Source organism: Myxocyprinus asiaticus, chromosome 37 (assembly GCF_019703515.2).
Source record: "Myxocyprinus asiaticus isolate MX2 ecotype Aquarium Trade chromosome 37, UBuf_Myxa_2, whole genome shotgun sequence".
NCBI lineage: Eukaryota > Metazoa > Chordata > Actinopteri > Cypriniformes > Catostomidae > Myxocyprinus > Myxocyprinus asiaticus.
Genome location: NC_059380.1, coordinates 21938429 through 22082607, shown reverse-complemented (window position 1 = coordinate 22082607; position 144179 = coordinate 21938429). Strand labels below are relative to the sequence as shown.

The following is a 144179-nucleotide window of genomic DNA, read 5'->3' as shown; positions in this document are numbered from 1 at the left end:
ACTGTGGAATGTTGTGCACCTGCTGCTGAGTTTGGTAATGTAAATTGAGTGTGGATGTGCCATGAAGAATCCCAGCAGATCTGACTCCAGCCCCTCCAACACTCCCTTAAAAAGAGGAAATGGATGAACAGATATCAGACAGAAGAGAGGTATGAAACAACAGTGCAAAGAGATGTATGGGAAACACTTGTTAAAGGCAACAGATAGAGATCAAGATCAAGCTAATGACAAGGAGAGTTTTGGGATGGAGAATCACCATGGGAATCTGTTTGCGTCTTAGCGTTGCACGCAATCTTCGATCAATCTTCTGGAAAGATTCCTGAGTGCTGAAGGCAGGATTTCCTGTTCAAAAAATAGAAAAATGACATGTATGATCACAAATGAACTACCAACATCACTGAATGATTAAATGTAAAGTGTGTATATTTTGTATGTTAAAATACTTGCCTCTATCACAGTTTAATGTGCATAGTCATAGACAACTATAAGTGAGCCATACATAGGTTGGCGTATGAAAAATATAATTTTCGTATCAACGTTAGGTGCAGGGCTATACGCTACGACCATGTTCTACATCCTCCAATTTTTGCGAGAGCGCCAAATCGAAGTGCAATTTACATGCTAGGGCAACAGGCGAATGGGTGTGAGTGGCTATCCATTTGTGTAAGTAATTTTCCACCTGCATGTTTAGACAGATACTTGCCTGATGGTAAATGGAAAGGTGGTTTTATATATATATATTTTATCACTTCATTATTTTAATTGTTTTTTGTTTTGTTTGGAGTACAATTTGAATTTAGAAATGTATTTGATTTAAGTTTTTCATTTTTTAAATAAATTATTTTCAATGCAAAATCACTAAAGCAAGAACATTCACTGATCCCTCAGGCCGGGGGTTGCAGATGTAATTGGATATTGCGATATATATACATATCTCGTGAAGGAGGGAACAAAACTAATGCATTGTGATGTTGCCCTTCACAACTGTTGTAAAGCCATCTTTCAAAAAAGTTGAACACCACACATTTTAATTGCACTTAATTTTTTTCCAGTTTCATTTGAATTTTTAGTTCAAATAAATACAAAATAAAGTTCAAAGTTTAAAATCAAGGTGTCTTGCTTTATTGTGTAGGCTTAACCCTAACCCTGCTTAATGAAAATTACCCCATAGTACCACCTAGCGTCCAACCAGCGGTAACACCGGCATTCGTCGGTTTCCTGTGAAGTTTTTTTTTTCCTGCGACCAACCGACCAATAAAAACTTGGATGGCCAAGACTCTTCTCATCGACTAATGTTTGGTCGACTATTAGGGGGCAGTCCTATTACACTATCATTCTCTATAATTTAACAGAGCTTACATCCAATTAGTTCTGATGAGCACCACTTTTTCCATGCACACATAAAGAGCTTTTCATAAAGGATTACATGACATGACATACAAGAAGGATGCAGTTACTGTGCACAATAACGTAAGACATAAATGGTCTATATTTCTATTGTCTTCTAATATATCGCCCAATTACACTACCAACTAACTTCTTATGAATGGGCTGGCTTCATTTATATCACTTGTGCTTTGTTCACACCAGCTAGTAGAAGTGTTTGGGATACCTATTTGTGAAAAAAAATTTCGTTTGGTGTTGCTAGTGGCACTGAAATTGTACTCTTCACCTTTAAGGATGTTTTCTCTCTGAGAATGGTAAGATGTAACTGATGTGCGAGACTCCCTCTCATAAGATTTAAAGCAATTGTGGGTTTGTGTGATTAAATAGTGTCAGACCCTCTCTTTGGTCTTTATGGCTCTTGGTGGAGTGGATCCTCTGGGCCTCCTCCTCCAGCAGAGCCAACAGTCGCTCTTGCTCTTCCCCAGAACGATTCATAAAATCACTCCAGTACTGAGAGGCATGAGAGAGAGAATTTTAAAAAGGTCAAAACATCCCTAAAGTGAGATCAGTTAAAGGAACCTGCTTTACCTCCACATAGTTTCCATTGGTGCAGGCTTCAGTGAAGATGGTTGGTGATGCTGTTTCGTACCCTTCACCATCCTCTTTTGAGCACTCGTCCCGTTCCAAAAGATTGTCCAGGAAGCGAGCTAAGCATCAGTTTGGTTATTAAAAACTTGGGAAACTACCAATGTAATAATTAAGGCATAATTAACAGTCAGTCTGTGATTATTACAAAAAATTTAATAAAATCGATATCTGTATAATCGATATCTGAGCCGCGATACAATAACTTTGCAATTCATTACGTTTAATGAATGCGCTCTTCTAAAAATTAATGTAAAAATATTGTATCAAAATACTGCAACATATTGTGAGGTGAAGTTAATGATACTTTTTTTTCCCTCCAACCTCTTTTGGTTTATTTTAAAATAATGACCACAATGACCAAATATCAAAGTGTGCACTCACTGTTTTCCTGTCGTCTCAGACTCTTCCTTCCCTTGGCTCTAGGAGTGAGGTCAGAGTTACGGATGGCCTGGTTTATAAAGAACTGCTTCTTTTTGGCAGGAGAAACACGTTTTGCAGGAGAGCTGGGAAGAGATGAGCAGCGTGGCTCAATGAGGCTGGAATAGAAACAGAAGGTCATCAGAGCTTGACATTAACATCCACCCACTCGCCAAATGTGTGTAAATATCGGCAGTGGTGGTTAACTCCATCCCTCTTACTATCCTGTTTGGAAGAGTGGCCACAGCCGAAGCAATAAAAAAAAAAAAAAAAATGTAAATCCCTTTTCTCCCAATTTGGAATGACCAATTCCCACTACTTAGTAGGTCCTGGTGCTGGCGCGGTTACTCACCTCAATCCGGGTGGTGGAGGACAAGTCTCAGTTGCCTCCGCTTCCGAGACCACCAATCCGCACATCTTATCACGTGGCTCGTTGTGCATGACACCGCGGAGACTCCCAGCATGTGGAGGCTCATGCTACTCTCTGTGATCCACGCACAAATTACTACGCGCCACATTGAGAGCGAGAACCACTAATCGTGTCCACGAGTAGGTTACCCCATGTGACTCTACCCTCCCTAGCAACCGGGCTAATTTGGTTGCTTTGGAGACCTGGATGGAGTAACTCAGCACACCCTGGATTCGAACTCACGACTCCAGGGGTGGTAGTCAGCATCAATACTCACTGAGCTACCCAGGCCCAGCCGAAGCAAATTTAATTGTATTCATCGCGGTGACCACAAAACTTATGTGACCTATTTGAATTCTACAAATAATCTTCTTCTTTAAAGCGCTTTATGGAGGAAGTCAAACCTCTCAAACTGCTAAACAGACTTGATATTATAAACAGCACTGATGAATTAGAGACAACAGTGTGACATGCATCAACATCGTTAGGTTTTTTTTAAATACACATCATCATCTAAAAATGTTTTTGCTGCAGTAACACTAACTGGTACAGATGCACATTAAATCGATTAGGGCAAATCTTTAAGACATATTATTAATAATTATATTTTAAATAATCATTCCCTCACCTGTATCTTGATCCAAACCCTTAGGACTTTCTTCTATGAATGGAAAAAAGATTCATGTATTTTTCCATTTATGGAAAAAGGTGCAATGAAACTGAATGGTGACTGGTGGAGTTTAATCTACCTAGCATCTCTTTTCGTGTACTTCATGGAATTATTCACTGTGAAAGTTGTATAGTTAATGGCTTCTAAATGTGTTTAGGCTATTAGGTTTTTTTTCATGACAAATACTATATGGTAGATTTTCCAACCTGGTCTGATAGAATGAACATTAATCTAAACAAATCTTTGCAAACTGACTTGTATGTGCCGCTTTCTACGTTTCACTGCAGTTTCCTGGTGAAATGAACACTAGAGGCGCTACAACAACTGTGTGGTTTAATCACTGACATACAAAGAGTACAGGCGCTTATTTTGATCTTATAAAAATTTTATTTTTCACTCTATTACTCACCCTATGTTATGATATCAAAACACTTAATTTAATGCATGATTTGAAAAACAAAACATTTTAATACTTTCATTACAGACCCACCAACAAATACACACTTCTTAAGTCATCAGCTTGCTGGGTTGATCACCTGATAGAGCATTGGACTTTGAGCTTGATGGCCAGTTCGGTGCAGCCAAAGATGCACGAAAGTGAAAGTGGCATAGAAGCAACACAAAATGATGTGATTGCTTCATTTAATGAGTTTTATTTTTATTTATTTTTTAATTTGCACTTTAAAACACTATCAGTAAGGGTTCGGTGTTGGTTTAGGGTAAGGATGTCTGTTTTGTTAAACTCTCATTTATCTTTTCGGACACTATTGGTTAGGATTAGGGTAAAGTTTTAGGTTAGGAAGGTACAAATGTAAAATTCACCTTAAAACCTCATCTAATTACAACCTCATTTCACTCGGTTTTGGCACCCTCCGCTGGACATGTCACTCGAAAACTGCAGCCAAACGTGTAATGAAGCATGTAATTTCAGTTTTGCAAAAACGTAGCAATGCTCACGTAACATCATGAGACCAGGCTGCCAGATTAAAATAAATGCAAGGACATGTAACATTCAGCTTTTACAATTTGATTGTCTTGAATTGTAAACATTTGAAATGTCTGACGAAACACCTTCAACAAAAAAAGAAATTAGTCCAGCTGCAACTACTAAATTTAACATCACATTCAGACACATCTTGACCAATGAATTTCCATTACCTTTACAGATATTTGTGATTACCGGAGTAAGATTTTATTTTTTTTAAAGATAAATAATCCAGGTTAAAAAAAAAAATAAATAAAAAAAAGTTACGCTCAATCAGCAGCATTTATGGCATAACATTGATTGCCACAAAGAATATTTTCAACTTGTACCTTATTTAAAAAAAATAAAAATTGCAGTTAGGCACTTATAATGGAAGTGAATGGGGCCAGTCCATTAATCCTAAAATAAACAGTTTCAAAAGTATAGCCACAAGATGTAAACAATATATGCGAGAATGATTTTAGTGATAAAACCGCTTACTAATGTTTTCTGTGTGAAGTTATATCCAATTTCGTTGCCATGACGACGTAAAACCTAAAACTCTAAAATGACCAAAAAAAAAAAAATTATGACTGAAACAACTTTACATCTCAAATAATACACAATGTTCAACATATCAATGTAAGTGGGTCCTGGGTAGCTCAGCGAGTAAAGACGCTGACTACCACCCCTGGTGGAGAGTCGTGTGTGGATGCCACGGAGAATAGCATTAAGCCTCCACATGCACCATGTCTCCGCGGAAACACGCTCAACAAGCCACATAAAACGCACGGATTGACGGTCTCAGACGCCACCCGGATTGAGGCAAGTCACTACGCCACCACGAGGACCTAGAATGCATTGGGAATTCGGCATTCCAGTTGGGGAGAAAAAAAAAAACAACAATGTAAGTGCTTGTATAAAATTAAAATTTTCACATTTATGCTTTAAAACCCTCCAAACATTGGCCTCATTTACTTTTATTGTAAGTGCCTCACTGTAACCTTGATTTTTGCTCTTTTTATTTTTTATAGAAATGGAGGGACAAGTCGAAATAAATGTTTGTGGTAATCAACATTATGCCACAAATGCTTTTGATTGAGCTTAACTTGTACTGACCTCAGAACATTCCTTTAAATGATTATACTTAGTGTACAGATGACAGATGTCTCCATTAAAACCCAGACAGAGGAGAGGAGGAAAAAAAAAAAAAAAACATGTTTAACATGGCTTGGCTGACTTTTTTTCAGGTTTTCAATGACCGTGAATGGGAACCCTGCATTCTAAATTGTCCATATGAAAGTACAACTCTGAATGAGGGTGAGGGTAAGAGAAGCAGATGTGATATTCATCTTAAATAAAAACTTACAAAGCATACATGTGCAGAACACACATCAGAGTTGCTGCATTACAATTATTTCTAAGCATCTTATAGTACAAATCAGTAAATATCTGTGGTGTATTGCCAAGTTAGAAAGGTTCACATGGAGCAGCTGTAGTGCAGCTACAGAACCATTATCTCTGCTTGTGGTCTCACCAGAAACACACTTGTGTGCATTTATATTTAGCCATGGCTTCAGGCTGGATGGATGCTTTGCAATGGAAATAGGTCACAGCTTTACTTTGTACAAACATGCATATATTTAAATTATATCTTAACGGTTACATGTTCTATGATCCATGTTATTTTCATTTATTGTAGCCTATATGATGAAGCAGGTACCCACGGTCACCTGCATAGAAACCAACCACTAAATTAAAGATTTAGACTAAATAACCTACATATGATCTAAACCTTGAAATAGCATAAAAAGAAAAACTCATTTCAATTATATCCTTACGGCTGGTTTATATCTCCTGACCACCTCCTGTCAGCCATTTAGCTGAGGTGCAAAACATTTAAACAGGACATCAGCAGTCATTACACAGGTGACACAGTTTCACACAAATACAGTACTTCTTGTTAGTTTATGTTAAAAACAGTGAATGCAAACACAGTCTAATTAAAAGATAAATCCGACGTGTTTTTAAATGTGGCTATTAAGGTTTACCGGCAAACAAAATCAACTGACGTGTACTGTATATGCTGAAACACACCGCATAATTAGCTATCGGCTACAAGCTAAAACACTTACATTACATCCTGTTCCTCATCGTTATTGCTATTCAACACAACCATTTCACAGTCTTCGTCACACAAACAAGCACGACAAAGACAAACAAATGAAATCTAGAAGGAGAAAAGGTCCAGGAAATGTCGCCGTTAGCCGCGATGATTAAAAGCTACAGTTAGGCGGAGCCTGTGAGAAAACCACATCCACACGTGAGAGCTAACAAACTCATTGACTATTTATACACAGACACTAAATGCAATTTAAAAAGCCACAGGTGTGGGAAATTAAACTTTAATTGCCATTTAAACCTTTGTGTGTCACCTTGTGTGTCTGTAACAAGGCCAAACATTCAAGGGTATGTAAACTTTTGATCAGGGCCATTTGGGTGATTTCTGTTATCATTATGATTTAAAAAGGAGCCAAACAACTATGTGATAATAAATGGCTTCATATGATCACTATCCTTAAATAAAAGACAGGGTTTTTTTGCATGATCAGTCATATTTTCAAAATCAATGCCAAAATTTCACAATTTCTGCCAGGGTATGCAAACTTTTGAGCACAACTGTATATTTACAGTATATATGTATGTGCTGTATATAGTATAATACAGTATATAGTAGGCTATATAAGCAGCCTCTAAAATAGCCTAGTCCTGCAAGAGCACGGATGGGTCGAGGCTCGGCAATTTGCCAAAAGATGCGTCAGAAAATAATCCAATGCTTTGAGAACAATTTTGCCCTAAGAAAAATTGGAAGGATTTGGGGCATTTCACCCTCTACAGTGCACAATATAGTTAAAAGATTCAAGATAACCAGTCAAATCCCGGTGCGTAAAGGGCATGGCCAAAAACTACTTCTGATTGCATGTTATCACTATCACCTCAGATGTCATCATCTTAAAAATCATCATGCATCTGTAATGGATATCATGATAAGGGCTTGGAACACTTCAGCTTTTGTCAGTCAACACCATTCACCGCTGCATCTACAGATGCAAGTTATGGCTTTATTATACAAAGCAGAAGCCATAAATCAACACTATCCAGAAGCGTTGCCAAATTCTGTGGGCTTGGTCTCATCTGAGATAGAAAATAGAACAGTGTAATCGTGTCTTGATGTCATATGAGTCCACATTTAAAATAGTCTTTATGATGTCGTGTTCTCCGGGCCAAAGAGAAAAAGGACCATCCAAGCTGTTATCAACGTCAGGTCCAAAAGCCAGTGTGAAGGCACTGCAGAAAGATATGTACATATTTTGAAACAATTTATACTGCAATCCAGACACCGTCTTTGAGGGATTTCCCTGCATTTTCTGGCATGATAACGTCTAACCACATACTGCCCAGATTACATGTGCATGGCTGCATGTGTTGATTACATATAAACAGTGTTGATTGCATATAAAACTGACACTAATCAATTTTTGTTCAACAAAGTGTTTTCATAAAATAAATAAAATACACAGTTGTAACAAGTTTACAAGGAGCGGAAAGGAGGAAGTGGGAGATGGCGAAATCCAACTAAAAAGGTTCTTTTATTTTTCCAACTCAAAACTCACTTTTCAGTGGACTTTCATAAACACGCTCTCGAGGTGTGTGCGTGTGCAGCTCTCTCTCCCTCTCTGGCATCTGGCTCGCTCTTAAATCCCTCTCCAACTCTCTCTGCAATGACAAGCAGCTGTTAGAGATGATCAATGATAGGTGATGATCCTTACCATTCTCATCTCACCTATCTCGCTCTCCATTCACAAGCCGGCACTCAACCACACCCCCACCTGCACATACTCCCATCGCCCGACTCAGGCCAGGGAGCCATTCGGCCTGCCCAGTGCTCCCCCCCATTTCTGGAGAGGAAGTCTGCAACAGCCATCTGCACCCTGGTCTGTGGACCACCTCTAACTTCGTGGGTGATCCATGCATTGGTATCCTTCATGCAATGGAGCCACTGGAGCAAGGCATGGTCCGAACAGAAGGTGAAAGCCCTTTCCAGGAGGTAGTAGCGAAGGGTGAGGACCGCCCACTTGATGGCCAGACAGTTCTTCTCAATGGTGCTGTACCTTGCCTCTCTTTTTGAGAGCTTCCGACTGATGTACAGCAAGGGTCACAAATTGGTGTAAGCCAAACTGTGTGGAAAAAGCCGTTTTCTCGCAGGACATTGGCGTTAAAGGGATCTGCCGATAACCCTTTGTCAAATCCAGTGTCGAGTAAAAGCGAGCTGCACCCAACCGATCGAGCAGTTCATCAATACGAGGCATTGTATACTCGTCAAATTTAGACACCGCGTTGACTTTCCTATAATCCACATAGAACCGGACCGAACCATCACTCTTTGGAACCAGCACCACCAGGCTGGCCCAGTCACTGTGGGATTCTTCTATTACCTCCATATCAAGCATGGCCTTTAATTCTTCCCGAATCACTTTCTTTTTGTGCTCGGGTAATCGGTAGGGACGACTGCATACCACTACCCTAGGGGTTGTTTTGATATGATATTCTATGAGGTTCGTACAACCGGGAAGAGGTGAGAACACATCCGAGAATTCTCTTTGCAACTGAGCCACATCCGTGATTTGCGACGGTGACAGTCGGTCTCAGTATGCGACCAGGGTGCCTCGATCGGCTTTTAAGTTCACCTCCGGCCCGAGCTCCTCCCTCTCCGGAACCACTGTCGCCAAAGACATGGGGACCGCCTCCCTCCATGGTTTTAAGAGGTTGAGGTGGTAAATTTGCCGTGCTCCGCCCCACCCGTTCGTATAACCTCATAATCGACTTCCCTGAATCGCCGTATGACCTCAGAGGGCCCTTGCCACTTTGCGAGTAATTTAGAGTTTGATGTAGGTAGTAATACAAGGACTTTATCTACCTGTGTAAATTCCCGTAGCCGAGCTTCCCTTTTATACAGCTGGTACTGCCGTTATTGAGCCTGTAGCAAATTCTCCTGTGAAAGCTGGCCCAATGTGTGGAGCTTTGCTCTCAGGTCAAGAATATATTGAATTTAGTTTTTTGCTGTTTTAAGGTCCCTCCTCCCAATTTTCCCTCATGACGTCTAAGACACCACAAGGCTTACGCCCATAAAATAATTCAAGCGGGGAGAACCTTGTGGAGGCTTGCAGGACCTCTCAAACTGTGAATAACAGGGGATCAAGCTGCTTATCCCAATTCCGAGCATCTTCGTGCACAAACTTACAAATCATGTTTTTCAGGGTTTGATTAAACCGTTCGACCAAGCAGTCCATTTGTGGGTGGTACACGCTTGTCCGAATCTATTTAATACCCAATAATTTGTATGTGACATAAACGTAGTGCCCTGATCAGTGAGGATTTCTTTCGGAATCCCCACTCGGGGGATGATTTTGAAGAGTGCCTCTGCAACACTGCATGCTGAAATGTTGCGCAGAGGCACTGCTTCCAGATATCGCATTGCATAATACACCAGGACCAACACAAAGTGATGCCCGCATGTCGTCCGTTCTAATGGCCCGACGAGGTCCATGCCAATTCTTTCGAAGGTAACCTCAATCAATGAAAGGGGGCACAATGATGCTTTTAGGGTGGCCGCTGGATTCACCAGCTGACATTCACGGCATGCAGCACACCACCTGCGAACATCCCTGCGAATGTCCGGCCAATAGAAATGGGCCATCAGACATTTTAGTGTTTTTTCTTGCCCCAAGTGACCCGCCATCAGATTATAATAAGCCATCTGGAATAACATTTCCCGACGGCTCTTCGGTACTAACAATTGGGTTGTATCCAACTTTGTCTGAGCGTTCTGCGTCACTCTATACAACCGATCCTTAATAATTGAAAAATACAGATATGCGAGTGCAATGTCTGGCCGAAAGCGTTGACCATCAATCACTTTCACTTGATCAAAGGCGTGACTAAGGGTCTTGTCTCGCGTCTGCTCCAGAGAGAAATCCCCGCATCCTTTAAGGGCTGGGGAAGCCAAGACTTCCCCCTCCCTTACGTCATTTTGACGTGGAGCTGACGTAGATGGCCCTGGCTCCACCTCTCCAACCAGCGAGTCTCACACCACACACCTATATGTTTTGTTGCAGGACCCATCCACACACATTCTTCTTAATAAGGTAGTAAATGCCGGCCAATTCGTTACCAAGATTAGTGAATGGGTGAGGTGGGAATTAACCACAGCCTTAACAATATTTTTTTGTCCCTGAAATTGAATAGTGACCGGGGTTACTGGGGTTATTAAAGGGTCATTTTGAATATCCCCATGCACACACCTTACCTTTACCCACTTGCTTGTATCCAAAGCCTCGGATTGAACCAAGCTTTGGTGAATGGAGGTTTGGTTACAACCTGAATTCACTAAGGCTTGATATGTACCCCCCTTAATAATCACAGGAATCTGGTACACTCCTGCTCGATCGGGGGTGGCCTGTGGCACGTCAGGGACCCAGACCAATGTCTCCACCCCCATCGTGGGGCATTGGTCCTGAAAATGCCCAGGAACCCCGCAGCTGACCGGCCCAGACTTCACTCTCACACCCAGGGCAGCAGATTCACCAGCCTGTGGGGGATAGTGGAGAGGGTTAGGGAAAGCCAGCGGGATTAATGGTCCACGGGACAGGGGAACTGGTTTGGGAGAAGGAATCCCCCATTTCAGGGGAGCAGGAATAGGAAAGGAGGAAGGGGAGGGAAGAGAAGGAGGGTTGACAGCAGAGAGAGAGTGAGAGAAGGATCTCGGGGCTCGCTGACTCCCGAATACTCCGCCATATGATCCTCTGCCAGCTGGATGGCCGTTTTGAGCGACGCCGGGCAATGGGACTGGACCCATTCCGCCGTCCCTCTCGGAAGCCGAGCGATAAACTGCTCCAGTACCACCAGATCGATCACAGCTCTGGAGCACCTGCCGGTCCTCCGTTTTGGCCTGGATAAGCGCGATAAACCGCTGCTCCTGCTCTGTGCGCAGCTCATGGAGGGCCTGATGCTGTGACGGGCGACATTGTGCATCCATGGCGAAATTCTTCCTCCTTAAGTCCTAGGTTTTGGCACCAGTGTAACAAGTTCACAAGGAGGGGAAAGGAGGAAGTGGGAGACGGCAAAATCCAACACAAAAGGCAATTTTATTTTTCAACTCAAAACTCGCTTTTCAGCAGACTTCAATAGACACGCTCTCGGGGTGTGTGCGTGTAACTCTCTCTCTCCCTCTCTGGCGTCTGGCTTGCTCTTAAATCCCTCTCCAACTTTCTCTGCAATGACAAGCAGCTGTTATCATTTTCGGCTTGCTCACTGAGTTTCTAAATACAATTATTATTTATTAACACCCTTTGTAATCGTATTTAATCAAACTACACAATGATGACTCTAAGACTTTATAGATATTACAGTTTCATTTTCTGTTAATGCATGATTTTCTGTAAAGCTGCTATGAAACGATGTGTGTTGTGAAAGGCGCTATACAAATAAAAATGACTTATCAGAGATAATCAATGACAGGTGATGATCCTTACCGTTCTCATCTCCCGATATCGCTCTCCATTCACAAGCCGGCGCTCAACCATGCCCTCGCCTCCACATTATTTATTGCACACCAGACGCCAGCACAGTGTCAACATATTTATTAATACATACTTTTGTGAGCATATACGTTTTCCATCATATTAACATCCAGCTTCATGCACACAAGATTGAAAACTTTTAATTCAAACTGCACTCTACTCACGTCATCCATAATATCTCTGGTACTTTGAAAAAACAATAAATACTCAATTTAAAATAGGCTACAGTACATGTCAAGTATTGTAACAATCACTGAAGTGCATTGAGATACAATGATGAACCTGACTGAAACAGTAAAATTGCTTTAAGCTGAAGTGCATCAGAGCAAAAATGCCAAAGGTCAAACTCACAGTACATAAATAGGAGCAATAAATAAAAATGTTGACCACATGAAGGCAGTTTTTGACATAATGACAATGTGCATAATTTGTGTGTTAGAGGTCTGGGAAAGAATTCCTGCCAAAACATATATATAATGCAATTTGTTATGGTAAGTTGTAAGTTTCAGAATACAACAAAACATACAATCAATGAAGAATTGCAGATTTAACAGGGTCACCAAACAGGCCAATTAATATTTGGCCATTTTGATATTACTGATATCAGCCACTAACAAGTGACTGCTTGGTTGATTCACCAAGATGAGTGACCCAATAACACATGGTCAGCTGAGACAGAGCACTGTTTACACCTGCTATTAACATATTTCTCCATGACCACCAGGGTCTCTAAATTCACGCATCATTTATTACGTCAGTGTACAACAGAAATCTTGTACCCATAATGTTGCACCCAAATATATCAGAATGTTAATCTCACCACAAATACATGACATTTTTGTGCAGAATGCTTATTATTATTCTAGTCGAGCAGCTGTATAAACTGAAGGATGCAGGGAGGCTGATGATGGGTCTGGTAGGAGGAAGACTATTCCAGCCCAGATCTGACGATCTTCCAGCAGTTTCAGGGCTCATTTGACCATCTCGCCTTCTGAGACAACACCCTTTATTCAAGGAGAAACACTGGAACAATTGAGAGCACAGATCACACAGTCATCAACAACTAATGTCAATGTAAATGCAGCGTACAGTTTGAAATGCAGGTTACTGAGGGCAGGTGTGCCAGAAAATTTAAAAGCAGAAATATTTATTTAATTATTTCTTTAAAATGTTTGATATATCAGCTGTAAAGTTGTCTAAAGGCCCTGGTACACTTCATACGAAATCGAACAACAAGTGTGATGTCATTTAGAACAAAATCTGGCCAAAACAAAGGTTTTTGCATTCGTTTCGCTGGTTCGTTACAGCTCACCAGGGTGAATTTTTAGGAAAACTTTGTACCGGCTGCTAAACACCAACTTACTTTCATTGGTTCGCATCATCGGTAGGTGTGACCTGGAGTTCCACCTGCTTTGAGGCTGACAGATTTTTCATTTACACTGTTTAGTCAGTCAAGATTAGTCAACATGAACACACCGGCGTGCAGAGTTATTAGCGAACTGGTGCAAACTTCATACATCTGTACGATCTTTCACGTACAGACCTTTTCCAAGAACATGTCATGCGATTTTTTTTGTTTAATTAGTCTACAAAAGGAATCAAATCTACTCAAATACTCTTAAGTTCCCATTCACTCTATTGTTTGAAATATTGCTTCATTCATGTGCCATCTGCTGCAGCTGAAAGCCATTCACACATCTGTCCAAAGATATGCCTATCATCATACTTTTGTCTGTATTCTATTAACACTCTTTTATACACTTCATCTTTGTAGTAGTATCAGTGCCATCTAAATTACAATAACAGAGTATAATTGGCACATATTGTTAGTGCATTAGCGCCATGAATGTAGAATGTAAACATAACAAATTACACATTATCAACTGCATATATATTACCTTAAATCATCATCGAGTAGTTAATACAGCTTCTTTTACTGATCTTGTGTGAATTCCACTCATAGAATGAGGAATGAAGTCATTGATAACACATTTTAATTTCCGGTTTTACATGTAGTAATATTTAAATGCTCCTCTGAACACCTCCCCCAGCGGTGTGTCCGGTGTCTGAATGTTCGCAAACAGTATAACGCTGCTGTTTCAAACTACTTTTTGGCTCTGATTGTAGAACGAAGAAGCCATGAGTATGCCGGGGCCTTAAGTCGTTCTTTTGAAGACTGAAGGGGAACTACTTTTCAATGTGAATGAATTTCTTGTTATGTGTTATGTAATTCCTGTGGGTGCAGTTTGCTCCAAACACAAAGACAATGTTAAGCTACATTTAACAAACCAAATAGCTTTCAACTGTGTTTGATATTATGGCAAGTGATTTTCTAGTACCAAATGAACAATTTAGCATGATTACTCAAGGATAAGATGTTGGAGAGATGGCTGCTGGAAATGGGGCCTGTCTAGATTTGATCAAAAATGACTTTTTTCAAACAGTGATGGTGCTGTTTTTTACATCAATAATGTCCTGACTATACTTTGTGATCAGTTGAATGCCATTTTGGTGAATTAAAGTACCAATTTCCTTCTGAAACAGCACAATCTGTACATTATTCCAAACTTTTGGCCACCAGTGTGTATACACAGATGAAACACTGTTTTGTATGGTTAGAAACTAAATTAAAAATGCCCCTGAAAATCAGATCCAGTGGGCAAATCACCCTATAATGTATAAGTTAATTTCTGACACAGACAGAGACTATAAGTAAACCATTTGTAGTTTGATTTCCCGTGGTTTGATTTGAAACATTGTGGTGTTTTCAAACATTGATCCATTTCTTTCTGTGTCCTGCAACATTGACTCGTGAGTTTGAGGTGTTACAATTTGTTTCTTTGACCAATGGAAAATGGACCAATAGAGGGAGGATTCTGAAAAACTTTTATTTTTACAATTCCAATTGATGATGCTAGTGTCGCAGAAACTCCACACTTCAGCTTTTAATCAAATCAAATCACTTTATTGTCACACAACCATATACACAAGTGCAACAGTGGGTGAAAGTCTTGGGTGCAGTTCCGAGCAACATAGCAGTCATGACATTGATGAGACATACAGTGCATCCGGAAAGTATTCACAGCACTTCACTTTTTCCACATTTTGTTATGTTACAGCCTTATTCCAAGATGGATTAAATTCATTATTTTCCTCAAAATTCTACAAACAATACCCCATAATGACAACGTGAAACAAGTTTGTTTGAAATCTTTGCAAATTTATTAAAAATAAAAAACGAAAAAAAACACATGTACATAAGCATTCACAGCCTTTGCCATGACACTCAAAACTGAGCTCAGGTGCATCCTGTTTCCACTGATCATCCTTGAGATGTTTCTACAACTTAATTGGAGTCCACCTGTGGTAAATTCAGTTGATTGGACATGATTTGGAAAGGCACACACCTGTCTATATAAGGTCCCATAGTTAACAGTGCATGTCAGAGCACAAACCAAGCCATGAAGTCCAAGGAATTGTCTGTAGACCTCCGAGACAGGATTGTATCGAGGCACAGATCTGGGGAAGGGTACAGAATCATTTCTGCAGCATTAAAGGTCCCAATGAGCACAGTGGCCTCCATCATCTGTAAATGGAAGAAGTTTGGAACCACCAGGACTCTTCCTAGAGCTGGCCACCTGGCCAAACTAAGCGATCGGGGGAGAAGGGCCTTAGTCAGGGAGGTGACCAAGAACCCGATGGTCACTCTGACAGAGCTCCAACATTTCTCTGTGGAGAGAAGAGAACCTTCCAGAAGAACAACCATCTCTGCAGCACTCCACCAATCAGGCCTGTATGGTAGAGTGGCCAGACGGAAGCCACTCCTCAGTAAAAGGCACATGACAGCCCGCCTGGAGTTTGCCAAAAGGCACCTGAAGGACTCTCAGACCATGAGAAACAAAGATTGAACTCTTTGGCCTGAATGGCAAGCGTCATGTCTGGAGGAAACCAGGCACCGCTCATCACCTGGCCAATACCATCCCTAAAGTGAAGCATGGTGGTGGCAGCATCATGCTGTGGGGATGTTTTTCAGCAGCAGGAACTAGGAGACTAGTCAGGATCGAGGGAAAGATGAATGCAGCAATGTACAGAGACATCCTTGATGAAAACCTGCTCCAGAGCGCTCTGGACCTCAGACTGGGGCGAAGGTTCATCTTCCAACAGGACAACGACCCTAAGCACACAGCCAAGATAACAAAGGAGTGTCTCCGGGACAACTCTGTGAATGTCCTTGAGTGGCCCAGCCAGGGCCCACACTTGAACCCGATTGAACATCTCTGGAGAGATCTGAAAATGGCTGTGCACCAACACTCCCCATCCAACCTGATGGAGCTTGAGATGTCCTGCAAAGAAGAATGGGAGAAACTGCCCAAAAATAGGTGTGCCAAGTTTGTAACATCATATTCAAAAAGACTAGAGGCTGTAATTTGTGCCAAAGGTGCTTCAACAAAGTATTGAGCAAAGGCTGTGAATTCTTGTGTACACGTGAACACAATTTATACATCTAATATACACATAATTACACACAACACAATATACAAATAATAATATACAATGTACAGTATACAATACATACAATACAGAATACACAGTATACAATAAAAATAATATATATAAATATGCAGTAAGGTTGTATAGTGGTTGTTTTGACATTCAGGCTGTCGGTTGATAGTCAGTTGCCAGTGTGTTGTTAAGAGAATATAATTTATGACAGTCCAGTGTGAGATTAATAAAGTGCAGTGCTGATGTATACCGATCATGAGAGATGAAGAGTTCAAAAGTCTGACTGCTTGGGGGAAGAAGCTGTCATGGAGTCGGCTGGTGCGGGTCCTGAAGCTGCGATACTGCCTGCCTGATGGTAGCAGTGAGAGCAGCCCATGGCTCGGGTGGCTGGAGTATCTGATGATCCTCCGAGCTTTTTTCACACACCGCCTGGTATATATGTCCTGGAGGGAGGGAAGCTCACCTCCGATGATGTGTCAGGCTGTTCGCAGCACCCTTTGCAGGGCTTTGCGGTTGAGGGCGGTGCTGTTGCCATACCAGGCAGTGATGCAGCCAGTCAGGATGTTCTCTACAGTGCTGGTGAAGAACAGTGTGAGGATGTGGTGGTTCATTCCAAACTTCCTCAGCCGTCTCAGGAAGAAGAGGTGCTGGTGAGCCTTCTTCACAACAGCCTCTGTGTGGACAGACCATGTGAGTTCCTCAGTAATGTGGACACCGGGGAACTTGAAGCTGTTAACTCTCTCCACCGGTACTCCATTGATGGTGATGGGGCTGTGTTCTCTGTCTTTTCTCCTGAAGTCCACCACAAGCTCCTTGGTCTTACTGATGTTGAGGGAGAGGTTGTGCTCCTGACACCAGAGTGTCAGAGTGTGCACCTCCTCTCTATAAGCTGTTTCATCATTGTCAGTGATCAGACCTTCCACCGTCGTATCATCAGTGAACTTGATGATGGCACTGGAGCTGTATGTTGCTACACAGTCATGTGTGTACAGGGAATACAGGAGTGGGCTGAGAACACAGCTCTGCGGGGCTCCAGTGTTAAGGGTCAGTGATGAGGAGATGTTACTGCTCATTCTAACCTCCTGGCATCTGCCTGACAGGAAGTCCAGCATCCAGCTTCACAGCGAGCTGTTTAAGCCCAGAGCCCAGAGTTTCACATCAAGCTTGGAAGGCACTATATTGTTGAATGCTGAGCTGTAGTCCACAAACAGCATTCTCACATATGTGTTCCTTTTTTTTCCAAGTGGGAAAGAGCAGTGTGTATTGTAACTGCAATGGCATCATCAGTGGAGCTGTTGCTTCTGTAAGCAAACTGTTGTGGGTCCAGTGATGCAGGCAGCACAGAGCAGATGTGGAGTGGGTCCAGTGATGCAGGCAGCACAGAGCAGATGTGGTCTCTGATAAGCTTTTCAAAGCACTTGCTGACGATGGGAGTTAGTGCAACAGGATGCCAGTCATTTAGGCAAGTTATCTTTGAATGTTTTGGTATGGGCACAATGGTGGATGTCTTAAAGCATGTAGGAACCACAGACAGGGAGAGGGAGAGATTGAAAATGTCTGTTAAAACACCCGCTAGTTGATCCGCGCATGCTCTGAGAGCGCGGCCCAGAATGCCGTCTGGTCTGGACCTCTAAGTAGAGGTCAGGACCACATCGGCCAACAATATATGAACAAAAGATTACTTAGTACACCGCGGCAATTATCAGGGGACAAGCACATATGGAGAGATGACCAAAATAATCAGATTTGAAAGGAAATATCCTGTGAGTGCCGTTGAAAAAGTTGTTTTGGTGTTGGTTAGAGTTCGGAAACCGCTAACTCAAACCCTAACTCAAACCCTAACACTAACTGCCTTAATCACAGTAGCACAAATAGGACTTTCTTAAATTATTGTGCCCTCTAGCATCAAAAATTTATGAAATTATGCATGTGACTAACTCAAACCCTAACGCTAACATTAATTGCCTTAAAGAAGCACGGAAAGTTTTTCTTGTGTTATATCGCCCCCTAGCATCACAAATTAATGAAATTTTGCATGTGACCTCAGAATGGTCTGCTGTCCACTTGTTTTAAGGTTTGTTAAGTTTGGATACTGCGCTCACAAGATACAGGCCAATTAGTAGTAATAGACCACACCCCAAAAACGTATTGGTTTATATCTTCAGAACGATTTTACATATCAAAATTATTTTGAATGTTTGAGTGTGTTCTGGCTGGGATAAAGTGACAACACCTTGTTTCTCCTGCGGTACGTGAAGTTTTTCCACAGCAGCAGCTAGAGTTGAGTTCCAATGGTAATGATGGATGGCAAAGATCTACGCAGCCATAGTAACTCAAGAAACCTGCAACAACAAAAACCAGTGGTATTTTTCCATTATGGAAATACAGTGGTGCAACCATTCAGCACATGAAAAAGCCAAATTTAGAAACTGAATGGTTGAGTTGTGTTAAGTTGAAGACCGTGATTTCTTCAGTTCTGACCGTCAATCCCTGATCTAAAAATCCTCATTATACTAATTGGCTTACACAGAACGAAGGGAAAAAAATCTCCTCCAAAGCAAAGTGGACACAGAAAACATTTATTTAACATGAATATTTGTGAGTGTAAGACAACAAAAGTGTATGTAATACTGAAATTATTGCTGCTTTATGTAATAAAAAAAAATTTGTTGATACTAAATCACCTACAGCACCTCTTGTTTAACTCTAACTGCCTGATTTACCTTGGCAACTGATAAACAGACACTTTAGATGAATTCAGACAAATAATATATTAAAACGCTATCATATGGCATATATGCTTTAAGCAATATTCCAACAAGGTCACATTTTGTTCAGAATATCATTACAATTTCAACTGCAATTTTTAAACTGGACCCCCTTTCAGTGTGCTTTTGAGAATACATAATACATAATAATTCTGAAGTAGAACTAGTCCTTAAAATGTAATGACTGAAAGTATTGATTTTTTTTTTTTTATTAGTCAAAATTTCAAAATAATTTATCATTGCTGATACAAAATAATTCAGCACCAAAGATGCCTCACCTTGACAATTTACAAACATTTTAGATAAACCAAGAGAAACCATATATTTTAGTACATGTTATACAATATTCCAAAAAGGCCATATTTTGCTCAGAATAACCTTAAAATTTGCCCTTACACTGTGCTATTCCAGGTTTGAGAACAGACATTGTGGGATGTAATAACTAGGCATTAATATGTAATGAACCATTCATAGCAGGTCCAAGCATGTCAAATGTTTCACAGTTCCGGTTCTGTAGTTTACGCTGTCGTAATTAATCTCAATAAGCAACACTGTAAAAAAATAAAAAAGAAAGAGCAAATGGCGGTTACATTTTGTTATGCCCAACTCTTCCGTTTCCATATGCATTTACCGGGTCTGCATTCCTGCAGTCCGTGCACTACCGGTGTTACAAGATCACTTACATGAGGATTATTAAATTAGATTGTGCATAAAGAAAATAGAAGCCCATTTTAAATAATGGTTAGTAGTGAACAGATTCTTCAGATATCATTTTCATGACAATTATGCATGAATATAAATGTATAAGGTTCGGAGAGCAGTAATGGCTTAATAGTGGCCTATCTTCTGACAAAATTCAGGAAAACTCAAAATTTGGATTTTGACCAGTGTGATTACTGCTATATCTGTACAATTAAATACAATAGTCATACCAAAAAATGTATGCATGTCTCTTTAATAAACATCCAATACAGCAGTTATTAAAATATTTTCTCTCTCTAATGCTAAAAATGAACCCTGGGATAATCCAGGGTCCATTCATTTTTACAGGCACTAAATCTTGAGCTCTGTAAAGAGCATGTAAACCCTTTAAAAACACTGAACATCAAGTCATAACAGTGATATTGCACAAGAGCAAGAAGCTTGTGATGAAAGCCTTAATATGATTTGCATGTAAGGTGTTCAGACTGGGTGTAGATTCTAACGCATAGTCATTCAAACACAAGGTTTCCCTTTGGGCACCTTGGTTTGGCAGCATAAACAGGCAAAAGTACATGTTACACTCCAAAACAGTTAAAGGGAGAGTTCATCCAAAAATGGAAATTCTCTCATCATTTACTCACACTAACGCCATCCCCGATGTGTGTGACTTTCTTTCTTCTGCAGAATGAAACAACGATTTTTAGAAGAATATCTCAGCTATCTATCAATCAATCTATCAATACGATCAATTATCCTCCCTGCCTAGTAGGTGGCGATTTGCACGAAGAATGTGAATCACCAAAAACAAAAGAATTTGAAAGTTAAAGTGGAGATTTATAGTAAAAAAGGACTTAAATATTGATGTGTTCTCACCCACAACCATCATATCTCTTTTGAAGACATGGATTAAACCACTGGATTACTTTTATGTTGCCTTTACGTACTTTTAGGAGCTTCAAAGTTCTGGCCACCATTCACTTGCATTGAATGGATCTACAATGCTGAGATATTCTTCTACAATCTTCGCTTGTGTTCTGCTGAAATAAGAAAGTCATCCACATCTGGGATGGCATGAGGGTGAGTTAATGATGAGAGAGTTTTCATTTCTCTCATATGTGAACTATGTGGGATTTGTGAACTATTCTTAAAGGAACTCTTAAAGGAACACAGGTTGATCTAGTCCAGTCAGGAGGCGGTATGTTGATGTTGGCATAGTCTTCAGATGAATCTGTTTACAAATTACAATAAAATATTTATTATTCATTGAACTAAAACCAACAAAACACACGTTCATATTTTATTTAGTTTATTCCAAGCGCACACCACCAGACTGAAGCACACATTTAAAAACTGACATTTTCTAGTATTTCTAGTACAAGTATTTATTAGATATTATGTCATAACATCTTTTTAATATACAAAAAACAAATTGGTGATAAAATTATATTTTTAATTAGATCTGTGTTCTCACCTCTCCTACAGCATTGGACAGAATGTGGATGATCTTCTCATGGGCTGTGGCCACCACACTCTGCCCGTTGATCTCAATAATGCGATGACCAACTCGAATGCCCCCCCGCTCAGCGATTCCTCCCCGCATTAAACTGCAGATCTATTGGAGAAGCCATGTTAAACAATAAAAATCAACTTTACACAGTTTCTGCAACTCATAAACTGTGGCTTACAATCCCGTCTTCCACGCTGAACCCTAGCTGATACTTGGGGTCTGGACGCTTGATGATCGCCATGGTGACGGGTGGACAGTGAACGATGCTGAGCTTCACCATCGACAGGCTTTTCAGGTCCTGGAGATAACAGTTACTCATAACTGAATGTACACTACCTGGAGTCATGATCACTCATACAGTGTATTCTTAATTACGACACCAGTAAGTGTAAGAGTCTGTCATGTTTCACAGCAGCTAATTCAGTGATGTCTGTCAGGTAACAGTTATTTTCTGCATGCCATTCCATCAAAAAAAAAAAAAAAATCACTTACAGCACCTCTAAATCAAAGAAGAAGAAAAAAGTTCCATATTACATTAACAGTTGTTCCTTGCTACAGGTTTATGAATCTGTTTAAGATAATTTTTAAGCAGTCTGTGTGCTCCCTTTGAAATAAACGTTATTAAAGCAAATTATTCATGTTTAATGGAAGTTTGTCTTACTCGTATGATACTTTGGCAGGTGGCGATAGGGAGCCCCACCAAGCTGGTGCCATTAACGGACATGATGCGATCACCAATGCTCAACTTGCTGGAACGTTCCGCAGGGCCTCCGTGTAGCAAGTTGGCCACAACAACAGTCGGCAGTATGGAGCCCCAGCCAGACTCCACAATTGCAACACCTAATATATCCCCTGCCTTCTTCGATATGCATACCTGAAAATAAACACAGGGCATTTCAATCTAGCTAGCTACAATAAAGTAACTAAAGTTGTTGAAAGTGACAACCGTAAAGGGGAAGAGGATGCCGTCTTACCTCTCTGATGTTTTCTGAACATGAAAAGTGAACCAGGTCTCCATTATAAAGCTCCTGAGTGCCGAGGTAATCGCTGTACTCGCCTGGCCGCAAGTCACTGGCTTTAATTCCATTAGTATACAGAAACTGCTGGTATGCGACACCAAATGCCTGACCGATGGCCTGTGCAATGATCTGAGCCTAAGGAGGACACAATCGGGTATAAACTAAGCACCTCTTTGGAGGTATGGCCTCCAAATATCCATTGTATGGCCTTTTAAATATCAACTAGGGTTATCAAAAGCACTTTAGAACCACATCAATACTGAAATACACTACAGTGCTGTCACCACACATTGGCCCACTAAGCAGCATAATAAACAAAACTGTTATTCAAATTTATAATAAATTATACTCAAAGGGAGCAACTGACTTGTCTGTGATTGATTACAATGCTCAACTGCTCCAAATATATTTTGTGGCCCTACATGAACATTGTTTAATGCAAGAATTCGAACTTCTGCAATATCCAAGAGTAAATGTAGTTACACTCACATCCTCTGAAGAAAACACATGGAAAATCATCCAGCACTTCTTCTGTGGTGCTGTGGAGCTGGCCGTGGAATCTGCTGTTTTGCGACCAGCCGGCTTTCTGCGGGCCATCAAAACCACAATATTCCCAATGTCTGCAATGTATGAAATCATTTGCAGAGCGTGGTCCATCATGGCCACCTGGAAACATGAGAGAATTAGAGAAATCAGCCACACATCTGAGAAGACCGTGCTGACAGAACAGAAGAGGGGTTGTACGGTATTGTCTGGGTCAGACCTGTGTTTCAGCACTCAGTACTTTGATTCTCTGTGTGGAAATGAACAGATCCACTTCGGTCATAGGCTGAGACTCCCCTTCCGGTGCCTGAATATTACATAATCACACACATGCACAAATATCAAACAAAAATATTCAGATCAGCTGATGCATTACATACTGTGAAGAGTCATGCCTGCCTGTGCAAAACCCACAGCTGCGATGCTAGGGTGCCAAAAGTGGTTGCTAGGGTGTTCTGGTTGGTTGTTAGGCAGTTTCTTAAGTCAAAAGAGCCCACTCTCAAGTCTCAATAATACTCCTAGATATGGCTTAACTTTCACTTTCAGATGTGAAAGTGAAACTAAACAGGCACCACATGTGACTTTCAGATGTAAAAGTGAAAGTGGAGATTTAGAGTAAAAAAAGGACTTAAATTTTGATCTGTTTCTCACCCACACCTATTATATAGCTTCTGAAGATATGGATTTAACACTGGAGTCTTATGGATTACTTCTATGATTCCTTGATGTAATTTTTGGAGCTACAAAGGTTTGATCACCATTCACTTGCATTGTATGGACCAACAGAAAAGAGATATTTTCTAAAAATCTTCGTTTGTGTTCTGCTGAAGAAAGAAAGCATACACATCTGGGATGGCATGAGGATGAGTAAATGATGAGAGAATTTTCATTTTTGGGTGAACTATCCCTTTAATTTTCTTGAAAACTGTAAAAAGTGTCTCTTTGGCACTTTGAAAATTCCTTGTTTTAAATAACCCGTCTCAAGAGACACTAACATTAACTCAACCAATGGCGTGAGTTGGGGTGGGGTTTGTTTGGTCAATGATAGACAAGGGACGATTTCAGAAAGCTGTTCTGAAAACAATGTTTAATGTTGCAATTGCATTTGGTGGTGCTAGTGGTGCAAATCAGCTTTAATATAAGTTTATGGAATCCCCACCCCCCCCACAAAACAAGGGGGTTTGCTCAAATCCCTAACCAACATTTATTGGTTGGATTAAGTTACTTTATAAACACCCTGTAGCAGCGGTACAAACAAATGGATTAATTTCATATTATTTTACTCTGAATAGGGGCACTCGGCAGGGTTGCCCTGGAACCATTAGCAGCCACAATAAGAAAGGAATATGATTTTCCAGGGGTGATTGCGGGAGGTGTGGCACATAAGCTTCTGCTTTACGCAGATGATATCTTATTATTCGTCTCCGACCCCACTCGATCTATGCCTTGCCTCCACAGAATTATTAATTCCTTTTCCAAGTTCTCAGGATATAAAGTCAATTGGTCTAAATCCGAAGCTTTGGCTTTGACAGCGTACTGTCCAGTAACGGCCATCCAGCCGGGCACCTTCCAGTGGCCCAAACAGGGCATTAAGTATTTGGGAATTTTATTCCCAGCAAATTTGTCTGATTTAGTCAGAGTTAATTTTGATCCCTTAATAAAAAGTTTTTCGAATGATGTGGGCAGGTGGGCTTCATTACATTTATCGATGATTGGGTAGGTTAGTGTTGTTAAAATTAACTGTATTCCAAAATTCAACTACCTGTTACAATCTCTCCCTGTAAATATCCCCCTCTCTTATTTCAAGCAATTTGATAGCATAGCGAAGTCCTTCATTTGGAATGGTAAGCATCCCAGATTGCATTTTAATAAGTTACATAGGCCGACTGACAAAGGTAGGTTAGGCCTACCCAAAATTTTGTTTTATTACTATGCGTTCAGTCTCAGACATTTGGCTCATTGGTCACTTCCACCTGAGAGAGCCCCTCCCTGGTTACTTATTGAACAAGAAGTTCTTGCCCCTATTTCGCCATTGCAAAGCCTTTCGGTCAAACCGGAGAAGTTAAGTCACACCCCGTTAATTCGCATTTGCACGTGGTTTGGACTAAAGTGTCCAGAGTGTTTAATTCGGACATTTATTTAAATGTTGCCTCAAGCATATGGCTGAACCCTAAATTACATATTAATAAGTCCACTTTCTGTTGGTCAGAGTGGATTGGGAGGGGGGTTACTACACTCGGTGACCTATATGAGAGTGGAGTACTGAGATCTTTTGATAATTTGGTTCAACATTTTAAGATTCCTAGATCCCAGTTCTTTAGGTTTTTACAGCTGAGCCACCTGCTCTGTTCTGTTTTTGGGAGTGGTGTACACCCCCCTAAAGCAGCAGATACTTTGGAAATGGTGATTACTGCTTATGGGAAAGGTCATGAAGCTTGTGTGTATTACTCCCTGTTAATTCAGAGTCTGGGGGATGGAGCTTCATCTCCTCTCAAAAGATTATGGGAGAAAGATTTAAACTTGGTATTGGAGGAGGGAGAGTGGGCTAGGATCCTTAAAAGCATCAGGTCTGCATCTAGAGATGCAAGGATCCATCTGATGCAATTTAAGATTTTGCATCGGTTCTACTGGACCCCCACTAGATTGTATAGGCTTGGTCTTAAAGACTCACCCACCTGCTGGCAATGCCAGTCAGAAGATGGGGACACAACCCATGTTTTTTGGGGTTGTATTAAGATTCAGGAATTTTGGTTGAGGATCCAGCATTTTGTGTGTGACGTACTGGACACTCAGTTTTCATTTTGCCCCAGACTTTGTATTTTGGGTGATGGAGGGGTCCTGAATATAGCAGATAAATATATGAAAAGCTGGGTCCTAACCAGCATGATGATTGGCAGACAGCTAATCCTTAGAGGTTGGAAGTCAACTGATGCACCCTCATAAAGGGTTATAAGTTGATTCCTAATGTATAATTTTGTGGTTAAATTTATTTTTGTCTGTCTTGGAATCAATAGAAAATGTTAATAAAAAAAAAAAAAATCCCTAACCAAAAGAATGAGCAATAATAAAAGTGATACCTTAGCAAACAGCACTAGATACATTTGCTTTTTAAGAATAAGTGATATTGTTCTACCTTAATTCGATCCATGGCCTCCTGTGCTTGGGCCATACGAGCGTTGGTGGAGGGATTCTTCTCAGACTGCATCTGTGTAGATCCAAGATATTTTGCCCCAAAGATCACCCCATCCAGGAGGTCTTCAGGGTCACATGGACCAGGCACTTAGAACAACAAAATTACAATATTTATCATCTGCTCCACGAGATCTCTGGTAACACTTTACAATAAGGTTGTATTCATTAACATTAGTTAACAACATTAGTTAACATGAACTAGCAATGAACAATATTCTTACAGCACTCATTAATCTTGGTTCCTGTTAATTTCAGCATAAACTAAAAGATTTTACAAATTCTAACTTTCGAAGTTGTACATGTCAAAATTAATTAATGCAGTATGAACTAACATGAACTAACAATGAAGAGGTGATTTTTTTTTTTTTTTAACCAACCATTTTAATAAATGCTGTACAAATATTTTGTTAATTGTTAGTTCATGATACTTTGCTTTTACTAGTGTTAAAAAATATAACTTTATTGTAAAGTATTACCAGATCTCTGAATATTCAACTTGGAAAATAATTATGGATGTGTCAATATGGTCAACTAGTTGTCCAATAACTATTGTGAGGCCAGTTTGATGTCATTTTCTCATTTATGTTTTAAATGTTTTTACATTTTTAAGTTCTTATATTTCCTTTAAGTGTTAGACAGTTATCTTTAAGTTCACATCTTTAAAGGAACAGTTCCCCCAAAAATATAAATTCTCTCATCATTTACTCACCCTCATGCCATCCCAGATTTGTATGACTTTCTTTCTTCTGCTGAACACAGATGAAGATATTTAGAAGAATATTTCAGCTCTGTAGGTCCATTCAATGCAAGTGAAAGGTGACAAACTTTAAAGCACAAATCATGAAAGTAATCCATATGATTCCAGTGGTTAAATCCATATTTTCAGAAGTGATATGATCAATATTTAAGTATTTTTTTATCATTAATCTCCACTTTCAATTTCACATTCTTCTTCTTTTGTTTCTGGCAATTGATATATTGCCACCTACTGGGCAGGGAGGAGAATTTATAGTAAAAAGGACTTTAAAATTGACCCGTTTCTCACACACACCTATAATATCCCTTCTGGAGGAGTCGTATGGGTTACTTTTATGAAGCCTTGGCGTTTTGGAGCTTCAAAATTTTGGTACTCATTTACTTGCATTGTATGGACCTACAGAGATGAAATATTCTTCTTCTAAAAATCTTTTTTTGTGTTCAGCAGAAGAATTAAAGTCATACACATCTGGGATGACATGAGGGTGATGAGAGAATTTAAATTTTTGGGTGAACTATTCCTTTAATACCGCCACTACAGCTGTACACATGCAGATGGACGTCTTTGGACATTGCAGTGTGACTCAAGCTGTTTTTTGGAGTGCCCTGCACCATGATCATTGCGTTTTTAAGACAGAATGTCAAGTTCAAATTTGAAACTGTGACGAGGAGTAGGGATGCACCGATCCAATACCTGGATCAGTATCGGCTCCGATACTGAAGCTTTTAGATGGATCGGGTATTGGTCCAATGAGCCCGATCCAAATCCGATACTGTGTGTTAGTCATGTTCCTTACTGTCAAGCTCCAAAAATGAAATAAAAAAAAACATAAAAACACCATTAAAGCAGTTCATATGACTCGTGCATTTTATTCAAAGCCACTTGAAGATGTGCGATAGCTCTGTGAATCACAAAAGGCTGTGTTTACTAAATATATTGTATGCACAGCGCCAGCGCGTTAGTGAATGGTGCTGCTCTGTTGACACAAACTCACGCACAGGCTGGTGATGCACTCGCGACTATTTTTAGCCTTCACAGCGGTGTGCAATATTTGAGCGCTACTCAAGAACAGCATCTCAGATGTAGATGCTCAATAGTTCGGTTCACTTATAATATGCATTTAGAATGGCACCGGAGGTGCATTTTACCAGAATTTGAATAAGAAGCTAATTAAACTACTGTGAATTTGCCTACAAACAGACACATACAGGATTCCTGGAGAGTTCAGAATGTCAAAATAAAAGCGTGAGGGTTTAAAAAGTGCACGATTTAAATATATTACTGTTGTATTTATTTATTATTGTATTTAATAATAATATTAATAACAATTTATTATTATTACTGTCATCATTATTATTTGTTTCCAATTTATAACAATATTTAAGTTGAATGGGTTCCAAAAAATAACTGTGTGAATGAAAAGTGGACTGATGTCTTACAACTAAATAAAAAAAAAAAAAGAAGTCCAGATGCAAGTTGAAAAAAAAAACAACAAAAAAAACAAAAGGCAAAAATAAAACACTGGTTTCTTCTTACTGAAGACTTGAAGACTGGAATTACTGTTAATTTTGCCACTACATTATCCAGTATACTAGTTAATAATAAAGTGTTTCTTAATAAGCTATACATTTATATTGAAATATTGTGTAGTTAGAGGTTTGTGTTTCTTTACATATTAAAGAGTACTCCCAATTAGTTCCACACAATAATGTAAAGATATTCTAAACTGATTATGCAAAAAAACAACACTGGTATCGGATCGGGATCGGTATCGGCCGATACTGAGGTTTCCAATATCGGAATTGGAAAAGAAAAAGTGGTATCAGTGCATCCCTAACGAGGAGGAGGGCGTGGCCAGGTCATGATGATGCACGGCCGGCGTTGAATCAGCTGATCAGCGGAGATAAAGGGGTGCCGGAGTCTCAATTTTTGAAAAGGGTAAGAACAGTTTCAATATAAGCAATAAAAAACATCAACAAACTTCGCGTTTCTTTAAAAAAAAAACTACATATTAATTCAGTTCTCATAACATTTCATTACAATTCTCAATGCATTAATGACACAATTGAGATTCAGAGGGCCAGTACAGTATTATTCAGCACTGCATACGGCAGGCAAATGCACAAAGGAAAAACAATTTACGATTTTCAAGTATTATTTTTAACAGTCGATTAGTTAGTGCTGAACGACTACTCGATTATTCTTTAACTTGTGCACATCCTGATTTAAGACCAATTAGTCAACGACATTCATAAAAATTATTCTACATGATCCATACCATTCTTATAAGCAGGCTGCATCTCAGCTTCCTGTTAAAAGACAAAAGACAAAACTGTCAGTCATGACAGTCAACTGATGTCACAAAAGCCTACCATACCAACAAGCACACAGTCTCTTACCAGATCATTGCTCTCCCCTACAGACTGATCTGTAACCAGACCTTCAGACGCTACCCACTGTTCCTCCTCTGTTATCCCTGAGACCAACAGCTCATCCTGCAGGTGTCTGTGCCAGGCGTCCTCGCTGTGAGACACTGAGATCATCTCATAAGCATCACTGCTCTGCCTTCTGAGTCCTGACTGGGATTCGGAGTGCCCCTGTGGGTCAGCTCTGGATTCCTCAGGGCCTGGATCCTCCAACAGCTGCAGAAGATCTTTCTGATAATCCTGTGAAAAGAGCAGAGCTGCGGGGATACTCCCGTCTGCGCATGCTGTTTGGGCATTCGGCTTCAAGTCTTGGCAGGAGGGGGCGATATCTTCCAATGAAGTAGAAGAGTGATGCAGAGTGCTGTGATTGGCCAAGTCATCAGGAGTGCAGTGGGTGGAAGTTTCGAGAGGAGTCGATGGATGTAAGAGATGGAGCTGAGTCAGGAGACTTTGAATGTGGGAGTGGTCAAGATCATCATTTTTCATTTTTTTTTCGGTCTCCACCATCTGCTTCTCTTTTCTTTCCCGTTGCTCTTCCTGTTTTTGAAAACCAAAAATTTTTGGCTTGTCCTTGCACATTTCATGAAACAATAGCACTTGCTTTTTTTCAGAAGCTTCATTGGAGTCATGAGCTCCGTAGTCACTTACCGCAGACACTGTGTCTTCATTCAAGTCTGTGTTGAAAGATCCAGGAACCCCAAAATCTCCCACCGAACAGCCTTCAAGTTCTCCAACTGAACCAGCCTCGCTGGAAGAATCAGACCTCCAGTCAAGTGGAGGGGGCTCAATCAGGTTGTAAGCGTCTAGATCCTCCAAATCAGGGCTGTTTAGATTTTCACTGTGGACATTTTTGCATTCTGGAAGGTTTGTTGAGTAGTCAGATTCCACCATGAGAGAAGTGCACAAAAGATCAGAGCTATCTGCAGCGCTACGTGCCTCTTGGGCTGAAGCTTCAGTTCGAGAGTTTAAGGGCTCATAAGGAGCAGGCTGGAAACTCTGTTCGAGCTCCAAACCTTCATCAGGGAGAAAATCCTGCTCTGCCATTCCTATTTGTACAGTCAAAGTCTTTGGTTTCTCTCCAGCAACTTTCAGACTTCCTCAAGTAAAAGCATTAGAAATTCCTTAAAATCACCCATTTTTTCCCAGAAGCGTCTGGGCCATGAAGAAAAACAGAAAGCAACAGATTAGGAAAGTGTAAAATTAAAACAGCTATTGACTATAGATTGAACACAAACATACACTACCAGTCAAATGTTTGGACAAACACACTCTTTCCTTATTATTACTATTTTTTTTAGTTAAAACTATGAAATAACACAAGTGGAAGTATGGGAATTAAGTAGTGACCCAAAAATGTTAAACGATTCAAAACTATCTTATATTTTAGCATATTCTAAGTAGCCACCTTTTGCCTAGATTACAGCTCTGCACACTGATTTTTAAATAGTATTGAATAAGTTCCAATGTATTCTGGGGACATGCTGGCTGCTTGTCTTTCACTATGCGGCCCAACTTATCCACATATTTTATATATTTAAATCCATATATCTATATATCCATATATATATATATATATATATATATATATATATATATATATATATATATATATATATATATACACACACACACACACACACACACACACACACACTGGCAGCCAAAAGTTTGGAATAATGTACAGATTTTGCTGTTTCGGAAGGAAATTAGTACTTTAATTCACCAAAGTGGCATTCAGCCGATCACAAAGTATAGTCAGGACATTACTGATGTAAAAAACAGCACCATCACTATTTGAAAATAGTCATTTTTCATCAAATCTAGACAGGCTCCATTTCCAGCAGCCATCACTCCAACATCTTATCCTTGAGTAATCATGCTTAATCGCTAATTTGGTACTAGAAAATCACTTGTCATTATATCAAACACAGTTGAAAGCTATTTGGTTCGTTTAATGAAGCTTAACATTGTCTTTGTGTTTGTTTTTGAGTTGCCACAGTGTGCAATAGACTGGTATGTCTTAAGGTTAATATTACATCAAAAATGGCAACAACAAAAAGACAACAAGCTTTCTCCAGAAACTCATCAGTCAATCATTGTTTTGAAGAATGAAGGCTATACAATGCTTGAAATTGGCCGCCAGTGAACACACACACACACACACACACACATATATATATATATATAATTTATATATATGTATTTAAATAGACATAGATATTTAAATATATATACAGTGTATATATAAACACTGGCAGCCACAATTTTAGAGTAATGTGCAGATTTTGCTTTTATGGAAAGTAACTGGTACTTTTATTCACCAAAGTGGCATTCAACTGATCACAATATATAGTCAGAACATTAATAACATGATAAATTACTATTACAATTTGGAAAAAATAAATAATAATAATAAAAGAAATGTTCAGAACTTCTTAAACTACTTCAAAGAGTTCTCATCAAAAAATCCTCTACGTGCAGCAATGACAGCTTTGCAGATCCTTGGCATTCTAGCTGTCAGTTTGTCCAGATAATCAGGTGACATTTCACCCCACACTTCCTGTAGCACTTGCCATAGATGTGGCTGTCTTGTCGGGCACTTCTCACACACCTTACAGTCTAGCTGATCCCACAAAAGCTCAATGGGGTTAAGATCCATAACACTCTTTTCCAATTATCTGTTGACCAATGTCTGTGTTTCTTTGTCCACTCTAACCTTTTATTTTTCTGTTTCAAAAGTGGCTTTTTCTTTGCAATTCTTCCCATAAGGCCTGCACCCCTGAGTCTTCTCTTTACTGTTGTACATGAAACTGGTGTTGAGCGGGTAGAATTCAATGAAGCTGTCAGCTGAGGCGTCTATTTCTCAAACTAGAGACTCTGATGTACTTATCCTCTAGTTTAGTTGTACATCTGGCCTTCCACATCTCTTTCTGTCCTTGTTAGAGGCAGTTGTCCTTTGTCTTTGAAGATTGTAGTGTACACCTTTGTATGAAATCTTCAGTTTTTTTTTGGGGGGGCCAATTTCAAGCATTGTATATCCTTCATTCTACTAAACAATGATTGACTGATGAGTTTCTAGAGAAAGCTGTTTCTTTTTTGCCATTTTTGACCTAATATTGATCTTAAGACATGCCAGTCTATTGCATACTGTGGCAACTCAAAAACAAACACAAAACAATGTCAAGATTAATTTAACAAACCAAATAGCTTTCAGCAGTGTTTGATATAACGGCAAGTGATTTTCTAGTACCAAATTAGCAATTTAGTATGATTACTCAAGGATTATAAATTTGGTGACACCGTGTTTTTGGACGTGTTTTCATACAATGGTATAGTATGAGTATGGCAATCATTCAGTTACATCAAAGTACCATCCAAAATACCATCAAATACCATCATTACACCATGGTACAGACACAGTCCTTTTTTGGTATGTGAAGGTAAATCAGAGTGTGGTCTGCAAAGACAACATATATTCTGTATATTATTTGTGTAAGACTTTAACACATTCCGATCAAAGCGGTCAGCTGTGTTGACTGGTTACGTGGATGGTTCAAAGTGCATGACACTTTTTATTCAAGAATGCAAATTATCAGTGAGTGAAAAGAATAAATCTGTTGTTTTTTATGTACACTAAACATATGATGCAAACACATATGCAACATACTAAATGATCTGTAAATACGTTTGAGTTTAATGTGAATGTCATCGTGCTTACCGTCACTCTAGATGCCCATTAATAATCAATCATCTATCCATTTCACGCAAATTTGACCCGGTCACTAAAATGGGTGTTGGAGCTAGTTAAAAGGTTGTTGTGTTCCGGCGACAGATTCCTACTAACGGGATTAATTTAGTAGAAAAGAGAGAACTTTTCTCAGTTGTCACTGTGTTGTTGCGCTGCTCCACAAAACTTATTTCTTACCATCCACACTGCGCATGCGCAAACAGGCAAGACATGACTAATCATCCATCGCTTCATCATTCACCTAACCCTAACCTGTTGATGTGCATACCCCCCCAAAAGGAGTCTTCACATTTATAACAATCACTGAAAAAATAATTTATTTTGCATAATGCATGAGCATCTAAATGCATAATATCTCTTTATAAGAGTATGAATCTATTTAAAATGTAATAGTACATTTAACTATTCATTTCCAGTGCAGAATTAACAACAGTTCTAGACAACTGTTTAAAATTTCACATGGCTAAATACAACAGCTGCTGTTCTATCTGTCAGTGCTGATTCACCAAAGCAAGCGGCAGCCATTTATTTAAAGGCAAATTATTCACAGGTTTGGAATCAACATGAGTGTCTGCCACAGATTTGAAGTGTAAAACCATCCATCAACACATTAGTCAGGAACATGCCCCTTGATCACTGGAACTCAAGTGCAGCAGGCCGATCAGAGACGAGGTTGTTCCCATCAGTCCCACCAGCCACGGAGGAAACCGCCCAGCCCAAAGAAATCCAGGCGGCATCCAGTGAATGGCATTGCTGAGATCTGCCAGGCTGCTCAGGATACTGAAGACTTCCCTCTGGATCTGCCTCCGGAGAGTAGCTCTGTGAGCAAATGCTTCCTCCCTGACAATCAGACACAATGAAAGCACCATTATGCATTTGCGCAAGAGGCTTTGACTTTAAGACATGGTTTTAATGTGCTTAAAAATTAACACCCACCTGCTGTCAGTTGAACCTGCCCTTTGACACTTTTGCACTTTCTTCTTCAGAATCCAGACAAGTCTAATGGATCTAAAAATAAAACTTCTTGTTATTTACCTCTGACAAATACAGTTTAATGTAGAGTCATAGCGGGGTCCAAAAGCCTGAGACCCCTAGTGAAAATGCTTATATTTTATTTAATTTTTCTAATTCAATGTGGTCTCAAATTTTTGGACCCCACTGTATGTGACAGGGGCGTAACTAGAGGGAGGGCAGGGTAGGCAGCTGCCCTAGGGCCTGGGGTGAGATCGGGCCCACAACGGTTGACCAAAATAAACCATAAAAATGACGCGGGCCTGAGGGGTGATGAAAAACGACCAAGGAGGGGGACCGACATTTCTTTGCACTGGATCCCGCAAGATCAAAGTTATACCATTGTTATTAAATGTTGTTGGGTCCACTCTGCTTTTACCTGAGTACACTCAAGAGCAGCGACATGCCCCAGAGGACTGTGCTCAGCACCCACCACCTGTCAGATTTGGTTTTGATGAGTTCCGCGTCTGCTGCCCAGGCGATGTGCTCGCAGGGGTAATACAACTGATCAGCTACATTATTCAGAATGGACATCCAACGCACCAAAGCATCCTCCTCCTGAGAAACACAAAAGCATGGCCATTACATCAAACTCTTACCAACATTTAAACAGAGTAATATACTGTGCCAACAACTGCCCCATTTCCTCACCGTGGATCCTAACCCATAGTTCGTTGAGTATGCCAACATGGACAGGTCATCAAAGAGCCTGAGTGTGGTTCTGCACTGACTCAACTGAGCAGAGAAGAGCAGGAGACTTCTCCCCAATGAAGACTGTGAGTTCTTGCCAGATAGAACTCCACCTAACAGCTGAGATCCATAGCACAGAATCCTGATCTAAACCCAGAAGAAATGCAGGACAATCAAATCTCTGTGGGATTGCTTCAATGTAATCAGCCTTTAGATGATATTATGACGTCACAAGTCAGCTTGATGCTTGATACTGGAAGACATAGCTGAGAATGCAAATTACTTGAATATACAGTGGGGTTTAAAAGTCTGAGACCACAATAGAAATATGTTTTTTTTTCTTCCTTAAAATAAACCAATAATTTCTTCGCTTTGTTCAAAACTTTTCACAACCAAATATAAGGATTTTAAAACTAAACAAGTTATAACGTAAAATGAAGCAATACTATTTAATATTTTGAACTATTTTGGGTCACTAATTAAATGTAAGCAAGTGGCAATGTGACATTGAACACATAAAATTACATAAAAGCAGATTTGCTTGCTTTAAATTGAAGCACACAAGATGCTCTTAGGAAAACTCTCAAATCATGCTGGGAAAACATGGATCATCAGATTTTGCACAAACTTGTAGAGTTCATGCTGTTTCGAGTGCATACTGTCATTAAAGCAAACGGGGAAGAAATTCTGGAAATTAAAGAAATTCAAATTCATTATTTTTTCATGCATGTTATTTACTTTTCAATTGAACCTTTCACTTAATTTATGTTGGTATTATAAAAAAAAATATTATTAAAAGCATTTTCACTATTACTCAAATATTTTACTTCACTGGATGTTTTCTTCTCTATGCATTAGATATATAGGCCTATAATTAATGTAATATACACTCACCACTTTATCTCTTCCTCTGTAGGACTCTAAAACATTTATCAGGGATTCAACTGAATTCTGCATTCTGCATGCAATTCTCATCTGCACACCCACAACACTAAGACAGCTACTTCTCTTTTCTCGAACTTCGCACAGCACATTAGCTCACCCTGTTACGAATTTTGCTTAATTTAATGCACATATTGTGTGTTTTACTACTTCAATATTCGCTCTTTCTGCTCCAGTCTTGCATTTTTGGACTTTGAACAGGAAATCGTTCGTGTTCATCACAGACCAAAGCAGTCAACAGCCGATCAAGCTTCGTCAGAGAAACACGTCATGTACCATTGTGACGGCATCACAAAATATATTTAAACAAACAAACAAGCAAACAAATAAAACTGAACTAGTTTGTATTCAGGTTGTGGCATTGCATTTGAAGCATCTGATAAAATCACGTGGATGCACCTCTTGACAAGCACGGATTTATTTTTATTTATTTATTTTTGTGGGGCTTAATGTAAAAAGGGTGGTGAAATTGGCCAGTAAAATAATAAAACAAAAAAGTCTCATTAAAAGGTGGTTCTTGAAAAAAAAAAAAAAAATAGTAGTAGTTTCGAATAATACTTTATTATTTTTTATATTGTTTTTCTCTTAAATAAGTAGTGAAGCAATTTTGTTTTAAAGTATTGTAGATTTTTGAAAAACTTTTGTCAGAAAAATCCGTCAGTGTGGCGTAACCAACATGCAAGTTGCCATTTTTTTGTCATGAGACAAGAAAATAATAAAACAGAGATGACCCTTTTAAACCCTCATAACTTTTTTGTTAAGGTCACAATAGACACTGAGTGTATTATTTTAGGCTCTTCTCCCATCACTAAAGAGATGCAAATAGGTTAACTTCTTTTTGAGCAAAAAAAAAAAAAAAAAAAAAAAAAAACAAAACTGACCATATTGTGTCTAAAATGTAATTTATTTGAATATAAATGTATTGTTTATAGAAATGCTAAGCAATATAACATGCACACTTGTGCTGTTATACTGAATATCAGCACAGCTGATGAAATCATCAATATGGGTTGAGTCAAGAATTATTTTAATAAAATTAAAACACAACAGGTCTTTAAAAACAGGCCAAGATGGTCCACACTTAAAAATAAAATCCCTTCAATGTTTCAACACTCTTTTTTCACTGTATATGGTTTTTGATTTGGCTAGAGAATGTAAAACCTGTTGTATTGCATGTTTTGGTCAATATTCCTGTATAGTGTACTGTAAATTGTCCCTCCATTTACATTTGTGTCTTCAGCATATTTTGGAAAATAATTATGAATTGTTCTAAAGCAATCAGATTGAATCCAGAATGAATTTCTAATATTTTCAGAACTCAATATGAAGCCTAACATTTGAATACATTAACAGTCTCACCTATTCCATTGATAAAACAGCCATTCATTTGTTTAGTGAAGTCATTATAAGGTAACACAGGGCTAAAATTTAGAGCTAAAAATAACTTAATGCGTTTCACTTTATTGTGCTTCAGTTCTTGCACACCCTGTTTTCCCATGGCACACCCAGACCATTGTTTCTGCCTACACCACTGCTCAAAACTATCTCTCTTTTTGGCTCTATAATGTAATAACTACATAATGAGTACTTTTGCATTATTTAAACAGGCTAGTTTCAATGTAAATATATTAAAAAATGAACAATAAACCAAACAAGCAAACATATAACTTTATTTTCATTTGAACAGTAGCTGGGTTGGCATTTTCAACAACAAATTACATCATGACCATTACATCATGCTATCCAATTCTCCCCCATTTATTTCCACAATATACAAAGCTTCGAGCCGCAATTTCCTAAAGTCAAAATCTTTAAATTGTGTGATTCATTCATGTGTTAGGGGGAATGGAATATTTTCAGTTTCTCTTTACTTTCTCAGGTCTCCATCGTATTGCCACCAAGTGTGTCAACTGTCATCATTATCATATATATCTGCCATTAAAAACACAGACAATGATAATTAAACAAACAAACACATGTTTATTATAGCTTTCAAATAAAATGCATTTATTTGAATTTTCACCACCAACATGAAATGTGACATTTTCAACTAAGGAATGAAAATGATATACCTGATGCTGTGTCAGTGTCATCATAGATGTCACCCTCCCTGAAAAAAAATAAATAAAAAAAAAATATATATATATATATATATATATATAATATGATATGATGACATTGAGGAAAATGATGAAGTAAACAGAATGTAAAGAGAATTGAAAATTGTTTGACATTAATAAGTATTAAAGTGTTATTCAGTGTTAAAATAAACTTAAAATACACACGCTTGCAGAAGATAATTCAGGGGCACATATCCATCTGTGCAAAGAAACATTAAAATCAGGTTAGTGCTCAAAAATCCTTATGATAAAATGAGTATATACAACTCTCCTTTCAAAATAAAAGCAGATAATTGTTCACTGCCCTTGCACTATGACAAAGACAAAACTTCAATATGAACAACTAAATAGCACATATTTCCCACCAGATGGCATGTGACTCACATTTGCCCAGATTGTTACGGCACAGAGCTTTCTTCTCACTGGCCTCCCCACGGACTACTGTCAGGTCTTTGCTGCCACCCTTCTTTAAATTGGCATTAGGATCCACAATCATGGTGTAAAGAGCTCTGATGGGCCCTTCAAACTGTTTTAACAAAGCAAAAAACATAAATAAAAGGTTTATGAAAGAGTTTGATATTTTTACAATTTTTACTAAAGTATATGACATCCAACAGCCAAAAATCAAAAAGGATCAGAACTGATCTGTGAAGTAAAAATGGAATACGGTGAGACAGATTCACCTTAAACTTTTTCTGAAACTCTTTCTTCTCTTTTTCGTGCTGCTTAGCCTTTTTCGGATCATGGCTGAAGAAAAATCATAAGGTATTAAGTATAAACATCTTAATCAGTAATTATTACTTAACTCTGTTAGTGATCAATACATAAATCTACAAAAAAGACTAAGGCTTAGACTAAGGTAATATTGTACACGGTTGAAACAAAGGAGTCTTTTTACTCCCTCTGGTACTTTACAGGTATGTTGTTATCCATTAACACACAGTTATAAAGTGGCTTGGAGATCTTGTCATTTGTTTAAAGCACACTTCAGCAGCTTTTCATATGTGTGGGACTTTTGCAAACACAATGTAAATAAAAGCAAAAGACTTTACTGCTGTTTCTTACAATGACCAGCTAATTTTATGGCAAAAACAGCATAGCCCACCAAAAATATCCCTATGTCATACCAAACCTGTATTATTTTCTTTTACCCATAAAACAAAGAAGACGCGTGGACACGCTCCTTAAAGAGTTAGTAAAACAAAAAAAATGAAAATCAACTGTCATCATTTAGTCACCCTCATGCTGTGAGATGCTAGGTGACTAAGGCTAACATCATGCCAAACATCCCCTTTTATGTTCCACATGAAACATAAAGTCATATTGGTTTGGAACAACATGAGGGTGAGCAATTGATGACAAAATTTTCACTTCAGGGTGAACCCTTTAACATCTTTTTTGTTTTCGCAGAAGAAAGAAAATACAACATTCTTGTAATGACATGAGAGTGAACACAGTTAATAATGGCTTAAATTTAGGCCTGTTCCTCACACAAAACCTTCCTATTCCTTTATAAATCTTTCATGATTCTTTTATGGTGCTTTCACGTCTTTTTTGTCTGGTACATCTCCATTCATTGTAAAAGCTTGGAAAACAATGATCAGTAGATTTGTCAACATTTCTCTTTTTGTGTTCCTAGTGATAAGATAGATAGAAGCCTCAGATAGCATTCACTTTCATTTTATGGAGAAAAAAAAAATGCAATGGTGACCGATGCTAACATCCTACCTAACATCCCCTTTTATGTTCCACAGAAAAAAGTAAGTCATATGTGTTTGGAACAACATGAGGGTGTGTAAATGAAGAAAAAAAATTCATTTTTGGGTGAACTATCGCTTTAAATGACAGATGCAATCGAGAAGAGATCAGCAATAAGAAACATGGCAGATACCTGATCTCTGGCGGAGGGGGAGGAAACTCTTCATTCATGACCGGGTCCACATCATCGTACACATCTGAGAGGGACAGAAACCAACCACATGTCAATCCATGCAGAAAAACAATATCTGGCTTCTCTGGAAGTGCCAGTCAGTGTATTACTTACCATCACTATGAAAACTGCTGAAAAGAGAAAAAAAAACAAAAAAACAATATGAGCTCAGTTTTAAATGTGAGAGATAATACATTCATTGTTGCTTACATGCAGCATGGTGTCTCACCTGTTGAGTTGGTCATTGGAGCCAATGTCATCGTACAATTCATGGTCGACGGTCTGGCCTACAGAAGGGTTGTGGGAGGGAGTGGCTTGACCATGGATTTTCCGCTTCACATCCTCATAATCCACATCCACACAGAGGTTATTGAGGAAGCCAGCTGCAACAGATAAGCACATACGCATATCTTTATTAACATTTTATTGTTGTTTTCTTCCCCTGTTACAGGAATTGTTCATCTAATAAATGAAAATTCACTCATCAATTACTCAACCTCATGCCTTCCCAGATGTGTCTGACTTTCATTCTTCTGTAGAACACAAATGTAGATTTTTAGAAGAATATTTCAGCTCTGTTGGTCCATACAATTCAAGTGAATGGTTAGCAAAACTTTGAAGCTCCAAAAAAGGACATAAAAAGTAATCCATACAACTCCAGTGGTTTAATCCATGTCTTCAGAAGTGATATGATAGGTGTGGGTAAGAAACCAATGAATATTTAAGTACTTTTTTTACTATAAATATCCACCTTTGACCAGCCCCAACCAGTAGGTGGCAATTTGCAAGAAAGCATGCAAATTGCCAAAACAAGAAGAATGTAGAAGTGAAAGTGGATATTTCTTGTAAAAAAGGACTTTAATTTTGATCTGTTTCACACACACCTATCACATTGCTTCTGAAGACATGGATTTAAGTACTGGAGTCGTATGGATTACTTTTATGCTGCCTTTGTGTGCTTTTTAGAGCTTCCAAGTTCTGGCCACCATTCAGTTCAATTGACTGGACCTACAGAGCTGAGATATTCTTCTAAAAATCTTAATTTGTGTTCTGCAGAAGAAAGAAAGTCACATCTAGGATGGCATGAGGGTGAGTAAATGTTGAGAGAATTTTTGAGTAAACTGTTCCTTTAAGTAAACATCTGTGTAAGTTAATTGGTTGTGTTGAGTCTATATTCTATGTCAGCTATCAATAGAATTTAAAGGACTGTTCTGGGTTAAATTCAAATTGAGCTCTAACTATAATTTTGAGAAAATAATTTCAACTCTTCCCTCAGTTTCTAAAAACAAACAAAAATCACGTGAACAGTGAAGCACTATTGGGTCTAATGGGCAAGGCATCGCACCAGGGAAACATTAAAAATTCACACTGTTTTAAAGTATAGCCACAAAAAACCTACACTAGTGTGATAGAAACATTTACTAACCTTGTCAAAGTTATATCTAATCTTTCAACTCCTTTCATGGCCATGTTAAGCTGATAAACCCAGTAAATTCTGCAAGATACACACTACAAAATACCAGAAAAGCACATCACCAAACTCCACCCATAGGAATTATGTGGTACCACATAACCAGAAGTTTGTGTGCCTAAAAAAATAGTACCCCCACTAAAGATATAATGACTACAAGTACTTTATTGACACATTTTTGTACAGGAGAATTAATATAAGTGCTTAAACAAAAATACAAGCTGCACATTATTGCTTTAAACACTCCGGAATGCCGTGCCCATTGACTTCTATTTAAGTGCAATCCTATAAGCAAACTGAGGGATACGAGTCAAATTTGTTTCTGTGGTAACTGACAGCATGCCTCAGATGCTGGAGATAAAGCCTAAGTTTTATTTAACCTGGAACATTCTTTTAATTAAACTTATGGAAAAAGCTTGACGTACAGCTTCCCCTCAGGTTTCGTGCTAGCAATTTCCCCTCAGGATTTTTGTTCACATGGATGATCTCCACATTCTCTCCCTTCTGTACACTCAGGTCATTCTTCCCGCCATGCCAGTCCTCTCTCACGCGAGCCATGTGGATCACCTCAATAGGCCCGTTCAGCTACACCCAGACAAACATATGCATTTGAACACGCTAATGTCTGTTGATGACTTCCTCACCCCTTTTGAGCTGAAACACAGCTAAAAGAGTTACCTTAAATCTTTTTCTATACTCATTTTCTCGTTTCTGCTTTTCCTTTTGTTCTTTCTTGTCCAGCTCTAATTGCTTTTTAACATCTTTTGAAAACTTCCTCTCAGCAGGGACAGGTGGGGAAATCTCGACTGGTCTGCAACATACAAGAAATAGTTCAATTATTACAACACTCGGATGGATTTAGCATGTTGATGTGGGTATGGCATGTTTATAGGAAATTGGTCTTTGTGGACTAGATCTGCTACACTGCTGCTGCAGAGCAAGAACAAAGATTTGCTATTACTAGAACATACACAGAAATACTGAGTTAAAGGTGCTATATGTAGGATTGACAACAAGCGTTTGAAATTGGTACTGCAGTCCAAATTCAAAATATTGGAGAGTTGTCTGCCACGCCCCAGACTCGAAGCTCATGCGGGTTGCCAGAATGCTGACATGCAAATTAGCCAACTCAGCATCCGTTTTAAAGGATTTCTGGGCTTTAAGCTGCCTCCATCTTCCAAAGGCATCTATATATTTATCCTTGTTTTACTAAGCCTCTGGTCATGGTGGTTTTTAGATAGATGGCGAGGCTTTTTAGGTCGGGTGGAATCTGTTATCTCTGATCCAGTTCATTTGCTGGCTTCCATGGCTGCAGCACACAGTGTTGTTTGCCTGCAAACTTGTTCAAATCTGGCAACCCAGCGGTGTCGAAATACTATTGGTGATTGGGCAGTGGGTGGGATCACACAGGCCAAAACATAACAGAAATTCCAGTCCGGAATGAAAACTTCAAAGTAGAATATACTGGCTGTAGCATTGTTATCGGAGAAGCCAGTACTTCAACTTAGCATGTTTCCTAATTCTCTAATGACATATTATGGTCATTTTATGATTTAGTACAATAAAAATATTACATATAGCACCTAGACATGCTGCATCAAGCTTTTCTGAAATTCTGCTGCACAATTAGACATAAATACAATCCCCATGTAGCAGATCTAGACAAGTGAATCTGGGGAGGAGGAGGGTTTCAGAGAAGAATCTGGCAGCGCACTGCAGTGGAATAGGCTTACTTGCAAACTGAGCAAATTTTAATGAGAGAACACAAGTTGATTGGCTATCCAATTAAATGTCACAGGACCTATAAGCTTACAACACGTGATCCGACTGACTTGACATGTCACATGTGAGCGAGCTGATTGGCTAACAGATAACAAGTTCAAAGAACCTATCAGCTTGTGCCATGTAAAGTTTCATGCCTGAACTTAGTCATTTCAAATTGTAATTATAATTCAAATATAAATATAAATTAAAACGAGAGTTCTGCAGACAGTGGCTATTTAAAAAACACATGGATTAAATAGAAACCTTTACTATTGAATATTCCATTAAATGTTGTATTACGAAAAGGTTATTTGGTCCTGTATGAAAACAAAGTAAAAAGGTAAACACAAACAGCTTAGCTTTGTTGAATAAAATAAAAACACAGCTAAACAAAATTCATTCACAGGGCATTTATCATAACATTAAATATGCATGCAAATTAAATGGGTCGTATTCTGAACTTTGGTAGCATTTTTATTTTTTCTTTATGTTTATTATGTTAGTCCAGAAGTTTTCAAACCTTTGATGCCAAGAACCCCCAAATATGATCATCCCCTTGCAAGGGACTGCCTTCCTAAAATATAAAGGCATCTATATTTTAATGTATAAAGACCAGCTTATACTGTGTGTGAAAAAATAGTATGCATTATATTATTAAGCCAAAATTAATTATTTTCCATTGCACTAAAATCCAAAACAAATCTTAGCTGAATGATTACAAAATATAAGCTTTTCTCTGTTATATGAAAGAAACTGTAATTTATTTGTTTAGCACTTCTCACAGTAATTATCATTCCAAAACAGATTTACAGGAAAATCAACCAAGAACAAAACTAAGGACAACAGTGGTGATGATATAATATATAATATATAATATATAATACATGTATGTTGCAATGGAAAACAGATAAATACCTACAGTAACTATAACTATATGCTATAACTATATGCATATTTGCATTATTATCCAGTTTCCCACAGACTCCCAAGAGCCCCCTTGTGCCCATTCCCCCCAAGGGGGGTCCCCAGATTCCAGTTTGAAAAACCCCTGTAATTAGTTGTAATTTAGTTTTACATGACTATTTTCCACACTTTTTCTGGCTCTTTAATAGGCTACTGTACCTTTAATACTTTAAGACTAAAGAGCCTTTGCTATGATTGGCTGACCTCCACTCACTGGCATAGGTACACTAACTTTCATCAAGGCGTGCAAAGATGCTGAATACTATGTAAATGTGAACATGGTTGTATGAAATAGAGCCTCATAAGTGACTGATCTGAAACGCTTTACATAGGCAAACACTCTGCACCACACAAATAGCGCTCCTCACACGAAGAGCTTGAGAGACACCACTCACAATTGATTCCATTTGAGTTTGACTTCAGCATCATGCAAATCTAATAATGCGATACTCTAATAAGCACAAAAAGACACTGCATACACAAACATTGGGTAAAACAGTACATTTTTAGTTAGACTAATTATATTTTATCTATATTTTCCGTATTGAAAAAAATCCAAGTATATTTACTTTGAAAAGATTAAGGAAAAAATTTTCATGATATGTTCCCTGTGAAATAATCTAAAGCAGTTGTGTGAATAAGAGGTTAGGTTTTAGTATGATGGGCCATCAGCAGACTCTTTGAGCTCTCTGATGGTTTAAAGGAAAATGTTCCTCATCCATACACTGAAATACATGTACATATCATATGAACAATGATGACTTACTTGTCTATATCTTCATAGATTTCATGATCGCTGTCCTACAACACAATAAAAAATGTGTCAAAACTACTGCACCTCAGTGTACCCATGTACATGTACACCAATGTACGTGGACACACTTAGACACACATTCTCTCTCTGTCTCATATATAGACGCACACAAAAATATCACAACACACCAACCTCACTAGGCTGAGATTGGTAACTGTCAGTCCATGAGTCTGCAACATGAGAAAACATATACACTGTGTTAATTAATGAATTTCACTGGGCAAAGAAATCACTCTCTTATTCTGTGCTGATCATAGGAAAGAAATATCACAAAACACATCTCTTTAAAGTCTCAATTGTTTCTCCTAGACAGCAATGAGATTACATTGAGAGAAAATTGACTTTTTTTCTCCTGAGAAAAATCTCATGAAAAATCTCTGAAAGACTGATTTCACCATGAAATTGGAAACAGTAGGTTGACTTTTCATTAGCTAATATCGGTCTGTGCATACCGAAATGCGAAACACTGCCCCCAGTGGTCAAAACGGTAAGTGCTGTTGGGCGTATGGGCACATGTGAGCTCCATGTTCCAGGTGTAATGTCCACAGGGTGCCAAAAGTGAGTTGTGAAGCAAGTTGTTTACAGCTGTACAGGCAGTGATAAAGAGGAATGTATGCTTTATAAACATACCCTCCTAACCCAAACCCCAAACCTAAGCCTAACAATCAGTGGAGTAAAAATTTAATGTTAGAAGGAAAAACCTACAAATAGCACCAGTCACTGATTATGTGACCACGATTACTTCCTGGTTCCAATGCGGTATTCAAACCTGAGTCTCCCATGCTGCTGACACAATGTGCTTCTGGTCACACCACAGGGGAAGGTAAATGAGCTGGAACCGATACAAGCATGTCTGATAGGAGATGCTGCTTTTCAGTGAGTCAGCATAATGTAGCCGATCCTAGGGTACCAGAAGTGTCGGAAACAACAAGCCGACATTCTGTGCGATGGTGTTGATTCTGGGTGGTTGCAGGGGCATTGCTAGGTGGATGCTAGGTGATGATAGCCTAATGACCTCCAAGTTTTAGCATAAGTCCAATTGCTTAGAAAAGTAGCACACCTCTTTTCAACAATATTCATTACTTGAAGCTAAAATACTCACTCTTTTCTTTTTGGATTTTCTCCCATTTTCTCCCTAATTTGGTATGCCCAATTTGCTCTAGGTCCTTGTGGTGGCGTAGTGACTCACCTCAGTCTAGGTGGTGGAGGACAAATCTCAGTTGCCTCGGCATCTGAACAGTCAATCCGCGCATCTTATCGCGTGGCTTACACACGCTATTCTCTGCAGCATCCACACACAACTCACCACACGTCCCACCAAGAGCGAGAACCACATTATAGCAACCACAAGGAGGTTAACCCAAGCAACTGGGCCAATTGGTTGCTTAGGAAGCCTGACTGGAGTCACTCAGCATGCCCTGGATTTGAACTTGTGACTCCATGTGTGGTAGTCAGTGTCTTTACGTGCTGAGCTACCCAGGCCCCAGATACCCACTGTTTCAAAAGTATAGCCACAAGATATAAACAATATGCATGTGTAATTTTGATTTTAGTGTGATAAAATGGCTTACTAACCTGTTCTCTGTAAAGTTATATCCAATTTTACAACATCGTTGCCATGACGACATAATGCCATAAACCCAGTAATCCCAGTAAATGACAATTTAAACAACTTTACAGCTCAAATGATACACAAGTTTTAACAGAAGAATTAATATAAGTGCTATAATGAAATTATAAGCTTCACATTCCTGCTTTTAAAGCCATCTAAAAATGAGTCCCGTTCAATTTCATTGTAAGTGCCTCACTGTGACCTCGATTTTGCTTTTTTTAAGAAAAGGAAGGACAAGTCGAAATAATTATTTGTGGTAATCAACATTATGCCACAAATGCTGTTGATTGAGCTAAACTTGTATTGAACCCAGAGTTTTCTTTTAAAGGAATAGTTCACCCAAAAATAAACATTCTCTCATCATTTACTCAATTGTAAAAGGTGTATGACTTTCTTCAGCAGAACACAAATTAAGATTTTTAGAAAAATATCTCTGCTCTGTAGGTCCATACAACGCAAGTGGATGGTGATGGTGATAGCACTTTAAAGCTCCAAAAAGTACAGACAATCGTAGTGAAAGTGATCTATACGACTCCAGTTGTTAAATGAATGTCTTCTAAAGCGATACGATCGCTTTTGGTGAGAAGCAGATCAATATTTAAGTCCTTATGACTATGATTGTTTACTTCCAGTGACTCTCCAATGCGCATTCATGAGAGGACCGAGTACACACAGCCTCTCGCGTGATGTAGGCACGCTGGCATGTTCAAATGAAAGCAAAACTAATAAAGCTTGTGAACCGTTCTCTTGTAAATAAACCAAGCTGCACTTCAGGATGTATCGTGTCAGTTCTTTCGTGAACATGCCAACGCACTTACGTCACGTGAGAGGCTGCGTGAGTGACTACTCAGTTACATTAGTTTTGCTTTCATTTGAACATGCCAGCGTGCCTACATCACGCGAGAGGCTGTGTGTACTCGGTCCTCTCATGAATGCGCATTGGAGAGTCACTGGAAGTAAACAATCATAGTCATAAGGACTTAAATATTGATCTGCTTCTCACCAAAAGCGATCGTATCGCTTTAGAAGACATTCATTTAACAACTGGAGTCGTATAGATCACTTTCACTACGATTGTCTGTACTTTTTGGAGCTTTAAAGTGCTATCACCATCACCATCCACTTGCGTTGTATGGACCTACAGAGCAGAGATATTTTTCTAAAAATCTTAATTTTTAGAAACATTGAAGTAAACAATTACAATGAAAAGAACTTGAATATTGATCTGTTTCTCACCCAAAGCAATTGTATCACTTTAGAAGAAATTATTTTAACCACTGGAGTCATATAGGTTACTTTTACTACAATTGTCTATGCTTTTTGGAGCTTTAAAGGTCTGATCACCATCCACTTGCATTGAGATATTCTTCTAAAACTCTTTGTTTGTGTTCTGCTGAAAAAAGAAAGTTATAAACATCTGGGATGGCATGAGGGTGAGTAAAAGATGACAGGATTGTCATTTTTGGGTGAACTATTCCTTTAAGCCATGCTAAAGCACCAGATTACCTGAGCACGTCGGTGTCTCTATTAGATGTTTACCTCTGAGTTTTGGGGGTGGAGGTGGTGGGAGTGTGCTGATGTCATCATAGGTGTCCTGCTCCCGGGCCATGTTTCTAATCCAGACAACAAATGAAAATCATAGTTAGTACATCATATTAGCCTAATCAGACTCAATGACAACAAACATGCACCAGACTCAACAATACAGTAGCCAGCAGCCATATCACCCTGTAGCTCAAGACTGGTTGCCTACTGAAGCTAAGCAGGGCTGAGCCTGGTCAGTACCTGGATGGGAGACCTCCTGTGAAATATAAGGGTGCTGTTGGAAGAGGTATTAGGGGGCCCAGCAGGGGGTGCTCACCCTGTGGACTGTGTAGGTCCTAATGCCCCAGGATAGTGATGGGGACATTATACTGTAAAAAGGCACTGCCCTTCAGGTGAGATGTTAAACTGAGGTCCTGAATCTCTGTGGTCATTATAAATCCCAGGACACTTCTTGAAAAGTGTAGGGGTGTAACCCTGGTAGTCTGGCCAAATTCCCCCCATTGGCCCTTATAAATCATGGCTTCCTAATAATCCCTATCCATTAATTGTCTCTCCTCTCCACCAATAGCTGGTGTGTGGTGAGTGTACTGGTGCAATATGGCTGCTGCTGCATCATCCAGGTGGATGCTGCACACTGGTGGTGGTTGAGGAAGGTCCCCTGTTCACTGTGTAAAGTGCTTTGAGTGTAGTGTCAGAAAAGTGCTATATAAATGCATTGTTCATTCATACAGTGGGAGGAAAATATCTCATACACAACAGTATTGTGTGGCACATGCCAATCTGAGCTTTTTTCTGAAGAAATCAGGAAATATCACAATGCATGCTCTACACCCACATACTTCCACAAGGGCTAAACATTGCACTGTAAGATGCACGTAAGAAGCATTACATTAGAATGGAAGATGTTGTGATGTAATTCAGAATTTTTGTCACTTTGTACATCAGAGGTACTGTCCAGATATGGAAAAATGGACACTACATAGATTCAAATATCACAGATTCCTGTTCCTTCTCTTTCAAACTGTTTGGCCAAACAGGAAAGGCTAGACAACCAAGTACTGATGACCACATATTACTCACAATTCTGAAAAAGATGTAAGCAGGCTGGGTTTATTTGGAGGTCTTGCTGGTCCTGATGATCAAACACAAATAAACCATATACACTATAAAAACCACCACATTTTAAAACTTTGTTAATTTGTTTGTTTTTTTACTTATTTGTATAATGTGCATGCAGTAAAATTATCTAAGAAGGCATTTGTTCTCCATTCACTGGATTCGACAAAAAAATTTGTTCAAGCGAAATGCGTCCTACCTTTAGGACTTCTTAAGTCTACGTGTCCTATGGGAAAAACAGCAGTTGCTTTTTTCAGAAAATGATCCAGATTCACATAAGGAGGTCGTTTTGGCTTTGATGGTCGTGGCCCAACATTTGGAAGTGGCTTCCTCAGGGGTATAACCTCTGATATGCACCTCTGACTCAGCAGTGGTGGCTTGAAAGATGGAGACTTTATATCGCTATGTTGTTTTAACATTTTCTGAAGAAGTTCTCCAGTCAGTTTGACTTTGTTTGGCACATTGGCCTCTGTAGGGGGCATTTTAGGAGTCTCCTGAGCTCCTACATGATGAGAAGGAGGAGGTCTTGGAAATACTCCTTGAGGACCCAAACTGAACATCTTTGGTTCACTTGAAGAGAGCAGAGGAAGGATTGGTCTTGTCGACACTGCTGAAAGTTTGTTTCGGAGCCCTCCATTGGTTAGAGACTCTGGCAACGCACCAGTTGTGTGAGGTTTGATGGGAGCTCCACCTCCAGAACCTGCCATCTCTAACTGAGCAAGAAATTTGGCCCTGAGGGCCTTAACATCCACATTTTCCTCCTATAAAGAAATAATAATAAAACAATTCTCATCTGAGCTCTTAAACAATTATAACTGTGATCTGACCCAGCAGTCCTCAAGAAGCCTTGAGTTATCTCACGTGTCTCCCCTCAAATTTCAGTAGAGATCTCATCAATTCTTCCAAGACCGAATTATCAGAGCTATGCTATCCACATTAATTTTTTTCTAGTTTTTATATTTCTGACTTAACAGTCCTACTGAGCAGTTCACGTCATCTAACAGCAATGAATTAGAACTGCAATTTTACATAACAGAAATGTAACATTGTGGCAATCAGTGACACTTTTTACTCTGCATAGTATTTACATCAAGTATATTTGACTATGTAAATCCAAAGGTAAACATCCTCTTCAAGCTGTTCCAATATGCTTAACTCAATGATAGAGCAATGCTGGGATGGACATGACTATTGTGACTGGACATTAATCATTTGCATTTAGACGTGTTCGGTGTAGCTGCTTTTGTGCTGTTTAAGAATTGCTGTGCTTCTGGCGATGTAGAGAAATGGGAGCAGCCACAGTTTTAGCACTGTGGGGTTCTGTCACATGACCACTCATCTAAGCTATACAGGTGCTGGTCATATAATTAGAATATCATCAAAAAGTTGATTTATTTCACTAATTCCATTCAAAAAGTGAAACTTGTATATTATATTCATTCATTACACACAGACTGATATATTTCAAATGTTTATTTCTTTTAATTTTGATGATTATAACTGACAACTAAGGAAAATCCCAAATTCAGTATCTCAGAAAATTAGAATATTGTGAAAAGGTTCAATATTGAAGACACCTGGTGCCACACTCTAATCAGCTAATTAACTCAAAACACCTGCAAAGGCCTTTAAATGGTCTCTCAGTCTAGTTCTGTACGCTACACAATCATGGGGAAGACTGCTGACTTGACAGTTGTCCAAAAGACGACCATTGACACGTTGCACAAGGAGGGCAAGACACAAAAGGTCATTGCAAAAGAGGCTGGCTGTTCACAGAGCTCTGTGTCCAAGCACATTAATAGAGAGGCGAAGGGAAGGAAAAGATGTGGTAGAAAAAAGTGTACAAGCAATAGGGATAACCGCACCCTGGAGAGGATTGTGAAACAAAACCCATTCCAAAATGTGGGGGAGAACCACTACGCACAGATGTATGCAAGACATGGGTTTCAGCTGTCGCATTCCTTGTGTCAAGCCACTCTTGAACAACAGACAGCGTCTGAAGCGTCTCGCCTGGGCTAAAGACAAAAAGGACTGGACTGCTGCTGAGTGGTCCAAAGTTATGTTCTCTGATGAAAGTAAATTTTGCATTTCCTTTGGAAATCAGGGTCCCAGAGTCTGGAGGAAGAGAGGAGAGGCACACAATCCACGTTGCTTGAGGTCCAGTGTAAAGTTTCCACAGTCAGTGATGGTTTGGGGTGCCATGTCATCTGCTGGTGTTGGTTCACTGTGTTTTCTGAGGTCCAAGGTCAACGCAGCCGTATACCAGGAAGTTTTAGAGCACTTCATGCTTCCTGCTGCTGACCAACTTTATGGAGATGCAGATTTCATTTTCCAACAGGACTTGGCACCTGCACACAGTGCCAAAGCAACCAGTATCTGGTTTAAGGACCATGGTATCCCTGTTCTTAATTGGCCAGCAAACTCGCCTGACCTTAACCCCATAGAAAATCTATGGGGTATCGTGAAGAGGAAGATGCGATATGCCAGACCCAACAATGCAGAAGAGCTGAAGGCCACTATCAGAGCAACCTGGGCTCTCATAACGCCTGAGCAGTGCCACAGACTGATCGACTCCATGCCACGCCGCATTGCTGCAGTAATTCAGGCAAAAGGAGCCCCAACTAAGTATTGAGTGCTGTACATGCTCATACTTTTCATGTTCATACTTTTCAGTTGGCCAAGATTTCTAAAAATCCTTTCTTTGTATTGGTCTTAAGTAATATTCTAATTTTCTGAGATACTGAATTTGGGATTTTCCTTAGTTGTCAGTTATAATCATCAAAATTAAAAGAAATAAACATTTGAAATATATCAGTCTGTGTGTAATGAATGAATATAATATACAAGTTTCACTTTTTGAATGGAATTAGTGAAATAAATCAACTTTTTGATGATATTCTAATTATATGACCAGCACCTGTATTTGACCCTGTGGGCACTGTATTAAGTGTGAGAGAGAAAAGAGAGAGAGTGTTTGTGTGCAGGAGATTTAGCAGGTGTGAAGCCTCTGAAATGAAATTGTTCCACAAATTAATTTCAACTTCCACACTGGCTGACTCTTCTCAGCCTCTACAACACAGTTACAAGAAAATGGGATGGAAGGATGGTGGGATGGTCTCCATATACTTCAGCTCTGTTTTCTCACAACAAACAGTTAGAGGAATGATCAATAGCATCTGTGATATGCTTGTTGATTAATAAATCATCCCTAAGTTGATAAAAACAAGCAAAAAATACATTTACAGTATTGCACTTAGAATGGAAGACTTTGGGGCAAGGCATTGCATGGGGATACACGTTAAAATGCATACTGTTTTAACAAGGTGCGGTTTAACGTGAGACAAGTGTGGTAGAATCCCTTACTAAGCCTGTCTGTGGAAAGATACTATATATCCCCTTGTCATCATGACCATGTAAAACGAGTAAACCTGGTAAGTTTTGCATGATATGCTCAAAGGTACGCTGAGTATAAGAAACGCTGTACAGAAGCTTAGTTGGTTTTGGTTTAGATCTGTATTTGTATCTGTCTATTTACCATAATTGTGCATTTATGTGCTTATCCTGGATTTCTCAACCAAGATAAAAATGTGAGATTACGTCCGTAACATGCCAACACGTCACACGAGAGACCACATGAACTCAGCGCTCTCGTGAATGAGTATAATGCTGCTGACCGGAAGTGATGCTTTATTGTTAAAAAGTACTTAAATATTGATATTTTTCACACCAAAAGCAATAGTATCACTTCAGAAGACATTAATTTAACCGCTGGAGTCACATGGATGACGTTTATGCTGACTGTCTATAATTTTTGGAGCTTTAAAAGTCTGATCACCATGCACTAGCATTTTAAGGACCTACTGAGCTAAGATATTTTTCTTCAAACTTTCAACAACGCAACCAATGTGAGACACTCAAAAAGTGTCCATCTGATCCATGTGTACACACACGCATCCTTAGAAAAGCCCTTATGATAAGTCAACCTCAAACAGAGTTATATATAAGGCTTATGTTCAATGAAATTGAACTAAACAATATTGACTTTTAAAGCCATTTTTTGTATTGTCCAATCAATATTTTACTAGTCTGCCACAATGATGTAATGTATTTTAATTATCTAAATGATTTATTTCTAATTATTTTAATATAATTATTTATAATGATTTAATTATTATATTGAATTATTTTTATTTGGGGGCCTTTCTCTGCAAATGTTGATATTTGTGATTACTTTAATACATTCATCAGCATATCATGCAACTAATAAGATTAAAAATTGTCCAGCCCTGCTGTTTACACAGAGACTTTTTACCCGTCCAGAATACATTGCCCCATAGACTTCCATGTTCATAAAAAAGGTGGATATCTTTACTAATTCATTGAAATAACTGACCATCAAAAATCCCCCCCAAAAAATCCCATAGAGTTACATTGACAGAACTTTCAAACAGGCCAACAGAATGCTCATTAATTCAAACTCTAACTGTCAAAAGGTTTAATCACAAACACAAACAAGGTCTGCCATATCATGGCTTTAGGTAACAGTATAAAATCTATCCTTATACCACAATAAAAAAATATTAAAAATTGAATAGAAAATAAAGTATATATAGAATACACAATAAGACAATATATATATATATATATATATATATATATATATATATATATATATATATATATATATACAGTATATAAATATATACATACACACATATATACATACACATATACATGTACACATACATACACACATACAGTACATATATACACATATAAACACACACAGACACACACATACATACATACACACACATACACATACATAGTGCAAATCTAAATACAAATCTGTTATATACAGTGCAAGAGAATATAATGGCAGAAGAGGTTGGATGTGTTGGATAAGTATAAAAAAGATTAGACTGTGAATTGCACATAATTATTGCTCAATGGGGCAGTTTTAACTGTTCATGAGATGGATAGCCTGAAGGAAAAAACTGTTCCTGTGCCTGATGGTTCTGGTGCTCAGAGCTCTAGGCAACAGTTAAAAAAGGTAGTGGGCAGGGTGAGTGGGGTCCAGAGTGATTTTTCCAGCCTTTTCCCTCACTCTGGAAGTGTATAGTCCTTGAAGGGAGGGCAGGGGGCAACCAATAATCCTCTCAGCAGTCCGAACTGTCCTTTGTAGTCTTCTGATATCCGATTTCATAGCTGAACCAAACCAGACAGTTATTGAAGTGCAGAGGACAGACTCAATGACTGCTGAGTAGAACTGTATCAGCAGCACCTGTGGCAGGTTGAACTTCCTCAACTGGCAAAGGAAGTACAGCCTCTGCTGGGCCTTTTTCACAATGGAGTCAATGTGGGTCTCCCACTTCAGGTCCTGTGAGAGGTAGTGCCCAGGAACCTGAATGACTTCACTGCTGCAACAGTGCTGTTTAAAATGGTGAGGGGGGTCAGTGTTGGGGTGTTCCTCCTAAAGTCCACAATCATCTCCACCGTTTTGAGCATGTACAGCTCCAGGTTGTTTTGAATGCACCAGACAGCCAGCTGTTTAACCTCTCTGCTGTATGCAGACTCATCGTCAGGCCGATGACAGTGGTGTCATCTGAAAACTTCAGGAGCTTGACAGAGGGGTCCTTGGCAATGCAGTCATTGGTGTATAGGGAGAAGAGTAGTGGGGAGAGCACACATCCCTGGGGGGCACCAGTGCTGTTTGTACAGGTGCTGGAAGTGAATTTCCCCTGTCTCACAAGCTGCTGCCTGTCCGTCAGAAAGCTGGTAATCCACTGACAGATAGACGTGGGAACAGAGAGTTGGTGTAATTTAGTCCGGAGAATAGCTGGGAGGATGGTGTTGAAAGCCGAACTGAAGTCCACAAAAAGCATCCTTACATATGTCCCTGGTCTTTCCAGATGTTGCAGGATATAATGCAATCCCACGTTGACTGCATCCTCCACAGACCTATTTACTCGATAAGCAAATTGAAGGGGATCTAGAAAGGGTCCAGTGATGTCCTTCAGGTGGGCCAACACCAGTCTCTCAAATGATTTCATGACCCCAGACGTCAGGGCGACAGGTCTGTAGTCATTAAGTCCTGTGATTTTTGGTTTCTTTGGGACAGGAATGATGATTGAGCGTTTGAAGCAGCATGGGACTTCACACTGCTCCAGTGATCTATTGAAAATCAGTGTGAAGATGGGGGCCAGCTGGTTAGCACAGAATCTAAGACACATGGGTGAATCTGGGCCCTGTGTTTTCCTTGTCTTTTGTTTTCGGAAGACATGGCATACTTCCTCTTCACAGATCTTAAGTGCAGGTTGAGTAGCAGGAAGGGGGAGGAGGGGGGTTGCAGGAGGTGTTGGTGTTTGTGTGAAGTGAAGGTCAGAGCGGGTGTTGGGTGTGAGATTGGGCCTTTCAAATCTACAGTAGAACACATTCAGGTCATCAGCCAGTTGTTGGTCCACCACAGGGTTGGGGACAGGAGTCCTGTAATTCGTAAGTTGTTTCATGCCACTCCACACTGATGCAGGTTCGTTAGCTGAAAACTTGTTTTTCAGCTTCTCAGAGTATCTTTTTTTAGCCACTTTGATTTCCTTATTCAGTGTGTTCCTGGCCTGACTGTACAAGACTTTATCCCCACCTCTGTACGCATCCTCTTTGGCCTGACAAAGCTGCCTGAGTTCTGCTGTGAACCATGGTTTGTCGTTGTTGAATGTTAAATAAGTCCTAGTAGGAATGCATATATCCTCACAGAAACTGATATATGATGTCACAGTATCTGTGAGCTTGTCCAGGTCGGTGGCTGCAGCCTCAAAAACACTCCAATCAGTGCAGTCAAAGCAGGCTTGTAGTTCCAGCTCTGCTTCATTGGTCCATCTTTTAGATTAGATTAGATTCAACCTTATTGTCATTGTGCAGTGTACAGGTACAGAGCCAATGAAATGCAGTTAGCATCTAACCAGAAGTGCAAATAGCAATATGTTTATAAATAAATATGAGTATATACAATAAAGATTTTATGGAGTGCAAAGTTATCAGGAAGAGAAGCAGAGACCAGCACAATGCAAATGTCTATGAATACAGTACAAGGTGCAAATGAAGAAGTATAAAGACTGAAGGTGCATTGTACAGAATAAGGTATAATATATGTAAATATATATATATGGCCAGTGACCATAACAGTGCAAGCGGCATCAGGAGGTAAGACTGTAAAGACTCTTTACATTCTTTACTACAGGCTTAGCAGATTTTAGATTCTGTCTGTAGGTTGGAAGAAGATGAACCAGACAGTGATCAGAGAGTTCCAAAGCTGCTCTAGGGACAGAGCGATATGCATCCTTTATTGTTGTGTAGCAGTGGTCCAATATATTTCTGTCTCTGGTTGGGCATGTAATGTGCTGTTTGTATTTGGGCAGTTCACGTATGAGATTTGCTTTGTTAAAATCCCCAAGAATAATAATAACTGAGTCCGGGTATTGTTGTTCCATGTCTGTGATTTGATCAGCCAGCTGTTGCAGTGCTGCATTCACACACGCGTTTGGCGTGATATAAACACTCACCAGAATAAACTAGGAAAACTCCCGTGGCGAGTAGAAAGGCTTACAGTTAATAAAGAGCGCTTCCAAATTAGGACAGCACATATTCTTTAACATTGTTACATCTGTACACCAACATTCACTGACGTAAAAGCATGTTCCACCGCCTCTCGTTTTCCCTGTTAAATCCGCGATGCGATCCGCTCTGAACAGCTGAAAGCCTGGCAGATGTAACACGCTGTCTGGAATGGCTTCACTCAGCCAGGTTTCTGTGAAGCAAAAGGCAGCAGAGGTTGAAAAGTCCTTGTTTGTACGGGTGAGGAGATGTAGTTCGTCTGTTTTGTTAGGCAGAGAGTGGAGATTCGCTAGATGAATACCTGGCAGCGCTGTTTGAAAGCCGCACCGATGGAGCCTGACCAACGTGCCTGCTCATCTCCCTCGCCTGTGTCTCTTGAACAGCCAAGCTGCGCCTCCGACTAAAATGTCCAGCAAAGCATCCGAATATTAAAAATCCAGGGAAAGATTTTCTGGTATATGCTGCCGAATGTTCAGCAATTCGTCCCTGGTAAAACTGATTGAAAAAAGACTACTAAACACAGGACAAACAAACAAAATCAACAAAAGATTAGGAGCGCTCCACACCGAGGTGGCTATCCGCGGCGCCATCATGATAGATGATGATGATGACATACGCTCGCCCTCACACACACGCAAGCGCGTGCTCGCACACACACACACACACACACACATACACACCCTTGAACTCACACACATGCTCGAGCACACACACTAAATTGTTACTCCAGTAAATCCTTGAGGAAAACAGCGCATCCTCCGTTGCTAGTTGTAACTTGACGTTTTCGAATTAGCAACAAAGGCTTGAGCTGTATTAAAGTAAGACTCTGAATCTGTGGCGGAAAAAGTAGTTCCTCTCATAAGAGCATTTTAGGGACCAGAAAATGTCGAAATAAAACCCAGAACGATGTCTTAAAGTGTGGTAACCGAGGTATAATTGACTCCGGCCCCTTAAATTGTTGAAAAATAATGTACACCCAATGTGTAACGGTCACGACGTGCATTACCACCTCGGGTGTGCATTATTTTTCAACAATACAATGGTCCGTCGTCAATTATTCCTTACATATCTATCTGTCTTTCTGTCTGACTGTCAAGACAAATCAGCTCAGAGGAATTATGTTACTGGAACAGTAGTCCTTCCTTTAAAGGGATGATTTAGACATCTTTACACCCCAAATCACACACATTTATGTACAGAAGAATTAATAAAAGCACTTTAACAAAAACACAAGCTTCACATTTCTACTTTTTACACGTCCACAATGCATTGTCCCATAGACTTCCATTGTAAGTGCATAAATTTAAACACAATTTTGGTTAGTTTTTATAAACTGAGAGACGAGTCAAATTATTGTCATATGTTGCTGATAGAGAATAACTTGTATTGAACACAGACCTTTCCTTTGATAACACAAATATTGCCCTCTGCCAAAGTTAACTGTATGCATTAGTATCCATTGTTTTTTGTTCAAAGCTGTGCACTGGTCAAAATCACTCATGGAAGGCAGAAATTTTAAGCAGAAGTATGCCTTCTTTGTGGTGTTTTTGTCAGAAGGGACTGTAATAGACACCAAACCACTGATTGCCATCACAGCATCTTGTACCCTCACAAAGATTGGCTAGTGTTGCACCGTCATTAAATACATAAAACATTTTCATTGCAGTTTACCAAACGTAGGCCAGTGTGTCTAGGATGAGTTAGATCTCTGAGTTACAGGTGCATCAGTATTTTAAATTCATAATGGTTGGTATTAATTATAGCTTATCTATAGTTATCTCTCTAAAAAACAGAAATAACTCTCTTCTCTTCATGGCAACCCGCAGACCATTACAGCAGATATAATATTAAGATCTCAGGCTTTCTGACATTGTTTACCAAAAAAAAAAAAAAAAAAACCTGCCTATTCAGTCATCTGATCAAACTAAACATTACCTAATAAGGGACGGTGACTGTCTTTGATTTTCTTTCTGAAGTTGGTGAGTAAACAAATAGAAGTCTTTAAAAGAGGAGCCAAAAGTGGGTAAGATAATAAATTGTGAGGAAACAATAGTGATGCACAGGAAGTATCTCCAACCACACACCTTTGCACCAGCACATCACTCAGCAGTGGTTGCTATAGACAGAGCAGGCAAGAGTGAGCCAATCTAAGTTTGAATTAAAACACAATTAAATATGTTGGCTTGACAAGCATACTGTTATTCTACAGACTTTGTTAAGGGTATATTTTCAAAATTGTAACTCCTAGAGCTTTCAAGCTACAGCCACCAAACTTGGCACAGACCTTCGGACTGTTCTGACTCACGTGGTTATCCACAGTTTTCCTGACCAACCACTGGGTGGCCCATAATGATTCTGATTGCTGTCGGCCGTTGACTGTTTTCTGGTTCCAGTCTCCATAAGAAGCAATCTAAAAACTACCAAAACTAGCAATACAGATGGAGAACAACATCCTAAAGTGTCAATTGACAGAGATTTTGCTATATCATTTATATCGCGTTATGTAAATATTAGGGCTGTCGATTTAATGCGTTCAGTGCGATTAATTTGATAAAAAATAATGCGTTAAAAAAATTAATGCAATTAATCATGTCCCCGGACAGTAATAAGGAAGATTCCTGAAAAATTCAAGCTTGTAGTACCACCTGTTTGCTCCAGGGGGCAGTACGCGAAACTTCAGCTGTATGGGCAATGTGCTTATACAGAGAACAAAACAACTGTTCAGCAGACAGCACAATTTTTGGCTTACGTTCAATAATATGCAAATAAACAAAACACTGGCTGTGTCTCGTTTGGAAGGATGCATCCTCCGGAGGTCGCATTTGTTGGCCGCATACGTCATCGAGGCTGTCTCATTTCAGAAAAGCGAGTAGGACACTTCGAATGCAGCCTTTGAATGCGACCTTCTTTCACGGGAATTCGGAGGATGCATGAGGTGTATCCTCCGTGGGCACTCATAACCCACAATTCTTTGCTTCAAAGGAAATGTCTAAAAAAAATGACGCCAATTTGCCGGTAAATATGATATTGAAACGCAAGGAATGTTAATTCCCAAGTTGAAGTACCTCAGTAGATGGATGCTGTTATGATTCTCTGTTGTTTGCCTTGTGTTTCTCCCCTGTCATCTGTTCCTCCCGGACTACACTTCCCATAATTCCCTACCCTCATCACTGCCAGCTGTGGTTCCACGCCACGTCACAGCCATGTCTGAATTTGCTCCACGCCATGTCACAGCCACGTCTGAGTCTGCTCCATGCCATGTCACAGCCACGCCCGAGTCTGCTCCACGGCATGTCACAGCCACGTCTGAGTCTGTTCCATGCCATGTCACAGTCAAATCTGAGTCCGCTCCACGCCATGTCACATCCACGTCTGAGTTGGCTCCACACCATGTCACAGTCTTCCTTGACTCATTGCTCCAAGCATTCCGCGGCCCCGGTCTTGAAGCCCTTCACAGCCCTTTTCTCCAAGTTGAATTATCCGCCACAGATATCAGTGCGTAGGGCCACGAAGACCCTTCCCCACAAATTGTCAGTGCCCTTGCCTGCCATGGCCAACGAGCCAACGCCCATGCCTGCCACGGCCAACGAGCCGATGCCCACGCCTGCCACGACCAACAAGCTGACGCCCATGCCTGCCACGGCCAACGAGCTGATGCCCATGCCTGCCATGGCCAACGAGTCAATGCCCACGCCTGCCACGGCCAATGAGCTGGAGGCTTCGTCCGTCCCAGAGCCAGCATTGCCAGCCTCGTCTGTCCCAGAGCCATGTACATGACCATGGATGTCGTTTCCAAGTCTGCCCTTGTACACGACCACGGAGGTCGTTTCCAAGTCTTTGCCCATGTACATGACCACAGAGTTCGTCTCCGAATCTCTGCCCATATACACGACCAAGGAGGTCGTTTCCAAGTCTCTGCCCTTATACACAACCATGGAGGTCATTTCCAAGTCTCTGTCCATGTTCACCTACCACAGAGGTTATCTCTGAGTCTCTGCCTATGTCCGCGACCACAGAGGTCGTACCCGAGTCTCTGTCTACGCCCACGACCACAGAGGTCATTCCCGAGTCTCAGTCCATGCCAACGACCACAGAGGTCGTTCCCAAGTCTCTGTCTACGCCCACGACCACAGAGGTCATTCCCGAGTCTCAGTCCATGCCCACGCCCACAGAGGTCGTTTCCGAGTCTCAGTCTACGCCCACGACCATAGAGGTCATTCCCAAGTCTCTGTCCAAGCCAACGAACATAGAAGTCGTTCCCGAGTCTCTGTCCATGCCCACGACCATAGAGGTTGCTCCCAAGACTCTGCTCATGTTCACGACCACTGAGGTCATTTCCCAGTCATCCTGGAATCTTAGCCTCGAGCCTGCCACGGCTCTACCTTCTATGGCCTCACCCCTCGAGCCTGCCATGGCTCTGCCTTCTACAACTTTGCCCCTCGAGCCTGCCACGGCTCTGCCTGCCACGGCTTCACCCCTAAAGCCTCCCATGGCTCCGCCTGCCATGCCTTCGCCCCTCGAGCCTCCCACGGCTCCGTCTGCCATGGCTTCACCCCCCGAGCCTACTACAGCTCCGCCTTCCACGGCTCCGCCCTCAGAGTCTTCCAAGGCTCCAGTCTCTAATCTGTGGCTGCCAACCTGTCCTCCTGGTCCAGTTCCTACCTTGTGGTTGTCTCCTGGCCAACCACCTGATCTGCTCTGGTCTTCTGGGTCTCCTGACCATCTGCCTGATCTGCTCTGATCTCCATGGTCTCATGGCCGTCCGCCTGATCTGCTCTGGTCTTCTGGGTCTCCTGACCATCCTTCTGATCTGCTCTGGTCTCCTTGGTCTCCTGGTCGTCCGCCTGATATGCTCTGGTCTTCTGGGTCTCCTGACTGTCCGCCTGATCTGCTCTGGTCTCCTTGGTCTCCTGGCTGTCCACCTGATCTGGTCTGGTCTCCTTGGTCTCCTGGCCATCCGCATGATCTGCTCTGGTCTCCCTGGTCTTGTGGCTGTCCACCTGTTCTGCTCTGGTCTTCTGAGTCTCCTGGCCATCCGCATGATCTGCTCTGGTCTCCCTGGTCTTGTGGCTGTCTGCCTGATCTGCACTGGTCTCCTTGGTCTCTTGGCCATCTACCCGATCTGCTCTGGTCTCCCTGGTCTCCCGGCCTTCCGCCTGTTCTGCTCTGGTATCCTTGGTCTCCGGCTCCATCTTGGCCCTGCCTCCCTGACCAGCCTTCAGAGCCATTAGAGGGGGGGCTATGTTATGATTCTCTGTTGTTTGCCTTGTGTTTCTCCCCTGTCATCTGTTCCTCCCGGACTACACTTCCCATAATTCCCTGCCCTCATCACTGCCAGCTGTCCTAGATTGTTTTCACCTGTCTTTCATTTACTCATTACCCATTGTGTAGATAATTCCCTGTTGTTTACTTTGTCATTTGTTATGTGTTTTGACCTCCTGTGTATGACCAGTACCCTTCGTGGATGTTTCCTTTGTTCCTGTGTTTTCCCATCATGGATGTTTCTTTTGTTCCTGTGTTTATATATATATATATATATATATATAATTTGTAAATATTTTAAGATAACTATGTATAATTATTTCATTATATATTTAATTATTGTTATTTTAGGGGCTATCTCAGCAAATATTTGTATGGGATTAATTGCAATTAATTAGATTAATTAATCTGGACACCATGTAATTAATTCGATTAAAAAATGTAATCGATTGACAGCCCTAGTAAATATCCATGTGTGCAGCGTGACCGTATCTATCAGTGGGCACGCTCGACGTCACACCAGGCTTGAGAGGGTAATGAATTCGCCGGTTATTTGCGCATGCTGGTTTAACGCCAGATTCACTAAAAGAATCATGCAGTGTCTGATTCTTTGCAGTTCTGAGCACTCTACAGCGGTGGATGCAGAAGTCCACCGTGATCGGACAGACACACTCTGCTGGGACAGCGTGACTGTGATCCAGACACCTTTTAACATTCCGAGGTGCGCTTGACTACACCGCACATCTGTACGTCTCCATCATTTGATACATTTTTGCTGATGTGATCAAAAGAAAAGTTAAGAAATGAAGGGAGCTTGTTATTAAAACAGGTGCTACATCTGGTTCACAAAAACTGACACAGATTAGAAAAATTTAATCTGCAAACTGTTACGCGACGATAATCACTTGTGGTAATACAAACAATCTGTTTTACCTCCTTAAAAGGAAGCATGCTGAAGAATATTATGAAAGCCAAAAGATGCGCTCCACATTAATTCAGTCTTTTTTAAATCTTTTGTTGTTGTTGTTGTTGTTGTTCTTGTTGTTGCAAGATCAAATACATCAGCACTGCACTTTATTAATCTTACACCGGACTGTCATAATTATATTCTCTCTTAACAACACACTGGCAACTGACTATCAACCGACAGCCTGAATGTCAATACAGCACAATACAACCTACTGTATATTTTATATATAATATGATATGTCTCATCACTGTCATGACTGCTATGTTGCTCGGAACTGCACCCAAGACTTTCACCCACTGTTGCACTTGTGTATATGGTTGAGTGACAATAAAGGGATTTGATTTGATTTTAATTAATTTTGACAGGGCACCTGATCGATCGCCACTGCACAGAGATCGCAAGATCGCGATGGGAGAAAGGTGCCCCGAAATGTGCCATCCCACCCCTGGCTCGTGATGGGTGAAAGGTGCCCCAAATCATACCACCCCGCACAGATCTCGCAAGATCGCAATGAGGGAAAGGTGCCCCGAGTTGTTCCTGAGCAGGCTACTTGGCCTAAAAGGCTCTAAATGGTTAGGATTATAGATGTTCATAATGCATTCTTACATTCTTGAACAAACATAAGATAACCATACAGTTAAGGGTGGCACCACGTAGGATCTCGCCTAGGGCACCAAGTAAGCCACAACCGCCACTGCCCTCTGCAGCTGCCGCGGGAGGAGAGGGGATCGGCTTCGGGAGTATATGGAAAACAGCGCACGTTCCCGTCTGACAGAGGGATAGATTATTCACAAGGTGGAAACATTTGTGGAATGGCGTATTGAAAAACGGCTCTTTTATGTTCTTTATGTACTGTACACAATTAATCACAGACACAATGCAATAGCGATCCAGATGTGCAAGTGATAAAGGATACTCAATTCGTCCGGGCACAAGCAAGGAGGTAGAAATAATCCACTCTCTGTAAAGTTGTGTAAACACACACATGCTGCACATGAACACAAAAACAGACATACTGTACATGCACACATACACGTGCATGATGCAACTGCATCACACAAGCAAACCTGTATATTCACACCGAAAAGAAACAACAAGCATTCAGATACACAATGGATTTCCTATCAAAGCTGTTTGCAAATGTTTTCAGTTCATTAGTATTCTTTTTCTGTCTTTCACCCCAACACAAACACAGGTAAACAAGCATACTGTTCACATACATGCCACACACAGCTAAGAAGGTTGTAGATAGCGGACACACACCTGAAGATACTACTACAGCATATTTGAGATTAGAAAGTTAAGTTGCATATTTAGAAATGCATTGGATCTCTTTAGCCAAGTTGCTGTCTTTGTCATATTGCTGTAATTTTGTTATTGTTTTCAGTCAATATTAAAATACTAAAAGAGCTATTAGTGTCACATTTGTTTTTTTCACAGGTTTGATTGGTTTTAGAAAGTAACTTCAAAGTAGTAATTAGTAATCTGATTACTTCCCCAATGAAGTGATCAGTAAAGTAATCAGATTACAATTTTAAGAGACGTAATCAGTAGTGGATTACTTTTTTGAAAGTAACTTACCCAACACTGATGTTAAGGTTGATTTAAAACTGAGTGTTTATTTTTAACTTTGTCAAGATCTACATAAAGAGAAAATGATATAAGAGGAAGTGACTGACTAGATTTGTCAAAAAAAGGCATTACAATATGGTTATTTATTATGTTAACCGATCTGTATTGGTTTTCCAGAAAAAATGACTATATCGTGATATATATCGTTATCGTGATATAAAATTGCTCATATCGTGATATAAGATTTTGGTCATATCGCCCACCCCTAGTGTTAGTTGGAGTAAAAATTAGTTCAGGATCAACTTGTGTAGTTGCTGACTGTCATAACTCAAAGTACTTAATCACACCAACATAACTAACCTCGGGACATCACTTTATTTCACCTATCCACTCCTTAAACTTTCATGGGTGAGGCACTGCCAAAAGATAGTTATCGAGATTCCGTAATGTATCGGCACTATGGAGCCACAATTTTTATAAATTTAATACTCTAAATAGCACATAATCCACTAAAAAATAAGCTGATGTGAGTGATAATACATGAGACTGTAAAATGAAAACAGTCTTCTGTTATGATTCGTGGAACACTTCTGCATTCAGAAAAAGGTGGATACCTTTATAATTGATTGAAATAACCGTTTTTGCATGGCAGACCATCACAAATCCAAAAAAATTTAGTTACATTGACAGAACATTCAAAAGGGTCAACGGAATGCTTGTTAATTCAAACTCTATCTGTCAAGAAGTTCTCATGGAAACAAACACAAACAAGGTCTGCCATATCATGGCTTTAGGTTACAGTATAAAATCTATCTAATCTATAGTAAATATAAACTATGGAATAGTCTTCCTAACACTGTTCGGGACTCAGACACACTCTCTCAGTTTAAGACTAGACTAAAGACTCATCTATTCAGCCAGGCATACACCTAATTTATCCACTAACTCATAGTTATGCTGCTTTTGTTAGGTCTGCCAGAACCAGAAACACCAGACAATCTCACAATCTATAGCTCTGCAATAAAATGAATGGCATCTATGCTAATATTATTCTATTTGTTTCCCTGTCTCAACCTCGGGATTCATATGGCCAGATCCAGCTCTGTTCCTGCATGGTGTCTGACTCCACTGCTACGTACCGCTGAGTGATGATGACTAACTGCAGCCTGTGTCAGCCAAACATCACTTCAGTCTACTACGATGGTCCTCAGAGGATGAAGTGATTCCAACTCCTACTGTAAGACATGGTGTACTTCATGTGCCACTGCCTGAACCTTGGAATTGGAGGATGGACCTCACTGAACCTCATCGAAATGACCTGCCTGCCAGTTGAATTATGATGCACGCACTGATCTCCTGTATCACTTTGAACTAATGATGAACTACACTCTTAAAAAGGAATACATAGACTATCAATTAATTGCCAACAAAAGCCTTCACCAGCCAACTAACAAAGGATAATGTATCTATGTGAACTTCTCCAGTTAATCGGAGATGGATATCAAAGACATTAGTCATTAATCTTACAGTTCATACAAATTCTTTATTTAAACACTGGCCCTTAACACTTACTTAGTTTTATAATTCTAAACCATAACTTGCACTACACAGAAAACTAATATTGGAATTATTTTCATGCTATTTAGCCAGAGGGAACTGGCCCCCACAGTGAGCCTGGTTTCTCCCAAGGTTATTTTTCTCCATTAACCAACATCTTTTGTGTTCCTTGCCACAGTCGCCTTTGGCTTGCTCAATGGGGTTCTAAATACAATTATTATTTACTTATTTACATAATTATTTTTTATACACAATTTATAACCATATTTTTAACAAACTACGCAATGATGACTCTAAGACTTTTAAGATATTACTGTCTCATTCGCTGTTAAATCATGATTTTCTGTAAAGATGCTATGAAACAATGTGTGTTGTGAAAAGCGCAATACAAATAAAATGACTTGACTATCCATCTATCTATCTTTCTGAGGGTTTTATCTGAAGTTCTACTTGACTATCTACAGTTGAAGTCAGAAGTTTACATACACCTTAGCCAAATACAATTCCTGACATGTAATCGTAGAAAACATTCCCTGTCTTAGGTCAGTTAGGATCGCTAATTTATTTTAAGAATTTGAAATGTCCGAATAATAGTAGAGAGAACGATTTATTTAAGTTTTTATTTCTTTCATCACATTCCCAGGGGTCAGAAGTTTACATACACTGAATTAGTATTTGATAGCATTGCCTTTAAATTGTTTAACTTGGGTCAAACTTTTTGGGTTGCCTTCCACAAGCTTCTCACAAGAAGTTGCTGGAATTTTGGCCCATTCCTCCAGACAGAACTGGTGTAACAGAGTCATGTTTGCAGGCCTCCTTGCTCGCACATGCTTTTTCAGTTCTGCCCACAAATTTTCTGTCGGATTGAGGTCAGGGCTTTGTGATGGCCACTCCAATACCTTGACTTTGTTGTCCTTAAGCCATTTTGCCACAACTTTGGAGGTATGCTTGGGGTCATTGTCCATTTGGAAGACCCATTTGCGACCAAGCTTTAACTTCCTGGCTGATGTCTTGAGATGATGCTTCAATATATCCACATAATTTTCCTTCCTCATGATGCAATCTATTTTGTGAAGTGCACTAGTCCCTCCTGCAGCAAAGCACCCCACAACATAATGCTGCCACCCCCATGCATCACGGTTGGGATGGTGTTCTTCGGCTTGCATGCCTCACCCATTTTCCTCCAAACATAACGATGGCCATTATGGCCAAACAGTTAAATTTGTGTTTCATCAGACCAGAGGACATTTCTGGCTTTTTTATGGCAGTTTTGGAGCAGTAGTTTCTTCCTTGCTGAGCAGCCTTTCAGGTTATGTCGATATAGGACTCATTTTACTGTGGATATAGATACTTGTCTACCTGTTTCCTCCAGCATCTTCACAAGGTCCTTTGCTATTGTTCTGGGATTGATTTGCACTTTTCGCACCAAAATACGTTCATCTCTAGGAGACAGAATGTGTCTCCTTCATGAGCGATATAATGGCTGCGTGGTCCCATGTATTGTTTGTACATATGAACGTGGTACCTTCAGGTGTTTGGAAATTGCTCCCAAGGATGAACCAGACATGTGGAGGTCCACAATTTTTGTTCTGAGGTCTTGGCTGATTTCTTTTGATTTTCAAAAGAAAGCAAAGAGGCATTGAGTTTGAAGGTAGGCCTTAAATACATCCACAGGTACACCTCCAATTCAGTACACCTCCTATCAGAAGCTAATTGTCTAAAGGCTTGACATCATTTTCTGGAATTTTCCAAGCTGCTTAAAGGCACAGTTAACTTAGTTTATGTAAATTTCTGACCCAATGGAAGTGTGATATAGTAAATTAAAAGTGAAAAAATCTGTCTGTAAACAATTGTTGGAAAAATTACTCGTGTCATGCACAAAGTAGATGTCCTAAACGACTTCCCAAAACTATAATTTGCTAATATTAAATCTGTGGAGTTGTTAAAAAATTAGTTTTAATGACTTATCTAGTTTAATTTGTATCCATTTATAAATCGAATGACTATACAGACATATTAACGCTGTACTTTATGTGGCAGAGTAAATAAATATTGTCTAACATGACTGAATCAACTTGACTACATTAGTTTACATCAACAAAAGCTCTTATAAATAGCTTTTTAAGTTAACGGCACCGTTTCACTTATTACAGTGAATTAAAGATGAATGATAAATAAATCAATAATAACACTTTTTTTTCTTTCTTTTTTTTTGACAAATTACACTGGAAATATTTGCCTCATTTGGTAACATCTAAATTAAATGGTTCAACTGAAGGTAAAAATATTATTTAACATCACTGAATCAACCTGGATACATGAGGTCACATGATCAACGTTAGATTTAAGGTAAATTTAAGCTCCTTAAGGTAACAAATGCAGGTTACCACTTTTTACAATGGACGCTCACATCAGGATCATGTATCAACAGCATTTAAAAAACACAGTGAACAATTCAGCAACCTATTACCATCATATAACATCTAAGAGAAAAAATCTGCATAGTAAAAAGTGTGAGATCTAAGGATGAAGAGAAAGCAGATATTTATAGGATTTTCACACTATGCTGAACATTGGGTTAATATCTTTTTTTGTTGTTGTTGTTTTTTTACCAGTACTTGGTTATACTGGGCGTGTTTCAAAACCTAGTGAGCCGTCTACGTAGGCAGCACTTTTGGTCATCACGCCCAAAAATGCTGCTGACTAAGAACACAACTGTTATGCCCTAGAACGCTAAGTAGACAGCTCATTAGGTTTTGAGACACAGCCTATGTCTGTTAGTCTGAGCTGGAATAGATTATGCCAAAAAAATAAAAATAAAAATAACTTGCTGTATAAGAAGCGACTATTCAGACAGATGGACTACCTAAATAAAATATATCATTCTTAAGTATGAATTAAATCAGAATTGATAAACCATTTTATCAACAATCACTTAAAGATTATAAAGGAGATTTAAAACACCCATTTACCCTAGTTTTGCTCAAAAGAGAGGATGAAGTCTGCCTTACCATGAGTTTTATTTCCAAATCTTCGTATCATGTGAGTTTACAGCTAAAGAGCGCAGCAGACCGGCGTTTCCTCACGCACTCATGACAGGGCCCACGCGCTGGATCACAGTAGGAAGTGCACCAGAGATGACAGAAGACAAATCCACAGGGCCATTCCGTGCGTTTGCATACTTATCAACTGATAATGAGACGTATCATATAAAAGAGCCTACCTGTTCACATCAACTGTCAAAAACTAGTAAGTATACTTGTCTTCCACTTACACTGCAAACAGAAGAATTGCTTTGGTGACTCAAGTAATGGGATTCACTTTTTTATGAAGTGAGAAAAAATACTGAGGATTTTGCCTCCCTTCTCTCATTTTATTGGATTAGAGGAATTTGGATGTAGTTTGTAAAGGTTTAGCTTTGTGTAGACGCTGATGGGGAGCCGGATGGAGCTCTGCTTCCCTCTGTTGGCCAGAGAGGGAAATAACAATTTTGTGTGGTAATGGGTTATATAAGACTTTAGTTGTATTCTAGATAAGCACATTTTCAGCATCAAATTAGTCTTCGGTTTGGTTGAATCTAAGCTCGAGTTTCTTTACTAAATCATGACCAAATAAAAACAATATTTGTAAATGTTATCCTTGAAAATCCCATAAAATCAAATAATGCAATCTGTGTGCAGTGCTGGATTTCAACAGATTACATACCATTTTGATTATGTAATCAGATTACAAAAACAATTGACTTGTAATTAGATTGAATTACATCTTAAAATAATTGTAATCAGATTACAGTTACGTTTTTATGGATTACATGTTAATTTCTTAATCCCTCGAATTCTACATTCTAAATCAGAAAATGCTAAATGCTGAACCGATTGCATTAGCGTTGTAGTTTGTAAAAGACTACACGAGTTAGTTTTAGTTTCGTGAATTGCTTTTGCACATTTAAAAATGTACATGAATGCACTTTTGTTTTTGTGATGTTGATTCACAAATATAACTGGTCTAATCTGTTACCACACATGGATGCTGTTAGTCATGCTAAAATTGCTGGAGTAAGATTTATTTCAAGTGCCTTTTTTATTTCACACAGAAACAGACAAATAGGGAGTAAAACATGCTAAACAAAAGATCATATCAATTCTTATATTTTGATCCATTAAATAGGTTCTTTTATGCATTTAAACAAAATGATACAAGCTCAAATGCATGTGAAATCAAATAAACAAGAATTATGTTGGAAGTAATCAAAAAATAATTAAATTATATTTTCTTAAAATGATATCCAAGAGATTACATTACTGACTACAATTATAGTAGTCATGTATTTGTAATTAGTACCAGATTACAATTCTAAAGTAATCTACCCAGCACTGCCTAATGCCATTAAAATATCTTCCATGAACTTTTGACATAATTAAGAATTAGGTGAAAGCCTGATTTTTTTTTTAGGGGTTATTAATCTTAGTATACGCCTAACAAAACAACATATTTTATAGTGTTTAACACAAGCATTACAGTTATTTATGAGCACTAAATGTTTAAAATCTACATTATTTAATGAAAAGGGAGGTGGTAGTAATGCTCTCTGTTCAGCTTGAGCCCCACTCATTGCTGCCTGAATCTCTTTCTATACATACTGAAAGTTCCTGAACGTAAATTAATACAGCCCTATACAAAGAGGTGAACAAGCGTTATCAATTTACCATGTTTATTTTCACATTTAAAAATAAGTCATCTTATAACCTTAAGGTTGACAAGATAGAATGCAACAATAAACATACCAAGGCATCTTAAAATCAAATCATATAAACACTGGCTGAAAGTAAAAATATCTCAAATATAAGTGACACAATACATTTCCACATAACAGAAAAAAATTACAACAACTACATGGGATTCAACAGGACTGTCAGCAATGTAGAGACATATGAATCTCCCAGGGGGAAAAAGGTAAGATCGTAAAGATTTTGCAGCTGACTGAAAGTAAAAGTATTTCAAATACTACAGTAGTGCATGATATTCTGAATACAAAAGTGTAGGGATGGTTATTACAGCTGATTATTCCTGCGCTTTGAAGTTTAGGCTCAGTTTACAAAATTTCTCTCGGTGATATGACTAGACAACAAATCTAAAAAAAAAGGTGTTTACCAAGACTGTATCAAATCCTTTAAAATCCCAGTTGAAGACATAATCTGCCAGTGCCAACTCGATATACTCATCACATGTAATAAATATGCCCAATCAGTCCAATGTTACTCTCTTGTGCATTTACAAATAGATTAATCAATTACCAATTTAGCAATGGCACGTAAAAATGATTTTTTGTCCACACCCCCAGCGACATCACATTATAAAGCAATAGGTGTGAATCAATGAAAAACAGGCATAACCGACAGACATCACACCAGCAACCTTTCATTTACAGCTGCTGACAGTTTCTTTAAAAATCTCAATATAGAGAGACCGAAAAAAAGAATGTCCCATGAACCTCATCTTTCAAGACTATTTAAAACACACACACTCTAAAACGTTATGGTGCACTTTAAAATACATACATTTAAAAAAAAAAAAAAAAAAAATATATATATATATATATATATATATATATATATATATATATATATATATACACACACACACACACACACACACACACACACACACACACACACAGTACTGTGCAAAACACTTAGGCACAAAATTATTTGTCTTAAGATGGTTATTTATATCTTCAGCTTTAGTGTGTCAATAGGAAATATAAATGTTAGACTCCCAAACATTACTTTTGCAAATAGAAAAGATTAGAATAGAAGAACAGGGAGCCCTGCAATAGATGTCATGGCCCCCACAAAGCCCCCACTGAACATCGTGTCAGTCTGAGATTACATGAAGAGACAGATGTAATTGAGACAGCCTAAATAGATAGAAGAACTGTGGTGAATTCTCCAAGAAGCTTGGAACATCCTATTTGCCAACAACCAAGAACAACTGTGTCCAGGTGTACCTAGGAGAATTGGTGCCGTTTTAAAGGCAAAGGTGGTCACACCGAATATTGATTTAGCCTTTTTATGTTTACTGGACTTTGTATGACATTAAGTGATAAATGAAAACTATTTATGATATTATTTTTGAAGACATCCTCACTATGCAAAATTTTTCACAAGTGCCTAAAACTTTTGCACAGTACTGTGTGTGTGTGTGTGTGTGTGTGTATATATATATATATATATATATATATATATATATATATATATATATATATACACACACACACACACACACACACACACACACACACACAGAGAGAGAGAATCCCCCATTTTATTTTCTCTTTGCAGAGTTATGCAAACATTCTGCATGCTTTTTGCCAAGTTGTGTCAAACTTTCCAGCAGCAAGACACATTTTATGAAGAGAGTTTCTAACAGAAAAAAAACTGCTAAAACTCCATTTTGCTAAAACTAAAGCATAAATTTGGAAACAAAGACGAGAACTGGTCAATAATACCCATAGAGCAAGCCCACACTGAGTCTGTGAAGACAGAACACTCCGCAGAAATTGAACACCTATCATTCACAAAGATCTACACTTCCCCCTTCACACGTGTGTTCATTTATTAAATATTTCGGCTAATTAAATTAGTACACTCAGCTGCGTTTAACAAAATGCACCATGTTTAAATCTATTCCTTTAAAAACAGTGCAGAAAATGAAAAACAAGTCAGCAGATTCTGTACAGGCCTGCCAATGCACATAGTATGATATAAGCAACACTCACTGCAATTTCTACCCCTAAAAGGGATCGGGACAAAGGAATATTGCACCTTTTTACACGATTGTTCTCACCCAGCTGATCATCGCCCATGAAAAACAGCACCTAAAAAAAGTATGTCAGGTCTTAATAGTATTTCTGTTCCGACCTGCGTTCAAGAAACAGAATATAAACTGTTTTTGACAATTGCAGAGCTCCTCATTGTTAGATCATGCCAATTTATATTACTGACTCAACATAAATTTAAATACCTTTATGTAACCCCATTCCCTCTGGTCCTCTGAATGTAGGAAACCAGACATTTAATATTCATTTAACTGACTCATAAGATGATGGCCATATTAGAAGTCCACTGCAATTCTTAGCCTATTGGCTTCCATTTCGGAAAAAAAAAAGAAAAATAAATAAAATAAAAACACATATTGATAATCATGCATATTAATGTACACCTTGATTCAAGTGAACTTGTGTAGTGACAGCCATCTGATTAAAACACCTCGAGAAAAAAAGTGATCCCTTTACAGATATTAGACATTCAAAAGGCTGTTTTCAGTCTTTCAGTCCATGATATGGTCTAACAATGCACCTTCTTCTATAAAAAATAAATACAATATTTACAAACAGGAGGCAATAATAGAATATTGACTAATACCCTGATGCATGCATTTGCAGTGACCCAGTGTATGTTATATGGCAGCGGTCTCGCTGTTAGTCACTCACTCACAGTAGCGCAATGGTGACGAAGACACGTTGCAATCTGAACTGCATTGAAATGCATCCGTGCAAAAGAAAAATCTTGATTCATTACGAGCCAAACTTCTCAAGATTTCCACCATGGTTTGAAAAATCTCAGAACCATCCTATAATACTACATACACCACTGAGCATTTTAATCATAAACTGCCATCGGATATTGAAGCAAGATAAGGATTCTTTAAGGTTTGTAATGAAATAAATAACAGTCCTATTGAAAAAAACAAAACAAAAACAGTAGGATTGCGAGAAAACCTTCCTTTTCCAGTCAGCTTCTACACTTCCACGTCAATTCGAAAGACAGCCATCTGTTCTCAATTACGGAGGTCTGAGATCAGTCTTTAGAGTTCTCCAAAGAGTTTAACTCACACAACATACTGGCTGGAGTTGTAGTTTGTTGTGTAGGCCTGTCGGCTGTACTGAAAGTGGTCAGTGAGCACTGTGCTCCGACCATGCTGAAAGTCTGAGCTGTGTGTGAACGGCCCGGTGCCGTTGGACTGGGGTTTGTCGAATGAAACCATATCCTGTGCTGAAACTGGCAGAAGTTTCTTTTTGGCTTCCTGGTTGGCGTCATATTTCGCCTGGTGAGGAAAAGTAAATCGATGAGAGACATGTTTCATAGGAGATCTTCACAACAGGGATGTCAATTGCTAACTCAAATTAATGATCAGCCGGTTAATTAATCGAATTAGATCACAGGTAAACTCATATCTCAATATTTGCTGATAAAAGCCCCCAAATTAAGAGAATTCAAATACATTAAAATATTGTGGTAGATAAAAGCAGAATAAGAAAAAGTGGCCTTTGAAATGCGAGATACAGCACAATAGAACAGAAAGCAGGGATCCTCGGACATGTTTTTAGCCAAACTTTTTTTAAACTTGACACAGCGTTTAAAAATGTGCTGCTAATGCCACGAGACGCTGAAATAAAACAGTGAGATGAGTTGAATCTAGTGCATGGTTACATAGACAAACTATTAAAGACAATGCAGATGGACACAAGAATACAAACTGTGTGAACATTCCCTTAGCTGTTCACAAAATACACGTTTTTGTGTCAAGTCATTTTTATTTGTATAGCACCTTTCACAACACACATCGTTTCAAAGCAGCTTTACAGAAAATCATGCATTAACAGAAAATGAAACTGTAATATCTATAAAGTCTTAGAGTCATCATTGTGTAGTTTGATTAAATATGAATACGAAGTGTGTAATTAAATAATAATTGTATTTAGAACCCCTGTGAGCAAGCCAAAGGTGACTGTGGCAAGGAACACAAAACTCCATAAGATGTTGGTTAATGGAGAAAAATAACCTTGGGAGAAACCGTTTGCCCAAACCGAATGTTTTTAAACAGTTGTTCTATGTAAACACGTGCTAGATGGACGTCTAGGACCGTTGTGTCAAGATAGGAAAATTCTTTATTATGGTTCGGGGGCATGATTAATTCCATAATTTTTTAACACGTTATTTTAATATAATTAATCGAACTGAATAATGCGTTAAAATGCCAGTGCTATTAGAAACCTTAACATTGTAATTACCTTATTATAGAGAAAGACGCCCAGTATTGCAGTCATCATGCCGATAATGTTGGAGGTGGTGACAGGGTTTCTGAGCATCAGCAGGGATATACTGATGACCATGATCCTCTTTGTTGCATTGGCTACAGCATAACTGAGTGGGCTCACCAGGTTCAGCACACTGAAAGCTATCATGTTCTGTGCAAAGTTGCAGAAACCACTGATGAGGAGCAGCACTATTGTTCCTGTCCAATTGGAAAACTCTGACTGTAAAAGAGAGAAAGAGATTAAATTGTGTATTGGAGATTTTCAGTACTCTGACCTTTGAAGTCTTTTAAGCTGTTTGGGACATTTAGCAGGGGTCCCACGCTGTTTGACTAATTACACGTCTCCAATAAGTTCTTCAAAGGGATAGTTCACCCAAAAATTAGAATTCTCTCATCATTTACTCACCCTCTTTCCATCCCAAATATCTATGACTTTCTTTTTTTCTGCAGAACACAAACAAAGATTTTTAGAAAAATATCTTAGCTCTGTTGGTCCATACAATGCAAGTGAATCCAGTGGTTCGCATGATCAATATTAGTCTTTATTTTTTTTACTGTAAATCTCCACTTTCACATTCTTTTTTTTTGTTGGGTGATTCACATTCTTTGTGCTTATCACACCTACTGGTCGGAGCTGGTCAAAGGCTGAGATTTATAGTAAAAAAAAGGTCTTAAATATTGATCTGTTTCTCACCCACACCTATCGTATCACTGCTGAAGACATAATTTAACCACTGGAGTCTTATGGATTACTTTTATGTTGCCTTTGTGTGCTTTTTGGACCTTCAAAGTCCTGGCCACCGTTTACTTGCATTGTATGGACCTAGAGAGCTGAAATATTCTTCTAAAATCTTCATTTGTGTTCAGCAAAAGAAAGAAATCATACACATCTGAGATGGCATGAGGGTGAGGAAATGATAAGAGAATTTTCAGCGCAGATATGAGTGAATGACGAAGGATTGAGAGTTTGTATGCTGATTGACATGAGAGCTTGCGTGCTGGAGTGAGTGAAACTGTCTCAATCCCTCCACACACCACCTGATTGTCGCGACTCACTTTACATCACATATACTCAGATTTTTATCTGCATGTTTATTTGTTGTTTAAATCGTTTTTACATCTGTTTGCAGTATCTTTGCCCTAACTGTGTCTAACTGTAAAAAACAAGTAATTAATATACATTTTGAAAACCAACAAGCATATTTATCTGAATTACAGCATGTCTGAAAGTGTAAATTCACAAATGCTTACAATTGCCAACAACTCACACTCCAGTGGCCACACTGTCATACTTCAAGGGCTAAGCAAGTGCTCAATCATTAAAGTAGCAGGGTGTGTGATTTAGTGCATGATGCAATTGAAAAAATATTGGCCATGAATCTAGGCACAACAGATTATCACATGCAGTGCTGTAAAAAAAAAAAAAAAAAAAGTGCCCCTTTGCTGATTTCTTCTATTTTTGTGTATTTTTCATATCATATGTTAGATCTTCAAACAAGATATAACATAAAACAAAGGCAACCTGAGTAAACACAAAATACAGTTTTCAAATATATATATTTTTTGTTGAAGCAAAAAAGTTATCCAACATCTATATCACCCATGTGAAAACTAACTGCCACCTTAAACTTAATAGCTGGTTGCAGCAACAACTGCAACCAAACGCTTACTGATAACTGGAGATCAGTCTTTCACAACGCTGTGGTGGAATTTTGGCCCACTCTTCGTGCAGAACTGCTTTAGTTCAGCCACATTGGAGGGTTTTCGAGCATGAACTGCCCATTTAAGGTCCTGCCGCAGCATCTTAATCGGGTTCAAATCAGGACTTTGACTAAGCCACTCCAAAACTTAAATTTTGCTTCTTTTGAGCCATTCAGAGGTGGACTTTCTCCTATGATTTGGATCATTGTCTTGCTGCATAATCCAATTGCGCTTAAGCTTCAACTCACGGACTGATGACCGGACATTCTCCTTTAGGATTTTCTGGTAGAAAGCAGAATTCATGTTTCTCTCAATTATTGCAAGTCACCCTGGCCCTGAAGCAGCAAAGCATCCCCACACCATCACACTACCCCCACCATGCTTGACCGTAGGTATTATGTTCTTTTTGTGGAATTCTGTGTTCCACTTTCGACTCATCAGTCCACAGAACATTCTCCCAAAAGGTTTGAGGATCATCAAGTTGTGTTTTGGCAAAATCCAGACAAGCCTTAATGTTCTCCTAGGTTAGCAGTGGTTTCGCCTCACCACTCTTCCATGGAAGGCATTTTTGCCCAGTGTCTTTCTTATAGTGGAGTCATGAACAGTGACCTTTATTGATGCGAGGGAGGCCAGCAGTTCCTTGGATGTTGTCCTTGGCTTTTTTGTGACTTCCTGAATGAGTCGTCACTGCACTCTTGGAAGAATTTTGGAAGGTTGTCCACTTCTGGAAAGGTTCACTACTGTGCCAAGTTTTCTCCATTTAGAGATAATGGCTCTTACTGTGGTTCTTTAGAGTCCCAGAGCCTTTGAAATAGCTTTGTAACCCTTCCCAGACTTATGTATTTCAATCACCTTTTTCCTCATCATTTCTGGAATTTCTTTCGACCTTGGCATAGTGTGCTACTGGGTGAGACCTTTTAGCCAATTTCATGCTGCTGAAAAAGTTCTATATAGGTGTTGATTTGATTGAACAGGGCTGGCAGTAATCAGGCCTGGGTGTGTCTAGTCCAGCTGAACCCCATTAAATTCATAGATTTGGGGATTTAGTAACTAAGGGGGCAAATACTTATTCACACATGCCCAGTTGGTATTGGATAACTTTTTTGCTTCAACATATAACATTCATCATTTAAAAACTGTATTTTGTGTTTATTCAGAATGCCTTTGTTTTATGTTAGATTTTGTTTGAATTTCCAATCCAGGTCGCAGAGGATGAATCTCAGTTGCCTCCGCGTCTGAGACCGTCAGCATGCGCATCTTATCACGTGGCTTGTTGAGCGCATTACCGCGGAAACCTTGCTCGTGTGGAGGCTTTACGCTATTCTCCGTGGCATCCACACACAACTCACCACGCGCCCCACTTACAGCAAACTACATTATAGCGACCACGTGGAAGTTAACCCAACATGACTTTAGCCACCCTAGCAACTGGGCCAATTGGTTGCTTAGGAAGCCTGACTGGAGTCACTCAGCACTCCCTGGATTCGAACTTGCGACTCCAGGTGTGGTAGTCTGCGTCTTTACTTGTTGAGCTAGTAAAGGAAATACCAGGCCCCCACAAATGAGTAACTTTTAATTAATTAGATAGCACTTCCAGGTAAAATGATTGAAAATTAAAACTTACCTTTTTTTTAATTATCGGTTATCTGTATCAGCCACCATGAGCTGTGAATAATCAGTTATTGTATCGGTCCACTCATTCCATATCCATGCATCCCTAAAGAATATTATTGAAACAATTTCATTTCAATTCTACTTACCAGGTCTCCATCTATCAGGAAGCTGGAGAGATCCACTAAAATCCATGTGGGGAGCATAAATAAAAGTGCATTAAAGCCCAGGACGTTCAGCAATTGCAGGTGGTGAATTCTTGTATCACGCAGGACCTAAAACACAAACACAAACTTTTCATACAGGGAATCTATCATATCTCTGACTTCTCTTGCAAATAGCAGTAACTTAAGAGATAACGTACAGTCAAACTGTCATTCTTGAAAAACAAACCCCAAAAGGATGATTAGGACCCCGACGCAAAGCCTGCGGTCTTTAAAGACTCACTGACTGTATATTCCTCTGCTTACTACATGGCTACTTACCAAATAAATAAAAAAAATGACAGTTTTATATTTATTATAAAATTATATTTATTATATGAGAAGACACAAAAACAAACAGTTAAGCAATCATTATAGAAAAATATTAAACTGCAGAATGCTGTGACCAATCTGAAACAAAGTATACTAGAAAGCCATGTAATTAGCTGAAGTAAACAAAACAAAATGTATAAATACAAATAAATATGAACCTTTTTGGAGAATATGTTTTGTAAAGAGAAGCAGAGAGTGGCTGCCAGAGCACTGATCAATCCAGAGAGGTCAAAAGATAGTTCGGTGACCGTGGCCAAAAGAACACCACTAATGATAGGTATAAGAGACACGTAAACCTGCCCCAAAAAACACAAGTAAATAAATATACAAATAAACAAATGTCAGTATTAAATGTCAAAGCAATCTATAACTGCCTAAAGAATTAGACAGAGTAAATACTATATGTTTTTTGGACTGTATGTGGATGTGTTTAGATGAAGACAGACCTTTGTTGTTTGCTTCTCCCTCATAATGATCCGTGACAGCAGAACCACCCAGATGGGCATGGTGGCCTTCACTGGGATTAAGGGAATGAAGAGAAAGACGACATGCATTCAGTGATCTAATAATATCAGCCATTAGCTTCGTCACATGTTCTTCTGTAAAGCCTTGGGATTGCACCTGGTGTTTGAAACATCTCAGTTGCTACAGTCATGTCCTCTGAAACTTTCATATCCTCACATTCTCCTGCTGATTCCTGCACTAATGCTGCTTCATGTTTAAAACAGCTGTTTAAAGAGATCTCTCTGCCAGAACAAACTCATATCACAGGCCAATTGACACTAAAAGACACACACACACACACACACACACACACACACACAAAAAGCCCAGCAAAGTGAAAGAGCAAGTTCTCACTTCAACAAAACTCTCTCAATGGCACTTAGAAAAAGTTTGTACAATAAAGAAAAATTTATTAGACAGCATTATCTATGTAATCTGTATTAACAGGAACACAATAAGGAATCTCATTAAAGGGATAGCTCATCATTTACTCACCCTCATGATATCCCAGATGTGTATGACTTTTTCTTCGCCAGAACACATTTGAAGAAAAATAGAAAAATATCTTAGCTCAGTAGGTCCTTAATATGCAAGTGAATAGCAATTTCTCTTTTGAAGGTCCAAAAATCACAGGCAGTCAGCATAAACATCAACCATATGACTCCAGTGGTTAAACTGTCTTCTAAAGTGACACGATTGCTTTTGGTGCAAAAAGATTAATTATTTAAGTAATTTTTTAAACTCTAAATCATCCTTCTGGTCAGCAGCGGTATGTGTGTGTGACAATCGCGTTGGCACGTGAGACCTGACGCACGTGCGACACACATGGAAGAGCAGTGCTGTTTACAAGTGAGGAGGAGGAACGCTGTAAAGTAGCTTGGTTGGTTTTGGTTTTGATCTGTATTTATCTGTTTCTTTACTCACAATGGTGTGTTTGTGTGCTTATCCTGAATGTCTCAACCGAGTGGAGAATGTGAGATTACATCTGTATCATGGCAATGCAAATACATCACACGAGAGACCTCTTGGTCTCCACCCTGTCATGAAGCTTACCCTCACGTTGGATTATAGTTAAAAAGTGCATAAATATTGATCTTTTTTTCACACCAAAAGTGATTGTATCGCTTTAGAAGACATTAATTTAACTGCTGAAGTTGTATTGATGATGTTTATGCTAACTGTCTGTGATTTTTTGAGCTTCAAAACAGAAATCTCCAATCACTTGCATATTAAGGACCTACTGAGCTAAGATATTTTTCTATTTTTCTTCAAATGTGTTCTGGTGAAGAAAAAGTCATACACATCTGGGATATCATGAGGGTGAGGGAGGGAGAATTTCTGGGTGAACTATCCCTTTACGGTCGGTGCCAGTTCATGAAACAATGGCATTTCTAATACTTCTACCAACAGATAATAAGACTGTTAAACACAACCTAATCGCTGACTGCTTTTAATAGGATATTCTGCGTTGTTATAAAACACTGTAAATGAATGGATGTGTATATTTTGCAATGCTGCTCCCATTGAAAGATAATTTGGACTTTTTATTTGTTGTCAAACGTTAGTGGAAAATGTCTATAAGGTGATGAACTACATCTGTGTGAACTTCAGGGGAACTGACTTCATACGTTCACTAAAATGGAACCAGTCCGTTTATATGCACTCGTGATTTGCCAGAATTGATAAAAATGAAATAATAACAGTAGAATAGTATGGTTACACTTTACATTAAGGTTCCATTTGTTAACTAGATTAGTTAACATGAACTAACAATGCACAATATTTTTTTAGCATTCATTAATCTTGGTTAATTTCAATGTATACTAATACATTGTTAAAATCAAAAGTTGTATATAAAGGTGCACTCAATAATTTTGTGTGTGTTGTTTTGGACTTACACTGACACCTGGGCGCCTGGATGTAGCATAATTCAAAATCATTTGTTTTCAGTTTCAGATGCCATTATAGACATTCACTATACACAGTTCACTATGAATAATTTAATCCAAGAGTGAAAGTGTCCAAAAACAAGATGGTTACTGAGATAAAGTGAGTAGTATTTGGCTGGTCATGTGATTCCAACATGGCTGCCCCCATGAGGGGACCCTCTCCATGTAGAATAAAAACAACTTTTATAAGGTTACGAATTCGACTGGAATCTTCATCTCATGTGAGTGCTCATGATTTTATACATGTGTTTCAAACTTACAATTAATTTCTTAAAGAGTACAACTTTTTTAATGAGAAAAAAATTACTTAAATGCATCTTTAATGATTAGCTTGTGAGATGAGCCATTTCATTGGCAACACGTACACAAGTATGCCATGCTGTTGCACTTTTTTTTACTAGTGTTTTAAATTCTAGAGTAATAACACTCGTAAAAATGCATGCCTCTAGCCTAAATAAACAAAATGAGCTGAGGTACAAAAACCTCCCAAACTAGACTGGTGTGTATTAAAACCAAAAGGCTGTTTATAAAGAACAGCGGCAGCAGTCCTGCAGGTGGATGATGTGGCAGGATGAATTAAGAGAGCGGAAGTGACGTAGTCTGAGAGATTACTTTAATAAAGTCAAGACTGTTATCAAAGCACGGGCTTAAATTAACAAGTAAACCCCATGAGTCACGCATTAAATCTTCATAACAAACATCATTTTTTTGCGTTTGGATTAAAGTGGACGTTTAAATGTCATATAAACGCAGAGTTTGAGGTTCACAGCTGTGCTTTGCAGTTAAATGACAGACAGCGTCACAGTCATTACTACGAACTTTCGCATAAACTCGGGTGAAGCCAAGCGGAGCCGAAATGTTCGGACGGGTTCGACTGGCTTCGTTTATGTTCGTTACAATTAAAGGATCAGGCCTGTTATACAAAATCACTGGCGATCAATAAAGCAATATGAAAACTCACCAGTATGCGCGTATGACACCGGAACCTTCCATATGCTGAAATGGGCAGAAACGGAGGCGAAGTATTTCCCGAAGGCGAGCGGCAGAATGAACCAGCGGTAGTAGCCAGCCGACACCTCCGTGCGCTGGACGCCCCAGGCGCGCAACAGCGGCGGCAGAAACACAATGATGGAGAGGATGTGGAAAAGAGAGACAGTGACCGGATAGGGGAAGCTGTTTAGGATAATTTTGTTGATCACGTTGCCGCCAGAACTGACGGTGTACCAAAACAGACACAACACCGCGATTCGCATCCCCTCCCGCACGGGCGGGCGCTGCTCCACCACGGCCATCTTTCAGCGAATGCCGCGACACGAAAAGCTACACAGGACGAATCACGGGGTGCAAGAGTCATGCGACGGGCCGGGCCTCCATAGAAAGTATGTGACGTCAATTTGTAGGCGAACCGGAAGTTTTACAAAAGACCTTTTTCCACACTCCGGGTTTTGGAACGCGGAAGTAAACGTTTGCAGGGTAAACTTCAAAAGCGGTGAATGGGAGTGAATGGGAGACCACAGCAAATATTATTTTCACTTACCCATTTGCTCCAAGACCAAAAGAAAAAATCCACTCTTACGTTTGAATGGCTTTCCAGAAGAGGAAAAAAAATAGTGAGCGGTGGATTAAGACGGGAGAAGAAGCCAAATTTACTGTCACTCTCTCAGCAGCTGTAATCGAAACCACCTCGCAGCTGTGGTAATTAATTTTTTTAACAAATTCCAGGGTAATATAACACAAAACATAATGTTATAAATGTACACTCAATATTTTATACATGTATAATATAAAAAAAAAAAATGCGAGATTTACGTTGCTAATTAAGGCGGAAACGCGTCATCACAGTCTGTGAAAAGGGTCTGTTTGTAAGAGCTTGTGGAAGTGATGCTTCTGATGTTACATAAGTGAAACATAGCATGTTTAAAGGGAAGGAATCTGCACAAATGTACTAACAAGTATATTAGAAATATAATAGTGGGTGAAACTGCTACACATAATAGTTGTGGACATCTGTGTTTAAAATTATAAACCGGAACATATTTAATAGTTTAGAAGCTAACATGTTGTTTAAAAGGAATAGTTCACCCAACAATGAAAATTCTCTAATTATTTACTCACCCTCAGGCCATCCTGGATGTGTATGATTTTGTATCTTCTTCAGAACACCAATAAAGATTTTTAGAAGAATATCACAGCTCTGTAGGTCTATACATTACAAGTCAGCAGGGTCCAAAACTTTGAAGCTCAAAAAAGCAAATAAAGGCAGCATAAAAGTAATCCATACGACTTCAGTGGTTAAATCCATGTCTTCAGAAGTGATATGATAGAGAAACAGATCAATATTTAAGTCCTTTTATTTATTTTTTTACTATAAATCTCCTCTTTCACTTCCACATTCTGCTTTTTTTTTTGTTTATTTGGCGATTCGCATTCTTTGTGTATAGACCTTATTCACAGCAGGACCATCATTGATTTTTGATGGGAATGACAACAAGGCTGTGAGGGATAGACGTACAGTCTCTTCAATGTGCTGCACTGCCATTTAAAGTGTTTTTGGATTGTACTACAGACAAAAAATTAAAAAAACATCTTTCTAAGAAATTTCAGCAGACAAAAAACTACAGACAACATGATTTGTGGAAAATCAGATGGGATCTAGGAGCTTTATACAGCTTTACATTGTTGTGTGTCATTGAAGAAATGGTAAGTCTATCCCTCACAGCCTCGTTTTCATAAAAATAATCAAAGATGGCGTTACTGTGAATAAGGTTTATATCGCCGCCTACTGGTCGGGGCTGGTCAAGGTGGAGGTTTATAGTAAAAAAGGACTTACATATTGATCTGTTTCTCACCCACACTTATCATATCACGTCTGAATACATGTGTTTAACCACTGGAGTCATATGGATTACGTTTTAATGCTGCCTTTTTGTGCTTTTTGGAGCTTCAAAGTTCTGGCCACCCTTCACGCATTATGTGGACCCAGAGAGCTGAGATATTCTTCTAAAAATCTTTACTTGTGTTCTGCAGAAGAAAGAAAGTCATACACATCGGGGATGTCATAAGAGTAAGTAAATGATGAGAGAATTTTCATTTTGGGGGAACTATTCCTTTAATAATGTTTCTCCTTTCATTTCCCAGACTTGTGACAAACCTCTAACATTGTAAGAGTTGGACTATATCATTGTTAAATCCTCTATGAACAAATCGCCTTGACATGATGATCTGCCTTTTGAATTTGATAACATCTTTTGGGAAAACATAAAGGATTTACTTTATGATGCTTTGAAGGAATTTACTGAACAAAAAGAACTAGACTTTACTATGAAACAAGGTCTGATTGTGTTTATTCTAAAACATAATAAAACAACCATTAGAAAATTGGAGACCTGTAATTGGACAACTGCATATATTGAATAATATTCGCCTTATTTTAGACTTGTTAGATTATTCTGAGCTGATAAATAGGATGACGTTAGACAAATTTGGATTTGGGAGTAATTTCACTGGTGTGGTTAAAAATGTATACAATGATATAAACAGCTCCCATTTTAGTATTAATAGAGGCATTAGACAAGGATGCTCCATATCACCTTTTTTTTTTTTTATTATTGGCTGTGGAATTATTAAATGTATATGTTGTGCATTGTTCAGGTATTGAAAGAATACACACAGGTTAGAAAGCATTATTTATAAGTCAATTAGCTGTTGATACAATTTTTTTTGAGGGATCAATCACAGGGGAAAGAATATCTTTGAACTTTCCTCCCAAATTAGAGGCTGCCAAAAAGATATTTAATTTGTGGCTAAAGAGAGCTCTTACACAGGGTTCTACGCATACTTTTTTTTTAGGGGCACTTGTGCTCCTAATTAAAAAAATTTAGGAGCACAGTCAAAAATTTAAGAGCACAGTTGTAGTCATTTAAGTCATGACAAAGGAGTTTAAATTCTTATAAACCAAATTGAATATTTTCAGTTAATTTTACAGGCAGTCTACAAAAAAAAAATAAAATAAAGTAAAAAACCATGTTGACCTGTTTCACTTTGTGAACATAAATATACAAAAACATAATGTTCATTATTTGAAGTGTGGTCCTCTTAAATGTATTTACAAACTCTAAATTGACATCTGCACTGCTGAACACAATTAATGTTCCTGGCACACAATGTACAACAATCAGATGCTGCATATTTCAGTTGGCCAGGCTTTGTAAACTTGTAATTTTTTTATGTAAATTGTTATGCTTTTCATTTAATTCAAGCTGACTAAAACGTCTCTCACAACGTTTTTTTTACGCTTGCTCGGTTGACTGAAGGGATGAAAAGCAGCCAATCACAGTGTGAAATGTAACTGTCTAACGAGCCATCAGGCAGTGATGGGCAGTAGCTTCACTACAAATAGCGATGCTGTTAGGTTAACTACATTTCTGAGTAGCGAGGTGGTATATTTTTGACTAGGTAGCGGTGTAGCGTTGAGAAAAGATACACCGCTACATCATGCCTTGTACCTGGTGATTACTATCGCCAGTTTTGAATCAAAACTAAAGATGTCCGATCACAAATTAATCACTCATCTGAGTCGGTTCTTTAAAATGAATTGGCCACACGTGATAAGAAAGCAGTCTGAATCGGTTAGCGATTCAATCTGAATGACTCAGATAGCTTGCGTACGTGCTGCTGAATCATTTGTGCGCGCTCTCACTTGCCAATAAGCTCAAGGAGTATTTTATAACACGGAAAATAAAGATAAAGCTGGTTGCAGTGGATCTACAATCAATGGAAACGAAACCTGAAAATGCGTCCTATCGTTTGCCAGTGATGAAGAAGGTCTTCATAAAGTTCAACATGTTTGCAGCTTGTAAACGACTTATGCAGGTAAATACATTTTCCAACAAAAAGAGTATCAAAACACATATTAGCCTACACCAAACTACATAAAAAAGTACCATGGCATTACCGTGTTTTTTGACGTACCTGGACGCATTATTTTAATACAGTGGTAGGCTATATGAATATGGGAATCATATAGCGAAGTACCATGGTATTTTTTTAATTACCTTGAAGCACCATGTACATACAGAATAGTACATAAATATGGTAATTGTATCTCAAAGTACCATGGGATTACCATCTGATACCATCAGAAATCACATTGTCATTGCCCAGATGTGCGCTCTCTCTCTCTCTCTCTCTCTCTCTCACACACACACACACACACACACACACACACACACACACACACACGTTAGTGCGGCTATCTTTATGAGGACTCCCCATAGACATAATGATTTTTATACTGTACCATCTATAGATTCTATCCATTAACCCTACCCCTAAACCTAACCCTCACAAAAAACGTTTAGCATTTTTACATACATTGTTTAGTATGTTTTTTTAAGCGATTTGAATTATGGGGACACTAGAAATGTCCTCAAACCACATTTATAGCATAATACCCTTGTAATTACCAGTCTGTAACCTAAAATTTTTTTCTTGTAAACCAACCAAACCCCCCCCCCCACACACACACAAGAAATTTGGCCTCTGTTGATACTATATCCTGTAATTCTGCGTCTAGCTACTGTATTTCTGTATTGTATAGATGAATATATAGATGAATAGTATACTGTATATATGCAGAGTTTTTATACAGGAATGTGCAATTGAAATTGTTTAAATGGGAATGGGTTTGTAGAGGCAGTCTAAATCTGAATAAAATAAAATGTAAAAATAGTGATTTTTCACATTGAACACGTGTTTGTAGAGGTAGTAGTATAAATATGAAAAATAAAACGTAAAAATAGTGACTTTAAATGTTGACATGACACGCAAGCTCGTATTTCATGTTCTTTGTTGACATGTAATCACACTCTAAATTTGGCGGGGTTAAAAATAACCCAATTGGCAACCAAGTGCTTCATGGGTAAATATTGGACAGAACACCCGTTGGGTTAAACTAACCCAGATTGCAAGTGGGGTTACAATCTGTATATGGAGTTTTTGCTGTAAGATAAAATGAAAAAAAAAAAATATTGTTTTATATATAGCTTATATATATATATATATATATATATATATATATATATATATATATATATATAAGCTATATATTTAATTCCACAGAACTGCCCCTCTCTGGATGTTTTTTGTTTTCAGCACCATTCGGAGTAAATTCTAGAGACCATTGTGTGTGAAAATCCCAGGAGATTAGCAGATACAAAAATACTCAAACCAGCCTGTCTGGCAACAACAATCATCCATGCGATTATCTAATCAGCCAATTGTGTGGCAGCAGTGCAGTGCATAAAATCATGCGGATACAGGTCAGGAGCTTCAGTTAATGTTCACATCAACCATCAGAATTTGGACTGTGGCATGATTGTTGGTGCCAGACGGGCTGGTTTGAGTATTTCTGTAACTGCTGATCTCCTGGGATTTTCACGTACAACAGTCTCTAGAATTTATTCCGAATGGTACCAAAAACAAAAAACATCCAGTGAGCGGCAGTTCTGTGGATGGAAATGCCTTGTTGATGAGAGAGGTCAACAGAGAATGGCCAGACTGGTTTGGTCTGTCAAATTCTACAGTAACTCAGATAACCACTCTATTCTGAGATGCGGGTTGGCGCTGTTTTGGCGGCACGAGGAGGATCTACACAATATTAGGTAGGTGGTTATAATGTTGTGGCTGATCAGTGTTTATATATATATATATGGCAAAGTATCTTAAATTCAAACTCAGTCCAAAAGTTTTTGCAATGGACAGATTTTGCTATGTTCCCTTCTGAAAGTATCCTCCATTAAGAAGCTAAGAGGACATCCTTTATCATTGAACAGGTGTTAGATAAATTATAATTTTTTCTTTATGTTTGTGTTCTGTATATGTTATTTATAATGCCATAATAAAATAAATAAATATAGTGCATAAATAAATTGTTACAAAGTTTACACTGTTTAAACAATAAAGTAAAAGGAGTCACATTTAAAATCGTACATGGTATATCCTGCTAAAAGTATATTAGAGAGATTTCAAATATATATTGATTATTCCTGTGATTTTTGTTAATTAGAAAAATAATCTATTGTATATAATTGTGTATTTACAAAGATTTTATCTTTTCATTTTTGCATACTTCTGTATACTGTAATATATTGGCAATAAAAATATATTTGTCATGAGTTCCCTCTGGAATTTCTTATGGGTTTTTATAATGTTAAAATATTCATTTGATATGTTTGGTCTGTTATTTCTTCTTCCACAGTAAAAACAGAAAATGCATTGCCCACACACATCTGAAACTTTCAGTGGTATGCAAATAATCTGTTAAATGAATGTATCAAAACAGCATGCAAAATTGTTCAAAGTCAGTATAGAGATTTAAATTAAGCATTTATTTAAATGTAGCATTAAAAAGAGATACACAATAAGAGAAAACTACAGCAGAATAACAAACAAAAATAAGCTGCAAGCAACAATTATGGGGCCATACACACCAATAGAATAATTTGATTTGAATAAACCAAGACACACACCTTTGGTGTTTGGGTCCAAAATACAGTCTAAGATTGTCATGAATACACATTTGGACTATTAAGACTACAATGTCTGTAATCTAAGCAAACATAAGGAGAGATCTTAAGTTTACTCCCATCCGCATATGGATCCAGAGTTATGGACTGAGTCCAATCGTGCCAGTTATTCTGGTTATCATAACAGCCATTCACGCCATGCCACTGCTGACGGTGCATCCTGTGGAGGTCTCTATCAGTGAGCTTTCGACTCACCCCTGGCAGGTCTGTGACAGGGAAATCTGGTATAAACATTGGTGTTTTTCGGCACTCTTCGGTATAGTCTTTCTCTTGCTTCGAGTTTTCAGACTCAGAGAAGTTCATCCCTAAAATTTGACTGTCTGAGGTCTGCAAGCTATTCTGAAGGTTCGGGTCGGGTGCAATAATCGTACTTTGTGACAGCTCTCTCCAGTTTGTCTGCTGGAAAGAACAAAAGCATTTCAACTGGTCAGATGTGCTGTTGTTTGATATAGATTTGATTTGTTGAGGATGAGGGTCATACGGCAACTTGTTTCCTATTAATTGCGCAGGTTTGGTACCGTCTTCTGTGCAACGTTCCTCGAGTTTGTTGGTACGGCTGCTATGCTGATTCTTCTTCGTTTTATTCTCAAATGTCCCTAAGTTTGTCTCTGTCATTCCCCTGGAGACCTCATCGAGCGAGCACAGGTTAACTTTCAAAGGTGCAGGTTTGAGTAAGTTGTTTTGGTTCTTCATGAGCTCTGATGTCTTTGTGTGTGAATCCTGGATGGAAGATTTTGAAGGTAGATCAAGTGTAGTGCTGCACAGTGCTGGTTCTGTGGCAACTAATATGTTTTTTGTGGTGCTGGGGTTGGTAGAGGTGCCGCATCTTTGGGACTTCTGGAAGTCTCTGACAATTATGTTTTTGTGGTCTTGGGAATGTTGATTAGACAGAGATGTTCTCAGGCTCGAGGAAGCACTAGATTGTTTTGGATGCTCGAGGAATGAGGAATAAGGTTTGATTGCACGGACAGGAATTCGACTTGGTCTGACAATGGCAAGATAATTGATGGGTTGACCCGCCACAGGACGAGACATTTCATCTCTTTGGCTCACATTACTGCAGGAAACTGTTTTACTGTGATTTTCAGACAAGGTTTGAGTTGATCCAGAAATGCATTCTGCTTGAGCCGATTTGATTCTGTCCGCACAGCATGAGAACTCTTTTGCTGTGGCTTCATTTAGTCCTAGAAGCCTCTGCCAACTTCGTACGAGTTTTTTCAAACGTTTAACAAGCTCTTCGTCTGTGCTCCTTTTTCTCAAATCGTTGATCAGCTTTCCAAGCCTGGTTTCCTGGAACAGAACAATTACAAAAACATTTTTTAATGACTTTTAACCAACTGGTTTTCAAGGCATTTTTTAGTGGAGGTATGCAGTCAGATCCCCTCAAGTTCACACAGGTGTCCTAGTAGGGTAACCAAAAGTGTGGTTCATTACTTTAACTGCAGACGTACTGTATTCCACTAACATTTGTCAAAAAATGTCCAAACATATTATATAATTATTTAGAACAATATATCTGTTGTGCAACCCTAACCTAGCAAAATCCATTTTGTTAAACGTTTTGCTTGCAGGGTTGGTGAGTAACGAAATACATGTAACGGGAATACGTATTTAAAATACAAAATATAAGTAACTGTATTCCACTACAGTTACAATTTAAATAATTTGTAATTAAAATACAGTTACATTCAAAAAGTATTTTGATTACTGAAGAGATTACTTTGCATTTTATTGTCATTTGTTTCATTTAATATTTAGTTCTTTCAAATGGAAAACATTTATACATATAAATGATGCGATCCAAAGTGCATTTGAACAGCGGTGCAACAATTTCTTATGATGTGTTACATTCATACGAGCAGACAGAGAAGTAAGTTTGAAGTAAGTTTGGAGCAGAAGAAATAGAAATAAACCTTGTGTAAATTGTCATCTTTACGCTAAGCTAAAATGCTATTTCTAGCCATTTTACATGCACGTTACCAGGCACGATCATATTTTTTATCAAGAAAATTCACATTGGATCATAATTTCTTGTTTCTAGTAAGACCTTTGATATTAGGGCAAAAACCATATTCTTGATAATAATTTTTGTATTGTTTTCCTGTAAAAATATCTAAAAATCCTTAAAACAAGATCAATTAGATTGGTCTTGTTTTAGAAACAACACTGCATAAGATATTTAGGTTTTTCAGAGAATGTATTTTTAAACATGTGTATTTTGTCTTTACTTGCAGAGTTTTTATTGTCAAAACAAGTGAAAAAATCTACCAGCGCTGAAGAAGTAATCCAAAGTATTTAGAATACTTTACTGACCTTGAGTAATCTAATGGAATACATTACAAATTACATTTTACAGCATGTAATCTGTAATCTGTAGTGGAATACATTTCAAAAGTAACCCTCCCAACCCTGTTTGCTTGAAATGTATTCTTGTGCTGTCTTTAAAATAAATGCCACTTTGTTTGATATTTAGTTTTCTAAACATAAGAATGTTTCTTAAATGTCCAAATACCTTTTGAAGCCACTGTGTGTCAGCTTTCTTAGTAAAAGTGATTTCAGTCTTGAAATCAGTGTGAAGTTTTTCAGTGAAATCAGCATCAGCTGAACTGAGCATTACACCACAATACCAAAACTGTTGGGATAAAACATGTTGTGTAAATGCACTGAGTTGGTATCTTACCACCAGAGCCTCTTTTGTCATGGGGTAATTTTCCAGACAGCATATTACGTCCAATACGGCCGCCAAATTCTGAATCTGCTGACAGGGAAAAGTCAATTACATTACAAAGTTTTAAAAAGTTAACACTTGACAAGAAGTACCAGTGAAATGGAGGGTTTTATAATAGTCTTCCTATACAACCAGAGGTGGACAAAGTACACAACTCCATTACTCCAGTGAAAGTACAGATACTACTGGTCAAATATTACTCCATTACAAGTGAAAGTTACTTAAGTAAAAGTACAGAAGTACTTGGTTTTAAAAGTACTTAAGTATCAAAAGTTAATTTCCTTTTTTATGTCAACGCATTGCTTTATTATTGTTGCGTTGTTGTATGTAATACTTACAATACCTTATGCCTCTGAAGCAACCTACTGAATACACTGACTAGCTTGTAGTATCTGTGAAATGAAACAACTGAACTGACAAAAAAGATCATCTTCATTTTTTTATTTAACACTCCTACCCACCCCCACAAAAGCAGCATGGTAGTGTTCTCACACAGCTCTGGCAGAACATGATAACTGCTCTCTCTGGCTTAGCGGCAGCACCAACGCAGATTTGAATGTTCCGGTATGATTTTTGTCAAAGGTTCAATAGACAGGTGAATCGTTATCATTTAGGAAAGAGATCATGTGGGTGTTTGAATCGAGATCGCTATCTTTTTATGATTTAATCGTGCAGCTCTACACATAACTGCTGTAATTATGCAAGGTAAAAAAAAAAAAAAACAAAAAAAAAACAATATATATATGTAAAAGTTACAAGATATTAACTTATTTAACTCTTAAGCTCATTTACATTTGAATTCATGCTTTTGCATGCTAACTAATGTCATTGTCTAACCTTACATATGCGTAAGCGATGTATCCACAAGGCTATGGCAACTTGATGGGCAAATCCCTAAAAAATTATTTGACCAACCATACTTCATACTGAAACTTTAGCTCTAAAGCACAAATAATTTCAAGCTTTCACAAGAAATTAAAAGTTTACATACCTCAAAATGCTTCCGCAGTTTGGACGGCAAGTTTTTGAAGGCTGTGATTTGGTTTGTTTTAGGAAAACAAAGCAAACATTTAAAACGAAACGAATCTTTAACATTTTCAGAAAACTGGAACATATTTTCTAAGTATAGCCATGGGTACGCGCACTGCACCGAGGAACCGCTATCTTCCATTTTGCCAACTGATCAGTGTTCAAAAAATGTTGGGAAATCATTGAACTTCACAACACATGACCCTACAAGAGTGATTATTGATAGGCTGTCTGTCACCTGCAAAAAACCAATCATGTTTTAGAGAAGAAGAAAAAAATCATCCACTGATTTTCAAAACTGCTACATAGTAACGACTTTCTACTCGAGGACCTTGATAGAAATGTAGTGGAGTGAAAAGTACGATATTTGTCTTTCAAATATAGTGAAGTTAAAGTCACAAGTTTCCAGAAAAAATAATACTCAAGTAAAGTACAGATACTCAAAAAGTGTACTTAAGTACAGTACTCAAGTAAATGTATTTCCTTACTGTCCACCTCTGTATACAACACACCCCATAATGATGAGTGGTTTCATATGATTAATTTGTATGTTAGAAAGTCAGTTCCTGCCTCTTTTTAAAGGGATAGTTCACACAAAAATGAAAATTCTCTCATCATTTACTCACCCTATATGATGGGTGTGAGTGATATATTTAAATCCTTTTTTTACTTTAAATCTCCACCGTTGACCAGCCCCAACCAGTAGGTGGCGATATGCACAAAGAATGTGAATCACTGAAAAACAAAAGAAGAAGAATGTGGAAGTGAATGTGGAGATTTATAGTAAAAAAAGGACTTAAATATTGATCTGTTTCTCACCTACACCTATCATATCACTTCTGAAGATATGAATTTAACCATTGGTTCTTATGGATTACTTTTGTTGCCTTTATGTGCTTGTTGGAGCTTCAAAGTTCTAGCCACCACTCACTTGTATTGGATGGACCAGCAGAGCTGAGATATTCTTTTAAAAATCTTTGTTTGTGTTTTGCAGAAGAAAGAAAGTCATACACATCTGGGATGATGGTGAGTAACTGATGAGAGCATTTTCAATTTTGGGTGAACTATCCCTTTAAGAGGTTGGTCAGTACTCATGAAAACACATGTAGGCTAGCTCCTATTATCAACTCTCATATGTGCACCTGCAGCAGTCTCCAATTACCACATTTCATATCTCAGTTTTCAGTTATGGTTACAAATGCAAATGTGGCATTCTTGCATACTCATTCCTCTACGAATCTGTGAAAAGGGCCATCAGGGAGCTGGTATCAAAATTGGGGCAGCGTTTGCATATGGCAGAGTATGGCAATTGCCATACCTTAGCATGCATATAAAAACGGGTAAATATACACCTTATTAAGATGGTCATTAAAGATAATTATTTATAGAACAGAATTAAATCAAGGGTGGGGGTAAGGGTTCCCCCTCCTTAAAAAATTCCAGTTTAAACCCAGGTCATACCTTAGGTTTTTTGAAAGGCTGCCACTGGTCGAAACAGAGCCTGTGTATATTGATACCAGGCAAACCAGCAGATAAAAGCAACACTAGAATTGCTTATTAAAGAAAAGAAATACACAGCCCTTATTTTATTTGTATCATGGAATCAATGAGAAATGTGTTTTTCATGCATCAACCTTCACAATTTACAGGGTGAATTTACATAAAAGGGAACACTTTTACCATTCATCTCAATGACAAAAAGTGGCCCCAATTTTCTTAAATCACACCTAAAATCATATAAGAAAAACCTAAATAACTATACAATTAATATATATATATATATATATATATATATATATATATATATATATATATATATATTACAATAAATAGTATACGAAAACTGTCAAAACTGACAAATATGAATAAACACTTAATGAGAAATTGATAACATTGCAGTAACATACTGAACAAAAAGTTCACAATAATTACAATAAGGGATTTTAATAAGGCAGTTCAAAAGATATTCACTGCTGATCCTTTTTGCTGATATATAACAGAAACCATGATAGGTTTTTTTCACAGAAAGGAACTTTTCTGGTCTCCGACATTGATCTCTATTAGCAAGTGGTGTTACACTGGTCTTGAAAGAATGACAGTGCGTCAGAATGATCAATCTTTAACATATGTAGGCCTATATATAATAATACAACACACAGTGTAGCACCGATACATCAGTTTGCAAAGCAGATGCAGCTGACATATTGCTCCCCTAAAACTTTCAATATCTAAAATAATTAATCTGTTGAATGAATGCATTAAAAAATGCAACATGTAGTTGAAAATGCAGTGAAATAAATGGACAGTTCTGACATTTACTCACATTATTTTGAGCATCAATGGCCTGAAGGAGCTGCTCTTTGAGTTGCTGAGGTCTTGATAAAGATCTTTTCATTGTTAGACAATGAAGCCTTGTTCAACATCCACTGATAGATTTACTGCAATTGCCACCAGACAGGAAAATAATAAATGCCCTCTTCCCTCACTAGAGTGAACAAGTCAAACATACATTTTATGCATTGTATAGATAATCTGAATAAAGTACTTTTAAAAATCACACAAATGGGCGTAATAATGTGCAGAGCATGCACGTATAACTGATATGAAACCAGTTAACAGCTGGCCCCCTGTGAGCTAAACTATCCATGCATGTAGGCAAATGACAATGTTTCCAAAAAAACAAAAAAAGGTCCAACAGGTGCAATGTTTCATATAGGCCTAGAAATCTAGTTATGAGTGCCAAAGACAACCAGATTCTGGTTGCAATTTAATCTTCTACAACTCTCCACTTTTTCAGGTATCTGCATCTACCTGCAAACTGTATACAGCTTAAATTTTCATGGCATTCTTACTATTAACTTTAAAATCTAATGGTCTGTAAAGCATTACTGTATATATGTTAGTTAATGTCCTTAAAGGGGTCATGACATGCCAATTTTTTATATTATTTTAATATATTCCTTGATGTTAACTTATAATATTAGAAAAGTTTTTTGCAAAGAAAACAAAAAAACAAAACAAAAAACAAATCAGTATTCATGATAATTTTCCACCCTCATTTTCAGAAACACTCAGTTTTGGTGCTGCTTCTCCTTTAAGTCCTGACAGTAAACACCCACTGTTATGATTGACTCTCTGCTCTTGACTGACCTGCTCTCTCCTTGCCATCTCACTGCTACCGGGCAGGGTGGAGCTATGGATAAGGTAAAGTAGGCGTTGATGTTTTGTTGTGGAGGTGGTCAGATGCAAATGTTTACCACAGTGTGACATCGCAATGTGGAGGAAGTAGAGAATGAGTCGTTTTGACAGCTTGGTTTCAACAAATGCTCTTTTTGCAGTTAGAAGGAAGTTTTGAGTTCTGAAATTTACAATATGTTTTTATAGTACAATGACCTCCTATATTTTAAAAGATCAAGAAAAATTTGACCCTTTTAATGAAAGTTGTAATAGTTGAAAATCTCACTTTGGGTGTCCCTGAATTGGTTTAGGTGGGGCTCCTTGGGCATGTGAAGGTTGGACTATCTGACTAAAGCAGGAAATGGAAAGACAGTTTTGAAATGATAATTGGTATAGGCATTATGAAATATTAAGGTGGAGATGGGAAGGTGGAGGGATGCCGGAAGAATCGTCAACGGTACGAGCGAAGCAGCCCTTATATATCCTTGGGATATGATTGGCAGGCCTAGATGAACAAGCTTCTACCAAACTTCATTAATGTAAAGGAAAAAAGCAAAGAAAATATCTCAGATGGTGGTGGTGGTGGATAAAACCAGTAGTTAATCCAGCAGTGATTATATAAACCACAGCCACACAGTCAAATGCAGAGATGGGTTGTGTTCACATGCATATGTTTTATTATTGAACAAACAGAATAAAACAATGATAGTGCTGATAGATCTGGTGTTAATGCTCATTGACCAGACATACACCATCATGTGTGCAATGCTTCGCACTATCCTCTGCCGCGTCTTAAGTCAGTGGATGGGGAGCTGTGTCTGATCACGGGCACAGGGCTCAGCCGGCTCTTCGCGCTGGAGTTCGCCAGAGAGGGGGCTGAACTCGTGCTCTGGGACTGCAACACCGAGGCCAACGAGTACACTGCAAGACAGGTGAGGGAACTGGGCTGCATAGTGCACATGTACACCGTGGACCCATCCAAACACGAGAGAGTCTATGAAACCGCTGACCGCGTGCGGCAAGAGGTGGGTGACATCAGCATGTTGGTTAACAACGCGGGGGTCATGGTGGGGTGACGGCTGCTGGAGTGCCCCGATGAACTGCTGGAGAGGAATCTGTGGGTGAACTGCCATGCCCTGTTCTGGGTGAGACCCTCAGGAATGCTCCTGCTTCTTAGAGATCTAAAGTTTAATTCAAACCCTGCTCTAAATCAAGTTTATCATGGTATTGCCATGTATATATGTGTATATATACACTATATTGCCAAAAGTATTCGCTCATCTGCCTTTAGACGCATATGAACTTAAGTGACATCCCATTCTTAATCCATAGGGTTTAATATGAAGTTGGCCCACCCTTTGCAGCTATAACTGCTTCAACTCTTCTGGGAAGGCTTTCCACAAGGTTTAGGAGTGTGTTTATGGGAATTTTTGACCATTCTTCCAGAAGCGCATTTGTGAGGTCAGACACTGATGTTGGACGGGAAGGCCTGGCTCACAGTCTTCGCTGTAATTGACTCTGCAGAAAGTTGGTGACCTCTGTGCATCCGCTGACCCCGCTCTGTCATTTTACGTGGCCTACCATTTCGTGGTTGAGTTGCTGTCATTCCCAACTGCTTCCACTTTGTTATAATACCACTGACAGTTGACTGTGGAATATTTAGTAGCGAGGAAATTTCACAATTGGACTTGTTGCATAGGTGGCATCCTATCACAGTACCACGCTGGAATTCACTGAGCTCCTGAGAGCGGCCCATTCTTTCACAAATGTTTGTAGAAGCAGTCTGCATGCCTAGGTGCTTCATTTTATACACCTGTGGCCATGGAAGTGATTGGAACACCTGAATTCAGTTATTTGGATGGGTGAGCGAATACTTTTGGCAATATAGTATATATATATATATATATATATATATATATATATATATATATATACACACACACACACAGTTGTGCTCAAAAGTTTGCATACCCTTGGAGAATTGGTAATATATGTACCATTTTTAAAGAAAACATGAGTGAGTAGGCAAAATACATTTCTTTTATTTCTTATGGGATTCATATTCAACTGTAGGTTATAACAGAATGGCACAATCATAAAACAAAACATGGCAACAAAGAAAAAAATGAAATGACCCCTGTTCAAAAGTCTGTATACCCTTAGTTCTTAATACTGTGTATTGCCCCCTTTAGCATCAATGACAGCGTGCAGTCTTTTGTAATAGTTGTCTATGAGGCCCTAAATTCTTGCAGGTGGTATAGCTGCCCATTCGTCTTGGCAAAATGCCTCCAGGTCATGCAAAGTCTTTGGTCGTCTTGCATGAACCTCCCCAGAGTGGCTCGATGATATTAAGGTCAGGAGACTGTGATGGCCACTCCAGAACCTTCACCTTTTTCTGCTGTAACTACTGGAAGGTCAACTTGGCCTTGTGCTTAGGTTCATTGTCGTGCTGGAATGTCCAAGAGCATCCCATGCGCAGCTTTCGTGCAGAAGAATGCAAATTGTCAGCCAGTATTTTCTGATAACATGCTGCATTCATCTTGCCATCAATTTTCACAAGATTCCCCGTGCCTTTAGAGCTCATACACCCCCAAAACATCAGTGAGCCACCACCATGCTTCACAGTGGGGATGGTATTCTTTTCACTATAGGCCTTGTTGACCCCTCTCCAAACACAGCGCTTATGGTTGTGACCATAAAGCTCTATTTTGGTCTCGTCACTCCAAATTACAGTGTTCCAGAAGCTGTAAGGCCTGTCAAGGTGTTGTCGGGCATATTGTAACCAGGCTTTTTTGTGGCATTGGCGCAGTAAAGGCTTCTTTCTGGCAACACGACCATGCAGCTCATTTTTGTTCAAGTATTGTCGTATTGTGCTCCTTGAAACAATCACACCATCTTTTTCCAGAGTAGCCTGTATTTCTCCTGAGGTTACCTGTGGGTTTTCCTTTGTTTCCCGAACAATTCTTCTGGCAGTTTTGGCTGAAATCTTTCTTGGTCTACCTGACCTTGGCTTGGTATCAAGAGATCCCTGAATTTTCCACTTCTTAATAAGTGATTGAACAGAACTGACTGTGCATTTTCAAGGCTTTGGATATCTTTTTATATCCTTTTCCATCTTTATAAAGTTCCATTGCCTTGTTACGCAGGTCTTTTGACAGTTCTTTTCTGCTCCCCATGGCTCAGTATCTAGCCTGGTCAGTGCATCCACATGAGAGCTAACAAACTCATTGACTATTTATACACAGACATTAATTGCAATTTAAAAAGCCACAGGTGTGGGAGATTAACCTTAAATTGCCATTTAAACCTGTGAGTGTCACCTTGTGTGTGTCTGTAACAAGGCCAAACATTCAAGGGTATGTAAACTTTTGATCAGGGCCATTTGGGTGATTTCTGTTATCATTATGATTTAAAAAGGAGCCAAACAACTATGTGATAATAAATGGCTTCATATGATCACTATCCTTAAATAAAAGACAGTTTTTTTGCATGATCAGTCATATTTTCAAAATCAATGCCAAAATTTCACAAACTTTTAGCACAGCTGTGTGTGTATATATATATATATATATATATACACAGTATTGTACAAAAGTTTTAGGCACTTGTGAAAAATGTTACATAGTGAGGATGTCTTCAAAAATAATGAGTGAATAAAAAAAATAGTTTTCATTTATCACTTAATGTCATACAAAGTCCAGTAAACATAAAAAAGCTAAATCAATATTTGGTGTGACCAACTTTGCCTTTAAAACAGCACAAATTCTCCTAGGTACACCTGGACACAGTTTTTCTTGGTTGTTGGCAAATAGGATGTTCCAAGCTTCTTGGAGAATTTGCCACAGTTCTTCTATTTAGGCTGTCTCAATTACGTCTGTCTCTTCATGTAATCTCAGACTGACACAATATTCAGTGGGAGGCTTTGTGGGGGCCATGACATCTGTTGCAGGGCTCCCTGTTCTTCTATTCTAATCGTTTCTATTTGCAAAAGTAATGTTTGGGAGTCTAACATTTATATTTCCTATTGACACACTAAAGCTGAAGATATAAATAACCATCTTAAGACAAATGCTTTTGTGCCTAAGACTTTTGCACAGTACTGTACATATATATATAGAAAGAGAGAGAAAGAGAGAGAGAGAGAGAGATTGTTTTGTTTTTTTGGACACCATGATTGCACCATTTTTTGGGGGGGAGGGGGAACATATTAGAGTAATGCCATGGTATTCTCTGAAGATTGGAATATAATTTGAATATCTTGTAAATACTATGGTGCATTAATAATCTTTCAGTATCAAAATGTGGATGGCTATTTCATTATATTCTTTAAAGTACCTTGGAGTACCTTCTAAATACCATGCTACATGAATACTGTAATTATTCAGTACCATGGTAGGCTATTTATCGAAGTACCATGGTGTTAGCATGTTTTTGTACATATACCATAATAAAACCATGTTTTTGGTATATGTACTATAGTAGCACTTTTTTGGTAATACTGTGATTTTTTTTTAAATTTTTTTATTTTTTAAATGTACAATGGTAATACATTTCTTTTCTTTTCTTTTCTTTTTTTTTTTTAAGTACCTTGGAGAACCATATGAGCACCACAGTGCAGGTATATGATGATCACACAGTAGCCTACCAAAATCCATGTACCATGGAAATATCATGGTATTCTTTGAAGTACCTTGGAAAAATATAAATACAATGGTGCATGAATATGCAACTTAGGGCTGCACGATTATGACAAAAATCAAAATAGTTGATTATTTCCCTTGATATTGTAATTGAGTTTTGTGTGGGTGCCATAAATAGAATTTAAATAAAATACTTATTTTGTGTTGGACAACTGCATTCCATATTCTTTATGTCGGCTATAGAGACAAGCTGAGACGAGCTGTGTTCCTGAGTTACTTTTTTTTTTTCCATGAAAAAAAAAATAAAAACAAAATACCCTGTTATTCAAATTTTTTTTTTTAGAAACTACACACAGAAAATTACCAATGCAACAATACAAAAATATTAGGTTGCCTTATTGATATGCCGATAGACTGATTTAAATGTTTGATTTGTCATTGGATTCTTCGCACATTTAAAAAAAAAAAAAAAAAAAAAAACCTAAATGTTGTAAATATGTAATTGCCACTTTTCAGGATTGATTAATTGCAACAGCTGTAACTGTAATATTTCAAGTCTTTTTTTTATTCATTTTGCAGCCCTATTGCAAATCATTCAGTACTACTGCATACAGTATATCATCGTTTTATGGTATCAAAGTATCATGTTTTTTGGACATGTATAGTAATTTCATAATATTCTTTGAAGTTCCATTAAAATACTGTGGAACAAGAATATAATAATTGTTCCGTACCACTGTACTGTATATACAAAAGTACCATGGTATTACCAATGGATACTGTTACTGTAGTACCGCCACCAGTTTGTAAGGGCTGTCAGTAATATTTAAGTAAACTTAAAGATCTTAAATAGCTGGTTCAGCAGGTGTGTTTGAGGACTTTGCAGGAAGTATTTCTCCAGGAGCCAGATTTAGCATTCCTGTCTGAAAAGTGGACATCCTATCCTGTGTGCTGCCATTGCTGATAAAGTCTAAATACTTTTGACTACACATGATGGATGCTGTTGGACTTCAAGAGGATATTGAATTGAAAACTATATAATTAACAGAAAGGCACCATCAAGGGATCAAAACCTGGAGTTGTTATAATCTGCTTAATTAAAAAGGTTCACACTAAGGGCTTAGAAACAGCATATAACCACAAGTCGCTCTTCAGAATGTTGAATAATAGACCTTATTCACGCTAGTGCCATCTTTGATTTTTAATGTGAATGACAACGAGGCTGAGGGATAGACTTACCATCTCTTCCATGGCACGAACGGTATAAAGCTGTGTTAAGCTCCTAGATCACATCTAATTTTCCACAACTCATGTTGTCTGGAGTGTTTTGTCCACTGAGAGTTCTTGAAAATAAAATGTTTCAATGTTTTGTCCACGGAACGATCTAAAAACACTTTAAACTGCAGTACAGTCCATTAAAGAGACTGTAAGTCTATCCCTCACAGCCTCGTTGTCATTCCCATTAAAAATCAAAGATGGCGCTAGTGTGAATAAGGTCTATGGTTTACGAGTTCATTACAAGACATTATGCACCAGTTTGTTGAGTTACTAATCATAGCAACAAAAGACTGTTACCCTGTCATTATTATTAAGCTATTGCTCATACTTTAGGGTAAGGGATTTTAAACAAATCCCTACCCCAAAATTGGAACATAGCATAACTCATGCAGCACCATTCAGTAAATGTTCAGATCTAGTAAATAATATATCACTTCACTTTAAGCCACTCTGGTGCTTTTTCTAGATATGTCTTGTCAGAAAGCAAAGTCCTCACAGCAAGTCCGGCAGCTTTGATATACATTGCATATTCAACACTATACAGCGTTCAGCCCATGTGACCCCCTACAACAAACAAATACCATGAGTCACAATCAGCTCAAACACTTGACAATATGCTTACAAAGCAGCAAGAAACAGCTCCAATTACTTAGGAATTCACAAACATTATCTTCTTACTGTAACTCAAGGGCTAGTTTAGTACAATAGCAGTGATAGAACATGTGACTCATGTCAAGAAACCACCCAGTCAAGCAACCTCCTGATCTAAGCTGGAAGGCTTTTACAGTTTCATAAGTGTGATAAACCACACTTACTGTTTTTTTTTTTTTTTCTGCTTTAACAGATGACAAAAGCCTTTCTGCCTCAAATGAAAGTTAGGAATCATGGACATATTGTTACTGTTGCAAGCACTCTTGGTCTGTAGAGGTAAGCATAACACATTTGAAATGTTGTAAAACTGTCTGCAATCATTTGTAAGATGCAATATGACCCCATGAAATCAAAATTGGAGTTTTGTTTCTTTTATTCAATGTTTGTTTGCTTGATATAAACTTTAGAGTAAAATTTACAGTATGTGAAAATGTATCTACTGTAAAGGCCCTGGCACACTCAAGGCGAAGTCCTTCTTCGCTCAGAGCCAAAAAGAAGTTCGAAACAGCTGAGTAATGACATACTGTTTGCGAACATTCAGACACAGGCCACACCACTGGGCAAGGTACATTTAAATATGAGAATGCTCAAGAGTAGATGTAAAACATAAACTAATATGACATTAAAATGTGTTATCAATGACACCATGCCTCATTCTATGAGAGGAATTCACACGAGATCAGTAAAAGAAGCTGTATTGTCTACTCAGTGATTACTTAATGTAATATATATGCAGTAGATAATGTGTATTTTGTCATGTTTCCTTTTGCTTTCATGGTGCTAATGCGCTAACATGCCATATGAGTTACAGTAATAACACTGTTTTTGTAATTTATGATGACACTGATACTACTACAAAGATGGGTGTATAAAATAATTTTAATGGGTGGAATACAGAAAAAAAGAGTAATAATAGGAATATCTTTGGGCAGATGTGTGAATGGCTTTCTGCTGGATACGGCACATGAGTAAAGCAGCATATCAAAGAACAGAGTTAATGTGCATTTAAGTGTGTAAGGTGTATTAATGTTGACTGATCTTAACTGACTGAACAATGTAACTGGAATTAGCTGTTGGCCTCAAAGCAGGTGGAGCCCCTGGTTACACCTACCGATGATGTGGACCAATGGTAGTAAGGTGTTTATCAGACGGTATGAAGTTTTCCTAAAAGTTTGCCCTTGCGTGCTGTTACGAACCACCGAAACAAACTCAAAAACACTTTTGTTTTGGCCAGATTTTGTTCTAAATGACATTACATTTGTTTGTTCTTTGATTTCATATGAAGTGTGCAGGGGCCTTTAAATGTGCTGTATCTATGCAAGCATGTTGACTGATTGTGTTTTCGTTTCTCTTGGTGTAGGATTATTGTGTGAGTAAATTTGGAGCAGTAGGCTTCCATGAATCTTTAACCCATAGTTTGTTGACAGAGGATGGTGTGGATGGGGTGAAAACCACCCTGATTTGCCCATACATCGTCAACACTGGCATGTTTGCTGGATGCCAAATCAGGTGGGAAACCAGGAAATTGTAAATGGAAACTATGAATCAGTCATTAATCCCACAGGCTATGTTCAGAATGGAATCCTAGTGTACTGCATACTGCGGAGTACATACTGTATATTGCTTACTATATTTTTTTAAGTAGTATGAGAAACCATGATGCACATTTTGAATGAAAGTGTGCTACACTGATGTCACATGACCACACTATGCATGTTTAATTAAATGAGTGGCTTCCAGTTTTCATCTTGGAAATACAAATGGTTATGTTGGATTGGCAAAGTGTTTTTTAATTTAATTTGAAAAAAAGCAGCTATACAGAAAAAAAAAAAAAAGTTTATTTTGTGTAATTATTATATTACATTGTTATGCATAGTCCATGGCATTACAGAGCAAAATAAAAATGATAATCAACCCCATTATAATCAATGATGCTGTCTAAACTGGAAGTGTCTGTTATGGCGCGTCCATCGCGGCATGACTGTCGCATTGACAATAAACGGGTGTCCCGTTCCATTTTGCGCTGCACGCACTACTACACAAATGAAATGGTTTAGAATGTTTGTGTCGACACATCCGGTGTAGATAGGGTGATAGACTTACATTGACAGAATGTTTGAATGGGCCAGTGGAATGCTCGTTAATTCAAAATCAAACTGTCAAAAATTCACATGTAAACAAACCCACTAAAGTCCTTTGATCTTCTTTAAAGGAATATTCCGGGTTCAATACAAATTAAGCTCTTTCGATTTGTCCCTCCTCTTAAAAAAAAAGCAAAAATCAAGGTTACAGTGAGGCACTTACAATGGAAGTGAATGGGTGCAATTTTTGGAGGGTTTAAACAGAAGTTTATAATTTTATAAAAGCACTTGCATTAATTCTTCCGTTAAAATGTGTGTATTATTTGAACTGTAAAGTTGTTTAAATCATAATTTTTACAGTCGTTTTAGTGTTTGTTGACATTACATCGTCATGGTAACGAAGTTGTAAAACTGGCTATAACTTTACACAGAAAAGGTTAGTAAGTGATTTTATCACAATTAAATCATGTTTACACATATATCCTGTGTCTTGTGGCTATACTTTTGAAACAGTGAGTATTTTAATGTTTACGGATTGGCCCCCATTCACTTCCATTGTAAGTGTCTCACTGGAACATTTTTGGATTTTTCTTTTTATAAAGAAAAGGCAGGACAAGTCAAAATAAATTTTTGTGGTAATTAACATTATGCCACAAATGCTGTCGATTGAGCTTAACTTGTATTGAACCCGGAACATTCCTTTAAGTTACCCAGTCTCTCTATCTATCCAATGGTTTATCTGACTACTGTTTATGTGACAGTCTGTCTGACTATCTAGCTAGCTGTTTGACTTACTGTAATTAAAGTTCCTTTCCAAGTCAGTCCACTCGGCGGCCATCTTTAAAATGCTCTCGGGCTGACTGGGCAGTTCTTTTTTCAAACAAGCAGCAAGTACAGCTCCTACTTGAATGTGGTAAGACCGAAATCTCTAAAATGGTTAGTCAAGATTACAATCAAAGAACATTTCAAATCAGCTGTAAAATCTGTCAACTCTGGTATCGTAAATTGTGCTTCTTTAGCTCAGATCATGCTAAAAAAAAAACTATTTTCCCAGCTTGTCTAGCTAATGCGCATGCTCGAGTGGATTGATAGGCAGTGTCTGTATCTAAAAGGTGATTGCTCTTTTACCTGTAATGTGGGACTTCTTTTTCTCCCATTTAAAACATGGCCATAGACATTAGGCAGTGAACATGAAATCTTAACACACATTAGATGTCTGTTAACCATCACTTTTACTCTTGCATGTCTATATTTTCAGGGAGGAACTCCAAGGCCTGATTCCCCTACTGGATCCTCTTTACTGTGTTCAGCAGTCCATGAAGGCCATTCTGTCTGACGAGCAAATTATCTGCATCCCTCACATAACGTACTTCGCCTTTCTCTCGTGAGCATAAGTACCTTTTCTTTGAATTATATTATGGATAGTGAATCTTATAATCAGACATATGCATACATTTTTCTGTCATTCTTTTGCTTAGGTTGCTCCCCTGGGATGCTAATGTTGCAACATATCGTTTCATGGGTGGTGACAAGTATTCCTTCATTAAGACCAAAGAGCAACAGCAGCAGCAGGTTGCTAATGGCCACGTGAAATCCTCTTAGCCATCCCATAATACTTCATCCAGTTCCATGCAGCTAAAGACATCAACAGTTTAAGGCAAAAAGCCAATGAGTCGATTCACAGGACGTAAAGAGCAAGTTGCCTACTACCTGTAGAAGTAAACTGTTTTATCATGGGGACCAATTTTAATCCTGAAGAGAGAAATCAGGAGTGAGTTTGTTTTTCCTGTACACGTAACATACTGTACTGTAACATGTATTTGTAACACGGAATGAATCTGTACATACAAAAAACATTCACTAGTGCTAAAATTGACTGTTAGAATTCCTTTCCAACCAACAGGGTGCTATGCAGGGTCAAATTTTCAGAAGGAAAGTGCTAACCACAGCCCGACTTTTGACACCTGGACAGGTGCGAAATGGGCGTGGCATGTCAACTGCCTAGAGCTACTGGCTGTCTTTCTAGTCTTGAGAGCTTTTCATTCCAACATCGTGAATCACCACATTCTGATTCGTTCGGACAACACAACAATAGTGCCTTATCTGTCACCAGGATGCGCTGGCCCACGTATGGCTGGCAAAAATGCAAGTATGTGTTTCCCCCGGTGTGCCTCCATTCTGTCATCAGCAAAGTCAGACTGGACATGAAAACAGTCCTGTTAATTGTGCCGAAATGGCCCAATCAGTCCTGGTTTCTGGAGATGGTAGAAATACTGGAAGGGCCTCCATGGGAAATACCGCTGAAGAGAGACCTTCTCTCTCAAACACAAGGCACGATTTGGCATCCCAAGCCAGAGCTGTGAAGCCTACATGTGTGGCCTTTGAACGGAGCACAGCAGATGAGTCAGAATTGGCTCAGTCGGTTATGAACACCATTTTACAGGCTAGAGCACAGTCCACGAGATGCCTTTATGCACTGAAATGGAATGTGTTCACTAATCGGTGCTTTTCACACGGCAAAGACCCAGTGAACTGCCCCATACCTGAAATGTGTACATTTCTTTAAAAGTGACTGGACACTCGACTCACTCAGTCAATGCTCAATGTTTGTGGTGACTATATCTGCGTATTACGCACCTGAAGCCGGCACCTCAATAGGCAAACATGATTTAATCCTAATTCCTTAAGGGGCTAAATCCCCCTCGCCCGGCCACAGTCCCAACTTGGGACCTAATTTTGGTCCTAAAAGTGCACGCGGGCCTCCCTTCGAGCCTCTGGACTATGATGAAGTGTGTGCTTTCTTTTAAGACTGGTCCGGGTCTTTCAAAAACCACTGTCAAACCCAGAAAAGGCTGTGTGCCTAAGATTGTAACCACACCCTTCAGAGCACAGTTGGTTCACCTTCAAGCCTTTTTTCCTCCTCCATTTAATTCGGATGAGGGACAGTCCTTGCATTTGTTATGCCCTCTGCGAGCGCTACACGCATACGTTGAGCGCACCCGCCAATTCTGACTGTCTAACCAGCTCTTTGTGTGCTATGGAGGACGCATGAAAGGAATGCCCTTCTCCGAGCAAAGACTTTCTCACTGGATCATTGATGCGATCGCCCTGGCTTACGAGTCGCAGGGTACAAATTGCCCAATTGGTGTTAAAGCACACTCAACTAGAGGCGAGTCTTCTTCATGGGCGAATGGTGTGTCCTTACAAGACATGTTTTGCAGCATAGCAAGTCATCTCAGTCTAGAGCGCTTGCTATTTCATTGGCCAAACATATACTTATGCCCCTCTTTTTAAGCACGGGCTCCCTGACTTTTTACACAACTGCCTGCATTCAGACCGTTGTATTTCCCAAAAGTCACAGGCACTTTCATTACAAATAAACTTCCTTTCCGACTGGGTTTGTGAAGGGGTTAATTCATACTATATGACTACAGTTCATATATCCATTCTGAGTGTTCCCCACCTGGCCCACCATGAGGGTCATTCGCTTGCGGCATACTCATGTTGGTCGCCATCCCGTGGGACGGCTGCGTCATGTTTTCTCTCTGGAAGGTTATGTCATGTAGTGCGGCGTGATGGGATTCTGTTCCCCATAGCATCAGCTTAGTGACGCAATGTCTAGTGTACCGAGTCTCGGTTACGTATGTAACCTTGGTTCCCTGAGATGAAGGGAACGAGACATTGTGTAAGCTGACCGCACTACAGACTCAATTCTTTGAGGTGCGAGCAATGTGCTCTTGTTCTTCAGTCCGAAAATTCTGAAGAAAGGTGTTAGCTTGCCTGCTTTTATACCGGACAGCTTCACGCTTAAAAGGGCGGTGCTTAAACACCCTAGCCAATTTTAGAATTGGCGTTACTATAGAAAGGTTTCAACTAGGTCGTATAGAAAGACACTCCCCATAGCGTTAGCTTAGTGACACAATGTCTCGTTCCCTTCGTCTCAGGTAACAGAGGTTACATACATAACCGAGATGTTATCTCTGGGGTCCTACGCCAAATTTTTTCTTTAATAAGATCATAGTAAACTGAGATTATTGCTGCTTCAAGGACAACAGCAGGCACTCGTGTGCACTTCATCTTTATCAGCACACTTGATTGTGATTGGTTAATGTTGTATATACTGTACACCTACAGTGCATCCGGAAAGTATTCACAGCGCTTCACTTTTTCCACATTTTATGTTACAGCCTTATTCCAAAATGGATTAAATTCATTTTCCTCAAAATTCTACAAACAATACCCCATAATGACAACGTGAAACAAGTTTGTTTGAAATCTTTGCAAATTTATTAAAAAAAAAAAAACGAAAAAAAAAAAAAAAAAATCACATGTACATAAGTATTCACAGCCTTTGCCATGACACTCAAAATTGAGCTCAGGTGCATCCTGTTTCCACTGATCATCCTTGAGATGTTTCTACAACTTGATTGGAGTCCACCTGTTGTAAATTCAGTTGATTGGACATGATTTGGAAAGGCACACACCTGTCTATATAAGGTCCCACAGTTAACAGTGCATGTCAGAGCACAAACCAAGCCATGAAGTCTAAGGGATTGTCTGTAGACCTCCGAGACAGGATTGTATCGAGGCACAGATCTGGGGAAGGGTTCAGAAAAATGTCTGCAGCATTGAAGGTCCCAATGAGCACAGTGGCCTCTATCATCCGTAAATGGAAGTTTGGAACCACCAGGACTCTTCCTAGAACTGGCCGCCCCGCCAAACTGAGCGATCGGGGGAGAAGGGCCTTAGTCAGGGAGGTGACCAAGAACCCGATGGTCACTCTGACAGAGCTCCAGCATTTGTAGAGAGAGGAGAAACTTCCAGAAGAACAACCATCTCTGCAGCACTCCACCAATCAGGCCTGTATGGTAGAGTGGCCAGATGGAAGCCACTCCTCAGTAAAAGGCACATGACAGCCTGCCTGGAGTTTGCCAAAAAGCACCTGAAGGACTCTCAGACCATGAGAAACAAAGATTGAACTCTTTGACCTGAATGGCAAGCGTCATGTCTGGAGGAAACCAGGCACCGCTCATCACCTGGCCAATACCATCCCTACAGTGAAGCAAGGTGGTGGCAGCATCATGCTGTGGGGATGTTTTTCAGCGGCAGGAACTGGGAGACTAGTCAGGATCGAGGGAAAGATGAATGCAGCAATGTACAGAGACATCCTTGATGAAAACCTGCTCCAGAGCGCTCTGGACCTCAGACTGGGGCGAAGGTTAATCTTCCAACAGGACAACGACCGGAAGCACACAGCCAAGATAACAAAGGAGTGGCTCCGGGACAACTCTGTGAATGTCCTTGAGTGGCCCAGCCAGAGCCCAGACTTGAACCCGATTGAACATCTCTGGAGAGATCTGAAAATGGCTGTGCACCGACGCTCCCCATCCAACCTGATGGAGCTTGAGAGGTCCTGCAAAGAAGAATGGGAGAAACCTGCCCAAAAATAGGTGTGCCAAGCTTGTAGCATCATACTCGAAAAGAATTGAGGCTGTAATTGGTGCCAAAGGTGCTGCAACAAAGTATTGAGCAAAGGCTGTGAATACTTGTTATTTCTTTTCATTTTTTATTTTTAATAAATTTGCAAAGATTTCAAACAAACTAATTTCACATTGTCATTATGGGGTATTGTTTGTAGAATTTTGAGGAAAATATTGAATTTAATCCATTTTGGAATAAGGCTGTAACATAACAAAATGTGGAAAAACTGAAGCGCTGTGAATACTTTCCGGATGCACTATACATACACAGAATGGCAAAAGATCGGGCAGTTTATTAATTATTTTCTTTCCTTAAGTTATTTTGAGTTTACTTGCATGCAGATATATGAATTGTATCGTACTATATGTTTGGTTTGAATAATTTTGATTCGCCTTTGTGTCTTCTATAATCTCATTATTTGTGTTGTACTGCACCCAGAGCCACTGAGCTCAGCATGAGCCGCATGGCAAAAAAAGGCTCAATGCCGAAACTATACGCTCACTGCGTCTGGGACACTTCACCTCACGACTCACGCTTGCAGTGTGAAAGGTGTAATCCGTTAATATGGGTGCCGAAATGAAAACGTGCCGCTCACGGAGGATGTGTGAACCCGGCATTAAAGTTATCCAATAAATTCTTTGCAGGCTTGGGATTATAGCTAATCAAGGTAAAGCGTGTCTTCATATAGAGCATGTTAAGCATTCTTGCCTGGAATGCATACATATGTGAAATAAACTAGATTAGCTTTAGCATCTGACGTAGCACACAGCTGAGCACAATACATTGATTGTGGTCTCTGGCTTGCCACATGTGTAAGACTCCGAGCTTTGTTAATCAAGACATGTAAATCTTTACTAAGCAAAAACCCTGCATGTCAAACAAGTGCTTTATTTTATTAACAATTAGAGCAGCAAAAATACTAAGACAAAATTAAGTCTCTATCAGGTGGATTACAAATGCAACAAAGAAATTAAGTTTCACAGTAGAATCTCCAAAAACGACAAAAAATAAAAAATAAAAAATGAAAATCACAAACAGAAAATGCTTTTCGATTTCAGAGAGGTCACCAAATGTCTGCTGACTACCAAGTGCTTTTCTATGTTTGTAAAGGTTGACATGTCAAAATACTGCCAAATGTATTATTGGGTTAAACACCAAACTAAATGAGAATGTAATGCATGGACTACAAATAATACATAGGAAAAAGCCAACATCAATATGGCCCACCCAGCGATATGATCAGGCCTCTTTTACACAAGCATACATCTTGAATGGTCATTCCCTGCTTGACCTGCTGCTTCACAAGCAATCCATTAAAACAAAACAGTCCCTTAAAAATCCCTTCTTCACACAGCCATGTATCGCTGGGTGGTACATCTCCATGTGTGAATGTCATGTTGAATCCACTGGTTGTCTCTTTATTGGTTGAAACAGTTTGGGTATTCTGGGTGTCAGAGGTCCCAATTCTTGGCCTTGATAAACTCAATAGGCATGGAGAGGGATTTGGGGCATGTAGGCTACACCAGTTGTACAGTAGCGGCCTGGAGGTAACTCTGCAGAAACTGAAGAGCTTCAGCTGGCAGACTAGTGCTCAACATGGATGGCACCTGACACACAGGACATTCAGTTAATACAATATAGTCATAGTACATCAAAGCATAGGCTTTCTTACAGACTCCTTAAAAATTCTCCTCGACAAAACCATGTTGTATAATTCGCAACAACAATGCTCAATATAAGAAAACCAACTGTTTAAGTTTGCAAAGCATTAAAAAGATAAAAAAAAAAGATTTACATTTAAGAGCCATGACTACTATAAAGGCCCGTGTTATGATAGTATTTACAGTGCAATAGTAGTAATGCATTACCTGGTAGAGATTTTGCTATACTGTTTATACTGCAGTAAATATATTTGAAAAAAGCCATTTTTGCACTGACACCTGACTTATTTGTTATGAATAATCTTATTATCTGGACCATCATCCATCAACTTACAAATAAATAGGAAAAAAATAAATAAAAATAAAATAAAATTAGATTAAGTACCTTTCATTTGTAAAGTATTTGATTCACTGGGTTTCACAAAATAGGCATTACCACATGGTTACTAAAATACAGGCCTTTCCCACTACAGGAACTTAAGCTCATTTTAGGTACATTTACCTGGAACTAGTACTTTTCGTTGTTTTCGCACATGAGGAACTTTAGTTCCTTTTAGCATTAGACTTTTTTTTTTTTTTTTTGCTTTTAGTCGATGAGAAGAGTCTTGGTCGACCAAGTTTTGATTTGTCGGTTGGTCGCAAAACTCCACAGGAAGTGGCGAAGTCACGCAGTCATTGACGGACAGGCATGATCGTTTACACGGCTGGTCCATGCGGTAATTATGTCGGGCAGGAAATCCAAATTGTGGGATCATTTCGAGAGGGTAAAGGATGACCCCAAGAAGGTGACATGCAAATGTTCACCTATCATTCATTGACCTCAAACATGGCTTATCATTTGAAACATGCAAGTAGCCTAATGTTAGCCACTTAGCATGGCCGCTCGATCTAACGTTAGATAACCTAGATAAATATACACTATTAGGCTTATCTAAGTGTTCGTGGGGAAGCTAAATTAGTACCTCACTTACTGCATGTTTAACTTAATGTGCATTTCTCTCTATAAATTAACAAAATGTTCAGACAGTCTCCTTGCTGGTTTTCCCGAAACCTTCAGAATCATTACCACTTTTGCCAGTGTCGCTACGGCTCGCTTCGCGTGCGCTTGTAAAATGTATATTTTAAAGGCTCATTATTACAGTTTAGTATTTCTCTGTAATGTAGAACAGTGTTAGCAATGTTACTTATAACATTCTTTCTCAGCCCTGGATCTCAAACCATTTTCTGATGCCCCCCAAAAAATAAGTAATTAAATTAATATCATAAACGTGCGACAACTAGTCGACTAATGGCTTAAACTAACGACTACTAGTTGACTAGGAAAATCTTTGGTTGGGGCAGCCCTAAAAGACTGTAACCCGAATACACAGTTTGTGTAAAACAGCCCTAACAAAAGTGTAGCTCCGATCCTGTTGTCCTTCGTCAGTGTTGTTGGCTGTATCCGAAAACTGTAAAATGCTGCTTTGAGGCTGTATACAGAGGTGGGATGAAAATCAGGTGCTTTTTAAACTGTTCTGAGACCAGTTTCCTAAAGAGTTTAATTCATTCAAAAATGCTGTCGGTTAAGCCGTTAACTGATAAGGCAGCAAGTCAGCTTCTCACGTTTTCAAATGCAGCTGTTAATTTGTTTTTCTTGTTGTTGTTGTTGTTGTTGCTGCTGCTGCTGCTGCTATTGAATTGCGCATGAAAATAACATCAGAAGAAAAATGGTCAACACTATATGAAGTCACTACGGGGGTTCTTTTTGTGTGTGCGAATGCAAGAGGGAAAATTCTCATTGGGTTTGCTGTTCCCCTTAAGAGTTGTCATCTAGAAATCTACTAAGGGAAAAGTACAGAGACTGCATGTGGGAGAGGGGCTTCATTGACCAAACATCCAGCAAAAATGTATACTGTTATTATCATCATGTAAAAATACCACCATATAAGATTTGTCACATCACTATAAATTAGTATATTTAAACTGTGAGCGCCACTAAACCTTGTATTTGTAGGTCATCTTATGAGTGCTGGATACTCACCCTTCCAGGACAGGCAGTGGAGAGTTTGTGTAAGGACTGAGCAAGGAGGATTTTGGGATTCCTGACAGCTTCTCCGATAGGGTCATGCTCTTTCTTGCCAGCGAAAGCGAGCTGGGAGAAAGCGGTCTGGTATCCTGGAGTGTCCTCTATGTCTATGAAATGCTCATCATCTGGGATGCTGTCGTCCTCTGGTAACTCAAACAGACCAATTAGGGCCTGTAGCAATGGAGTCCTTAAGGGAAAAAATACACCATGTCTCAAGTCTATTACATAACCACATGTATAGTTTTTTTATATAAGCCAAAAGGGTTGTCTAAATGTCTCGATGACAATAACAATAGTTCAACACTTCTGCTATATCCTGTCATATAAACAGACAGTTTTTCAACTGCTTTTGTTAAATAAAAGGTTTAAAAAAAAAAAAAAGCCACAGTTGTGCTTTAAAGGTGTACTAAGTTTTTAAATAAAGGTTTACACAAAGTATAATGAATAAACATGAATATTATTTATTTTTTTAGAAATGTGTTGAAAATGAAGTACATTCACAATAGATGCAGACTCCAGTCATATCCGAAAACCAATTAAAGTGGTTTAAATTTATTTTCTCCCCAATTTGGAATGCCCAATTCCCAACGCGATCTAAGTCCTCGTAGTGGCGTAGTGACTCGCCTCAATCCGGGTGGTGGAGGACGAATCTCAGTTGCCTTCTCGCCTAAGACAGTCAATCTTCGCATCTTATCACGTGGCTTGTTGAGCGCGTTACCGCGGAGACATAGCGCGTGTGGAGGCTTCACGCTATTCTCCGTGGCATCCACGCACAACTCACCACGCGCCCCACCGAGAGACAGAACCACATTATAGCGACCACGAAGAGTTACCCCATGTGACTCTACCCTCCCTAGCAACCGGGCCAATTTGGTTGCTTAGGAGACCTGGCTGGAGTCACAAAGCAGATTAATTTTGAAATGGAGTGGGTTTAGTATTTCTCTGTAATGTAGAACAGTGTTAGCAATGTTACATATAACATTCCTTCTCAGCCCTGGAACTCAAACCATTTTCTGATGCCCCCCAAGAAATATATAAGTAATTAAATGAATATCATAAATGTGCGACAACTAGTCGACTAATGGCTTAAACTAACGACTACTAGTTGACTAGGAAAATCTTCGGTCGGGGGCAGCCCTAAAAGACTGTAACCTGAATACACAGTTTGTGTAAAACAGCCCTAACAAAAGTGTAGCTCCGATCCTGTTGTCCTTCGTCAGTGTTGTTGGCTGTCTCCGAAAACTGTAAAATGCTGCTTTGAGGAGTTACCCCATGTGACTCTACCCTCCCTAGTAACCGGGCCAATTTGGTTGCTTAGGAGACCTGGCTGGAGTCACAAAGCGGTTTAATTTTGACATGGAGTGGGTCGCCCCCTCATGGACATTGCCATGTTGACAGCACATGACAACTTGTGTCATGCAATTGACCAAGTTACTACCACTAATAATGACAATAATAATAACATATTTATATATCGCTTTCAGCCAAGTCTCAAACATGACATACCACTACCACTACTAGGACCGATGGGACGAGCAAGAGCCAGCTAAAATCTTACTTAGTGTACCTTTAACCCAAGAGGACACAAATGAAAGTGGACCTTCTAAAATAGACAGACATTCACATGAATTAAGTACTCTGTATACAAGAACACAAATATATATGGTGGTAAAAATATCCAGACAAACATTAAAAGCTGTTGTTACTGTACAGGTGATATAATAAAGCTTGAGGTGTTTTATACCAGAGTTTGGTGTACTCTGTGTCCATCATGGCAGGGCACTCAGTAAGGATCTTTGTTATGCCCACAGCACAGATCTTCTTCTCCACCTGCCCAGATACTTTCTGCACCTCAAGAATCATTATCTTTTCCACAACCATGCCAAACATCCTGAGAAAAGACAGAAAACAACAACAAAAAAAACGCTTACCAAAATCTTAAGTAACTGTCCCGAACGCATGCACTTTTTGGGAAGTTGCTTTGGTGCAAGCTTCTGTTAGGAATAAAACGTTCAGTATATACAGTATATCTCATAAAATCAGTATTATTGTACTGGCTGTGGTATCATTTGATGTCATGTCATAAAAATCATCAGATTTGCAAATTATGGAATGGTTATCATTGAAATAATAATAATAAAAAAAATACTCAAAAGAGAGATTCTGAATAAATTTGTAGGAAAATGGGAAAACAACTTGCTTTGGCTGGATGTCGTCAAAGACTTCCTGCAGTGCAATGGCACCATATTTTACACAATAAAGGTTGATAAAGACAAGGAAACCTGTGAAGAGAAAAACAAATTGTTTAAATAAGGTCTAATAAAATTACAAATTGTTTCAGTAATGGGAACCATTTGTAATTTTATTAGTGTTCACATGACTCATTTAAACAAGGGGTAAGAGGTAAAATGCATGGCCATAAATAAATTCCTCACTCTTAACAAACTTTGTCGTTTTGGAGCTCTGGAGCCTCTGGAAGAGCAGAATGAAAATCTGTTTCCTGTACTGAGTGATGGACTCTCTGCAAAAATGCACACACCAAGAAAAAAAAAAGTTGTAGAACAAACAAAGCTGTTTACTCGAGTACTATCTCTCTCAAAAAAACAAACAAACATAAAACCACATCTCTTACGGAGGCATGTGTTCAACTATACTGTTGAGCAAATAGAAGCCTTGGTGATCATTTGCCTTAGATGCGATGAGTTTCTGGAACACACCAAGAAGACCAGGCTACAAAGAAAAGGAAAGACAAAAACAAAACAGAGGTTTGGTCCTTTGCCCACACGGGTGAGGGCTGCTTTGTCACTACATCTTATGTGTGTTTATACAGAAATCGTAATGAAAAATATAAACTTTCTCCGACACATGAAAATATCTTGCTAAAAATTGCTTTTCATCATATAGTATTTGTAGTAGGAAATACTGGTGAGGCTAATAAAAATTAACTACTATGCTGGCCGCAGGGAAAATTAAATAGATTATAATAATACTAAACAAAAACAGTGTTGAGCCCTGCTGTCATGCTTCCAACAAACACCTTGCATTCAGAAAAAAAAATAGTTATCTAGAGCCCATGCTAAAAGTTACTCACAATTTTGTCAGCAGCTGTGCTGGCAATGGTGGAGGCCCCTTTCTCCAGGTAGGCTTGCAGCAGGCGGACTAGAGGGGGGATGTTTCCAGTGCGCTCCCACAGCACAGGCTGCAGGAGGTGAGGAAACAGGGCCATGTAGGAGGAGGGGATGGAGCTGGAGTGGATCTCCAGCAGCAGAGACATCACCTGAAAGACATACGGCACAAATTCTGCAGGGCAAGAGGAGAGAGAAACAGTGTCTTTAGAAGCAGAGCTGATAATGTTCTGATGAGTTTCTTTAATAACCATAGCAAAAATAGAAAAATTGAGAGGTTACGGGCAGAAAACTAAAAATTTATATGGTTCACAATTAAAAAAAAAAATATATATATATATAATTCATTACATTAACAGCATATTAAAAATGTAACGCACCCTGCACGTCATTTTGCAGGATCTCCGTAAACACAGGAAACAGGCTTGCTTCGAAGCTGCCCACAGTGTCTGAATTTGCCTTGCAGGTGATCCTGATGGACAGGCACAGCGACTCAAACAGGTAATGGTTGAAATGTGGCTTACTGGGATTCTGTAGAGGAAAAAAAACAAACACACACATAAAATGGCAGTGTGGATGATTTGACGGAGCTTGAAATTTCAACCTGTTTTACATAGTGTTCGTACAACGCTTCTTCTGTAAGATGTTCCATCCTGCCTTTAGGATCAAGTCCTGCTTGGGAAATGTCCCCTTTAATGGATGGATATTTCTGTGTGTCCTGCCAGTGCATCCAATGCCATGGACTGAGACAAGGATCACATGACTGACACTGCCCTTAGGGCTTACAGGAAGTACAAGACTCTTTTAAAAGACTGTAGATGTGATTGCCTCACCTTGCTGACAAGGAGGAGCTTGTGAGTGAGTTGACCAATGAGAGTGGGGATGTAGGGCACAATGGCTTCCTGCAGGAGCGAAAAGCTCCTCATGATGGCTGGAAAGAAAGACAGAAAATGTCAAGAACAAGGTTAAAGGGATAGTTCACCCCAAACTGAAAATTCTCTTATCATTTACTCACCCTCATGCAATCTCAGATGTGGATTTCTTTCTTCTGCTGAACATGAATGAAGATTTTTCTAAGAACATCTCCACTCTTAAGGTCCATACAATGCAAGTAAATTGTGGCCAGAACTTTGAAGCTCAAAAAAGGAAACATAAAAGTAATCCATATGACTCCAGAGGTTTATGCCATAATCCATCCATCAGAAGCAATATGTTAGGTGTGGGTGAGAAACAGATCAATATTTTACTATAAATCTGTTTTTGGTTATTCACATTCTTCATGCATATCACCACCTACTGGGCAGGGAGGAGAATTTATAGTAAAAAAAGGACTTAAATATTGATTCTTTTCTCACCAAACACCTATCATACTGGTTTACTTTTCTGCTAACTTCACATGCTTTTTGGACCTTCAAAATTCTGGCCACCATTCAATTACATTAAAGGAACCTACAGAGCAGAGATATTCTTCTAAAAATCTTCGTTTGTGTTCTGCAGAAGAAAGTCATACACATCTGGAATGGCATGAGGGTGAGTAAATGAGAGAATTTTCATTTTTGGGTGAATTATCCCCTTAATGTGTGCAACGGACTACTAGCATAACTGCTTACTGTGCAGTATACACTAAATACAACCTACTAATAATATGTGAAACAGTACGCAATCTGTAACAAACATTTCAAAATAGCACGATGCTACATTGTTGTCACATGACCTCATTACGTAGTATACATTTTGTGAGTGGTGTCCAGTTATCTCAGAAATAAAAATGATTATTTTGCATTTTATTCCAATTTTGTGGTTAAAGGTCTTTACTTCTGGCAGCCCAGTGAAATAATGGGTTGACAATATTGTTAATAATCATGACTGGTATTACTGGCATTGTGGAATACAGTATCCCATGTAGTTGCTCTGTGGATACTGCTTATTATGGCAAATGTAGATTATTTGGTTATTCTATGCATGAAGAAAATTCATATACTTTGCACAGTATACACACTATAAACTGCTGTAATACTAAGAGCAGTGCTAGTCTGCTATTGCGGACAATCAGTCCCACCAGGATTTCGCAGCACCTTTTCCTGAATTTGACAGCCCAAAATGACTGAATTTGCGGAGGCTTTTCTAAAATTTTGCGGCATTTTTTGGTTTGTTTTGCAGTGAAAACTGACAAATCATCACTATATACCCCTGTAACTGTGTTAATTACACTAAATGCAACTATATGTAAATATTTTAGTGCACAACAACTGAATATGCAATTAGCAATAAAAAATAATTACACACAAAAATACCATACATTTAGGTGAAATCTGTGGGTATTGAAGACCCTTAATTATTTTTGTATTAAAATGTTCTTCCTCAGACAACGCAATACAAGTTCTCTAAGGTTAATACAGACATTAAATAAATCTGTAAACTAAAAACACATGAGGATTCAATCATTTAGGCCTGTTGCAATTATTACATTGTCTGATATTGAAATCATATGGCCATTCCACAAATGTTTCTATAAAATATGTTAGATATACGAAAATGGCCATTTTTGTCATATTTTGAAATATACTGTATGTTGCATATATGTATATCTATTTTCTACTGATGTATTTATATCAGTAAAAAAAAACATTTATGAATATTTATTTTCAGCATACAAGTGTTTAGCATATATTGCCATTTTCAAATTCTTAGCCTACTGTTTTAAGCAATTATAATTCTAATCACATTTTACAACACAACTAATGGGGATTTTAAGTGAATGTTAGGGTTTCTGTGTATAAATGCGGGTTTTGTGTCTCATTTGCAGCACTCAGGGTGAAGATTAAACACTAGCTGTGATGTTTGTGTGCTGTCTGTGGTCCCGCTAAAGTTTAGACAAGGATTTTGATAGTGAACGCAAAACGTGGCATAGACAAGGTGGAGATGCTTAAACTGTTACTATGGAGATGATACAATGGCAGCTGTGCATTTGGATATGTTGCGACTGCTTCAAGCTTTGAGCATTTGTTTTACCACTGTCAAACAAAGAAAAGCGATGGGATTCCCTCAAATTTAAGTTTTTCTGCGGAAAATTTGCAGAAATTATCAAACATTTCAAGCTACCGCAAATAATGCGGAGACTGCAGGCATGTGATCAGCTAAGCACAAAAAAGCAGGAAAATGTACAGAGCAAAGTGAGGGGCAGCGAAGACAATTAATGTGAAAATGCCAATGAATAAACATTTTATATTACATATGTGCTGACCCCTCTTCATTGTGTGGCTAGTATTATTTCTGGATTGTGCATTTAAATTCAGTTTTTACAGAGAGTGGGCCCAAAAACTCATGTCCATTTTTATTACATCTGTAATCCAAGCCTAGACTGAACATTTTCAAATATCTGCACTGTATCTGCAGGGTTTTATGATTATACAGATGAACAGTTTGATATAGGTCAGAGATTATTTAGCAGAGATGGGCCACTTCTATTAAAATAATTGGGAGAAATTGGAACGCTCAACCAAGGAGCTGAGTGCCCAACGGTCAATGGATGTAGAAAGGAATGTTTCCTTTTGGATACAGACATCACCTATCAATCAACTCTAGAATGCGCATGAGCATTAGCTATACAAGCCGGGAAAATTTTGCTTTTTAGCGTAATATGAGGTAAAGAATCACAATTTATGATTCCAGTATTGTCAGATTTTATTGTTGATTTAAAATGTTCTTTAATCGTAATCTTGACCAACCATTTTTGGTCTTTCTCCATTCAAGTAGATAGGAGCTGTACTGGCATGACTGGAAATAGCCTCCCAAGAGTGTTCCAAAGATGGCCGACAGTGGACTGATTTGCTAGAAAGACTTTGATATATGTGAAGATAAATTTCACGATTTCACTGCAAATATCACGTCAGTAACGCTGGAATTGCAGCTAGCGATTTTTTACCAGTCAGCAACTGAGGCAACGGTTCAAACCTGTTTTATATCCAACTATTTTATTTCTCTTGATGAATTAAAATACTTGTCTTACTTGAAGTCCTGATGGCGAAAATCAGGAGCCTCCATCTCACGTGCTCTCAACAAAGTGCGTGCGTGATGCAGAAGCAGCTGTGAAGTTTGTGAGTGAAGTTGTTCCGAGTGAAGGTTGAATGACACTTGTTTGGGTGAAAAATGCTTATCGAGAATGCACCAGACAGGACATTGTCCCCCCTCCTTTTAATTTTTTTTAACAGATTTACACAATTCATGCGGGTCACATTTTTAGGTCGGAGAAAACGGAATTCCAGATTAATCTGGATTAATCATATCCCAGAGATTGGTTGAATTTGCAAGAATTCTTGCGATCACAAGATTGCAAAATCCTGGAGGGACTGGACAATGTACATATTTAAGTAAAAAGATATGCAAAATTGTAACAAAATAAAAAGCCGATGTAAATCTGTAAAAGAGGTGAATGTGAACAGAAAGAACAGAGCACCTTTCATGATGTACTCATTCTCAGATGAGCCAGGGATTGCTAGAGCCTTGAAAAGATTGTTGAGTAATAGTTCTGTGAACGGCGCAATTTCGGCAGCTGAGATGCTACAAAACAAATTAGTTTTCAAAAAGAAAGATCAAATTCAGAGTATGGAGATGAGATTTTTAGCTGCTTCTAAGATTTCTTAACTTTTTTACAAAAGTGCTTATCTAGTAAACACCATGGCAGCGGTTTAGTTATTTAGACGGTCTAATTTTCAGAGAGGATCTCACAGGGTTGAGTTGCTGGCTCCTCTCATAGTGAAGAGTCTCTCCAGGGCATGGGCTGCATAGGTGTGCTGAACCGTGCTCTCTGCCTGCAGGTGGGACACCAGCAGAGGAACTGCCTCCAAAATCTGCTCCTTAGGGAGCTGGAGGACAAGACACAAGTCATATCACTTACAGTTGAGTAAATAAAGTTACATTGTACAATTTGACCAATTATGTTGTCACATTGTAAAAGAAGAGAAACTGCCAACCTGACTTCTGAAGGTCATAACGTACTTAATAGCATCTGCTTTCAACACTGGGAATTCATTCACTGAGGGACAAAAGAAAAAAACAGCTGTCAATTTGACTGTAACAGTTAAAATGCAGTTCCAGTAAAACATTACAGTTTAAATCAAGACTAATCAAGAAAAGCGTTTACCATTGGGAGATTTCAGGTCTACTAGAATATGATTCACAAAAAATTCTGATAGATTCACCAACTCATTGGCTTGTGTTATTCCATGCTGTAAAATAAAAGCACAAGTTCTCAGATTGGACTTCAGATCTAAAACATTCAACTAAATTTTGTATATATATATATATATATATATATATATATATATATATATTTTGAATGTGCCATGTAAACAGCATTTTTTAAATACAGTAATTCAAAATATCTAGCATTTCCTATAAAAATATTCAAATTAAAGCTGATGTAACTGTAAAAATACTTTTTTCTATCCCAGCTTAATATGCAGAGACAACTATAAGCCATTCAAAGGTTAATTTTCCTCAAAAACTAAGCACTGTCAGGGCTCTACGCTTAAATGTTTTTTTTGCACAGTCAAATATTTAGGAGCACAGTTGTAGTCCAGTTGTTTTTTTTTTTTGAGATGGTAACATTAATGTGCCACAATATAACATGCAAAAAAAGGCATGAAAAATGAGCTCCTCAATTACAACAAAATTCAGGAACATAGTGCGAGTCATGACAAAGGAGTTTAAATTATTATAAACCAAATGTAATATTTTCAGTTCATTTGACAGGCTGCAAAAAAACAACAGCAGCTCATGTAAACCCATTTCACCTTGTGGACATAAATATACAAAAACACAATGTTCATTATTTGAAGTGTGGTCCTCTTAAATGTATTTACAAACTCTAAATTGACATCTGCACTGCTGAACACAATTAATGTTCCTGGCACACAATGTACAACAATCAGATGCTGCATATTTCAGCTGGCCAGGCTTTGTAAACTTTTAAAATAAAATGTGATGCTTTTCATTTCATTCAAGCTGACTAAAACGTCTCACAACATTTTTCGTGCTTGCTCGGTTGAATGAAGGGATGAAAAACAGCCAATCGCAGTATGAAATGCAACTACTGCGCAGTGTAGATGCATTTGGGAGTTGTAATTTTCATTCCGATTGTACTATACAACACTTCATGAGCTTCAATCTAGGGTCGGAAATCTTCGAATCATTCATTCGATTTCAAAACGATTCCTGATACATCAAAATTCTTTTCTTATTGATTATTCTGCTGTGCAAAGGCAAAACACAGTAACTTCACACTAAGTTCTTACACTAAGTTGCCCTGTGACAGACAGGTCTCACTCAACTATTAGCAGATTTTGAGAAAATTGCAGTAACTACAAAATCCACACTCAAATCATGTAACAATTTTATTGGTGTACTGTGCAGCCTTGACACTTTTCCACTGCACGTTATGGTTTGACTCGACTCGGCTTGCTTTACTTTTCTGAGCTTGCTTTTCCACTGCAGTTTATTGCAGCCTCAACGTGGGTGGGATTATAGGCTGATCGTCATGGTTGCGCCACCTCTTCGTGTCACCCCATCCAGCTCTCGTTGGATCCTCTCCTTGGCTACTAATGAGAGGAACGTCTGCACCTCGTTTATTGACCACGGCGTGGTTTTGCGCACAGCCATTTCTTTTTACAATTCGAAATTCGCGTGAACAAATGATACTGCTATCGCTGTTGCTAACTTTAAAACTAGTGGGTTGATGTCCCGTGTCGCAACCCCAGTGACGCTGGTAGTGACGATTCTCTCTGACCAATCAGTGATCTGCAGGGTTTTGATGTCACATTTAGTATCGGCTCGGCTCGCTTGGAACCTCAACCGAGGTGGTACTAAAAAAAGTACCAGGTACTATCCACAGTGGAAAACCCCCAAAAAGCGAGCAGAGTCAAGCCATACCATGCAGTGGAAAAGCCCCATTAGTAAGGCAGTATTGTCATCATAAAAAGTGATAAACACTGACCTCTTTATACAAGAAATTAAATATTGGTTTTCGAAACACAATACTATTAAATTAAATAATTCAACTGATTATGTTATATAATTTAAATGTTTAAAGCATTGTTAATCATTTTTAGGCCTTTTGATTTTTTATTTTAACTATAACTACAGGTTGGTTCTCCAGGTTGATTACATGAGATTTCTGCTTCTGTGAGAGTGCAGACATCAGCTTTTCCTTTCCTCACCACAGGTTATAAAGCGAGACAAATAGCTGGATTATTATTTTAAAAATCTATCAAGCATCTCGTATGCGCTGTAGAAGTCTCACCCGCTTAACATTTATCTAAAGAGCCGTCAGGTGTGCGCACTCTTCCCGACGAGTGAGAGATCGGCAATGTGCAAAAGCAAATGAAAGAGTGCAAGAGGAGTGAAAGACATTGGGAAGCAGCAAATAAAAAATTAGAAAATAAAAACTTCACCCACGTCTCCCGAACCACTCTCTCATCATTATTTTCAAGTGTTTTTATATCCTGTGCTGTGCAAATTAATACAATAACAGGTGCGAGTTCATATTTCTTGTTCTTTGTTGAAATGTAGTCACGAAATCAACTCTTCTGTTGCCATGTGCATGAATTAATTTCGGGACCGTAGTTTCATTAGGAGACGAATGGTGTGTGGTTGATACATCCACTCTGCGATCAGTTTTGTAGGATGCGCTTGGCTTTAGGATATGCACGTTTCTAACATCTGTCTCTGGCACGCGCACAAGCGCCACTGTGCTGCCGCGTTCTCAGAATTGATCCTGAATCACTGGAGAAAGAATCGAGATGAATGGAGAATTGTTTTTTCTACCACCCCTACTTCAATCGGGTCACTCGCACTGGTGCACCTAAATATTTTTTCAGTCGCAGTCATTTTCAGTCGCAAATGCGACAATTATCAATTAAATCGTTAATCATCAATTAAATTAACGTAATGAATAGATGTAAACTTTTTAATAGTTAATAGAAACTCCCTTATAGTAGGTGTGGAAAAAAGAACTGCTAAAATAACTGATTCAGAGTCAGTGTTATGCAAAGTTGCATAGAGAGTGTCATGGTTACACCGCTATAGCACATGAAAAATACTGGTGGGACAATTTGTCTTATTAACAATATCTTACTTTAAACATGTTATTTAAAATACGGCAAAAGAATCAGATTATTGCAGTCTAAGTAAATGTAGATGAGTTAGATTTTTCTTAGTAATTGCTTTTCTACCAAAGCCACTTTTGAGAACTTTCTTTTTATGCAATTGATATAATTTACATAAATTATCATTCTACTCACTACGATGCCCACAAACAAGATATCATCTAGTTGCCATTTCACCTTTTGTGTCTGAGCTTTAGAGGCCAGTGATGTCACCAGGTAGATAGCAGCATCTTTATGTTTCCAGTTCACCCCTGGGTTCTTAGCATACTCCGTCAGCATGGAATTCACATAGCCAGAGAAGATACCCGTCACCGGGCCCTCGAAAAACTTACAGAGGCCTCGCACCAGATCACAGGCTGCTCGCCGCCTCGTGTCAATGTCTGTGAGTGCAGGAGACAGCATCGAGTATGTACATCATGTTCAGGTGCATGGATTTCATGATCAAAATAAAAAATAAATAAAAAAACCCCACACCTGATCCTTCAAGGTCTCTGATGATGTACTCTTCTGAGTTATCTTCAAAAGCCTCCTCATCTGCACCTGATCAGACACAAGTGTCACTTTACAACACTTGAAGTTCCCCACACATTAATTACCCCATTTTATTTGCAAGTGAGCTATTGTCTTGGCTCCTATGTAACTGCTGAAATCTAAGACTTGACATGATAAAATAAATTGTCACATACTTCTGAACTCCATGTTGGGGACGATGACCTTCTCACAGATGCTGGTGAGAACAATCTGGTCTTCAAAGAGATGTTTATAGTGCGGCCGCTCACACACTGATGCCAAAAACTGGATAGCATTGCTCACAAGCTACAAAAAGATTTTTTATTTTTATTAGAAACATTCTCAGAGAAAAATAACAGTCTGAAAACTAAAATGATCTAGTTGGCTTTTTTGCCAAAATTGCTTTGAAAGATGTGTGCTCGTTACTTTCATCTATCCATAACTATATTAGCCACACATTGGACACTTTTTTTTTTTTTTTTTTTTTTATAGCCTGTGGTCATACCCAACTTACAGTAAAACAGCATATATTATATGCATTTTACTGACCAAGTCATATTTGACCTCTTGACCAGTTGTGACCAGCAAGTTCCAGATTGCTGTGACAAAGCGAGGCAGGTAGGGCTGGAACTCTTCATCGTATTTTTGAGCATAAAGTGCTGCGTTATCACAAATTTGAGATTTCAACAACTCTAACAGACCAGCCTCCTCCTCATCCTACAGCAGAATCAGAGACATGGAAAAAAGAATCAGCTGTTAGTATTCAATGAAGAGCAGATAACCATGGCTTTAAGAACCAAATCTCATTATTTCAAATTGCCCTAAACTTAAAATTTGCTACCATATTTAACCAGAAATAAAGGTGCACCTGGTAAAAATCATGTTGTTTAGAGAAAATAAATCTGGAAAACACCACACCAGATAAGCCGTACTGATAGTCTGACAGAGGTTGCATGTGGCAGGCATTAGGACCCAGGTATAGCTAACAGGTCAAATCGCGCAGTCATGATTATCTCAAGTTATCTCATTGTATCATGTTGTATTTGGACTTGTGTTAAGAGTATCTGCTTTAAGTAATCGTGTGCAACTATTTTTCATATTCTATTTTATGAAAAAAAAAAAAAGCTTTTACTCAATATTTAGTCTGACTGAAACAATAAGCTTGTTGCATTCTATTAATTAAATGCTGATGACTGTCAATCAAGGACATTTCTGAAATGTACAACCCTATTTGCTATGCACTAACTGTCTGATTCACTAACTGAATGTTTTTACTACAGACGTGATGACAGTCGTCTTGGAGTAATCCCTATTAAATAATATCCTTAATATTTAAACTGGTTGCATAAAACAGTGTGTATAGGTAAAATACTCTTAACAGGCAACTACCATCTCCATGACTGATACACACACACACACACACACACACACACAGCATTCAGACCCCTTAATTTTTATTTATTTATTTATTTTTTACACATTTTATGTTGCAGCTTTATGCTAAAATGCTTTTTTTTCCCCACATCAATCTACACTCCATACCCCATAATGACAAAGTAAAAAACAGATTTTTGATAACTTAGCAAATGTATTAAAAAGAAAAAACTGAAATTTCACACTGACATAAGTATTCAGACCCTTTGCTATGACACTTGAAATTTAGCTCTGGTGCATCCCATTTCTCTGGATCATCTTTGAGATGTTTCTACACTTTGTTTGGAGTCCACCTGTGGCAAATTCAATTGATTGGACATGATTTGGAAAGGCATGCATCCATCTATAAAAGGTCTCACAGCTAAAAATGCATATCAGAGCAAAAACCAAGCCATGAGGTCAAAGGAACTGCCTGCAGAGCTCAGAGACAGAATTGTGTCTTGGCACAGATCTGGGTAGGCTACAACATTTTTTTGGCTGCATTGAAGGTTCCCAAGAGCACAGTGGCCTCCATAATTCTTAAATGGAAGTTTGGAACAAACAGAGCTTAATTTGATTGCAGAGACCACTGGCGCCAATGGCTTCTACGATCTACTTAAGCTTACAATGCTTTTGGGAAACGCAGCCCTGGACTCTTCCTAGAGCTGGCCACCCAGCCAAACTGAGCAATCTGGGGAGAAGGGCCTTGGTAAGAGATGTGACCAAGAACCCGATGGTCTCTCTGGTTGAGCTCCAGAGATCATGTGTGGAGATGGGAGAAATTTGCAGAAGGACAACAATCACTGCAACACTCCACAGATCTGGGTTTTATGGCAGAATGGCCAGATGGAAACCTCTATTCAGTGGAATTTGCAAAAAAGCACCTAAAGGACTCTCAGACTGTGAGAAACAAGATTCTCTGGTCTGATGTAATGAAGATTGAACTGTTTGGCCTCAATTCCAAGCATCATGTCTGTAGGGGGGTGATCACCTGCGCAATACCATCCCAAAGGTGAAGCATAGTGGTGGTAGCATCATGCTGTGGGGGTGTTTTTCAGCGGCAGGGACTGGGGGACTGGTCAGGGTTGAAGGAAAGCAGAACACAGCAAAATGCAAAGATATTCTTAATGAAAACCTGGTCCAGAGCACTCAGGATGTCTGGGCCGAAGGTTAACCTTCCAGCAGGACAATGACCCCAAGCACACAGCAAAGACAATGCAAGAGTGGTATAGGGACAACTCTGTGAATGTCCTTGAGTGGCCCAGCCAGAGCCCGGACTTGAACCCAATCGAACATCTCTGGAGAGACCTGAAAATGGCTGTCCACCAACAGTCCCAATCCAATCTGACAGAGCTTGAGAGGATCTGCAGAGAAAAATGGCCACCAAATCCAGGTGTGCAAAGCTTGTCACATCATATCCAAAAAGAACTGAGGCTGTAATCGCTGCCAAAGGTGCTTCAACCAAGTACTGAGTGAAGGGTCTGAAAACTTATTTCAGTTCTTTTTAATAAATTTGCAAAGATATGAAAAATGTATTTTTCTTTTCTTTCTGCCACTCACTGGATGTTTTTGGCACCATTCTGAGTAAATTCTAGAGACTGTTGTGCGTGAAAATCCCAGGAGATCAGCAGTTACAGAAATACTCAACCCAGCCCATCTGGCACCAACAATCATGCCACGGTCCAAATCACTGAGATAAATTTTTTCCACCATTCTGATGGTTGATGTGAACATTAAGTAAGGCTCCTGACCCATATCTGCATGATTTTATGCACTGCAGCCACACAACTGGCTGATTAGATAATCGCATGGATATTTGCTGGTGCCAGACAGGCTGGTTTGAGTAATTCTGTAACTGCTGATCTCCTTGGATTTTCACACACAACAGTCTCTAGAATTTACTCAGAATGGTGCCAAAAACAAAAAACATCCAGTGTGGGGCAGTTCTGTGGATGGAAATGCCTTGTTGATGAAAGAGGTCAACAGAGAATGGCCAGACTGGTTCAAACTGACAAAGTCTACGGTAACTTAGATAACCGCTCTGTACAATTGTGGCGAGAAGAATGGGTTGGCGCCATTTTGGCGGCACGAGGGGGACCTACACAATATTAGGCAGGTGGTTTTAATGTTGTGGCTGATCAGTGTAATTTATATTTTTATATATATATATATATATTATATATATATATATATATATATATATATATATATATATATATATATATATATATATATATATATATATATAACCTTACATTTCTGGGAAAAATTTTACTGAACCAAGATCTCCATCTGAAAGTTTTCATATTATTGGTGGGGAACTGTTTCTTTGAACATAAACTTACATCTGTTTGTAACAGTTTGTTATCCAAGGTCAGTAAGTTATGAAAATGTGTCATCCAAGTTTCCATGTTATCCTCAAAGAACTCTGGCAGATCCTGGAAGATCAGAAAGATTAATTACAAAAAAGTAAAGACAAGACATATGAAGGTGACAGCTGTGGCATGAAAACACTCTACCTGAAAGTTAAGGCTGTAGAAGAGTTTTGAAATGAGTGTTAGTGAAGAGAAGAGCACTTTCAGGGCATTGACATCTGTTGCGTGAGCTTGACATAGATCAATTGTAGCCTACAAGTTAAACAAACAAGGCATTTGAATTTCAAGCTCAATTTACAAGTTAATGGTAATAATCATTTATCTTTCAATGATGAAATAATGCTCAGTGACTTTACCTTGAAAAGTTCAGTAAGAGGCTGTGCAAAAGTGTCCAGTACCAGTTTGATCTCAGTCCACAGCTCATTTGACTTGAACTCATGACGATATCTGAAGGAGAAATCTCAGATATAAGCCTTTATTTATAGGATACTAGAAAAAGACAGAAAAGCGGGAGAGAGAAAAGGGGGAACGGGATAAAGATACGACACAGGCAGAAATCAAACCCAGGTCTCCATGAGCTCTTACACATGTCAGAAGCAAGTGTGCTACCTTCTGTATCACAGCTCAGACATCAAAATATTCTTAAAGGGATAGTTAACCCAAAAATGAGAATTCTCTCATTTAGCTACCCTCATGCCATCCCAGATGTGCATGACTTTCTTTTATCTGCTGAACTCAAATGAAGATTCAGCTGTTGGTCCATACAATGCATGTGAATGGGTACCAAAATGTTGAAGCTCCAAAAATCACATAAATCAACATAAAAGTAATCCATAAGACTCCAGTTGTTAAATCAATGTCTTCAGAAGTGATATGAAAGGTGTGGGTGAGAAACCGATCAATATTTAAATCCATTTTTACTATAAATTCTCCTCCCTGCTCAGTCAAGCTCCACTTCAACGTTCTTCTTCTTGTGTTTTTGGTGATTCACATTCTTCATGTATAATCGCCCCCTACTGGGCAGAAAGGAGAGTTTATAGTACAAAAGGACTGAAATATTGATCTGTTTTTCACCCACACCTATCATATCATTTCTGAAGATATGGATTAAAACACTGGAGTCGTATGGATTACTTTTATGCTGCCTTTGTGTGCTATTTGGAGCATCAAAACTTTGGCACTTATTTTTCAATGAGTGGTTTTCCCATGCTTCAAACACACATGTCTGAATCCCAGAGTGTTAATTTGGCAGTTGTGTCTCCTAATGGATAATATGGATTTAAATAAACTTTGGAGAGTGAGAAGCTATTTAAAAAACAAAATTAACATAAGATTTGGAATTATTTGGGGTTTTGCCTAATGAGACCGGGAAAGCCCATCTGCCGTGAAAGTCTACAAAGATTTCAAGCCTAAGGAGGAAACACCAGCAACATTATTAAACACCTTCGGACACATCCCACTGCTTCTGCAGAATAAACATGGGTTAGTGCCACTTCATTTAACCTAAATGCTTTATCTTTTTTTTTCTTTTGCTCCCCAATTTGGAATACCCAATTTCCAATGCACTAAGTCCTCATGGTGGCGTAGTGACTCGCCTCAATCCGGGTGGCGGAGGACAAATCTCAGTTGCCTCCGCATCTGAGACCGTCAATCCGTGCATCTTATCACGTGGCTTGTTGAGCGTGTTACCGCAGAGACATACCGCATGTGAAGGCTTCATGCCATCCACCGTGGCATCCACGCACAACTCACAATGCGCCCCACCGAGAGCGAACCACATTACAGCGACCACGAGGAGGTTACCCCATGTGACTCTACCCTCCCTAGCAACCGGGCCAATTCAGCAGCTTAGGACACCTGGCTGGAGTCACTCAGCACGCCCTGGGATTCTAACTCGTGAACTCCAAGGGTGGTAGTCAGCATCTTCACTCGCTGAGCTACCTAGGCCCCCTAAATGCTTTCTTAACATTTACAGATTTACAGTTTCTCTGGAAAACTGAATGTTGCACTAGTTTATTTTTTCCCAATTACAAATGCATAATGCATTCAAATGCGGAAGCCCAAGTCGACCGTAGAAACCATTGGCACCAATGGTCTCTACGATCAGCTTAAGCTTGCGATGCTTTTGGGAAGCGCAGCCCAGATTGGTTTGATCACGTCCCTGAGGTGTGCGATTAAACCGGTGTGTAATCTGCATTCACACTGCTGTTTACCAGGAGAGAGGGGCTGAAGCGGATGTAATAATGAAACAGTTGCTCAAAACATTCTTTTCAATGTTATTTTTGTTAACAACATTCAAATAATCACAGAAATAATGGAATAAAAGTTTAAAGCCATTGCAGTTTGAACTGGCTATTTTGATACAATGGAGTTGTTTGTTTTTTTACATCAAACTAAGAATGTATTAGGTATCAAGTTAGTCCATTTGAGCCTTCTCCCAGTTCATCCATCAGTTATTTTCACCACTTCCGTAGCAACAAGTGGAATGGCTAGTTTCTAAGAACCACTATGACAAACTGTGTTAAGAATCAACACACTATTGTGTGGTATCGTGATACTTCTTAGAATCGTGATACTTTAACTAGTATAGTTTCATAAGATATAATTATGGTATCGTGACAACCCTAGTTTTAACCATTCAAACAGCTAATGTTAGTGTCCTCTCCACCTGGTTGACAATAAAGTTCTCCAGTGCAGCAATTAGTTATAACCAAATGAATTATCAAACCACCTTTGGTTGTCTTTAATGACTATTGTACTGATTTATTCATTTACCTAACTATACTGCTGCTGACCAGAAGTAAAGGTTTATAGATAAAAAGTACATAAATACTGATATTTTTCACACCAAAAGTGATTGTTTCACTTTAGAGGACATTAATTTAACCACTGGAGTCGTATGGATGACGTTTATGCTGACTGTCTGTTCTTTTTGGAGCTTCAAATGTCTGATCACCATCTACTTACATTTTAAGGACCTACTGAGCCAAGATATTTTTTCTTCAAATGTGTTCTGCTAAACGAAGAAAGTCATACACACGTGATGACATAATGGTGAGTAAATGAGAGAAATTTCATTTTAGGGTGAACTACCACTTTAAACATAAGGCCAAATGACAGTGAATCGGAAAGCACACAAACTAGGCTTCTAATATAAACGGCAGCTAATATTAATATATCGATGCCTCAAAAATGTGAAAATAATGTGCAGATCAATAATAGATGTATCAATATTTTATGATATTCCAACCAAATACCTTTTAAAAAGTGAATGCGCAGTACGAAGAACTCCGTTTATGATGTGGAAGTCTCCGCTTTGAAAACGCAACACCATCTCAGTCAGGAGATCTGGCCATTTCTGAGGGAAGTCCTCTCGTCCAATGATGCTTATCGCATCACTCAACTATAGACAAAAAGCTGGGTCAAGTATACAGCCCCACACTGACAACCAATACCCAATGACAGTTTACACTAGTAGATCACTGGGGTATATAGGCCATGTACACACTACAGCAAAATTTGGTTGTCAGTTCACCTTTTAGTGATAATCCTGTTCTGTACACACACAGTTTGATAAAATACAGGAGTGACAACTGCATTCTACAACCGAATTAACTCTATTTAAATATAAAAAGCTATTTTTGGTGGGGGGGGGGTTGGATTTTTTTCCCTTTTTCACCCAATTTGGAATGCCCAATTCTCAGTGCGCTTTTAAGTCCTCGTGGTCGCGTAGTGATTCACCTAAATCCGGGTGGCAGATGATGAATCCCAGTTGCCTCCACGTCTGAGACCATCAACCCGCGCATCTTATCAAGTGGCTCGAGCGCGTTGCCACGGAGGCTTCATGCCATCCACCGCGGCATTCGCGCTCAACTCACCACGCGCCTCACTGAAAACGAACCACATTATAGCGACCATGAGGAGTTTACCCCATGTGACTCTACCCTCCCTAGCAACCGGGCCAATTTGGTTGCTTAGGAGACCTGGCTGGAGTCACTCAGCACGCCCTGGGTCTCGAACTAGCGAACTCCAGGAGTGGTAGCCAGCGTCTTTTACCACTGAGCTACCCAGGCCCCCGACAACAGCATTTTCAAAAATTCCTCAGAGTGTACTAGGGCTGCAACAGTACACAAAATTCACAGTTCGGTATGTACCTAGGTTTTGGGGTCATGGTTCTGTACGGTTTCGGAACAGAAGGGAAAAAGAATCTTTCTTTAAATTATCTATTCTGAAAACAGTGGATGATGAGCAACAATTCTTATTGTGAAGGCTCATTTACACATGACTGCACTATGCATATTTCTTCAGCGAAATTACAATAAAAAACTTAAGATCCTCTTATATGCACATTGTAAAAAATATAAAAGTAAAACAAAAAGTGCAATTATAATAATTGTAACAAAATTAAGACATTAGCACTGCAGATATCTGTGTCTTTTGCCTTTGACCTCAGCACTTGTGCATATCCCTCAATTTGTGGAATATTACAGCACGTGCTTGTTTAGAGCAGACACTACAGAATTGCTGAAATGCATTCTTGTAGGAACTTTATAACGGGGATCAAGCACCTTAAGCAGATGCTTAAATCCTGTGTTCTCGACGACTGAGTATGGTTGCATATCTGCAGCCATAAATACTCCTATGGCGTTCGTTATCGCTTTGGCTCTGTCTGAACTTAAAGCGAGACTGCTTGAACACCGTGGCGAGACTTAACTTGCACAGGCTGTTTATGCTTTGCTCCCGTAAACTCAAGAGATACACGTGGATGATGTTGCCGCAAATGAGTCATCACGTTAGATGTGCTTCTTGAGATATACCTGACTTCGGTGAACCAGAGCTGACACACATCCTTCATCCTGTTCACAACTCGTTGCCCAGTATTACGGTAGTTTAACGCGAAACCATAATGCTCCCAAACAATAGATTATAGAGAAGGTGGTGGGTCTTCAATCTCTGGCTTATTTATATCTGACATATTTATATTTTGTTTAGTTCCAGCACAGTTGGGAAAAATAGTGAGCTAGCTAGTATAAACTTCACATGCATTTATCTGATCCGCAGTTTGTGGTGTACCGTCTGGGGCTCTGTTGTTAAATTTTGGTTCCGTGCAGTTCCGCGTTGCTCCGCAATCTTTTTTCATTTTACTTCCTCACGGTTTGTGTTGTTCGTTATATGTTGTTTTAATATTGGTTTCACGCATGCTAAGATATGTAATCTTTCATGTGACTGCGTGTACCGTACCGAAGGCCCTGTATCCGTTCAGTTAGGCAGATACATGTACCGTTGCAGCCCTAGAGTGTACAAAACCGAACTAAACAAATAGCTGTTAATGACGTTATCAACAGCGCGTTTGAAATGTGTCTTCTCCTGGTGTAAATCACACAAACAGAAGTATGTGTTTTATTAACTGATATAATCCAGTCTCTCATCAGTAGTTTCTCTCATCAGCCCTGCGGCTTCAGGGTAACCCATACATTATAGACCAGAGCGTACATGCTGCTTAACAAAAGCCGCTTAGACACGCATAAAGAAAACACTGCGATTCTGTCAACCGCAGCTAACTAAAAATTGCCAGATGATAATACATCTCTGGTGGATAATCTCTCTGTTGAAAAACAGCGAACACAAAACTACTCCAACTGGTGGCATTTGTGTTTCTTGTTCACAGGTGAGAGACGCTGAAGCGTTGCTATGGTTATCACTTGTCAATCATCGCAATTGTGGGAATCAGTCCTGTATTCCGTATACACAGGAACTCATTCCCGCATTTTAATGCGATTTTCACTTCCAAAACCACTTGTACAAAACAAAAACAACGGTTCAGGTTTCAAAATGGGTGAAGAGTTACAATATGTGGTGAAGCCACAATTTTTATCTTAACTATTGCCTTTCACAAGTGAGAAACTGAATGAGGGTACCTGCTTTTGTATTTGTTCTGGGCTGGTCAGCATCAAATTGACAATGTTGGCTTTGATAGCTGTCCGATCAGGATCAGAAATTTTGTTTGGCTCATCCTCAACCTGTGGAAAAGAACATAAACACTTACCAATTAAACATCCACCTACAAGCCCAGACATCTGAAATACTAGACCCTGGGAAATCTACACTCACGATGCGCCAGTTCCTCTTGATGTAGTTCTTGAATGTGATGGCCGCACAGACGCGGATGACTACTTCTTGAGACTTCTCCAGTACTGTAAGCAGTAAAATGGGGTAGTTCTGGTTTCCCTCCACTGACTCCAGAAATTTCTCTGCTAAATAGAGAAGGGAAAGAAAAGAAAAAAAAAAACCTAAACAAATGTAATTTCATTGTGTGCTCTGCATTACTAAAACAACAGCCAAGTGAACAATGCCAATAGACTAATTTACACTGACTGGTAATCTTGTGCAACCTACTTCACTAACACAAGTCAAACACAAATCCAAATAAAAAGAAAATTACACTTCAAGGGGCCCATTCTTTGCTTGTCGCTTATTACACCTGAGATGATATTAAGTATAGTTTTAATAATTCCCATCTAATTTGGTTCTTCAAACACATGCATATTTGATTAGAATATCTGGATTGAGATAATTGCACTTTCCTGTTTATGACGCTGAAAACTAGCGAGATGCTCCAAAAGTGTCCGTCTTACGCATATGTACATAGACCAACCCTTAAAAATAGTGCAGACGGACCACAAGATCACATCCTGTGAGAACAGGACAGAATGACGGGCTCAGTCGCAAAAGTAGAACATATATTAGTGATAGGCTTATATTCAGTAACATGGGAAAAAAAACAAACATTTCTTAAGTCACTTGTATTGTCTAATCAATGCTTTACTCTTCTGCAACTATAATACAATATAGGACTATTTCAATCTGAATAACATTTATTCTGAATATTCATAATTATGTGAATTATGTCTTTTTTATTTTAATTGTTTATTTGGGGAATTTCTGCATTAATTGGCATTTGGGTGCATTAATCCGATAAAAAAACGAATCAACTGACTGCCCTAATCTCGCCCTTTGTGTGTATACTTCATTAACTTTGTGGGTGGTACATTTTTTGCAAATTGCACAAAATGTTTGGCTTTAGATTGCTCTGTGTTCAGTCTGATGATTCCACTGAATCTTATGTTCTTAAAGTACTGTTACTGCCAGATTACAATTTAGCCTTCAGCATCTTCACCTCAGGAATGTCCCACCTTTCTCAAAAAAATATATTTATACAGTGCTGTGAAAAAGTATTTGCCCCCCTCCTTATTTCTTCTATTTACTTTTCACACTAAATTGTTTCAGATCACCAAATGAGATATAACATAAAACAAAAGCAACCGGAGTTAACACAATACATTTTTCAAATATTAACTGGTGGCCAAAAGTTTGGAATAATGTACAGATTTTGCTATTTTGGAAGGAAATTGGTACTTTAATTCACCAAAATGGCATTCAACTGATCAAAGTATAGTCAGGACATTACTGATGTAAAAAAAACAGCACCATCACTATTTGAAAAAACTCAATTTTGATCAAATCTAGACAGGCCCCATTTCCAGCAGCTTCATTATCCTTGAGTAATCATGCTAAATTGCTAATTTGGTACTAGAAAATCACTTGCCAGTGTATATATATATATATTTTCTTCTCCCTTTTTCTCCCCAATTTGGAACGCCCAATTCCCAATGTGCTCTTAGTCCTCGTGGTGGCGTAGTGACTCGCCTCAATCCGGGTGGCGGAGGACAAATCTCAGTTGCCTCTGCGTTTGAGACCGTCAATCTGAGACCGCGCTTGTTGAGCACGTTACCGTGGAGACATAGCGTGTGTGGAGGCTTCACGCTATTCTCCGTGGCATCCACACACAACTCACCACGCGCCCCACTGAGAGCAAACCATATTACAGCGACCACGAGGAGGTTACCCCATGTGACTCTACCCTCCCTAGCAACCGGGCCAATTTGGTTGCTTAGGAGACCTGGCTGGAGTCACTCGCAACTCCAGGGGTGGCAATCAGCGTCTTTACTCGGAGCTACCCAGGCCCCCCTCACTTGCCATTATATTAAACACAGTTGAAAACTATTTGGTTTGTTAAATGAAGTTTAACATTGTGTTTGTTTTAGAGTTGCCTGTCTAATAGACTGGCATGTCTTAAGGTCAATATTAGGTCAAAAAAGAAAGAGCTTTCTCTAGAAACTCGTCAGTCAATCACTGTTTTGAGGAATGAATGCTTGAATGCTATACAATGCTTGAAATTGCCAAAAAACTGAAGATTTCGTATAAAGATGTACACAACAGTCTTCAAAGACATAGGACAACTGGCTCTAACAACACCAGAAAGAGATGTGGAAGGCCAGATGTACAACTAAACTAGAGGATAAGTACATCAGAGTCTCTAGTTTGAGAAATATATGCCTCACATGTCCTAAGCTGACAGCTTCATTGAATTCTACCTGCTCAACAGCAGTTTCATGTACAACAGTAAAGGGAAGACTCAGGGGTACAGGCCTCATGGGAAGAATTACAAAGAAAAAGCCACTTTTGAAACAGAAAAACAAAAAGAAAAGGTTAGAGTGGGCAAAGAAACACAGACATTGGACAACAGATAATTGGAAAAGAGTGTTATGGATCTTAACCCCATTGAGCTTTTGTGGGATCAGCTAGACTGTAAGGTGTGTGAGAAGTGCCCGATAAGACAGCCACATCTTTGGCAAGAGCTACAGGAAGCGTGGGGTGAAATGTCACCTGAGTATCTGGACAAACTGACAGCTAGAATGCCGAGGATCTGCAAAACTGTCATTGCTGCACGTGGAGGATTTTTTTTTAATGAGAAGTAGTTTAAGAAGTTCGAAAAAAAAAAAAAAGAAAACTGTAATAGTAATTTTTTTTATTTATTAATGTCCTGACTATACCTTGTGATCAGCTGAATGCCACTTTGGTGAATAAAAGTACCAATTTCTTTCCATAAGAGCAAAATCTGTTCCAAACATTTGGCCGCCAGTTTATATTACATATATTTTTGTATTAAAGTAAAAAAATTATCCAACACCTATATCACCCATGTGAAAAACTAACTGCCCCCTTAAACTTAATAGCTGGTTGTGCCACCTTTAGCAGCAACAACTGCAACCAATTGCTTCTGATAACTGGAGATCAGTCTTTCACAACGCTGTGGTGGAATTTTGGCCCACTTTTCTTTGCAGCACTGCTTTAGTTCAGCCATATTGGAGGGTTTTTGAGCATGAACTGCCCGTTTAAGTTCAAGTCAGGATTTTGAATAGGCCACTCCAAAACTTAAATTTGCCTTTTTTTTTTAGCCATTCAGAGGTGGACTTACTCCTATGATTTGGATCATTGTCTTGCTGCATAATCAAGTTGCACTTGAGCTTCAACACAAGGACTGATGACTGGACGTTCTCCTTTAGGATTTTCTGGTAGAGAGCAGAATTCATGTTTCCCTCAATTATTGCAAGTCACCCTGGCCCTGAAGCAGCAAAGCATCCCCACACCATCACACTACCACCACAATGCTTGACCGTAGGTATGATGTTCTTTTTGTGGAATTCTGCGTTTGATTTTCACCAGATGTAACGGGACCCCTGTCTTCCAAACAGTTCCTCTTGACTCACCAACCTGCAGAACATTTTCTCAAGGTTTGAGGATCATCAAGGTGTGTTTTGGCAAAATCCAGACAAGCCTTAATGTTCTTCTGGGTAAGTAGTGGTTTCGCCTCACCACACTTCCATGGATGGCATTTTTGCCCAGTGTCTTTCTGATAGTGGAGTCATGAACAGTGACCTTTATTGATGCGAGAGAGGCCTGCAGTTCCTTGGATGTTGTCCTTGGCTTTTTTGTGACTTCCTGGATGAGTCGTCGCTGTGCTCTTGGAGGAATTTTAGAAGGTCAGCCACTTCTGGGAAGGTTCACTACTGTGCCAAGTTTTCTCCATTTGGAGATAATGGCTCTCATTGCGGTTCTTTGGAGTCCCAGAGCCTTTGAAACAGCTTTGTATCCCTTCCCAGACTGATGTACAGGTGCATCTCAATAAATTAGAATGTCGTGGAAAAGTTCATTTATTTCAGTAATTCAACTCAAATTGTGAAACTCGTGTATTAAATAAATTCAATGCACACAGACTGAAGTAGTTTAAGTCTTTGGTTCTTTTAATTGTGATGATTTTGGCTCACATTTAACAAAAACCCACCAATTCACTATCTCAAAAAATTAGAATATGGTGACATGCCAATCAGCTAATCAACTCAAAACACCTGCAAAGGTTTCCTGAGCCTTCAAAATGGTCTCTCAGTTTGGTTCACTAGGCTACACAATCATGGGGAAGACTGCTGATCTGACAGTTGTCCATGACACCCTTCACAAGGAGGGTAAGCCACAAACATTCATTGCCAAAGAAGCTGGCTGTGCACAGAGTGCTGTATCCAAGCATGTTAACAGAAAGTTGAGTGGAAGGAAAAAGTGTGGAAGAAAAAGATGCACAACCAACCGAGAGAACCGCAGCCTTATGAGGATTGTCAAGCAAAATCGATTCAAGAATTTGGGTGAACTTCACAAGGAATGGACTGAGGCTGGGGTCAAGGCATCAACCACACACAGACATGTCAAGGAATTTGGCTACAGTTGTCGTATTCCTCTTGTTAAGCCACTCCTGAACCAAAGACAACGTCAAAGGCGTCTTACCTGGGCTAAGGAGAAGAAGAACTGGACTGTTGCCCAGTGGTCCAAAGTCCTCTTTTCAGATGAGAGCAAGTTTTGTATTTCATTTGGAAACCAAGGTCCTAGAGTCTGGAGGAAGGGTGGAGAAGCTCATAGCCCAAGTTGCTTGAAGTCCAGTGTTAAGTTTCCACAGTCTGTGATGATTTGGGGTGCAATGTCATCTGCTGGTTTTGGTCCATTGTGTTTTTTGAAAACCAAAGTCACTGCACCCGTTTACCAAGAAATTTTGGAGCACTTCATGCTTCCTTCTGCTGACCAGCTTTTTAAAGATGCTGATTTCATTTTCCAGCAGGATTTGGCACCTGCCCACACTGCCAAAAGCACTAAAAGTTGGTTAAATGACCATGGTGTTGGTGTGCTTGACTGGCCAGCAAACTCACCAGACCTGAACCCCATAGAGAATCTATGGGGTATTGTCAAGAGGAAAATGAGAAACAAGAGACCAAAAAATGCAGATGAGCTGAAGGCCACTGTCAAAGAAACCTGGGCTTCCATACCACCTCAGCAGTGCCACAAACTGATCACCTCCATGCCACGCCGAATTGAGGCAGTAATTAAAGCAAAAGGAGCCCCTACCAAGTATTGAGTACATATACAGTAAATGAACATACTTCCCAGAAGGCCAACAATTCACTAAAAATGTTTTTTTTTATTGGTCTTATGATGTATTCTAATTTTTTGAGATAGTGAATTGGTGGGTTTTTGTTAAATGTGAGCCAAAATCATCACAATTAAAAGAACCAAAGACTTAAACTACTTCAGTCTGTGTGCACTGAATTTATTTAATACACGAGTTTCACAATTTGAGTTGAATTACTGAAGTAAATGAACTTTTCCACGACATTCTAATTTATTGAGATGCACCTGTATATCAAACACCTTTTCCCTCATAATTTCTGGAATTTCTTTCGACCTTGGCATAGTGTGCTACAGGGTGAGACCTTTTAGCCAACTTCATGTTGCTGAAAAAGTTCTATTTAGGTGTTGATTTGATTGAACAGGGCTGGCAGTAATCAGGCCTGGGTGTGTCTAGTCCAGCTGAACCCCATCATGAATGCAGTTTCATAGATTTGGGGATTTAGTAATTAAGGGGGCATATACTTTTTCAGACAGGCCCAGTTGGTATTGGATAACTTTTTTTTTGCTTCAATATATTACATTATCAGTTAAAAACTCTATTTTGTCAGGGTGTGCTGAGTGACTCCAGCCAGATCTCCTAAGCAACCAAATTGGCCCGGTTGCTAAGGAGGGTAGAGTCACATGGGGTAACCTCCTCGTGGTCACAATTAGTGGTTCTCGCTCTCAATGGGGCGTGTTGTAAGTTGTGCGTGGATCGCGGAGAGTAGCATGAGCCTCCACATGCTGTGAGTCTCCGTGGTGTCATGCACAATGAGCCATGTGATAAGATGTGCGGACTGACTGTCTCAGAAGCGGAGGCAACTGAGACTTGTCCTCCGCCACCTGGATTGATGCGAGTAACCACGCCAGCACGAGGACCTACCAAGTAGTGGGAACTGGGCATTCCAATTTGGGAAAAAAAGGGGATTAAGAAACCAAACAAACTGTATTTTGTTTGAATTTTTGAAACAATTGAGATACACACAAAGACAGAAGACAACAGGATGGGACAATTATTTTTTCACAGCACTGTATATAGTTATACATGTGTCATTATCTACTATCTTTTGTAAACTTCTGTTTAACAAAATTAACATTTAACAATTTCATTTTTTCTATGAAAATAAAGAATTTGAACTCTAAATAAAATCTACTACTCTTTTTGACTTTTCCAGTTGACCACGATGATTTAAAAAAAAAAAAAAAAAAAAAAAAAAAACATTTAATAGAGACTGAACTCATTTAGTGCAACATCTAGTCAATTAAGTATTTTAGAACTGAGCACAACTAAATGTTTGTATTCACTATAGAAATTTCAATGACTTCAACATTTCAGAACATCAAACACTCAAATATGGATGTTACCTGGCCGTCTCACTGCTGGATCAGGGCTTAGTGTTTTCTGCAGATACTCAGTCAAAGATTGAAGGTTTCCATCATTGAGCTCCATGGTTGCTAAAGCGAAATAGTTCATGAGAACTGATGCAGTGAGATCATGGTCATTAAAAATAATCCACGGATTTTTGTTGAGGGACAGGGTGGGGTTAGGGAGGGAGAGGGGGAAATAATGGGGGTTAAAGTTGATTCTGTATATAGCCTATACATTTGGTTTATTCTGTTTTTTTAATTCAAGAATCAATAAAAATGGTTAATAACAAAATTAATCCACTGTGACCATCACAATGAAGCTTCAGGGCTTTTAAAAAGTGTATCATTAAAAAAAAGACACTTCACAGCTGTGAGGATGAATCTTTGAGAAATATGCATATGGGTGTATTTAGATTTAAAGCTCTTAAATGTTCATTTAGCAAATCCCTGTGACCTGATGGTGATTATAGTTGTTAGTGTTAATGCATCACCTTTTATTTTGACAGCTAAAGATAAAAAAGTAACATCACAGACATACTCGGCCTGCTCTGAATGCAGCTTACCAAGACGGCCTGTGTGTTATCGCACATTTATGAATAAACTCTACATTATTTTCCTATATGCGTGAGTGGCAGATGGCTGATTTATGGTGATCACATCTTATCTGTGTCTGTTGATATTTTTGTGAGCGCGTTATGACATTAATTCAAGCCATGACTCACGTGCTATTGCTATTAGCATAGTACGACAAAAGCTAGTCACACTTTCAGTCACAAAACATCGTCTCGTCATCAAATAACCTAACCTTTATATTAACTAACATAAACCAACTGAACCCTTTCCTAGTTTTCATTAAGTGAAAATAATGTAGATTCAGTCATTAAAGTGAAGCATTGTGTCGGTTAATTCACGCGCTTACAGAGCTGGAGCTCATTCTAATAGTGCGCTGCGTGCTTTAATGCTATATAACTCAGTATCTTACCTGTCCATAAACGACCGACAGATAATATAATTCAGACAATACACTGATAATGAGATGAAAACAGGATGTAACTAGTCTTACCGTTAGCAGTCGGTTGCAGTGCTGTACTAATCACCGGCGAGAACTTTCAAACGTCTCACACAAGTGCGCGGTCACGACTCCGCACATGCGCACTAATGAGACTTATGCCTTCATCTAACAAGAAAGCGATGAAACGATTATGTAGGACTTCTAATCACGCACTGAATAGAGTTCTTTGAGATGGATGTCAAATGAGGACTCGATTGACCGGGCTGGTATTTATTTATTTATTGAACTTTTTTTTTTCTTCCTTTTGTATTTTATGAGCTACACAATGTTGCCTATTCGATTATTCATAATAATAATAATAATAATAATAATAATAATAATAATAATAATAATAAATAAATAAATAAATAAATAAAAAAGAGACTCCCATAGCCTGTCGTGTACTGCCCTCTCGTGTGTTATGTAGTAAAAATGCACGAATTACAGTAGTGGTTCTTAAAGGAATAATTCACCAAAATAAAAATAAAAATCAAACAATGAAATTTATTAGGGAATGACAGCAAGTCACTATTCACCTTCATTGTATGAAGAAAAATAAATAAATAAATAAATAAATAAAAGAAAGACGCAAGGAAAGTGAATGGTGACTGAGGGAAATGTGACATGAGAAAAACACCAAACGCACAGAAACGGCACACTGAAGTGCCACTAACGGAAAACATGTCCAAAAATGTATTACTAAATTATACTTTAAAAAACAAACAAACAAAACCTCTGAGAAAGAATGATTAAAAAGTAAGACAAGGAAACCCCAATAGGCCTATCACATGTCACAACTGAATGTAATTTAAACT

The 144179-nt window shown here is 38.9% G+C and overlaps 7 protein-coding genes and 1 pseudogene across 26 annotated transcripts in view; 1 reads left to right on the top strand and 7 right to left on the bottom strand.

The window, feature by feature from the left end:
* LOC127427670 (R3H domain-containing protein 4-like) overlaps window positions 1–6787 on the bottom strand; it is a 19956-nt gene extending 13169 nt beyond the window's left edge. For 4 of the 6 annotated variants that reach the window (XR_007894967.1, XM_051675388.1, XM_051675391.1 and 1 more), the window contains exons 1-7: window positions 6630–6765; window positions 2804–5345; window positions 2416–2570; window positions 1975–2093; window positions 1782–1896; window positions 257–342; window positions 20–105 (exon numbers count right to left, since the gene is read on the bottom strand). Coding sequence is in view for 5 of the 6 variants with exons in the window: in XM_051675388.1 (XP_051531348.1) it covers window positions 20–105; window positions 257–342; window positions 1782–1896; window positions 1975–2093; window positions 2416–2570; window positions 2804–2892 (650 nt within the window). In the remaining variant the exon portion in view is untranslated. Of the gene's footprint in view, window positions 1–19; window positions 106–256; window positions 343–1781; window positions 1897–1974; window positions 2094–2415; window positions 2571–2803; window positions 5346–6629 lie in introns of all 6 variants that reach the window. The other 2 variants (XM_051675390.1, XM_051675389.1) reach the window with 1 other exon arrangement.
* A 12413-nt stretch (window positions 6788–19200) lies between these two features.
* On the bottom strand, window positions 19201–33481 carry LOC127427638 (amyloid-beta A4 precursor protein-binding family A member 3-like). Of its 3 annotated transcripts, XM_051675322.1 has the most exons (12): window positions 33270–33478; window positions 30200–30703; window positions 29525–30088; window positions 29404–29434; window positions 26310–26455; window positions 23397–23483; window positions 23123–23299; window positions 22589–22768; window positions 22276–22488; window positions 21793–21912; window positions 21579–21719; window positions 19201–21335 (listed from the first exon to the last, which is right to left on the bottom strand). In XM_051675322.1, the coding sequence occupies exons 2-12, from the start codon at window positions 30593–30595 to the stop codon at window positions 21264–21266; spliced, it is 2127 nt and encodes a 708-aa protein (XP_051531282.1). In that variant the 5' UTR covers window positions 30596–30703; window positions 33270–33478; the 3' UTR covers window positions 19201–21263. The 3 variants fall into 3 exon arrangements, with proteins under 3 accessions (XP_051531282.1, XP_051531281.1, XP_051531283.1); XM_051675321.1 differs by having other exon boundaries at window positions 29525–30703; XM_051675323.1 differs by lacking the exon at window positions 21793–21912 and having other exon boundaries at window positions 29525–30703; window positions 33270–33481.
* A 108-nt stretch (window positions 33482–33589) lies between these two features.
* Window positions 33590–36142, bottom strand: LOC127427675 (peroxisomal membrane protein 11C-like). The gene is made up of 5 exons (XM_051675399.1): window positions 35895–36142; window positions 34962–35147; window positions 34690–34868; window positions 34236–34307; window positions 33590–34139 (listed from the first exon to the last, which is right to left on the bottom strand). The coding sequence occupies exons 1-5, from the start codon at window positions 35973–35975 to the stop codon at window positions 33914–33916; spliced, it is 744 nt and encodes a 247-aa protein (XP_051531359.1). The 5' UTR covers window positions 35976–36142; the 3' UTR covers window positions 33590–33913.
* Window positions 36143–37600: 1458 nt separating this feature from the next.
* Window positions 37601–69383, bottom strand: LOC127427645 (FYN-binding protein 1-like). 5 transcript variants are annotated; one of them, XM_051675333.1, is made up of 16 exons: window positions 69261–69383; window positions 49477–50038; window positions 49242–49293; window positions 48123–48229; window positions 45137–45174; window positions 44957–44991; window positions 42142–42274; window positions 41889–42048; window positions 40222–40375; window positions 40107–40123; window positions 39954–40017; window positions 38746–38809; window positions 38447–38588; window positions 38228–38261; window positions 38015–38052; window positions 37601–37874 (listed from the first exon to the last, which is right to left on the bottom strand). In XM_051675333.1, exons 1-16 carry the CDS (start codon window positions 69261–69263, stop codon window positions 37849–37851), a joined length of 1629 nt encoding a protein of 542 aa, XP_051531293.1. In that variant the 5' UTR covers window positions 69264–69383; the 3' UTR covers window positions 37601–37848. The 5 variants fall into 5 exon arrangements, with proteins under 5 accessions (XP_051531293.1, XP_051531294.1, XP_051531295.1 ...); XM_051675334.1 differs by having other exon boundaries at window positions 48156–48229; XM_051675335.1 differs by lacking the exon at window positions 49477–50038 and having other exon boundaries at window positions 48156–48229; window positions 69261–69306.
* Window positions 69384–70340: 957 nt separating this feature from the next.
* LOC127427662 (solute carrier family 35 member E1-like) lies at window positions 70341–83799 on the bottom strand. Of its 2 annotated transcripts, XM_051675376.1 has the most exons (6): window positions 82611–83797; window positions 79643–79713; window positions 79355–79492; window positions 78810–78935; window positions 75323–75568; window positions 70341–74355 (listed from the first exon to the last, which is right to left on the bottom strand). In XM_051675376.1, exons 1-6 carry the CDS (start codon window positions 82939–82941, stop codon window positions 74140–74142), a joined length of 1128 nt encoding a protein of 375 aa, XP_051531336.1. In that variant the 5' UTR covers window positions 82942–83797; the 3' UTR covers window positions 70341–74139. The 2 variants fall into 2 exon arrangements, with proteins under 2 accessions (XP_051531336.1, XP_051531337.1); XM_051675377.1 differs by lacking the exon at window positions 79355–79492 and having other exon boundaries at window positions 82611–83799.
* A 5225-nt stretch (window positions 83800–89024) lies between these two features.
* On the bottom strand, window positions 89025–95589 carry LOC127427648 (mediator of RNA polymerase II transcription subunit 26-like). 5 transcript variants are annotated; one of them, XM_051675345.1, is made up of 5 exons: window positions 95316–95589; window positions 93619–93727; window positions 92955–93230; window positions 91916–91990; window positions 89025–90525 (listed from the first exon to the last, which is right to left on the bottom strand). In XM_051675345.1, exons 3-5 carry the CDS (start codon window positions 93132–93134, stop codon window positions 89215–89217), a joined length of 1566 nt encoding a protein of 521 aa, XP_051531305.1. In that variant the 5' UTR covers window positions 93135–93230; window positions 93619–93727; window positions 95316–95589; the 3' UTR covers window positions 89025–89214. The 5 variants fall into 5 exon arrangements, with proteins under 5 accessions (XP_051531305.1, XP_051531306.1, XP_051531310.1 ...); XM_051675350.1 differs by having other exon boundaries at window positions 89026–90525; window positions 92955–92995; XM_051675349.1 differs by lacking the exon at window positions 92955–93230 and having other exon boundaries at window positions 89026–90525.
* Window positions 95590–96871: 1282 nt separating this feature from the next.
* Window positions 96872–108948, top strand: LOC127427785 (retinol dehydrogenase 10-like; annotated as a pseudogene).
* Window positions 108949–111174: 2226 nt separating this feature from the next.
* On the bottom strand, window positions 111175–143462 carry LOC127427634 (exportin-2-like). 4 transcript variants are annotated; one of them, XM_051675310.1, is made up of 25 exons: window positions 143377–143462; window positions 142311–142424; window positions 135726–135868; window positions 135533–135634; window positions 132872–133017; window positions 129971–130061; window positions 129759–129866; window positions 129585–129677; window positions 126376–126543; window positions 126003–126132; window positions 125791–125856; window positions 125494–125696; window positions 122295–122379; window positions 122125–122186; window positions 121880–122016; window positions 121608–121711; window positions 117985–118082; window positions 117532–117682; window positions 117118–117326; window positions 116659–116756; window positions 116462–116547; window positions 116227–116308; window positions 115771–115917; window positions 113982–114213; window positions 111175–111907 (listed from the first exon to the last, which is right to left on the bottom strand). In XM_051675310.1, exons 2-25 carry the CDS (start codon window positions 142417–142419, stop codon window positions 111818–111820), a joined length of 2940 nt encoding a protein of 979 aa, XP_051531270.1. In that variant the 5' UTR covers window positions 142420–142424; window positions 143377–143462; the 3' UTR covers window positions 111175–111817. The 4 variants fall into 4 exon arrangements, with proteins under 4 accessions (XP_051531270.1, XP_051531271.1, XP_051531272.1 ...); XM_051675311.1 differs by having other exon boundaries at window positions 135726–135865; XM_051675312.1 differs by having other exon boundaries at window positions 142311–142400; window positions 143377–143460.
* Window positions 143463–144179: the final 717 nt, after the last annotated feature.

Coding starts and splice junctions, on each gene's coding strand:
- LOC127427645 (XM_051675333.1), bottom strand. Junction 49,294..49,476: donor AGACTTAAGAAGTCCTAAAG/GTAGGACGCATT, acceptor TTTGATCATCAG/GACCAGCAAGACCTCCAAAT. Junction 48,230..49,241: donor CTTACATCTTTTTCAGAATT/GTGAGTAATATG, acceptor TGTCTGGATTAG/AAACATGGCCCGGGAGCAGG.
- LOC127427648 (XM_051675345.1), bottom strand. CDS start 93,134: ATGGAAGATAGCGGTTCCTCGGTGCAGTGCGCGTACCCATGGCTATAC. Junction 91,991..92,954: donor AACTGCGGAAGCATTTTGAG/GTATGTAAACTT, acceptor CCCTGTCAGCAG/ATTCAGAATTTGGCGGCCGT. Junction 90,526..91,915: donor TGACAAAAGAGGCTCTGGTG/GTAAGATACCAA, acceptor GTTCTGTTCCAG/GAAACCAGGCTTGGAAAGCT.
- LOC127427634 (XM_051675310.1), bottom strand. CDS start 142,419: ATGAACTATTTCGCTTTAGCAACCATGGAGCTCAATGATGGAAACCTT. Junction 129,867..129,970: donor CTCTTACTGAACTTTTCAAG/GTAAAGTCACTG, acceptor TTTAACTTGTAG/GCTACAATTGATCTATGTCA. Junction 114,214..115,770: donor ACAGAGTACACCAAACTCTG/GTATAAAACACC, acceptor TTTTCCCTTAAG/GACTCCATTGCTACAGGCCC.
- LOC127427638 (XM_051675321.1), bottom strand. CDS start 30,595: ATGGCAGAGCAGGATTTTCTCCCTGATGAAGGTTTGGAGCTCGAACAG. Junction 23,300..23,396: donor TACTGAGTGCTGAAACACAG/GTCTGACCCAGA, acceptor TCATGTTTCCAG/GTGGCCATGATGGACCACGC. Junction 21,336..21,578: donor TGTCCAATGCTGTAGGAGAG/GTGAGAACACAG, acceptor ATTTGTAAACAG/ATTCATCTGAAGACTATGCC.
- LOC127427662 (XM_051675376.1), bottom strand. CDS start 82,941: ATGGCCGTGGTGGAGCAGCGCCCGCCCGTGCGGGAGGGGATGCGAATC. Junction 75,569..78,809: donor TCCTGATAGATGGAGACCTG/GTAAGTAGAATT, acceptor TCTCTTTTACAG/TCAGAGTTTTCCAATTGGAC. Junction 74,356..75,322: donor GCGTCTTTCTCTATAATAAG/GTAATTACAATG, acceptor TTTCCTCACCAG/GCGAAATATGACGCCAACCA.
- LOC127427675 (XM_051675399.1), bottom strand. CDS start 35,975: ATGAGAATTGCATGCAGAATGCAGAATTCAGTTGAATCCCTGATAAAT. Junction 35,148..35,894: donor ACAGAGGAAGAGATAAAGTG/GTGAGTGTATAT, acceptor TTCTGGGTTTAG/ATCAGGATTCTGTGCTATGG. Junction 34,308..34,689: donor CTGCTCTTGAGTGTACTCAG/GTAAAAGCAGAG, acceptor TTTTATTTTTAG/ATCCATTAGACTTGTCTGGA.